Raw genomic sequence first — 144,179 nt, 5'->3', positions numbered from 1 at the left:
AATATCATGTACGCAGAGGAAAACATAAATATAATCTCCACAAATATAATACCAGATTTTACTATTCCTATCCATAATCCAAATTAACTATTCACAACATGTAATCACATATATACATATCTCCAAAACATAATCCCCAAATACCAGTATTCTCAACCATCCATATCTCAGAAAACTTAAAACATAGAACATAAAACATAAATTTATACATCTTAAAATTAATATAAAAATATATCATTTTCTCTTTTTATTTCCCAAAAATGCTATAGAACCTCGAGCTCTCTCTAAGCTCAATCTCGAGGAAATTCTGAAAAGATAAATTCATATTCGGGTGAGACACATCTCAGTAAGGGAAGAAATAATATATTAAAATAGCGTGTGGCTAACATGAATTTATATAACAACATAATATTTAATATTTGAAAATCGTTAACATAATTTCTGAAATCATTCTCTAAATCTAATCAATCACATGCAAAAGATTTAACCCACGAGATTGCCCAAGGATAGGGGTGATTACCCGCCCATACAAGTAGCACCCCTCGGCTCGAATACATTCGACAACCCAAAGGTCATGATCTCGTACTCACACAGTTCAAATAAAGGTTTACCAGCGAAGGCCCCAAGGATAGGGAAATCTACCCGCCCATACAAGTTGGTTCCCTCTGCCCTAGTGCATTTTGTAGCCTACTGCTACATCTAATACTACTAGCGCACTCACCTTTCTCAGCAAGCCCTCGGGCAAAGAGTATGCCCCGCCCCAGTTGTAATATATTCTATTAGCATAAATACATCTAATATCATAATACATTATTCTTTCTGTCATCATTCAACCATTCACATCTGTTCATGTTCATAGCTTAACATTTCATTGCATTTCACTTTAAGTGACTCTTTCCCATTTACGTCGTTCACATTTTACATTTCATTCCATTGTCATTTCATTGCCTTTTCATTCAATTTTCATTTCATTCATTCGTACCACAACTGCTCTTTAGCCATCATCAGTTAGTCCACATAGAAATGCGCTAAAATCTGCAAACATAGCTCCTTTTAGCTGTCATCAGTTAATCCACATAGAAATGTGCTAGAATCTGCTAACATGACTTTCAGCTGTCATACATTTACATGGTTACATTAACATACACAAGTAACATGGTTCATATCATATTTCATTCTTAATGCTTTGCTTACTTAGTCTGCATCTCATACATTTAACATATAGTTACACAGAGCTCACATTTACTCATGCCACACAATTTAGCAATAAAATTCATACATTACCTGTAAAATAAGTCAACCAACATTTAACGTTTATATACTAAAAATACCTTTCATTTCTTACATAATTATCCTAAAAATATTTTTCACTTTCATCAATTCATTTTTGCATATACATATCTAATAAACAGTCCTAAACTCGGAAAAACATAATTTAAATGGTTGGCATTTTAAACTCATACTCAAACATATACACGTATATATAACATAATTCATTTTTCATTAAATTCATAAAAATTCTGATTTAATATATATTTTTCCTCTTACCTGGTTTCTTGAACTACGCCAAAAGGGACTCCGAAAAGACACCAGCGGAGCTCACCCAAGCCCTGAATCAAAAATCCTAATTCCATTAAATTAACTATAAATAAAATATTATTTTAATATTTCCTAGGCCCATAAATTTCATATAAATAATTATACCCTCAAATATAACCAATTTACCTAATTCCCCAAATCTCACTCTCGCTTTGGAGTGGGACCTAGAAAACCCAAATTAGAAATTTACTCACGCCAAAATGACAGCAATCGCGACTAGGACCACGTGGTGGTGCCCGATCATCAATTTAGCGACAGATTTAAAGAGAAATTGAGAAAGTAGGGATAGATTACCTTACCCTAGGAATGGTGCTTACGCCGCCTCCACGACAAATCTACTCTAGTAGAAATGTTGGTAGCGGAATTAGGAACCAAACGGTACCTTCCAATATCCGATCGGCTGAATCAAGAAATTGAGGAGAGAGAGGAGGAGGACGAAGGAGATGACAAAAGGCACTAAGAGAGAGCACAACAGCTCTCTCAGTAATTCAGGAAGCTTCTTAGGTAAGTTTTTTTTTTTTAACTTCCTTTATCATTCTTTTTTTTTTAATCATTAACATAATATCATATTATATTATATACTTTTATATATATCTTATCCTTATATATCCATATATATATATATATATATATATATCTATATATATATATATAACCACCATTTTACTTTACTAAATTAATTCAATTTAATAATGTTTAATTAATTAATTACTAATTACTCTTAATTATTATTATTTTCATACTATTTCTTTTTATTTGTTTATTTAATATATTAATTTAATAATGTTTAACTAATTAATTGATTAATATTTTTAATTTTTTAATTTATTTTTATTTTTTTTCAGAGTTATTACAACCATTCATCTAGAATACAAATAACCAGAGTATTATACATCCATATATATATACACATATTCAGCACATTCCTAAAAACAAACACAAAATACTCTAGAGAAATCAAACATCCCTAGCTCAATCACTCACCTTATCTAGTAGGGTATCAACTCCCTCTATATCGGAGCTCTATCTCCGGGCCTATCACGATTCTTTGAAATATTTAAATGATTGGGTGAGACACATCTCAGTAAGACTGAATAAATTATTTACAGTATGTGGCAATATGAGTTTCATTATATCATAGCATATATTCATTTCAGTGATAATACCATCTGAGAAAAATATACCAATTATTCGCATAATCATATAGATATAAAACACAGGCTTTTATAAGCTTTATTTCCATTTCAACTTATTCGCATGAAACCCAAATTTATCAGCGAAAGTTCCTGAGGATAGGGAGGTTACACGCCCATACATGTAACTCTCCTCTGCTCTGATATCATTTGTAACCCTGCCTGATTAATTCAGGTACGGCTACAAGTGATACCTATCAGAGCACTCACCTTACTTAGTAAGCATTCAAGCGAATAGTTTTACTTCGCCTTGTTTATTTATGTTATTATACTCACGCTCTTTCTTTTCACGTTCAATTTCATTTCAACATCTAGCACATGAGTGTCCTCGGTAACCAATACATCTGCGTCTGTAACTCATGACTGCCTTGAGGATATTCTTTCCATGTCATGCTTCTCCCCATGGTCGAGGTTGTGCTACCCTGAAGATATTTTCCACGTCATGCTTCCCCCCATGGTCGAGGTTGTGCTACCCTACTTCCCCCCATGGTCGAGGTTGTGCAGCCCGAAGGCTGGATCTAACCGCGGTTGGCCTACCCGATTAGATAAAAATAGGAAATCCATCAATGCATCTGTAGTACGATTGGCTTGCCATAACCCTGATCTGGACCTAGGGGCAAAACTACCCTTCTCACTGGCTCAATCGACTACCCACACCATACTCATCACGACACCGTATGGTTGCACTAACACCTCACTAGATACGATACCGTGCTCAATATCCACAGTCATCCATCCGGGTTCTCATTTCCACATTTCATCATTCACATTTCACATTTCTATATTCACAATTCATTATTCATACTACATTATTCACAATCACCATTCATCATTCACGTTGCATTATTCACATTGCAATGTTCACATTTTAGTATTCTCATTTCAGTTTTCACGATTCGTATTCCCATCTCAATACTCACATTTCAAGATTTACATTGTAGAATTCACATTGCAATATTTTAATTTTCAGCATTCACAATTCATCTCATCATATCAATGATATTTTTATCATTTCAATACACATTTCATCTCATAATAACATACATACATACATATATATATATATATATATATATATATGTCTCATTTCCCGTTATTCAACATTTCTCAGTAGAGCATTTCCATATTTCATATTTCATCATTTCTTAGAAGATACTCTTCACTACATATCACTTTTCAATGTTTCTCAATAAAACCATTCACATATCTTTACAGTTCAGTATATAAGCATCACTGGGTTACTCTTATATTCATTACTATACAAAACATTGCCATATATGTTTTTATCATATTCTCATTATTCTCCATGCAAATTACACAACCCAATTTCAAATATGTTCTCAGTATAAGTCATACGCCACACAATTTCGTCTAATATTCATATCATAATATTCGCAGGTAAAATATCATATTTTCCTTTTCACATATTCATTCAACTAGTAATTTCATAAAATATTTTTATAATTTATTCCCCTTATCTGGCTTTTGAGAGGCTCGTAAATACCCAAATCCTTCACCCGCGGCGTCCGAAACTCAAAATCCTAAAAATCACATTTTTCCTACGTTAAACAACTCATTTCCTAGAACAATTTTCGTTTAACACTTCCTAGGTTTCGAATACTCCAAGTAGCCCATTAAACCCTAAAATATCTTACTTACCTTAATTTTGGGATGGTTCCCTGAAACTCCAAATTGAAAATCTGCTCCCGTTATTTTGTAGAGAATATCCCCACAAAACTTGTGGCGGTTCCCCATCATCAATCCGAGCTATAACGAAGCTGGAATCAGAGAGAGAGAGAGAGAGAGAGGAGAGAGAAAATGATGTTGAAAATGAGGGTTTCGACGAGTTCAAGTGATTCATCGATGAACCCATGAAGGCACTTTGTCAATAAAGAGGCTGGTTCGTCGACAAACCTGAAATTCCTTGAAATTCTCAAACTCTCGGTATTTCCTCGTTGACGAGACATGTGTACTTCGTCGATGAAATCTACGGGACATTCATCGACAAAGACCCTAGGTTCATCGATGAATCCCTGCTGATCCTCCTTTTCCCTTTTTCGCTTCTCTTTCATTTCTCTTCTTTTATTACTTCATTAATTTAATTTTCCGAGTCTCTACATTCTCCCCTCCTTATAAAATTTCTTCATCGATATTGTTATTCACCACCTTTTCATCCTTACAGAAAACATCCCAATTTTATTAATTATCCTCACTTATGGCGAAGGAATACCGTGGTTACATTTACGGTCCTGGGAGATAACAATAACCTAAATAAAACTCTCCCAAAATCATTCATAAACAAAATCAAACATTACCTATCCTATACTACACTATTCAAATCAAAATACATACCTTCAACCATGAGTCCGACAGAACAGGTGTGGGTATTTTTGGAGCATATGTTCCTCTAATTCCCAAGAAGCTTCCTCTATTCCATGACTGCACCATAACACCTTTACCAGTGGAAACCTCTTTGTGCATAGCTCCTGCTCTTTCCAATCCAAAATCTGCACTAGTACTTCTTCATAAGATAAAACATCATCAAGCTCTAGTGCCTCATAACTAATCACATGGGAGGGATCTGGGATGTATTTCCTCAACATGGAAACATGAAATACGTTGTGAATTTTAGATAAGACTGGTGGTAACGTCAACTTGTGGGCAATTGGACCCACTCTTTCTAGAATCTCAAATGGTCCAATATACCTAGGGCTCAGCTTACCCTTCCTCCCAAATCTTATAACACCTTTTAATGGTGCCACCTTCAAAAACACATGATTCCCTATGTCAAACTCTAACTCTTTTCAGCAAGTATCTACATAACTCTTCTGCCAATTTTGTGCTATTCTAATCCTGTTTCTGATGAGTTTGACTTTATCATAAGTCTGATGTATCAGCTCTGGCCCTAATATCTGTCTTTCCCTAATCTCATTCCAATACAACGGGGATCGGCACCTTCTGCCATATAACGCCTCATATGGTGTCATCCCAATGCTAGCCTGATAGCTGTTATTATATACAAATTCAACCAATGGCAAAAAATTTATCCAACTACCACCGAAGTCTAACACACATGCTCGTAGTATATCCTCCAGTATATGTATCATCCTCTCCATCTACCCATCTTTCTAAGGATGAAATGCTATGTTGAACGGCAACTGAGAACTCATGGCTTCTTGTAAACTCCTCTAGAAACGAGATGTAAACCATGGGTCTCGGTCCAATACTATGGACACTGACACGTCATGGAGTCTAACTATCTTCTAAATATACAAATCTGCTAGTCTTCTCAAGGAGTAGTTAACTCTGATAGGCCGAAAATGAGCAGTCTTCGTAAGTCGATCTATAATTACCCAAATGGCGTCATGTCCATGTAGTGTTAATGGTGGTCCAGTGACAAAATTCATTGCTATATGTTCCCATTTCCACTCAGGGATGTGCAGTCACTGCAATGATCCCGCCAGTCTCTGATGCTCAGCTTTCACCTGCTAGCATGTCAAACACTGCTCTACAAACTCGGTGATCTCTCTTTTCATACTGCTCCACCAAAAAGACTCCCCAAGATCCCTATACATTTTAGTGCTACCAGTGTGTACAGTATATAGGGATCGATGCGCTTCCTCCAAAATAACTTTCTTAAATCAGGGTTGGCACGTACACATAGCCTGGTACGGAACCTCAAGGCTCCATTATCTAAGATACTAAAATCTGCCTCCTGATTATCCTGTACTTTTACCATAAGCTCTACTAACTCTGCATCACCCCTCTGAGCCGCTTTAATTCTTTCTTATAGGGTCAGTTGTAATGCCAGAATGGCAATAAATTCCTGATGATCGCCCTCTACGAGTTCCACCCCGAGCCTTTCTAAATCCATCTGGATCAGATATTGCATCACTTTTGCAGATACTGATGCTCCCACTGATTTCTAGCTCAAAGCATCAGTTATCACATTAGCCTTTCCCGAGTGGTAACTGATGGTACAATCGTAACCTTTAATCAGCTCCAACCATCTCCTCTGCCTCATGTTTAATTCTTTCTGTGTGAAGAAGTATTTCAGGCTCTTATGATCAATGAAAATTTCACACCTACCCCCATAAAGATAATGTCTCCACATTTTCAGCGCGCAGACCACCATTGCTAACTCCAAATCATGGGTAGTGTAATTCTTCTCATATTCTCTTGACTGTCAGGATGCATATGCTACCACTCTCCCCTGCTGCATCAACACACATCTGAGCCCTTTATATGATACATCACTGTAAATTACGAAACCCTCTTCTCCTAAAGGAATCGTCAACATAGGTGCAGTGATGAGCCGCTACTTCAACTCCTGGAAACTCCGTTCACATTCGTCCCTCCACTCAAATTTTACACCTTTCCTAGTCAATCTAGTCAATAGACCCAACAATTTAGAAAAACCCTTAAAAAAATTTGCAGTAGTACCCAGCCAATCCCAAGAAACTTATAATCTCCCGCACATTCTTCGGTTGCACCCAATCTACTACTACCTCAATCTTGCTCAGATCTACTGAGATACTACCCCTAGATGCCACATGTCCAAGGAAGGTAACTTGCTCCAATCAGAATTCACACTTCTTAAGTTTCACATACAGTTTTCTTTCTCTCAGCATCTGAAGCACTATCCTCAAATGTTCCTCCTGCTCCTCTGGGCTCTTTGAATACACCAGTATGTCATCGATAAATACCCCTACAAACTTATCTAAATACTGGTGAAGGATCCTATTTATCAAATCTATAAATACTGCAGAAGTTTTTGTCAGTCCAAACGGCATAACCAAGAATTCATAGTGGTCATACCGAGTCTTAAAGTTGTCTTTAGAACATCCTCTACTCTAACTTTTACTTGATGATACCTAGACCGTAAATCTATTTTCGAGAAAACTTGTGTCCCCTGTAGCTAATCAAATAGATCATCGATGCAGGGAAGCGGGTATTTATTCTTCACGGTTACTTTATTTATTTCCCTGTAGTCGATTCACGTTCTCATTGACCCATCCTTCTTCTTCACAAACAAAATTGGCGCTCCCCAGGGTGACACGCTGAACCAAATAAACCCCTTATCTAAAAGTTCTTGCAACTATTCCTTCAACTCTTTTAACTCTATCGGTGCCATTCTTACGGCGCTTTTGAAATCAATGTTGTCCGTGGAACTAAACCAATAAAAAACTCTACCTCTCAATTAGGAGGTAGTCTCAAAAAATCTTTGAAAAAATATAAGGAAAATCCCTCACTATTAGGATATCCTCTACCCTTTCCTCTCCTTCTGATACTTCCTTCATATAAGCCAAATATCCCTGACAGCCTTCTAGCAATAATCTTCTCGCTTGAATGGCGGATAACAACTGTGGTGGGTTGCGCACACATGGCCCCATGAATCTATACTCCTGTCCTCTTGGAGGACTAAACACTACCTTTCTCTGATGGCAGTCAATACTAGCATAGTGGGCAACTAGCCAATCCATTCCCAGAATTACCTTGAACCATGCACATCCAACACCACTAGGTTAGCTGATAAAGATCTCCCCTGAATACCAACTAGACAGTTCCTAAGTACCTTCTTACATATCCCTACAACCACTATTGGCGTAGCCACGGACAAATTGACATCTAACTGCTGAATTTCTAACCCACACGACTTAACAAATTCCTGAGCGATAAAAGAATGAGTTGCCCCTGGATCAAACAAAGCAGTAGTTTTATATGATAATATTGAAACAGTACATGTCACGACATCTCCTGCTGCTTCAACATCCCCCGGCGTTAGGGCATAAACTCGTGTCGGGGCAGTATTCCTGTGTTTTCCACCTCGAGGTGCCTATCGACCTCCTCGGTATGGTCTAGGAACAGGCGCAATAGCTAGCGGTGCTCGACAATCTCTCACCATATGTCCACGTTGATGCCATCGGTAACAAATACTCTCCCTGACCTGACACTCCCCCAGGTGTCACCTGCAGCATATGGGACAAAGAGGGGCATATGTATGCCCTCTACTGCCTAATCTCCCACTCCCTATCTCCATCCTCCTTTGTTATCCTGCCTCCTCCAAGGCACTCAGCTGGACCCTACCTAAAAATCTAGAGGCACGGGCCTCTTTCCCTGACTCTATGCTATAGTGTCTCTCTATAAGCTGCTCTTAATCACTGCAGCTCTATCCACTACCTCTACAAAAGTCTAGGCCCAGAAACCTATAAGTTGCTCAAATAAACTCTGTCTCAGGCCCTCCTCGAACTTCCTCGCTTTCTTCTCCTTATCTGGCACCAAATATGGGGCAAACTGGGACAGTTCAATGAATCTAACTACATACTGCTGTATTGTCATTGGCCCCTGCGTCAAGTGCAAGAACTCTGCTGCCTTCGCATTTCTAACAGTAGCGGGGAATTATCTCTCGAAAAAGATCTCCCTGAAATGGCTTCCCTTCACCGCTACAGGGTCAGGTCTCTGCTCCTCTAGTAATATCGTTGATCTCTACCAGCGTTTAGCTTCCCCAGTCAATTTAAATGTCGCAAACAGTACTTTCTGCTCATCTGTACATGGAAGAACTGCCAACATGTCCTCTATATCATGGACTTAGTTCTCAGCCATTAATGGGTAAGCTCCTCTAGAGAACGACAGGGGTCTTATACATGTGAACTGCCCAATCGTGCAGTTCCGCTCCCCTAAACCTTTAGCCATCTCTGCCATCACCTGCTGGGTGACGCTACGTAGTACTACATCAGGGTCTCCACCACCCATACTGAAAGGCCGTGCATCGTCACCTCCAACCTGTGCACTGCTACTCCCTAGATCCATCCTGAAAATGATATAAAATAGTTTTAGAACTTTATCGTCTCACATCCCTTAATATACTCAACAAACTAAACTCATAAAATATTCCTCTATAATCATCCATATCCAATATCCTCAATCCCAATTTAAGATTTAGTCCTACCACTTAGAAATAAGAACCGACGATAGTATCCATGGCTTTTCTAAAATTGTCACCACAGGAAAATCACAGAAACAACAACGGAACTCCTGCCTCCGGGTCACAAGATAGAACCCTAAATTCCCAATCTTATCCTTTTAATAATAACTAACTTATATCTCAGTCTATCCATCCACTATTCTCATCAAAATCCATTCCTATACTCTGGTATTGTATTCCGCTATTTACTAAAGTCTGCAAAACCTAGAAATCTAGGCTCTGATACTAAACTGTGATGCCTCAATTTTCCTATCTTTTTTTTTAAATAAAAATCAATAATCCACATAATCAAACATCGGCCACGTCAGAATCTCTGATACCGTATCAACATAACCCGACTCGAAATGGGATACTGGGTAAACAGTCATACAAACAATTCTAATAGCAGAAGCCAATATTTATAACCATTCATCTAGAATAAAAATAACCATAGTACTATACATCCATAAATACACATATCTAGCATATTCCCAAAAACAAACACAAAATACTCTAGGGGAATCAAACATCCCTAGCTCAATCACTCACCCTATCTATCAGGGTATCTTCTCCCTCTATCTTGGAGATCTATCTCCTAGCCTATCACGGTTCCCTAAAATATTTAAATGATTAGGTGAGACACATCTCAATAAGATGGAATAAATTATTTACAGTGTGTGGCAATATGAGTTTCATTATATCATAGCATATATTCATTATAGTGATAATACCATCTAAGAAAAATATACCAGTTATTCTCACAATCATATAGATGTAAAACACAAGCTTTTATAAGCTTTATTTCCATTTCAACTCATTCACATGAAACCCAAATTTATCAACGAAAGTTCCTGAGGATAGGAGCAATTACACGCTCATACGTGTAACTCCCCTCTGCTCTGATATCGTTTGTAACCTTGCTCAATTAATTCGAGTACAGTTACAACTGATACTTATCAGGGCACTCACCTTACTCAGTAAGCGCTCAGGTGGAGAGATTTACTTCGCCTTTTTTATTTATGTTATTATACTCACCCTCTTTCTTTTCACTTTCAATTTTATTTCAACATCTAGCACATGAGTGTCCTCAATAACCAATACATTCGCATCTGTAACTCATGGCTACCCTGAGGATATTATTTCCATGGTATGCTTCACCCCATGGTGGAGGTTGTGCTACCCTAAAGATGTTTTCCACTCCATGTGTAACATCCTGCTAAATTAATTGAGATTTCCCTTACCTTATTTTTTTTTTTCTTTTCTTTTATAATAATTACTGTGAAATTCCACTGCTCTGATACCAGATTGTAACAATTTGCTAATAAAATAAAATATTTTTCCCTATTTTAATATCAAACATTAACCTAAACCGCAGAAAGCCACATACATAAACATAACCACATAAATTACAATACCAAAGCATCTAAATATCCCATAACTTATACATAAATCACTGTTCTCCTCAAAACTATTCCCTGCTGAAGTCGGGGCATACAAAAATACTACCCAAAAATACTGCTCACCCTTAACAGGGCAGACTAACAGCCCCTCTACCTGCGAGCTTGATCCGTTCGCCCAGCTGGTTCACTTGAAAAACAATTTAACACTAGGATGAGCCAACGCTCAATAAGACGAAACATGCTATTACTAGTGTGTGGCCACTGAGCTATATTTCTGTATAAATAATATGATTTAAAAATAATATGATGGATAACTGAAATTGTAAATGCCGGTATAAATAACATATATTAAAACTATATAAACTTACTTTTCATAATACTATTACTATTTCTGGAAATCTACTTATACTTATAATATCTAAGAAAATTTCCCTGCATGACTGTATGTCATGATTTAACCTCTCATGACAGGGTTGTGCGGCCTGAAGGTAGGACCTATCTTGGCTGGCCTACCAAGGTAAGTCAACTGAACTCCGACAGTCTAATCGGCCCCCTCAATCCATATCTGATGGAGAGCCTATCCCGATGTGGGCACGATTAACCTCATACCACTTACTATCTGAGTAAAGTAGTTGCACTCTGAACTGAATATCTGTAACTACGGTTTGACTCTACTGTCTGATCCATTAGGGTCTGATACTATATAGGTAACTGATATCTGTAATATACTATTTTTATTGTGGTTTCTAAAATAACCATAACCCCATAGAGTTTATCTGAACTTCTAAATAAACTAATTAAAAATCTGATTTCTGTATAACGGAACTGATATATGAATATCTGTATATTGGGGCATTATGGTACTGATAAACGTGTTATTCTGAAATTACTGGAAATATATATTTTTGAGTATACTATACACTGAAAAATTTGTCATTCTATAAACATGCAAATATCATGGTATTTATGTTAATAACTATAAACATGGTATTCACAAATTCTATAAATATAATATTGTTATGTTATCAACTCAAGCCACACAAATAAATATTAATATTTCCAGGTTCTAGAAACTATAAATATATGTAATCTGAATAATAATTTGATAAGAACATATAGTTCGTACTGAAATTGTAAAAAGGGTTTCCCAGCATAGCATATTTCCCTTACCTGACTACTGGAAAGCCCCTACTGAATATTTGTCCTACACTTGCGGGGTTTCCCACTCAACTCCCTGAAAACAATATTCACCAGAACAAAACATCATTATTTCTCTGTCTACTTCATTTCCTACAACTTTTGGAAAGCCTAATTTCGAATAAAAGGTTTTAACCTGATTTTGAGGAGAAATTCAACTCGATCCCACCAATGATCCGCCCTAGCAGACTTCAAGAGAACTCCGCCAAGAGCGTCGTGGTGGCCTCAAATCGTCGATCCAACAAACAACGGGACCGAAATCGAAGAGAGATGGAGGAGAGACCGTAGGAGGGAGAGAGAGAGAGAGAGAGAGAGAGAGAGAGAGAGAGAGAGAGAGAGAGTTTCTATTGAAAATCCTGCGTAAAAATCTGAGGTTTACACTATTTATACTGCGGCCTTCGTCGATGAGCCACGTCATCTCGTCAACAAGTCTAAGAAGCAATTCGTCGACAAACTCTCCCCTTCATTGACGAAATTCATAATTGCCCAAAACATCCTCTCGGTATCTTCTCGTCAACGAAACATGCCCTAGTCGACGAGACCCTCTTGTACCCTCGTCAACGAATCCCCTATGTTCGTTGACGAGGCCATAGGAAAATTCCTTAGATTATTGCATCCAAAAGTGCAAAGTCATCGATAAAGTCGACTGCCTCCTTCTGTTACTGTTTCCATTTCCCTCCCTCTTTATTATTTAAATATCATTATGCTTCGGGTCGTTACACCATGCTTCCCCCTATGGTCGAGGTTGTGCTACCTAGAAAATATTCTCCACGCCTTGCTTCCCTCCATGGTAGAGGTTGTGCGGCTCGAAGGCTAGATCTAACCACGATTGGCCTACCCAATTAGATCAAAATAGGAAATCCATACATGCATCTGTAGTACGATTGGCCTACCATAACCCTAGTCCGGACCTAGGGGCAAAACTACCCTTCTTACTGGCTCAATCAACTACCCACACCACACTCATCACGAGACAATGTAGTTGCACTAACACCTCACTAGATACGGTACCATGCTTAATATCAACAATCGTCCATCAGGGTTCTAATTTCCACATTTCATCATTCACATTTCACATTTCTACATTCACAATTCATTATTCATACTGCATTATTCACAATCACCATTCATCATTCACATTGCATTATTCACATTGCAATGTTCACATTTCAGTATTCTCATTTCAGTTCACGATTCGGTATTCCCATCTCAATACTCACATTTCAAGATTTACATTGTAGAATTCACATTGCAATATTTTAATTTTCAGCATTCACAATTCATCTCATCATATCAATGATATTTTTATCATTTCAATACACATTTCATCTCATAATAACTTTTATATATATATATATGTCTCATTTCACGTTATTCAACATTTCTCAGTAGAGCATTTCCATATTTCATATTTCATCATTTCTTAGAAGGTACTCTTCAGTACATATCACTTCTCAATGTTTCTCAATAAAACCATTCTCATATCTTTACAGTTTAGTATATAAGCATTATTGGGTTTCTCTTATATTCATTACTGCACCAAAATATTTCCATATATGTTTTTATCATATTCTCATTATTCTCCGTGCAAATTACACAACCCAGTTTCTAACATGTTCTCAATATAAGTCATACGCTACACAATTTCGTCTAATATTCATATCATAATATTCACAGGTAAAATATCATGTTTCCCTTTTCACATATTCATATTTTAAAAAATACTGTTATAATTTATGCCTCTTACCTGGCTTACTGAGAGACTCGTAAATACCCAAATCTTATGCCTGCGGCTTCCGAAACTCAAAATCCTAAAAATCACATTTTTCCCAAGTTAAACAACTCATTTCCCAGAATAATTTCCGTTTAACACTTCCTAAGTTTTAAATACTCCAAGTAGCCCATTAAACCCTAAAATATCTTACTTACCTTAATTTTGGGATGGTGCTCTGAAAGTCCTAATTGAAAATCTGCTCCGGCTATGTTGTAAAGAATCTCCCCACGAACCTCATGGCAGTTCCCAATCGTCAATCCAAGCTATAACCAAGCCGGAATTGAAGAGAGAGTGAGGGAAAACTGTAGGTTTAGAGAGAGAGCGAGAGGAGAGAGAAAATGTCGCTAAAAAATGAGGGTTTCCCTATTTATAAGTCGGTGTTCCTTGACGAGTTCAAGTGATTCGTTGATAAAGAGGCTGGTTCGTCGACGAACCTGAAATTCCATGAAATTCCCAAACTCTCAGTATCTTCTCGTCAATAAGACATGTGTACTTCGTTGACGAAATCTACGGGACATTCATCAACGAAGACCCTAGGTTCGTCAATGAATCCCTGCTGATCCACCTTTTCCCCTCTCTTTCATTTCTCTTCTTTTATTACTTCATTAATTTAATTTTTCGGATCTCTACAATTATAAATGGGCCAAGAAGTACTATAAGCATCCCCTTGCAAGGTTGCACCTAGCAAACACTCAATCTTTATCAACATTCTAAGGTCACTATGCACCTATGTAACAACCCAAAAGTAAATTAAATTATAATTAATTAATTAATTAATTATTATTATTAATTAAATAATATAATATAATATAATAACGTATTAATAATATATATATATGTGTGTGTGTGTGTGTGTGTGTGTGTGTGTGTGTGTGTGTAAAGGAAGTCTTGAACATTTAAGAAACATTTCAATCCCCCCCTTTTCTTTGTAAGCTCTCTCTCTCTCACCCTCTCTCCATTTCTCTCTCCACACCCTCTCTCTCTCACTCTCTCTCACACACACTCTCTCTCTCTCTCTCTCTCTCTCTCTCTCACATAATTTTTCTTGCATTTCTTTGCAAAATTTGAAGAACGGACATCATTCCCGGGTCTCAGCTCTGCTCTTCAATGATTTAACCGAGGAAATTTCATCATCCGCACGCCGTAGGCACCACTCTAAGGTTAGGGTAAGTGGACTAGGTTATCTCAGGTTCTTATTTTAAAAATCTAACCGATTAAATTTGAGTATATGATTATGGGGATATTATGTCAGTTTTTATTTTAAAATTTAATGGATTAAATTTGAGTATATGATTATAAGGATATTATGTCATCTTTGATTTAAATATATTTGAGTTAAATTATATTGCTGGGATTTGATCACATTTAGGTTTTTTTTCAAAATATATTGGGGATTAAATTTAAATATGGGGAGTTGATCATACCCTCATTTTTATTAAAATATACCCAAATATATTTTTTTTAAACATTCTCTTCGATATTTTATAAAATTATAATTGTTATACAAATCATTTGGCATGAGTTTATTCTATTTCATCTCATAATTGAGCAAATTTAGTATTTTTTGAGTGATATATTTATTATGTGTTTTATTGGAAATAATGATGAAAGTTTGTTACAAATGATATGTTGTGAAAATGATGAGATTTTTACAGATATATATTTATTACGTGTTTGATTGTGAATAATGAGTAAGTTTGGGATTTTTATGCGGGATTATGCATATGAGATTATGATAATGTTTTTATTGCATAAATAATATTTATATGTTTTAAGAATCCTGATGGTTCGAATGTGGTGAATGCTCGGTACCGTAGTTATAGAGGAATATTAGTGCAGCCATGCTGTTGTGGAAGTGTTGGCGGTGGATAGTCGATTTGGCCTGAGAAGGATTGTATACACACCTGCTTCCGGATCAAGTTGTGATAGGCAAATCGTACTTACAAACATGATACTTTGATTTACTCTGGTTGGCCAGTCAGGCTAAGTCCATTTTTCGGACCGCACAAACCGGTCATGAGGGTTAAACATGACATGCATAGGCCAAAAGGGAGTCTTTTATACATATTTATATATTTATGTGATCTGAGTCATTTATTAGGCCTAAGTTATGTTTTGAAGGAAAGTATGTTTAATTTTATATAATTGATTTACAATTATTTAAATGCAGTCTTTATTAAGGTAAAATTTATTAAATATATTTTTATACTGTAAAACTCATACTAGTCATACACTGATAATAATTTACTCCTTACTTATTGAGAGGTGTCTAACCCCAATTTTTATCAAACATTTCAGATACCTTGAGGAGCATAGTTGGAATCAGAGTAGCGCAGCGGAAGCATGGGTGAGATTAGAAAGAGCGATTCAAATTAAATATTAATTTTGTTATTTTTGGTAATGAATTTAGAATTTCTAAGGATGTGATTAAATTTGATATTAGAGATATTGTTGCGATTAAAGTTTTTAGTACTTTGGTATAAATGAATTTGAGGTCTTCCGCTATATAAAATTCGGGTCACTACAACCTAGTAACCCAAAAGATTGGGTTAGACCTTAATACATGGAATTTGAAATTTGTCGCATTGTGATAAATTTTAAATATGCACTACAACTGCAAACTTTGAATCAAATGTCATCCCTTAACACAACTTTGTAGACTCATCACTGTATATGTCCAATGGAATCTCTCATCTCCCTACTCCACCACACGCTCCTAAACATAATGGCTACTCTGAAAGAAGACATTGTCGCATGGTTGAAACAAGTTTATCCCTACTCTTTTATGTATGTCCCTTGGAAGAATCTTGACATTAGGGAAAGATTCACAACTATTAGGATATCATTGCTTTGTCATTGCAATTGAGAAAACATCGATGTTAGGACATTGTTTCATTGTCTCTCCTTTTGAACAGTAATGATATGATTAGCATCATCAACACCAACATCTTTGTCTATGACATTATCTCAAGTGGGTACACCACATTTATCTGGACAGTGCCTCCATCTGGGATACTACAGCAAAGAAAGAGGATTCAAATCTATTCAAAAACCTGCTACATATTAGAGATCAATTAGTGTCCAGTTGTGGAGGTATTGAAAGTGCAGAAGAAAATATGAAGCTGTAGGAAAAGAACTCTCATCAGTGTTATGAATATTGGAGGATGAAAAAACACAGAGTGCCGTGGGTTAAAGTTGTTTGGTCTGGAGACATCCTCCCCAAACATGCTTTTTGTCTATGGCTGGGTGTGAAAGGAAAATTACCCACTTGTGAAAATGAGGTGGCAGATGGCATGGATCCAATGTGTGTTTTCTGCAGTGTGGAACCTGAGAGCTTTGACCACCTATTCTTTAAATGCAATTATTCAACTGAGGTATGGAAGGGAATTAGAAGATGGTTGGGATTGAAAAGGGAAATGTCTACAATTAAAGTTGCAGTGAAATGGTTGTGCAAAGAAGGAAAAGGGAAGAGTTTCCAAGCTGCAGGAAGGAGAATTGGACTAGCTGCCTCGGTGTATTTTCTGTGGCACTTCAGAAATAGAGCTAGATTTGAGGGACACTACATATCCTCTCTTGGAATGATTAATGTAATACAAAAATTCACATACATGGGGGTCTTTGAAAAATTTAATTTGTATTCCATTGATTAAGTCTCGGAATATTGTATCACATGATATTTGGACCATTGGAGTATTTGATAGGTATCTGATTGGCTATATATAGCCCCTAGGTATGCTCAGGTTCTGATGTATTTCTTTTGAATGTAATTGGATGGGGAACAAGGTTCCAAACAACCTGGGGATGCCCAGAGTACTTGTAAATATGCATTTTGATCAATATACATTTACCTTTTGATCAAAAAAAAAAAAAGAAGAATAGAGATCACGTGATGCTTCCTCATGTCAAGTAATTGTCCTTCCCCAACTTTGTACCCATGCTTGTCCTATGAGTAGAGTTATGTTGAATATATTGTGCTATATGATATGGATGTACAAAAATACCAAGAAATAAAAAATTAGATTGAAACAAAACTATCTCAGATTTCAATTCCATTTTCTGATTAAAATTTTCGACTTCAATTTCTTAACTCTTTTCACATCGATCTTTGTTCTTTGACTTGATTGTACAATTAAATCAAATTGGAAAACTAAATTATATTTCTATTATTTAAATTTTAGTAGTATATATGTCTTCTACATTTCTTTTTTATTTAATTTTAAGGGCAAAAGATACTCACCTCCCATGAGGTATGTCAAAAAGACAAAGAGCTCCCCTCAGATTTTTAAAATATTACAGACCACCCATCAAGTTTGAATATATGGACATTCATATCCCCTCATGTCAACTTTCTGTTAGTATTAAAATATAAGTTAAAAAAAAAAAAAAATTCTAATGATGCTCTCAACTCTCGGGAGTTGCTAGCTTCCTACGTGATGTCACTGAATTTTTATTTTCCCTTTTGCCTTTATTTACATAATACCTTTAAAAATATTTTTTCTATTTTACCATTAATTATATGTTGCCAGCATGGTGCAATTCGCCTTTGAAAATATTTTTTCCTTTTTTTTTCCCTTAATTACATACTACAGTATGGTTCATTTGCCTTTGAAAATTTTTCCCATTTTAACTTTTACTAAGCCCATTTCACGTTGTCTACCTTCAAAACAAAAGTGACATCTCTATCAAATGGAAATCAACTTTCAATTTTACATCCATATCAAATTGAAATAAAAATAATAAATTTATGACTCTCATTGCTTCGATATTTACAACACCCATCAAATTCCCTACTATTTTACCTATGATTAGAACAAAATATGTAAAATATATTTCAAATAATAGATAAAAAATTCAACAGCCTATAGGTTGAGGGTAGAAGACATAATTAGAAATATATATATATATATATATATATATATATATTTTAAACTTTCATTTTAATTGTAATAGAAATTTAATATAATAGGGTATGAATGTCCATAGATTCAAACTTGAGGGGAGGTATATCAGACTTTAAAAACAGGTGGGAAAGTCCTTGTCTTTTTGGCAAATTACAGGGAAGGTGAGTGTCTTTTGCCTTAATTTTAATTTGAAAAGTATTCATATACAAATCAAGTACATATACAAATTAAGTACATGTCATAGTGAAAGAGAAAGTATAATTATAATCATCTTTTCTAAAATGGGGATGGAAGTGTTTTATATAAGAGGAAGAGGCCACATTCTTCTCCTATTTCTTCATATTTTAAATGTACAATAGTTCCTATCCATAAATTTATATTTTTATTTTTTAAATTGAAGTACAGTAGTGCAACACACTTGAGAATTTGTCTCACATCAATTTTGTGGGATGAAGGAACCCTCTCTAGTCTCTCCCTTTACAAAAACCCTCAAGATGAAGGAACCCTCTCTAGGATAAAGCTTTTTTTTTTTTTGTAATTATTTGCTAACACAAAAAGAAAATAAATATTATTTCATCTTAACACTGTATCTTTGTGATAAATTATTAAAGCAACAATATATCATTTTTTTAGTAACAACGCATCTTTATGATCGTGTATCACTACGAAAGATATAAAATATTTGTAATACCATATTAATTATATATCTATAAAATAATACAAAAGTAAAATCTATAGATTTCAAATAGACATGCGGATCAAAACAATGTTATTTCTATGCCAAATGGCAAGTTCATTATTCATTCATTGCTTATATATAATTATATTCCTCGACATTTAACATGTTATATTTATTCCACCCATGCCTTTTCCTCTTTTCCTCCAAACATTTCTACTCATCCTATCATAAAGCCCATATTGTAAATAATAGTGATCAATAGTACAATATAAAAGCAAAACCTATAATGCGTAGGATTATCATGTGGTCTTTTTTATATACGAGAAAGTTATCGAGTAGATGAGCTATTGCTTAGTTATGCTTGAAAGTGAGGCACACTTACCATGTGTGGTTTTTCTTTTTTTTTCTTTTTTTTTTAAATTAAATCATGTAGCTTTTTCTAAATGACTTTGAAGACTGCATTGTAACACCTTTCATTTCGAAATATATTAAGTCTCTTGATTCTTTCAAGGTTCCCAACTCTTTTATCTTTTCCTTCATTATATTCAAATAATTATTACTAAATTCCTTAATTAATGGTATATAATATAAAAGCAAATTCTATAGTACATGGAATTGCTATATAGTCTTTTTGATGCCTAAGGAAGTTGTCCCTCGAATGAGCTATTGCTTAGTTATATGCTCATGTGCTAAAGTCAAAACATGTTTATCTTACAAGACTTTTTCTTTAGTCTTCTTAATTTTAATCCATACATGTGTAGCTTTTTCTTTCATTATTTCTAACTCTTTCATCCCCATTTGATTGTATTCAAATTATCATTGCTTAATACGACAATGTTTTTTAATTCTTCAGTTTTTGACGTATTTATTATTTCTTTCTTTCGCACTCTCTAAAAAAATCCTTTTATTTATAAACACAAGAAGGAATTTGGGTTCATTAATATAGTTTTGTTAAGCACCATCGCTCAAGTCTTCCCTAACTAAGTCCTTTGTATGATATTGAAGTCTATATCCTTTTAAACACTCCCAATTAGTGTGAATTTTTTGTAATTTTTGTTTTGATTTGACTCACCATTATTAATTTGCACCAATTAGATGTGTGTTAGTTTTAGTTATTTGAGAATTTTCTTAATTGCATGACATTTGCCTAATTTCATAATATTCTACGCAAATTGATGTATGAAAATTTTACAATTGTATTAATTTCGTTGAATCATTTAATATTGTAAGTTCATACACATACAATAAAATATACAAATATATTGGTATATATTCTGTGAGATAAGAAAAATATTGCCTTTCTCTTTGTAAAAAGTATGAGTTCATATTAAAATTGGAGTTTTCACAATTGAATTATAATTTTGATAAAATTTATATATATTAATAAATGGTTTAACTTTATAGAATTCAATTTCTTGTGCATAGCACATGTTACGATCGTACGTGCTACTATCTAGAATTAGAACAACAACTACTATATGCTCACAATCACATATTGAAGATAGAGCAATAAATAAGATAACTACTATTACTTCGATTACAAATTATTAAGATAGTGTTTGAAAACATAGATTTCGAGACATGAATTTAATTTTTTACGGATTTGAAAGAAATTCAATAAAATTTTATATTATACTTTGTCCAAGTCTATACAAATTCAAATTTAAAGTATAAATTTCATACCCCAGACGAACAATAAAAAATTATGTTGTTGTTATTAATTTTAACACCCTCGTATAAATGCCCTTAAATCATCCATAACCTCACCCATGATTTTAATAATATGTCGATGAATACTAAATTAAAGAAGGACATGTCTTCACCACTATAAAAGGATACTCCGAGAGGAGGTAAACATCTCATTCTCATTCACTTTTTTTTACTATTACAACCTAAAGCCTCCCACAGTCCCTAACTTAGGCATCAGAGTGATCCCCCGAAGTACACCTTGAGTTCTCCAAGCCATCCTTGTTGGGTTCTTTTTCAGGTGATTGCTATTGGAATTTGTGTATTCCCAAGAGTGGGGTGAATTGGAAATGTAAACTTCTTCTTAGGTTTAACCAAATATTAGCAGTATTTCACAACCTAAGGTCTGTCTATGCAATCCCAAATGCGTAGATAAATATAATGTACGGAAATTAAATCATGCGCAGCATTCACAATCTATTGAAAAATAATATACATGGGCAGTAAATAAATTTCAAAAATATAAAGTGCACACACGGTATGTTATTGAGGTTCGCCCAATACTGCCAACGTCCCCGTCTCAGCTCGCAAGTCCGAGGATTCCACTAATGCTCACTTAACGGGTGGAGCGGCACCAGATATAATACCAGGTCAAATTACGAGGGCTAACCTCAACCTTTACAACATCTCCTTAAAGGGGCGGAGAAGACTCACCTCAGGTCACACCTGAATTACAACCGATCCTTACAGGCTAGATCAACACCCCCTCAAGTCACACCTGGAATAGAACAATGAATATAGAATTTGCGTACAATTCAAATGTTTCTCCAATAAGAAAGTATGTACCAATACACACAAACAATAACTAATGTACTCACAAATAATAGTATTTAATGCTCAAGTGAGATCTTGAAAATTTAATTCAAGATAATATATTCAACAAGTGAATATTCAAGGTTACCTAAAAACCCTAATCAAGTATCACACAAATATTTTATCAAATATACAGCAGATACTTAGGGTTTAAACTTGCAAAAGATTTATCAAATAAAGTATGCAATCTCTCAAGTCTTACAATTTGAATGCAAAGACTAGGAAGCTAAAACAAGTTATTCCCAATCAAATATTTATATACAAAATATTATGGGAATAAACAATCAAGCAAAACTCTCATAAAGATTTTTCAAATATGTATGAATGTGTGAGAGCAATGTCAAGGAAATGATTTGAAAGATACAATAACCACAATCAAATCCCTACAAACTTGCAATTGATTTGCAAGAGAGGAATAATATGAAACTCTCTTCTTCAAAAATATTTGCAAGTGCAAGAGAGAGTATTTAAAAATATGTTTGGAATGTAAAGTATATAGCAAAAGAAGTATAAAAATTTGAGAGGAATTTTTGCTAATTATTTTTGCTAATCCTCTTGCTAATCAAATTTTGACCGTTGAGGACTTATTGGGGATTTTGAAAAAATTTAAGTAAAAATTAACCCCAATTACCCTTAATTAACTACAGTAAAAAATAAGGCAACCCAAGAGTTTTGGTCACCTAGTTCTTAGGGCCAATCGCCCGAACAGACACGCATAGAAAAGTTATTTTTTCAAGTTCAGGTGCTCGAGGGAAAGTTCGGGTGGCTGGGCCAAGGAGATTTTCCAAACACTCGAGGTTCGGTCGCCCGATGAACAATTCAGTCAGCTGAACTCCATACTTCGGTCGCCTAGGGTGTTTTTGAACTTAGAGTTCGATCGCCCGATGACAGTGAGAAAAGTTACTCTAAGCGTTCGATCGACCATGGACAATCAGTTCAATTTAAGTTTGGCCGCCCGGGGCTTGGTCAACTGTTGACCCTTTGCACATTCTGTCTCCTGAACCATTTTTAACACTCTAGGTTCGGTCTCCTGAAGCTCTTTCAAAATTCAAGTTATGTTCTGATTGGCCTAGGCTTTTAAATTAAGCCCAAAAATTTGGCGTCAGTCAACCGATCACTAGGGTCAGTGTAAGGTATCTTAAGCATAAATACTTATTATGCATGATATGCAGATTATTATAGACCATATGATTATTACAAACCTAAATAAAATTGAATGCAATTACAACAAGAAAATGTGGTCTTCATTCCTTTTGCTTCTTCAAAAGCCATATGAGGCTTGATCTTTATAAACCGTATGACTTCCTTGTGTTACTACCATCAGTGCATGCTAAGAATGAACCTGTTCAAAAAGCCCAGTGCACATGTAAGATACTTTATATTTATCATAATCAAAACGAGATAGAACTCAAAAATTCAACAGTTGCGGTCAAAGAACGATTTACAAAAGTTATTTAATTTTTGGCAACAACAGTTGACATCATTTGTGGGAACCTGGGAGGGTTTCCATCTTCGACCGATATACCCAATCTAGTAGTAACATTAGCATAAAAGTTAGAGACATATTCTGAATTCCTAGCCTACTTTCTGCTGATCCTATGCTTTGGGGATACACGTGGGGAGCTAGTTACAACATAAGAAGCTATATGCTTCAACTAGTCATTTGAAAGAGAAAGACAATGCAAATTTGACTCTAATATAAGCAAAAGATGCTTCACTGATGTTATATCAGGTGACTTCAAAACAATCATTGTTCCCATTGATTTTTCCTGATGATTTATGCATTAATTCTTCTGCAACTGATGAAGTCGTTTGAGAAAAACTATAACATCTTATGTAACCAATTCGCAACTGCACTTGTGATGAAGTTTTCCCTTTGCGTGGGCTTATTATGGATGATGTATGACCAGGAACTGTAGTTTCTACAAATTTTTCTTGTTTAAGGCAAAACTAATAGATGTCAAAGCTAGGGTCGGAGACTGATTTTCACCAGATGCATTCAAGCGGTCAGGCCCATGCTTCTAAAAATTTTGAATGCTTGCACTTGCTTATGTAATTTTAGTTGACCCTTTAGAACTCATATATGGATTTTACATATCCATATAGTGGGTCTCACGACTCTCACCCACAAAATATAAGTTAACAGACCTTGAAAAATCGGAGCCAAGGTATCCTAAGTTGTTGTTATGAATTTGAGAGTTCATATTCATACTTGGTTTAAACAAACTAACCAAAACATTCTAATGCTTGGAGGTTGCACTTAAAATATCTTCATAATGAATATGTGATGACTTTAGCACCTCAATAACAACATTAAATTCATTACTCCAGTAATAAGTGGAAGATGAGTCATCATCACATAAATCAGACACTAGTAGGTAATCATAACAGTTAAAATAAAGTCGGCCTTAAGGATCAATTCCCAACAGCTCTGCTCCTCGAAATGACTTCTATAGTTTCACCTACTTATTTTTGTCAATGGCACACTCAAGACAGTACCAATCACCCTCTGGAAAAAGATCTAGCAGCTTCAACACAGTTTGCATTAGGCTCATCCATCTTACAAGGGCAGCATTCATCATTATTCTAGTTAGTAGTTTCTTCAAAAACCTACCACATCAAGTAAGTACCACTCAAAGCATCCATCCTCTCTTTCCTGCAAGTCTCACTATTCACGTTTCGATCAAAATCTAGATTTGGCTCAATTATCCATAACCTTCTATTGGTTTTTACTTTAATCACATCATCATATAAACTACGAAGTACCTCAACCTTGAGGTGTGTAGCTTGTTGTAATAATCTCGATCAAATAGCTTTAAGAAAGTAAGATCAAAACTACATTTCAATACAAAACTGTGAATCAGTAGGTAATTCGCCACAAAAGCAGGTCATGTGATCAAATCTAGCGACCTTCAACCAAGTGTCCTTAGGCAATAAAACAGTAGATTGATAATCATCAATAAAAAGAAACTCCATATGCTTTCTCAGAGTTTGCAAAAGAGAAACATAAGTGAAATCAAATAAAGAAGTAGAATACATACATCTTCAACTTGAAGGGACTAAAAAATAACAAAGTACTAAATGACCTTAAACAAATATAAACAAAAAAAGAAAGAAAAAAAAAAACATTTAGGATGAGAATCCCATCTAATCCAAATTTTGTGAAGAAGGGAGCAATTGCACTTCTGGAGGAAGTTCACAATATTCACAGCTCGAGATGATTGGCTTTCCCTTTGAGATCATAATAACTACAGGAGATGAGGATGTATCACTGAGTGCATGTGATTTTATTGTGCCCGCAGCATGGAAACAACCATGGAGCTCTTTCAGAATATTTCTCTTCAGCAAACGGAGAAAAAGAGTCTTATCCTACATAATTTTGTATGCTTTGACTATTTGTTAGATTTATTTTGGGAAAAAGGATTTCGAAGTCAAGTGTTTACTTATATTCTTGACCAAAAGAAGACTGCACCATTATCTAAACTATTGATTGATCTCTTGGTTGGTATGAAAGATATTATTCTAATTGATCAACTGTACTATCAGGTATTGTTTCATAATGGAGAATGTTTTTTTGTATGCTTTCTTTATTAAAATAAAATCTGGATGAGAAAAATGGACAGAATCTAGTTTTAAATGTTCTTCAAACCTTGATCTATCTGCTTGCAAATAATGATGCCTCAAATAATGAAGATGTTATCATACCTTATCTAAGCGTAGTGACTCTCTGCAGCATCATGGGCTCAATGTGTTCATACGTCTACTCAAAGCTCCATTTTCAATCAAACATTATGTGTTAGAGCACGAATGCTTTATTTTCTTCTTAATTTGTTTTCTCAAAAAGATAATGAGAATGTCATTTTGAAAATTGCCCAATTAATTCAAGTCATTGGTGCCCATAGCACATCTAGAAAGGACATTTGCAAAATCTTTGCCTCGCCATTTGGATGTCATGTCTGCCTCATTCAAATGCTCTCGCTTGTGTTCCCAATGGTCTTGGTGTTGTTTGCCTCAATGCCAAAAGGTTTAGAGGTGGTAAAAAAATTTTAGCATTGCGGTTTCTTGTTGACATCTTCACCACAAAGAAATAAATAGGAGCAATGAATGATGGACACGTCTAATGCACTGTGCACATGGGTGCATGCCTCTCTGGAAAATCTCTTGAGGCACCATAGTTTTCCGTGAGGTAGGTGATAACCATCCGAGTGTTTTATTTGGCACCGTGGGTCCTTGACCCAATGAGTGGCTTCTAGAAATATAAGCACCATTTATCAACATATAATCGGGCATTGACATTGTCTAAAGCATTGATGACAAAACTCAAATTCTCCCAAAATATATCATCAAATACATTTTTAGTCTCAAGACCTATGCGGTAATGGAAGGCTTCCATATTGAGATGAGGATTTATTGATGCAGCAACAAAAGTAGCAATAGTGGACTTGGAGGTGCTTCTAAAAATGAAGCATAATGGTGCTATAGATAAGACAAAGGTTGAATTTACAACTCTTTTCAACTAGTTACTTTGTTAAAATGATCTAAGACTTTATAGGTTGACAAAATCATGGATGGAGCAGCTTATGGAAAGAACTGTGGTTGAGGGACAAATGGTGGATGATCTCCTGAAGAAAAGTGTTGGCATTTCTGCAACATTTATTGTTTCTTTTTCTCTCAGACCCAGAAGGCACCCCAAAGAAGCTCCTTCCATGGGCTTTGCAATGGCTTTTCATTCCAATGGAGTAAAAGATGACTCACACAAGAGTTTATCAGCATAAGCAAACAAAGTAATCATTTCTAGATATTCACTAGACACAAGTGTGAATGAAAAAAAACCTTATGTTGACTTTTTATGTCCGATCCTTGGTTTTGATAATGACAAATCGCATGTTACTAATGTGTGTGTTGAAGTACTTGAACAGGTTAATCATTAATAACACACACATGAAAGTGATATGGTTGTCCGAAAGATCTCAACGAGCACATACTCCTGGTATAATCCATAGGAATCTGAAAAGCAAAAGAAAGAAGAAGTTTTCACTATATTGCTTTTAGTTTTTCAATTTGGTCTGTAATAAATTACATGGCTTGCATGATAGATTGCATAAGCTTAAAAAGATCATAGAATGACTATAGGAATCCGTCAAGTAAATAGGCTCATAACTCACTTTAATAGGGATTTAACTTAAGTCTTTATTTAGGCCAAATTTAGGTTGTGGACAAATTCAGTCAACTAAACTTTGGCAGTGTAAATTGCCTCACTCAACTAAACTGGGTGGAAGTCAACTTTTTGACTTTACTCAGTCGACCAAATCCTTTTTTTAACATATCTTTCTCGGTCAACCGAACTCACATGTTTCTGCCCCTCAACAACTCAGTCGACCGAACTTTCAATTCATTTTTTATTAAGTCTACCGAAGCATAAGAATAACATACCGAAATTCAGATATAGTCGACCAAACCTCGAAGGGTTCGAAAATCACCTTATTTTAGTCAACCGAACATTCAATTCAAAAATGCCTAGGTCAACCGAACTTGGCAATTGGGTCGACTAAACTTAAAATATAGTCGACTGAAACCTCTTGAGTTGAACATTTTTAACTGCAGTAAAACAAGGTTAATTTTATTTAACCTTCATTAATCTTTTCTAAAAAGACTCATATATCCCTCAACGGTTATATTTTTGTGTATGTCTATATATACCAGTTCATTTGGAAGGATTAATAAAGGATTAGAAAATATCATTAGCTAAAACTCTCTGAAATTCAAAACCCTTATTTTCTCATATACAAGCCAAAAATTCATCTCTTACTCATCCTACTTCTACAAATCTTTTGGTAAGAGTATTATTGAGTTTGTTCATATTAGCTCACTCTCTCATTGTATTTGTTTGATGTTGATTTTTTTAGAATAAGCTTGAGAGTCCCTTTGTGATTTAATTCATAAATCTCCCGTGGAAATATTCTATAGAGTTTGTGAATCTTGCATTATTGTTGCAAGTATTCAAAGGTGTAGACACCCCATTTTTACCGGGGCCTAATATAACAAAAGTTTTATCAGTATTATTATTATTATTATTATTATTATTATTATTATTATTATTATTATTATTACAACAAAAGAAATAAAAATAAAAGAGGCAAGGGGGCGGAAACCCTCAGGTTCCTCCTTCCCCCCTTTCTATAAAAAAAAAAAAACTCTCCCATCCATGAAAGACAGAGCTGGGGGGGAGACCAAAGAAAAACAAAAAAAAAAACCCAGCCGCACAACCGCCATGCTCCCTTTCCTACTCTCCATTCTCATCTTCCATCTCTTTTTCTCCCTCCTTGCTCCACCATCATGCACGATCGCCTTCCTCCCTCGTTACCAGCATCGTACGATAGCTCCACTCCACGGCACCAGTTCCCCTCACGACCACCCAGTCGCCTCACGGCCCCCAGCAGCTCTCTGGTAACCACCGCGCCTCTCACGATCACGACACCACTCAGGGCAGCCCCTCTCCCCGACGAAAAGCTCACGTGTCTTCCCCTCTCCATCACCATCGTAGCAACGACCTCCATACTCGACGAACCAGCAGATCCGGCTGCACACCAGACAGTCCAGGCATCGCCGTCGCCATCGCCCCATCTCCCCCGTCGTCATACCAGCCCCGCCGTCGCCGTCGAACACTCATGGCTCGGTATCTCCGACAGTATTCCACAGCAATGACCCTCCGGCAGCACGAGCATCGACCACAGCAACCACCAGCCGCCACGCCATCGTCGTCACTCGCTCCCGCCGTTGTTGCCCTCGCCACCTCTGTCTCCCGGCGAGACCTCACCTGCACGGCCGGATGACACCACCCAACTCCGGCGGTACCCCCGCAGTAAGCCCCTGCGTGTCGACTACACACACCACACCTACACACTCACGCACACAGCAACACACACACACACACACACATGCATGCATTTTTTCCTTTCCTTTTTCTTTTTTCTTTTTTCTTTTCAGTTTTTGTTTTGTGCTGATATTTCAATGTTTGGGTTTTCATTGTTTATGCAGGTATATTTAATATTTAATGTTTAGGTTTTCTTCTTATAATGCTTTATTTAGTGTAATATATATTTAATTTTCATATTTAAGCTTTTATTTTACACATTAAAGTGTTAATATTATGATTGTGAGATTATACTATTTTTACATTTAAATATATAAGTTTATTTTTTTGTTGTCATTGTACTTATTAAAATTTTTTAGGGTTCTCTTTGTTATATTATAGGTTTAATATTCAGGGTATTTGTCATTATGGTACGTATTTAGGGTTTTTGTATGTTTAATATGTATTTTTAGGGTGTGGTTGTTATTCGCGTCATATTCATATTGAAAGATTTTATCATGATGGTATTTATTAATATTCATATTGTAAAGTTTATATTGTTTTAATGTGTAATATGTATTCTTAGGATTTGGGTTGTTATCTTGTTGTGTTTCTATTGTGTAAGATTTTTACTATTGTGGTATTGATTCAAATGTGTATTATTCATATTAAGGTTTTTGTTATCATATCACGTGTAAGATGGTTGTCATGTTTTATTATTGTATTTAACATGCAAAAATTTAGAATGATATGTTGATTTTTGTTTTGATTTATTACTATAATTTTATATTTGGTCACCATATTGATTGTCTACATATTAGGAATAGTTTGTATTCGTTTCCATAATTTCACCACTTTCTTGTCCTTGTATAATTACCTGTTAATCTTAGGGTTACTTGGTTTCCATAATTTGATGAGTAGATTGTTTCCTTAGTTTTGGTAATTTTGTTTCTATATGTATTGATTGTGTGTTCATTTTAAGATAAGTGTCATATTATTAAAATACGCATATTATCTTTATTACTATTATAAATAATATTATTATTTTTACTACTAATATTGTTATTATTATTATTATTATTATTATTTGTCACGCCCCAAACCCGCAAATGGGTCCCAGGTATGAATTTAGTGACCTTACTTATTTCTGTATCAATTAATACATCCATGATACAATACAAAAAGAGGGTCCGACCCTGTGGGGTGAACAGATGCTTCATATACATACACATAAACATCCATACTCATCAAAATACGCAGCGAAATACAATCTTTTATACATATACAGTATCATACCAGAGTCTATACAAGTTATGATATACATTCCCATAATACAAAACATACCTCAGGTGTCTACAAAAACCATCCCGACAGCCTGGATACCAAAACTCGTACCTAATAGGTACTAGCAATAGCTACGACACCCTTACTTCCAGATGCTAGGATGCTACTTACGGCTACCTGAAGGACCTGAAAACATTGTACGTACATTTGGGGTGAGACACCTCTCAGTAAGAAAGAAAGCAGGTTATATCAGTGTGTGGCATACCAGTGTTATTTTACATATTTCATAACACTATAAAATAAGATACAATTCGAAACATTTCCATATAGTTACATACAGTTCCAGTATTTTCATAAAAACCATTTCAGTGCATACGATACCCAAAACATACGGTCAGTGTCGTCACTAGTTCACAACTACACAAGGTCACCTCGTCTCGCAGCAATTACATTGCTACATACGCAACTACGCTGCGACGACTGAGGCCCAATAGTGATTACATTGCTCAATATGCAACTACACAAGGTCACCTCGTCTCACAGCGATTATATTGCTACACATGCAACTACGTTGCGACGACCGAGGCCCAATAGTGATTACATTGCTCCATACGCAATTACACAAGGTCACCTCGTCTCACAACTATTACATTGCTACACACGCAACTACGACCCAGGCCCACAGTGATTACATTGCTCCATACGGTGTAGAACACACCCATCGGTGACTAGCTGGAACAAACTGGTGATATTTCACACCCTGGATATAGAGTCGGCCACTCTCGCCCACGGTAGTTAACCAGTACATGGGGCAACGTATGGTAATTAGCCGCCACATAACTATTTTACAAATCCCTAGAATCATTTTGGAACTTACATTCTTATACATTTCAGCGTACGGTAATTAGCCGCCACATAGTTGTTTTACAAATACCTGGAACAAATACATACAACCATACAAACCACACTTATTTAGTTTACGGCAAATCATATCATTTACAAATTAAAGTATACAGTTTATGCAAATATGGATTACGGTCGCCTCAATAATACAGTTTCAACGTAACTAACAATTTTCCAAACCAAGTAAAGATGATACCCGAATATCCCCAAAATTTTCATAAAACTGTAATTTGAAAATCCCGCATTTTTACTAGATAGATTTCCCCAATAAGTTACCAAAACATACATACGATCGTAGTCTACAAGCTTACCGATCCTGATTTCGAAAATAAACTTATATAAATAGAATCCCTTTACCTTAACCCAAATTCCAACTACGAATTCTACGGTTCCCAAAACTACAAACCGAGACTCCAAAACCTACAAACCACAGTACAATACATGTTTACAATTCGTCCTACTATACATATACTGAATCAGAAACGAAAATCGAGTCTTACCTCAATTTTAGCCCGAAACCTGAAAACGCGTGAAACGGAATTCCAATCCGCTAGAAACGTAGAGAATCCTTCCTTGATCCTTGTAGTAACGTCCGATTTACAAATCGGGCGACGAACGGCGAAGAAATCGAAGATAGAGAGAGTTGTTCGAGTTCTAAAGAGAGTTTTGGGAAACTTAGTCCCAAAGCAACTAAAAATATCATTTATAGAACCTTTGACCCGGGTGGATTCGTCAACGAATTGGCGTCTTCGTTGACGAATCCTCTATTAGCTTCGTCGACGAGTCGGTGGCCTCATCGACGAGCTAGATATTTCAATTCCTCCGGACCTCTCGGCATTCCCTCGTCGACAAGTCTCTAAATTTCGTCAACGAGGAGCCTTCAAAATTCGACGACGAACCCTACTCAATTTACCATTTTACTCTTCTTTTACACAATTAACCCATATATTACGGTTCGGGTTCTTACATTATTATTATTATCATTATGGTATTTATTATTATTACTATTAATATTATTGTTATTATCACTGTTATTATCATTATTATCATTATTGTATTATTTATTATTACTATTAATATTAGTATTATTATTATATTATTATTATTTATTAATATTATCATCATCATTATTAATATTATTATCATTTTTGTTTTCATTATTATTATTATTATTATTCTCATTACTATCATTATTATTATTGTATACTATTATTTGTTTTTATGATTATTTTCGATTTTTATCCTTATGATTGCAATTAAAGAGGGTATAAGCTCTTTCGGGCTTCACGTCCCCCGGTTATGAGGGAATATATATTGTATATATTTTTTTTGGTATTTCAAACATTCACTAAAAGAGAGTAATTTTAAAGACTTTTTAAATTTACTTTGGGATAATTTCATAATTAATTAGGTACCGTTCATAAGAACAGGCGCGTAGGGGGTGCTCGTACCTTCCCCTCGCATAACCAAACTCCCGACCCCAGCTTTGGTAACGTAAACCCATTTTACCCTTAACTGGATAGTAATTAAGTGTTCTAACCACACTAAAAGTTTAGTGGTGATTCCATTCCTATTTTTTTCCTGAAAAATATAAAATAATTTTTGTTTCGCCACCCCAGGGCACACGCGCTCCGGGATGCCGCGACAAAAGGCTTATTCTTGTGCTTTGTGAAATATTTTTGTCAAACAAACTTGATTTCAAATATCTCCTATACCTTACACTTAATATTTGCTCTAGAGATATTTGAGTGTATTATTGAATTCTTTGTGGTTATTCTTTGTGATTGATATACACATTTTTAACACAAAGATATACTCACACCACTCTCACATATTGCTTGATAACGTTGAAATTATCTTAAGAGTAGTCACATTTAGACTTCACTGAACTTATACTTTCATATCATATGGAAGTTCAATTTGTAATTGTATTGAGCATATAGTGGTACATATCTGCTTGTGGAGAAGTATTGAAATTGTACACAAAATTTATATTGAATATCTGTTGTATTTTAGGCGTGGCCTGAAGGGGTGTTGATCTAAACTGTAAGGATCAGGTTGTAAAGGCTGAGATCAGCTCTCGTAATTTGACTTGGTTGTAATCGGTGCCGCTCCACCCGTTAAATGAGCAATAGTGGTAATCCTCGGGCTTACAAGCTGAGCCAAGGACGTAGGCAATATTGGCCGAACCCCGATAATATATCGTGCAAATACTTTATATCATTATATGTTGTACGTGTATTGAATGGGTTTACGATTATATAGGCAGACCCTAGGTTGTATATTACTGCTGCTGATTTGGATAAACCTAGGAAGAAAAATTTTAATACCCAATTCACCCCCCTCTTGGGAATACACCCATTTCAACAATTGGTATCAAAGCAGTTAAAAGAAAATATTCATTCATCAAAGAATATAATCATTTAGTACAAATGGATATTTGCATTCAGTACCAACAAATCATCCAATAAATATAATAAGATAAGTATAATACAATTTATTGCTTATTGGATGAGTTTTAAATTTTCTGGTCCCCCTCAGTTATGCAGCCAAAAAATTATATGTTCAATTAATAGTGTTTGGCATAACAAATATTTTCAAATATGAGGATGAGCTTATGAATGCTTTGAATTTAATTTATCATTTGAAAATGATTTATTGTTTAAACTCAATTATGAGTTTAGGATTATACACTACATAGCATAGGATCAATTTCCTAAAACTCAATATTATGTGATGGACAAAGATATGCTATATTTGAGATATATAACATTATTAAAATAATAATGTCCATTTGAATGAGATTTATTTAAACATGCTTATGAGATTTAATTTAAGAACTGATAATGATATAAGCATGCACTAGTCAATATTATCATCTTTTAACCAATCATAATTATATGTATATATATTAAGCTTAGATTGGATAAGATCATTAAAACTCACATATTGACTAGATTTTCTTAGGGTTCTTAGTATAACAATAGTGTATATTAAGGTTTAGAATTTTAAGCATTATACACTGTTTAAGCATTTAAGGCATTCTAACCTTATTTTCAACAATTTCTAAAATCTTATGAGCATTTAAAAAAATATTCCTATTTAGCTTCTCATAAGATGACATGCAATCACAAAAATATTATATGATTCACAATAATAATCTAACACAAAATGCATCAAGTGAATCATAACATGAACTAACTAATAAATTAGAAGGAGGAAAGATATACCTTTGTGTTTTACTCCTTAAGCGTTTGAGCTCGAAGTAGTGTTTTTTCTCTCTCGAATGACTTACTCGAATTGAGCTAAATAAGAAGGCACTTGACTTGGGTTGAGCCGAATCATCCAATTACCAACTCGGGTTTAGCCAAAGAGTAAGATAATCGGCTCAGTTTAAGCCAAATAACATTATAACCAGCTCGAATTGAGCTAGAATCCTTAGTAATCGACTGAGATCGAGCTGGAATCATCAGTAATTAGGGGTGACAAAATAATTCAAAACCCAAAAGGTGACCCGTGACCTACCCATTTAAATCAAATTTGGGTTTAATACAAGTTGACCTGTTTATAAACAGTCAACCCAGACCCAACCTGTTCATTAAACGAATTAGGCGGGTTTGGATTGGGTGCCCATCGGGTGACCCGTTTATCTCTCTCTCTCTCTCTCTCTCTCTCTCTCTCTCTCTCTCTATATATATATATATATATATTAAAATAAACCCTAACCTAGTAACCCTACCCTCTCTAGCTCTCCCTTGTGGCTCACAACGAGAAGCCTCACTCCCGAGTCCCGTCTCCTTATTACCCAAAACCCTAGATCTAAGATCTTATTTCACGATTCTTACCAGTACGCAAGGCCGCATGCACACAACCATCAGCCCGTCACAGCGGCAGTACCCCCTATGGGGCATACTCTCTTCTTTGCCTCACTCCCGAGTCCCATCTCCCTGCTACCCAAAATCCAATATCTGAGATCTCATCTCATGATTCTCACCCCAATACGTAGAAAGTCGCATAGCTCCCCACCAACCACCTTCTTTAGAGTCCCTAGCTCTTCCAATGCCACAACCTTAGGCGTACACCTTGCTAAAGTAGGACAACCTTCCATGTCCAAAGTCTTTGTTGTTCTAGAAAATCACCCTAAGCTAGCTTCCGCAGGCACGCAGTTGTCAGCCGGTGCACCTGCAGTACCCCCCAATGGCATGCTGTGCACCTAAGTGTGAAAAAGACGATGCAAGCTTATGTTGAATGCTTTCAGTTGGAAAAAGGGTGTTCAGTGAATCAACAGGAATTCCCAATCGGACGTGTGGCCCTATGGGGTCGTGTTCCATGTAGGTGCAAGAGGCATTTTGGGGTAATTCCACATCCGTTAAGGGAACTAAGTGTCTGAGTATATGATGTTTGGTGTAAGTCCTTGCTGTGTTAGCTAGGCCACCTGCTTAGGGGGGGAGGGTACCGGGTATGAAATGTTTAAAAAATTATTTATATAAAAAATATGTCATTTAAAAAAAAACATGTCATTTTATATGAATTTTTTAAAAAAAAAATTAAGAAAAATAAATTATATTTTTAAATGGGTAACCCATTTATTAAACAGGTAGGTTTGGGTTTACATATTAGTTACCTGTTAATAAACGGATCAACCCGAACTTGAACCCGTTTAACCCGAACCCATTTATGACCCGCCCGAACCTAGCCCGTTAACCCGTTTTGCCACCCCTATTAGTAACCAACTCAGATCGAGCTGTGACACTCTGCAACTGGCTCAGATTGTGTCAAAAGCTCCCCAAATTGGCTCGAGAAGGGACCTCAAAATATTCTTGAATAAAAGAAGCTTACTTAAAAATTTTGAGAGTAAGAGGGGGGGGGGGGCAATTGATATACCCAAAATTAATAGGCACAATCATAAGGGCTACGGTTATGAAACTATCATATATACCCCTACATAACTACTATATCAAAAGTCAATAGACATATTCATGAAGGGTTACGGTTATCAAACCACTATTAACACCCTTGTATAAATGCCCTTAAATTATCCATAACTTTCCCCATAATTTTAATAATATGCCCATGAATACTAAATCAAAGAATAACATGCCTCCGTTGCTATAAAAAGGGTACTCCAAGAAGAGGTAAACATCTCATTCTCATTCACTTTTTTTTACTGTTGCAACCTAAAGCCTCCCATAGTCCCTAACTTATGCATCAGAGTGATTCCCCAGAATACACCTCAGGTTCTCCAAGACATCCTCGTTTGGTTCTTTTTAGGTGGTTGCGGTTGAAGGATGATTTATGAAAGTCGTTCGATTTTTTGCAGCAACAAAAATAATATTACATATCTTAACAACACAACTGCAACAACAATAACAACATACAATATTATTTGTAATAATATTTTGACAACAAAAATAACAAAAATAGTTTCATTAAGTAAAAATTAAAATAATATCCTTAAAAAAATTGAAAAAATGATAAATAGGGGACAAGGAAGACCACTTGTTATAACCAAGTTCTAGCAAAAAAACGAAGAATAGAGAAAAACTCACTTCTTTTTTATTTATCACTTATTTTGATAGTTTTAGTACAACATGGAAAGTAAAATGGAAAAAATAATAATATGGGGAATAAAAATGCAATATGGATTTAGAAGGGTTATAAACTTATATGTGAGTTTGGAATGGCAATGAATTATTTCTTTACCATTAAAAAAAATCCCACCAAAATCTCAAGCTAAACTAATTTACTTGATATTTAGTGACTAATCAATTTGTATTCAATGACTAATCAACCCTAAACTACTTTCATTCGTTGCATTTGAGAGATAAATTTGAAGATAAACCACATATTCGACCAATCTAACAATTGAATTCTTTTCATTTGAGACACCTGTGACTTTTCAATTGACATCTAACAATCACTTTCTATATATATGAATTTGATATAAAAAAATCAAATGCTCCCGAGAGAAATCTAAAAAATAAAAAATCCAAAGGCAATCCTTCAACTTGTAGTAATGGAGCCTTGTGCCAAACTAATGGATCGTTTGATTTTGACCATTATTGAAAATTATGAACATGAAAACTAGGAATGAAGATTGAAAATTATAAATAAAAACTAAAAATTGAAAAGTAGCAATACATTTTGTTAATATTCCTAAAGTTAAGATAAATTAAATTTTTAATCAATACAAACTCTATTAATCTTTTTGTACAAATACAACTGTACAAGGCCATCCCTTTTATAGGAGAAGGAGGCATACAAGGGTACAAGGGTATTTTAGGGAGATATACTAACATCCCCCCTCAAACTCAAGGTGGTATCGAAGATGACATCTAGAGTTTGCCGACTAAAGCACAATGACGACCAGGTGGATGAGCTTTCGTGAAGATATCAGCCAACTGATTAGCCGAAGGAACTGACAAGAGGTAAAGTGTCCCGTCCTGAAGATGATGACGCACAAAATGACAGTCGATCTCAATATGTTTGGTGCGTTCATGAAAGACATCATTGTGAGTGATTTGGACAGCACTATGATTGTCACAATAAAGCGGAGTGCTTGAGGGCTGAGGAACTCCCATATCTTGGAGAAGCCAACGAAGCCAAAGAAGGTCAGAAGTAGTATCAGCGAGAGCCCGATACTCAGCCTCAGTGCTAGAGCGAGCAACAACAGTCTACTTTTTGCTCCGCCAAGAGATAAGAGAGTCACCAAGTAAAAAAAGAAAACCAGTGGTAGACCGACGATCAGTAGGGTCCCCTACCCAATCAGCATCTGAATAAACTTATAACGTCAAGGATGAGTGAAAGGAAAAAAAAAGGCCATGAAATAAGGTGCCCTTCACATATCATAAGATGCGAAGAACAGCTGCATAGTGAACGGAACAAGGAGCCAACATAAACTGGCTAACAAGGTGCACCGCATAGCCAATGTCTGGTCTAGTGATAGTGAGATAAATCAAACCCCCAACAAGCTGTCGGTAACAAGTGGCATCGGGAAGGAGCTCCCTATTAGTAGTACGAAGTTTGATGTTGGGCTCCAGTGGACTATCAGTTATCTTACAATTGGTAAGGCATATTTGGCTTGGGCCATCATAGGTAGGGGACACTTCTAAGCCAAGGAAGTAGCAAAGAGAACCGAGGTCTTTCATCTCAAACTGCCGACACAGAAATTGCTTAAGCTCATGAATACCAGAAGTATCATTACCAGTAATGATCATATCATCAACATAAAGTAGTAGAAGAGTGATGCCAGTAGCAGTGTGACGGGTAAAAAGAGCTGAATCATAGGGGCTAAAGGCAAACCCAAGTTGGGCAATAGTAGAGCTGAACTTGGCAAACCAAGCACAGGGAGCTTGCTTAAGCCCATATAAAGCATGACAGAGACGACAAACCTGACCAGGAGAATGAGGATACTCAGGAAGGGGCTGCATATATACCTCCTCAGTTAAATCACCATGTAAGAAGGCATTCTTGAAATCCATCTGAAATAAAGGCCACCGCCGAGCAGAGGAAACAGCCAAAAGGGAGCGAACGGAGGTAATACAAGCAACAAGGGCAAATGTCTCCTCATAATCAATGCCATATTCCTGAGTAAAGCCCTTTGCCACTAAACGAGCTTTATGTCGTACTTCAGAACCATCGGAGTTTGTTTTTCGTTTCTACACCCATTTATTCCCAACTACAGTCTTACCAAGAGGCAGGTCAACCAGATCCCAAGTATGAGTTTTGTGAAGTGCGTCAAGTTCTTCAGACATAGCTTGCTGCCAAACAGGAACAGACCAAGCTTTGCCATAACTGTGAGGCTCGTGAAGGGAGTCAAGAGTAGAAAAATAGTGAAAGTCACTAAGATAGGTAGGAGGTGCCCTTACCCAACTAGAACGACAGATATCCAAATCAGTGGACTCAGGCAGAGTGGAAGCGACAGTAGGATCATCAGACATTCCAAGTTCGAGAGCAGTAGACGCAGAGGGATCACCTGATGAGCTGGCATGACCTACATTAGAAGAGAAAGCGGGAGAGGGATCGATGGCAGGATCAGTGAAAATAAGGGAGTATGAGAGACAATCGGAAGAAAATGGAGAGATACTAGTGAACATTTTGTGTTCCCAAAACTGAACATGCCGAGAGACTCGAAGACGCTTGGCTATAGGGTCATAGCACCAATAACCCTTGTATTCAATGTCATAACCAAGAAAGCAACAGAGACGAGAGCGAGGTTCAAGTTTTGTATGTTCATGAGGTGGAAGCAAAACAAAGCAAGCACAACCAAAGACTTTGAGAAGAGATTAATCAGGTATCTTGTCATAGAGAGCCTCATATGGAGATTATTGGAAAGAGTAGGGGTTGGAACCCGATTAATAGTGTAAACAGCGATAAGAGCAGCTTCACCCCAAAAGGATTCTATGAGGGATGCAAAGAAGAGTTAAGAGCGAACAGTGTCAAGAATGTGACGGTGCTTACGTTCGACACGACCATTCTGTTGGGAGGTAGATGGACAAGATCGATGGGATAAGGTGTCGGCCTCTCAAAGTTCTTCAATGAAAGGGGTAGAAGTATATTCCAGGGCATTATCGGACCGAAAGACTTTAATGGTGCAAGCAAACTGAGTTTTAATCATCTGCTTATAGTCACGAAAAGCATTAAATAACCCAGTGCGATCATGCAAAAGATAAATCCATGTATATCGAGAGTAATCATCGATAAAAATGACAAAGTAACGAGACCCGCCCTTGGTAAGGACAGGAGTAGGTCCCCAAATATCAGAATGAATCAAATCAAAAGGTGCAGAAGACAAAGAATTACTTTCATTAAAAGGTAAAGTTTTATGTTTCCCAAGGTGACAAGGCATACAATCAAAATGTTCAAATTTAACATTTCCTAAGCAACCACTAGAAGCTAAAGACTCAACATGAGACAATGAGGCATGATCGAGATGAGAATGCCAAACACTAGAAGACACAGCAGCAGAAAGAGACGGAGGAGAACACGAACGAGGCAAATGCAGAGATGTGAGCTCGAAAAGGCGACCAACTTTACACCCGGTCCCAACAAGTTGGCCCATCTTTGGATCCTGCACATCACAACCTTTGTGAGAAAAGGTTAAGATCAAACCACATTTAACAAGTTAACCAACAGAAAGGAGATTGAGAGACAAGTTAGGCACAACATATGTGTCAGGTATAGAAAAAGTAGGAGTAGAAATATGACCAAGATAACTAATAGACATATGTGAACCATCAATAGTATAAATTAAGGTAACAGGATTTAAAGAATGCTTATGTGTCACTAAAGAGGAATCATAGGTCATATGATTGTAACAGGCAGAATAAATAAACCAAGGTGTAGATGTGATACCCCATGGATGAAAGACTTAAAAGATTAGATGTTACTACCCATATCAACAAGGTGCACCTTTCTTTTCGAGAGCTTTCCCATAAGAACTCCATGGTTAAGCGTGCTTGGCTTGGAGCAATCTTGGGATGGTTGACCACCTAGGAAGTTTTCTCAGGAAGTGTGTGAGTGAGGACAAAACACACTGAAAAGGACACGTGTTGGTTTATGGGGCTAGTCATTAGTCCATTAAGGCCCGCTCCCTGTTGTCTAGTCCAAGTGGAGCAAAGGGGTAGTTACGCCCGATCCTCGGGAACTCTCGTTTATGAATGATTGTGGCGAAATAAGCCTCTCCGCCCGGGGGCTTGCTGAATTGAGGGACAGCGATACGTAATGCCTCAATCTTAGTGAGTGCTCTGATAGGTACCCGTTGTTGCCACAGGTGCAAGGCCCCTAAGGGAAAGTGACAACGCCCGAAAACGGGACATTACATGATGATATCAGAGCAAAGGGGTAGTTACCCCCGATCCTCGGGAACTCTTGCTTATGAATGATTGTGGCGAAGTAAGACTCTTCGCCCGGGGGCTTGCTGAATTGAGGGACGGCAATACGTAACGCCTCAATCTCAGTGAGTGCTCTGATAGGTACCCGTTGTTGCCACGGGCGCAAAGCCCCTAAGGGAAAGTGACAACACCCGAAAGGGGGTCGTTACAAATGGTATTAGAGCCAACACCCAACCAAAAGTGTGATGAGATTCACATCGCCTGGGTTTGAAAATGTGGGTTTGCAACGAGGACATTGCGTTCTATAAGTGGGGGAGAATGTGATACCCCATGGATGAAAGACTTAAAAGATTAGATGTTACTACCCATATCAACAAGGTGCACCTTTCTTTTTAGGAGCTTTCCCATAAGAATTTCATAGTTAAGCGTGCTTAGCTTGGAGCAATCTTGGGATAGGTGACCACTTGGGAAGTTTTCTCAGGAAGTGTGTGAGTGAGGACAAAACACACTGAAAAGGACACATGTTGGTTTTTGGAGCCAGTCATTAGTCTGATAAGGCCCGCCCCCTGTTGTCTGGTCCAGGTGGAAGAGGAGAGACGCAGTGCTCCCTGGCAGACCCAGGTTTATAATGTAATAACCAAAAATAATAATAATTAATTAATTAAAGTTAAAAGTAATTATTGATTAGTTAATCGGTTAAATACTATTAAATTAATGTATTAAATAAACAAATAAAGAAAATAGAAAAAAAAAAGAGAATTATATATAATTAAAATTATTATTAGTAATTAATTAGTTAAATATTATTAACTTGAATTAATTAATGTAATTAAAATGGAGATATATATATATAAGTATATTTAAGTTAAGTTAAAGTAAAAGTAAGTTAAAAAAAAAAGGAAAAGATAAAAATTAAGGAAGCCTCAAGCTTCCTGCGCAGAGGAATTTTTTCCAGAGGCGTCCTGCGTCTCTCTCTGTGCTCTCTCCCACTCTCCGTCTTCGTCTCTCTCTTTCTCCCCTTATTTCTCGACGAATACTCAACCGATCGGGAAACGGAAGGTGCCGTTGGGTTCCTAGCTCCACCACTGACATTTCTACTAGAACGGATTTGTCGTGGGAGCGGCGTAGGCACCACTCCTAGGGAAAGGTATATCTTCCCTAATTTCTCAATTTCTGGTTAAATCTACTATTGAATCGACGATCAGACACCACCACGGGGTCCTAGTCGTCGTTGCCGTCATTTTGACGTGGATAAATTTTTAATTGAGGTTTTCTAAGCTCTACTCCAAAGCCAGAGTGGGATTTGAAAATTTTGGCAATTTGACTAAATTTAAAGGTATATTTATTTATTCAGGAATTATGATCCTAGGAAATATTTAAATAATATTTTATTTAAGAAAAATTTATTGGAATTAGGAATTTTTTATTCAGGGCCCGGGTGAGCGCCGCAGGTATTTTTTTCGGAGTTCCTGTTGGCGTAGTTCAAGAAACCAAGTAAGGGAAAAAATATATATTAAATCAGAATTTTTATGAATTTAATGGAAAAATAAACTGTGTTATATGTACGTGTATATGTTTCAGTATGGGTAAAATGCCAACCATTTAAATTATGTTTTTCGAGTTTAGGACTGTTTATTATATATGTATATGTGAAAATGAACTGATGAAAGTGAAAAAATATTTTCAGAATATTTATGTAAGAAATGAAAGGTATTTTTAGTATATAAACATTAAATGTTAGTTGGCTTATTTTACAGGCAGTGTATGAATTTTATTACTAAATTGTGTGGCATGAGTAAATAGATTGCTGTGTGGAAATATATGTTAAATGTATAAGATGTAGGTTAAGTAAGTAATGTATTGTGAATAAAACATGACATGGACTATCTTACTTGTGTGTGTTAATGCAACCATGTAAACAGCTGAAATATGTTGGGTAAAACAGCTAAAAGTGGCTGGGTAAATGTGTAACAGCTGAAAGTGGTTGGGTAAATGTGTCACAGCTGAAAGTGGCTGGGTAAACGTGTCACAGCTGAAAGTGGCTGGGTAAACGTGTTACAGCTGAAAGTGGCTGGGTAAACGTGTCACAGCTGAAAGTGGCTGGGTAAATGTGTCACAGCTGAAAGTGGCTGGGTAAATGTGAAACAGCTGAAAGTGACTGGGTAAATGTATAACAAATGAAAAATGCTGAGTAAAACAGCTGAAAGATGCTGGGTATGAAATGAAATGAAATTAAAAGGGAAATGAATGAAATAGTAATGAAATGTGAAATGTGAACAATATAAAATGGGATAGAGTCACTTAAAGTGAAATGCAATACAATGTTAAGCCATTAATATGAACAAATGTGTATGATTGAATAATGATAGAAAGAACGATGTAATATGATATTAGAAGTATTTATGTACGTAGAACATGTTACGATTGGGCAAGGCATACTCTTCGCCTGAGGGCTTGCTGAGTAAGGCGAGTGAACTAATAGCTTTAGATATGGCAGTAGCTGCATAACGCACTAGGGCAGAGGGAACCTACTTGTATGGGCGGGTAGAATTCCCTATCCTTAGGGCCTTTGCCGGTAAACTATTGTTGAATGCGTGAGTACGAGATCAATTTAACACTTGAGGGCTTACTGAGTAAGGTGAGTGCTCTGGTATGTTTTAATTGTGATCTTAGGGTTACCTAAGTATCAGAGCAGAGGGGTGCTACTTGTATGGGCGGGTAATCACCCCTATCCTTAGGTAATCTCGTGGGTTAAACATTTGTATGTGTTTGATTAGGATCAAAAAATGGTTTCAAGAAATCATGTTAATGATTTTCAAATATTAGAAAATGATATGTATAATCTTATTATGGCCACACGCTGAGTTTAATATATTATTTCTTCCCTTACTGAGATGTGTCTCACTCGAATATGAATTCATTTTTTTTTTCAAGATTTCTCAGGATTGAGCTTTGAGAGCTCGAGATTTTATAACATTTTTTGGAAGATATAAGAAAAAGAGTATATTTTTATGTTAATTCTAATATATATATTTTATGTTTTATGTCTTTATGTTTTAAGTTAGTTATGAAAGGATAGTTGTGAAACAAACTGGTATTAGTGGATGATTAATTTATTATGGTTGGTAGTTAGAATTAGTAAACTCTGGTATTATCTTATATGGAGATTATGGTTATGTTTTCTACTGCGTATGTTATGGATTATGAATTATCAAAATATTATCAAGTATAATGCGCCGGACTTAGGTTTAAGAGTTCGGATCGTTACAGACACCTTTCTTTTCGGGAGCTTTTCCATAAGAACTCTACGGTTAAGCGTGCTTGGCTTGGAGCATTATTGGGATGGGTGACCTCTTAGGAAGTTTTCTCAAGAAGTGTGTGAGTGAGGACAAAATACACTAAAAAGGGCACGTGTTGGTTTGTGGGGCCAGTCATTAGTCCGATAAGGCCCACCCCCTGTTGTCCGGTCCAGGTGGAGGAAGAGAGACGCAATGCTCCCTAGCAGACCCAGGTTGGGGTGTTACAAATGGTGTCAGAGCCAACGCTCAGCCGGAAGTGTGATGAGATTCACATCGCCTGGGTTTAGAAATGTGGGTTTGCAACGAGGACAATGTGATACCCCATGGATGAAAGACTTAAAAGATTAGATGTTACTACCCATATCAATAAGGTGCACCTTTCTTTTCGGGAGCTTTCCCATAAGAACTTCATAGTTAAACGTGCTCAACTTGGAGCAATCTTGGGATGGGTGACCACTTTGGAAGTTCTCAGGAAGTGTGTGAATGCGGACAAAACACACTGAGGACACATGTTGGTTTGTGGGGCCAATCATTAGTCTAGTAAGGCCCGCCCCCCTGTTGTCTGGACCAGGTGGAGGATGAGAGACGCGGTGCTCCCTAGCAGACCCAGGTTGGGGAGTTACAAATGGTATCAGAGCCAACACCCAGCTAGAAGTGTGATGAGATTCACATCGCCTGGGTTTGGAAATGTGGGTTCGCAATGAGGACGTTGCGTTCTATAAGTGGGGAATAATGTGATACCCCATAGATGAAAGATTTAAAAGATTAGATGTTACTACCCATATCAACAAGGTGCACTTTTCTTTTGGGGAGCAATCTTGGGATGGATGACCACCTGAGAAGTTTTCTCAGGAAGTGTGTGAGTGAGGACAAAACACACTGAGAAGGACACGTGTTGGTTTGTGGGGCTAGTCATTAATCTGATAAGGCCCGCCCCTCTATTGTCTGGTCCAGGTGGAGGAGGAGAGACACAGTGTTCCTTGACAGACCCAGGTTGAGGCATTACAAATGGTATTAGAGCAAAGGGGTAGTTACCCCCGATCCTCGGGAACCCTCGCTTATGAATGATTGTTGCGAAGTAAGACTCTCCACCCGGAGGCTTGCTGAATTGAGTGACGGCGAAACGTAATGCCTCAATCTCAATGAGTGCTTTGATAGGTACCCGTTGTTGCCACAGGCGCAAGACCCCTAAGGGAAAGTGACAATGCCCGAAAGGGGGGTCGTTACAAATGGTATAAGAGCCAACACCCAGCCAGAAGTGTGATGAGATTCACATCGCCTGGGTTTGGAAATGTGGGTTCGCAAAGAGGACGTTGCGTTCTATAAGTGGGGGAGAATGTGATACCCCATGGATGAAAGACTTAAAAGATTAGATGTTACTACCCATATCAACAAGGTGCACCTTTATTTTTGGGAGCTTTCCTATAAGAACTTCATAATTAAGCATGCTTAGTTTGGAGCAATCTTGGGATAGGTGACCACCTGGGAAGTTTTCTCAGGAAGTATGTGAGTGAGGACAAAACACACTGAGAAGGACACGTGTTGGTTTGTGGGGCCAGTCATTAGTCTGATAAGGCTCGCCCCCTATTGTCTGATCTAGGTGGAGGAGGAGAGACGCAGTGTTCCCTAACAGACCTAGGTTGAGGCGTTACAAATGGTATCAGAGCAAAGGGGTAGTTACCCCCGATCCTCGGGAACTCTCGCTTATGAATGATTGTGGTGAAGTAAGACTCTCCGCCTGGGGGCTTGCTAAATTGAGGGACGACGATACGTAACGCCTCAATCTCAATGAGTGCTCTGATAGGTACCCGTTGTTGCCACGAGCACAAGATCCCTAAGGGAAAGTGACAACGCCCGAAAGGGGGGTTGTTACAAATGGTATCAGAGTCAACACCCAGTCAGAAGTGTGATGAGATTCACATCGCCTGGGTTTGGAAATGTGGGTTCGCAATGAGGACATTGCGTTCTATAAGTGGGGGAGAATGTGATACCCCATGGATGAAAGACTTAAAAGATTAGATGTTACTACCCATATCAACAAGGTGCACTTTTCTTTTTGGGAGCTTTCCCATAAAAACTTCATAGTTAAGCGTGCTTAGCTTGGAGCAATCTTGGGATAGGTGACCACTTGGGAAGTTTTCTCAGGAAGTGTGTGAGTGAGGACAAAACACACTGAGAATGACATGTGTTGGTTTGTGGGGCCAGTCATTAGTCTGATAAGGCTCGCCCCTATTGTATGATCCAGGTGGAGGAGGAGAGACGCAGTGCTCCTTGGTAGACCCAGGTTGGGGCGTTACAGTAAAGGTACCTATGGAGATTGATAAGGCAGTAGAAGTGCAGGATAGAACTTGAGTGATAATTGCCTCAAGGTCAGCTGCAGAAAGAGACGACAAAAGAGGTGCAAAAGATGGAGCAGAAACTGAGGAGCTTGTGGAGACAACAACAATATGCTTGGAAAAGGAAAAGGCCTTAGTCTTAAGAGCATCCTGAGCATCCTTGGCCTTCTTCTTAGGACAATCGAAAATACGGTGACCGTCTTCCTTACAATAGTGGCACTGGCCATTGAAATGATGCGGTTTAGAAGATGCAACAGCTGCAGCAGGAGTAGCTGGTGACGAGGAACAAGATGGAGCAATAGCTAAGACCATATCAGTAGAATGAACCCGACGAGTTTGTTGGCGTGTCTCCTCAGAAATGAGCTCTGCAAGAGCAATCTCAAGTGTAGGAAGAGGAAATCGATGTAACAAAGAAGCTCGAGTATTCTCAAATTCGTCCCGATTATGCATCATAAAGTATATAAACTGATGACGATCCTGATATGCAGCAAAATGTTTAATCAACTGCTCATTAGAAAAAGTAGGGTCAGCTTGAGAAAGTTGATCCCAAATGCCACTAACCTGAGCATGAAACTCGGCAATAGATTGTCCAGGTTCCTAATGCATCTGGGAAAGCCTAGTTTCCAATTGAAACTCGAGAGCAACATCACTACCACAGTTGTATAGTTTGGCCAAAAAATCCCAAGCAAGTTTGGCATTACGAAATTTAGGAAGTAGACTCTGAACAGTAGGAACGAATGTATTAATAAACTAGGAAAAAATCTTACAGTGAGTACTTTCCTATTCATCAAGAGCCTCATCAAACTCTTCTGTTGATTGCGTGTCAGTTTTAGTGGGTTTTTGTTTTGTTCTAGTGACAAAACGCCATAATCTCCGACCAATAAAAAAATCGACATTTGTTGGGCCCATGCATTGTAGTTGAAGCCATTCAGAACAATCTCTATAGGGCGAGCAACATCAGTTAATGATGCCATGTAGACAAAAAAAGGATGCAAGGATAATAGCAGCAATTGAAGCACAGTAATAAGCTTAAACAAGCCTCAGCGCCTCGGTTGTGCCCTTGTAGCTTGGCTTTAGGTAGCTTGTCAGTGCTTAGGGACCTGCAAGCTGGATAACCTTAGGCATGATGGTGACCCGCTTGGCGTGGAGTGCACAGAGAAAGCTTCAAATACACGGACCTTGTTTAGTAATCCACACCGCTTCTAGTACAAGAAATCGTGCTTTTGCCCCAGTTCAGGTAAAGCCGAAGCAAGGGAAGAAGCATGTGACCGTGAATAAATGAAAAGATCAAGGCGGATAAGGCAAGGTCGCCCTATTGACGGGAGATGGCTCCGATTTCTACCCAGTTCGGTAAACAAGGAGCTCTTGTGCACAATGATTGTGGCTTCGTGGCCCTACCCTTCTTCTGCTCTGGGCTCTATACTCTCTCTTGCTCTCGTAGAGGGGGAATAGAATGGCTTCCTCTTCTCCGTCGGCCAAAGAGTCCTCCCCGGTGGAGCCCGTGGTGGAGGCGACGGAATCTCAAACGCAGGCTGAGGAGCTCCATACGATTGAGCGACGACGAAGAGTCTGAAGTAGATATCGGTGAAGATGGTGGTCATGTACGCCAAATGGAGAACAGAGGGAGACAGGACCAGAGGGATTTAGACCGGCAGTGGTTTGACGAGATGACGACGATGTCGTCCGGAATGACTACCAACGATGACGACGTCGTCGTCTGGAACGATGACGACGTCGTCATCTGGAACGACGACCGAGCGGAGGAGATACGATGACGACGACATCGTCCGGAACGGCAGTGAGTAGGAGGTTTAGGGAAAAAAAAGAAAATAGGTTTAACTTGGCTCTGATACCATGTTAAGATTAATACAAACTTTATTAATCTTTTTGTACAAATACAACTGTACAAGGCCATCCCTTTTATAGGAGAAGGAGGCATACAAAGGTACAAGGGTATTTTAGGGAGATATACTAACACATATATTTATTTCTATCCTTAAATCAAATAGCAATTTAAAAAATATGATTAAAATAATAAACTACAAAAGAACACAAATTAAAGATATTATGAGAAAAAAATTTATTGTTATTTTTAACTTAATTATATTTCAGAATTCACTTTACGAGACCAGTCTTATATACATGATAGCTAAAAAATAGCAAAAATATTTTATAAATGAATTTTTCCAAAACAAATAAAAATAAAAATTTAAAGTTCTTCATTTTCTTGAAAATAGCTAAAAAGTGACAACAGAAATAAAAAATTGTCGATATAAACACATTTGTTTTTTCGCTATGCAAAAATAAAATTAGAAAATAGGAAAAAAATGATACTGAGCAAACCATAAAATAGAGAGTATCTATAAAATTGAGTTTTCACGTACTTAAGATTGAGTTTCAAAAACTTAATTAATTTTCAGAAATTTTCTCAAATTCATGAGATTGAATCTTTAAAATATACTAGATTATAACCTGGGTGATGTGCAAGATTTTAGAATAAGAATATAAACTAATGTAATTTAAACATCATACTATTTAATATTTCATAATATTATGGTTATTTTTTTATTAGAAGAATTCTTACTACATGACAACACAGTCATGAATCTACAATACATGTCAACAATCTATAATGAAAAATAAAATTAGAATGCCTTGTAACTAGTTGGCCACATATTCAAATCAAAAGTAAGAGCCTCTTTGCGTAAAAGTAAGGATAAGATTGTACAACTCCATAGGCATGGCGTGGTGGAAAGATATCAGCACGTAAGAAGGAGCATCGGGGGTTCAATTTCAGGTAGATACACTCACGGAGCCAGCGGTACTTGTGGATGGTGAGAGTTATTCTATGAGCCAGCGGGGACCGTGAATGGTGAGAGTTCGCTCTGTGAGCTAGCGGAGACCGTGGATGGTGAGAGTTCTTTGTGAGCTAGTGGGAACCGTGGATGGTAATGAAAATGTGTCCCGAGGGTTGGGTTGACCGAACGTCCAACTAATACACGGAAGTCGTGTCCGCATCCGCACTTTACCCTGATCAGCGAGACTTGGGGGTGCAGGACGCTGATCCGTAAGTTTGGTACCACACCAGAGGGTTTAAAGGACTCGTTGGTGGCTGGAGTTCTTATGTAATAATTAAAAAAAGAAGAAGATAAGACTGTATATATTGTGACGACCCTCTTACTATTCTTACAAAGTGATATCTGAATTGGACTTCACATATTTGAAACATAGAAAACTTAAGGAAAGGAAAATTGCAAAATTTAAATTCACTTTTTCTTATTTGGTTATTAAAAAAATTAAAATATATATAGTTAATTAATAATAAATTATAATATTATTTGTTTTTAAACTTTATTTAGAAATAATTTTATTATATTTGTTTGACTTTTCACTTCTAATCATATTTGACAAATAAAAAAATGAAATTTAAATGTCTTCATATATTTTTATATTGTGAATAACGAATTAGGAACTCATTTCCCATTAGTTCATGAATAGCTATGCTTATATAGAAGGCACGCCATCTTTTGAATATTATTTTTTAACTATATACATTATGTAAGCACAAATTTTACCATTATAAGGACAACCTTGTAAATTATTTAAATTGCACTATGGGTTAAAAATGTCTTTTGCATGCCCTTTTGACAAATGGAAAGAAATCAAATTTTGGCAAATAGATTAACAAAAATTAAAACAAAAATTGACATTTTGATAGTAAAATTTTCATCTTTAGTGACACATTTAAGAAAACATATAGAGGATAACACAATTAGGCAACTAGTCTCCTCATTTTCCTTCTTGTTCTTTCAAATTTCATTCATATCTTCGCTAAATAATGCATTTAGATGAATCCCAATTTAGATAGTGGCCACTAAGTGGAATATAATTGACAAGAAAACTACTATGATCATCAAAGTAAGCTTATCCCCAATTACCATCGCCACCATCCTCTACATGGATCCTAATCGACAATAAATTTGCTAATGAGGAAGAATGACTATAAAACTTGAAGGAGGGTGGGTGTAACATAACAAACAACACCCTACCCCCCCCCCCCCCCCCCGCGGGTGCAAATTAAAAGAAAAACTAATATATGCGCCAATGTTGCCCTAGCTACCACGTGCACCCTCTTTTGCATGGTCATTGTTGTAGTCAAGGCTTGCTACTATTAGAGGTGCCATATAATATATGCGCCAATGTTGCCCTAGCTACCACGTGCACCCTCTTTTGCATGGTCATTGTTGTAGTCAAGGCTTGCTGCTATTAGAGGCGCCATATATAAGGAGGTGTGAGCTTAACTGCCATCATTGGAGTCGCTTGCACTCTTCTCCCACAACTTGTCGTCACACTATAAGCTAGCCACCTTTGTATTGGTTGTCGTTTGCCTATGCACATTACTAATCTCTCTCTCTCTCTGTCTCTCTCTCTCTCTCTCCCCTTCACACACACACACACACACACAATTTTTATGGGGATGGTTTCAAGGTGATTAGAGATAGCAAGCTATGGAGGAAGAAGGAAGCCATGGTTGCAATGCCTGAGAATCCATCTACAACTATAAAACACTCCACGCTATGAGAAGATGAGATGTCTCTTGCAAATCCCTTTGCATCACACTTTACATCCAACAAACAACTTGAAGTATTTGGAAATGAAAATGATCAACCTTGGGAAGAGAGGTCTACTAAGTTAAAGTACCATGACTTGAAATATAGAGAGATGAATAAGTTGTATAAAGAAATGAATTAGGATAAAAAACGAACAACATTGTGGTGGATATATCGAAAAAATTTAAAATCTTCCATTTTTTTAATTATTAGGGCAAAAGACATTAACATCCACTAAGGTTTGATAAAAAAAAATATTGACATTTGTTGAGATTTCAAAAAATCTAAGGACTCTTTAGAGGTTTTAAGGATTCTCAAGACCTTCCCAAAGATTTGTCAAAAGATACAAAATCTCCCCTCATAATTTTGCAAAAATGACAAATCTTTTGAGAAATGTAAGTGTCTCAAAAATCAAATGTCAAGGAGTTTGTGACTTTTTTAAAATCTCAGGAGAAGTGAATAAAATTTTTTTAAAATTTTAGAGGATGTTCCTAATTTTTTTTATATTAAAATTTCAGAGATATTATTGTTTTTTGTCTTAATTATTATTTTATATTTTGTAAAAAATAATTTTTAAAGTTAAAAATACTTAATATTATTTTTTGGAAAAAAATAACCATTAAACCAAGCTCGTACTGAAATTTAAGGGCATTTTGGTATTGTTATTGTTTTTTATTATTGTTTTTTCACAGTAAAGAAATAGACTATAAAACCGCATTTGTTTATGTTGTCAATTTTCTGATTCTATTGTCAGTTTTCAATTGTTTGCCAAAAAACTGTAAACCAGATTTTATAATTTTCAGTTATTTTGACAATCTATTGCTAAAATTTTTAATATCCATAAATAGATTTTTTTTTTCGAATTAAATTATTCATTTTATACACTTTTAAGCTAAACTCAAAATTAAATGATTTTATGAATATAAATACAATTAAAAGAAAAACTATACATAAATTCTAAAAAATAATAATAAAACCAAGTACAAAATACTTTTACTAATTTCAATTATCATGCCCATTAAAATTTTTATTATAAAGTAAATTTTAGAAGTATAACAATTAAGTAAAATAATTATAATAGATTTTATTTTTATTATAATAATTTTTTAATGTGTATTCTTAGTAATTTTATTATTTTAATTATATTTTTATAATATTATTTGATTTAAAGAGAAAAATAAATTTTTTAAATTATATGAATTTTATAAATATTAATCAAATATGTTGTTAATTTCTAATTTTTAATTTTATTTATGATTATTGATTTTCATTTTTAAAATTTTTGACAATAATATCATAAGGTTCTATATATATATATATATTGGGTGTGCAGTGAAAAATGGGGCTACTACCGCAACGTGGACCAATAGTGTTTTCTCCATTCTGAAAATTCGATAAATTGCTGTACGGGAGGGTTTATTATACAAACCCAGCAGCCAATAAAGCCTCGCAGCCGTGTGGAAAATAGCCTTGGCCAAAACAAGGACTATAAAGTCATTTCGCACAATTGCCCAATCAAATTTCTCTACTGAGCCACTCCTCGCTCCTCCACGTGACGCAATCTCCGCCCCCCACCGTAGATCCCTGCAACAACTGTACGGACACGAAGCGTAATCGTATTTAATACCGAAAATAACCTCGTCAGATTTCCCAAACTCCAGCTTATTCTATTTCTATTATCCCCACTTCCACCTTCTCTTTCACCTTCTCTTTCTTCTTCCAACTCCACAGGTAGAAAGCAAGAGAGGGAGAGAGAAAGCGAGCGAGAGAGAGAGAGAGTCGACGCAGAAACCGTTTCACTCCACTTTTTCTGAGTTTTATTTGTGCGCCTGAATTATCATCGGAGCTTAGGGTTCTGAAGTTGCGAACAGATTGTTTTACTTTTGGGGAATTTGGAATCTTTGAATTTCATGAATTAGGGTTTCAGAGAATTAACATTTGTTCATGCAATGCAAAAAAGAACCCTAATTTTTGCGGGTCTTATTGATTATCGCGCGGGGTTTTGTGTGCTCTAATGCTGCTGAAGCTGTAGCTGTAGGGTTTGAGTGATTCTCATGGGGAGCACGGGCGAGCCAGATCGAAAACGACGTCACGTCAGCTCCATATCCCCTACTGCTGTCACTGCTAAGAAGCAGCCCTTCTTCCCCTTCACTGAAGACAAAAAGGTTAAATCTTTTATTTATTTATTTGTAATTTCTTTGAATTTGTGCTCTAGCGTTTTCTTGAGATACTCCCAGTTGCTTAAATTCTCCGTTTCTTTTGGGTTGGTACACGCGTTGATTGTTCTGCTGATCTAAATTTGTTAAAGTGCATGAAAATTTCTTGTTGCATAACTTGCATATTCGTTTTTTGAATGATTAATTCGCTTGGTATGATAGACGTGTAATTTTTATTATTTATAAGTACAATTTTCGATGGTTGCAATTGTGGATTTCATAGTGTTCTGTGCCTTGTGAAGCTGTAGATGTGGGACATAATTTTTGGTGTATTACCAACACTGATGCCCTTTCCAATTTGAGCTTTTGTGGTGTGGTTTTGCAGAGGAGTACATCAGTAGTGCTTTTTATAGATGATAGCATGGAAAATGTTAGCAACTGGTTATTAGTAAACAGTTTCCATTTTTCTCTTGATGGATTAACTGCTTGCTTGATGAGTAATTACATAGACACTGTAGATGTAACTGTTTATTTCTTTGATAACAAATTCATTTTATTGAGATTCCTTAATCTAGTTCGAATTTTTTGAAAGTGCATTTTGGGTACTTGTTTTTTAAATAGGTCATATTGCTGTTTGAATGTGCATTTTGAATCGGCTCGGGCAGATGGATAGTGTGCTTAGAATAGCAATTTGTATTACTGAATGCTCTCTCAAGTTCTTTCCCCCCACGTTATAAAAAAAAAAAAAAACCTAGAGAATATGATATGGGATCTTCTTGAAAGTTGTGCATGTATAAATGTTATGCTATTTGGTGCCTTCTCAAAAGCTGATGGTACGGATATTGCGCATATTTTGGTGGGACAGTTATTATGCTCTTAACTTTGTTATTTAAGATAGCATTTAGTGGATTTTTGAGAGAGCTATGTGTGACTCATGATTTTGTGGATAGTAATGCAGAATGCATCCAGGCTATTTTGATATGAACTGCAAAGGTATTTGGGCTACATAATGGGAGGTGGCCACTCTCTCAAAAGCCTAGTGGAAAACTATGACAAAAAAGTTAAAAACCTTAATAGAAGTGTAGTTTGATCCTGCATCTTTGGTACCAAACCCCACAGGACTTGCCAAAATTCTAGTTGCTGCCTTTTACCGATAAGCTGTTTTCCATATCTTCGATTTGGAAATTGTATTCAGTTTGGGAAGACACTTGGGTGGGTGATTCTGCATTTTGTACTTCCTTTCCAAAAGCATCAATTTAAATAGTTCTTTGTGGCTTTTATTGGTGACTAGATCAATGTGTTGTTGCTTCAAGAAAAGCTCCCATTGAAGTTCATTATGAATCTTTGGTTACCCATCCTGAGGTTATGAGCATTTTTGGTGTCCCTTCCAGTCAATAATTGAGGCCTTCATGGTTTTGATATTTTGTTATCCTAGGAAATGTACAAATTGGAGTGGGTTTAAGATCTGGGCTGAAGGTTTTATGAAAATGTATACCAGCTTCTTTCTCTCTTTTAAAACCTTGTGAAAGTAGGTGAGCAGCTTGAAAGTCTCGTCAAACTTATGCTTAACCTTAAAGGCCCATTTACAGCCAATCAGATTCTTAGATGGGTCATGTGGTACTGAAAAGTCCATTTTTGATTGGCAAGGCTTTTAATTTATCCGCAATTTCGCACTTTGTACTTTCCTTGTTTTTTCTAAGCTTTCTCATTGCATAATGGAAATATTTGTTCTTTTTTTTATTTCATATGGGGATGACATCCATTGAGATTTTCATTTTCATAGGTCTCTTAGTGGTAGAGTGGCATTAAAGTGTTATGCTTGTTGAAAGGGAGTTGTCCTTCCATCAGAAAGGATGATTGGTTGTGGGTTCTCGACTCTTTTTGCCACCTGGGGGGGGGGGGAGTTTTGATTTGAGAAAAATCTGTCTTTCCCATTTCATTGTGCTATTTGGAGGGCCAAACTCCACTCAAAGATTAAGGCATTTATTTGGTTGGTTTTTTCTTACTAGAGTTAATTCTTACTAGAGTTAACACTAACATTCTGTTGCAGAGTGGAAGCATTTTAAGGGTTCCTCTTCTGATGTATGTTCTCCAAGTTTTGTTAGTTCCAAATCTGATTCTCACCTGCTTTGACATTGTTGTTTTCCTTGGAGGATCTAGGACAAATTATTTGGATTATTTGGAGGGAGTTTATCTCCTTTAAAAGATTTGGAAGGAGTAGAGCTGGTTCGGCTTTGTGGAGTGCAGGTTCTTTGCTGTTTTGTTGGGTATTTGGTTGGAGAGGAATTGTATTTTCACGGGGAAGGTGGGGTGGTGTCTTGCTCTATGCTCTGGTGTCAGATTCGGTATTTGGCATTGTTGTGGGCTTTCACAGCTGGTTGTTTAAAGGACTGCCTTTTTCGGATTTTCAGCTGTGCTGTTTTGATGTTCTATTTGTTTTTTGTTATTTCAATTTTCGTTTTCATCTTTCTTAAGTAGGATTTCTTATGCTCCTTTTTTATTTTGTATATTTTTATCTTCTTCAATAAAAATTTCTTTTTTTAAAAAATAAAATAAAATATTGAGGTATACAAATATACACATGTGGACATTGATGATCTGTAGGATCAGGATTCAGGAAGCACATTTAGAAGATTTCGGGGTTAAGGATAATGTCCTTTAAGAATCAATTAAAGGATTTGTTGTTGATGCTACATAGTTGGAACATAAGGTTAGTTTAAAGTGGGGCTAAGGAGAGAGTGTAACAAAATTTTTTTCGTAGGAAATTTAAGGTTAGAGAGATGAAGAATTTGATTAGAGAGTTGGAAGCTAGTGGTTGATCTGTTGATACAGATACTGCTGCAATTGAGGAAACTATTACTGGTTCTTTTCAGAATCTTTATCTAGAGGATATTAATTGTAGGCCTGTGAGTGAGGGATGGATATCCCATTTGAGGTTATATGGGGTGTGATTGAATTTTTGGTATGGATGGAAATCAAGGGGATCTGATGGCTTTAGTGTGACTTCATTGCTCTGGTAATGAAAGGTGGTTAAGTTTGATTTGTGGAATGTGTTTTCAAGAATTTAGAACCATGAATCTTTTTTAACACTATCTCTCAAAAAGGATCGCTAAGGTTAATGATTTGCTAATTAATTTGGTTATGAGTGTTTATAACACTATTGATAAGGCTCTTGCTTATAAATTTATTTTGTTTGAAGTTCTCATTCAATAGACGGAAGGCAAATTTTGGATGGTTATCTTGCATCTAATGAGGTTGTTGAATATGTTAGGTGGAAGTAGATGAAAGGCCTAGTGTTTCAATTTTAGATTTTGAGAAAACTTGTGAAAGGTGAATTGGTCATTTTTGATAGAGTTTAAGATAAGAAGGGTCTTGGGCCAAGATAGAAAGGTTTGAGTGGGGGCCATTTTTCCTTGCTCCCTCTTCAATGATTATCAATGGACCACAAGACTTGTTTTTCAACTTCTAGAGGGGTGAGGCAAGAGGATTCATAGCTCCTTTTTTCCTATTCTTGTGGCTAATGTTTTGAGTAGGGTGATAGATAGGGATTTAGTTTAAGGCCTTTTTGTGGAGAACGATGGTTCAGTTGCATTTATAATTTTGCTAATGCTAATGTCTCTTTTGTGTTTGAAAATATATTTATGTAATATTTGTACCATCCCATGTGATGTTTTGATAGTTGTAGGGAGTGTGGTCTTTGGGATTTTCCTCTTGCCAAAGTTGTGTTTGTTTGGTTGGTTGAGGCCTGAGGGTGGCATGGTTGGTGGCTAGTTTGTTAGATTCTCATGTTGTGTTGGGTTGGAGGATGCCTTTCCTAGTATCTTTCAAGACATCGTTGGTAGGCTAGTTTTGGATCATTTTCCCCTTATTTTGAATCCCTCTAGAGTCAAGTGGGTTCTTGCTTGTCTCTAATTTGAAAATAATGTGGCTTTCTCATCCTTCTTTATTGTCCTTAGTTGAGGACTCTTGGGGCAATGACTCTAGAGGGTTGGGAGGGGTTTAGGTTTATGAAGAGGTTGAAGATCCGAAGGTTGCTTTGGGAAGTTGCAATGAGGAAGTCTTTGTTTATGTCATAGTAGTCAAAGGTGCACCAAGGCGCAGAGAGTGCTTGGAGCTGAGGTGAGAGGCGTGAGGCGAAGGTGCGTGCGCCTCATGAAGGTGTGGCGCACAATTATAATTGTGTAAAATGCCTATTTGGGGTAATTGATATATGAACACATCTAGTAATATTAAAATTTAAAATGCCAAAACATTCAAGATCAAAATTGGAAATTTAATGAAATTGCTAGGTCAAAGGCCAAAAGCATCAACATAGTTCAACATCAATAGAAAAGAGTACAGTAAAAGTTTCAAAGTCTAAAATCTAAAAATCCTTCTTAATCATTGGTCATCACTCATCATCAACTAAGTCTGCCAAGATATCATCATCTTCCTCTTCGTCATTATAATTTTTTTCTCCAACATCTTTTTCCTCTCCTTTCTCCTTTGCACTATCCACTTGGATCTCATCCTCATCTACAAGTTTCGACATTGTGGTCCGGCCCCTAGCACTGCTAGATGAAGCTCTTCCTATAGGAGATGATGACATATTTTGACTTATTCTTGATCTAGTGTGATGTGGGGGGTTATTTACTCCAGCAGCTCTAGCAACAGAACCCCAAGTCAAAAGATCATCTTCAAACACAAGTTCATCATCCTCATTGGAATCGCCATCCATCATACCAATCAACCACTCATTACCATCATCAATATCCTTTAGAAGAATGGGATCAATGGTGTCACGCTTGTTGTATTGACGCCTCAAAGTTCGATTATATTTCACAAATACCAAATCATTCAAACATTGCTGGGATAGCCTATTTCTCCTTTTTCTATGAAGCTGCAAAAAGTTTAAAGTAATATAGTAAATAATGATTCTAAAAAGTAGTAGACTGGTAGTTCATTTCTTTAATCCACGATATACTGATGACTTACATGTTGGAATATCCTTCGATTTCTTTCGCAATTGGTAGCACTACACGTGAGGCTAAGGATTTTCTTAGCAATCTTTTGCAAGTTTGGTGCCGATGATCCAAATGACATCCACCATTGTGCTGTTATAAAATAAATTTTAAATGAATACCTACTAGCTAAATAGCAAAAATAATTTTAGATAGAAAGAGGTAGTAAAAATGCCATTTCACTCGGTGCTTTTATCTTGCTTTGTCTCACTACCAAATCAATTCCAAAGAGGCCACTAGTGCTACTGTACTTTTCCAACCCATGTAAAACTTTATCTTGCATTTCAAGTGTTGGCACTAACCTTGCAATACATTTGTACAAACCCGCCATGATTTCTTTGTCTTGCGTAATGTGGGGGTTTGAATAGAAAAATACTGGGTTCAAGTAGTGTGCAGCTGCATGCAAAGGTTGATGGAGTTGGCATCCCCACCTCATATCAATAATTTCAAATGCCTCCTTGAATTAATCCTATCTCTTAGTGAAAGCCTTAGCTATGGCTTCCTTAGCCCAATCCATTGCTTTATAAATGCATCCCATTGCAGGTTTCTTTTCCCCATCAACCAAACGGAGTACATGGACAAGTGAGCCTGTCAACTTAAGAGCATAGACAATGGTATTCCAAAAGATAGGCATCAAAACAATACTAGCTGCTCTTTTGCCAACTGCCTCATTTTCCAATTAGTAGTATTCCAATCTTCAGAAGTAAACATCTTTCTCAAATTGTTCTTTTGAAGTGTATTGAATGAAGCGTGATGAAGGCAGTTGCAAATCTTGTAACTGCAGGCCTTAGTAACCCCTTTCCTCCAGTGAACTGTCTCATGAAGTTCACCCCACCAACACGGTTATAAATATAACCATTAAAAAATATTACCTTTTTCAAAGTTATATGAATTGAAGGCATCTTCCTAATATGGGTAGCACATGGTGTCCAGTAAAAATGTGGCCTCTTTGCTTCCAACAATTTCTCTGTTAAAAAATCAAGGAATGAAATCCTTAAAATATTAAAATAAACAATATATACACTATAGAATGTAGTTTTAGAAATAAGAGAAATAAGTTCTTACCTGCTGCAACATAGTTTGAAGCATTATCAGTTACTACTTGAATCACATTTGATTCTCCAATTTCCTCCACCATCTCATCAAGTAATTTGTACATTCTATGTGCATTCTTGACAATATTAGAAGCATTAATAGACTGGACGAACATTGATCCTCTTGGAGAGTTCACTAAGAAGTTTATTATGTCCTTATTAGTAATTGAATCTCTTCAATCATTAGACATAATCCAACATTCATATTTTGTCCATTCCTCCTTTTGGACCTTTATCAACTCTTTCATTCGACTAACTTCTTGCTTTAGGAAAGGAACTCTCACTTCATGATAGCTAAGTGGCTTTATTCCAGGACCATATTGCCCAATTGGTTCAAGTGCCATTGCAAAGTTGTCCAAATGTACAACATTAAATGGTATTCCAACATCATACATCCACCTAGAAAAATTGGCCATTGCCTTTTGTCTTAATTCTTTCTTGCACGCCTCATTTATTGATGTTTGCTTCATCTTGCTTTCTTTCCTAGCTTGAACTGCTTTCTTTGGATCAGGAGTAAAAAACAAGTCTATAGGCCCCTTCTGTTATGGTTTCTTCAAGGTGGATTGGTACGAACTTTGACTTCGACTTCCACTTCCATCACTAAGCACTCTTTTGCCACGAGTGTCAATTTCCTGAACTTCATCCTCGTCATCTTCACCATAATGATCTATGTCATCAAAGTTAGGCAATAACTCATTTTCCTCCTCCTATATATTTTTCAACATATACTCCCTAATCTCCTCACGTACATGAGCAGGGCACTTGGAGCATTCTTTTACATTTCAAAATCCTTCGACAATATGTTGTTTTGCCCGAAATATTCCTCCTCTTGTGATTTTGCCATAAAAATTGCGAGTCAAATTATTTCTATTTTTTTATCATCCAAATGTACATACTTCCATGCAGGATCTTTCTTTGCAGAGGCAGAGTTACCACTTCCATAATCCATTTAAGATTTAAGACCTGTTATCCTAACTGCAAGAGCAATGTATCATATATTTCAGAAAAATGTATAGTTTGTAAAATGCATTTCCAAACAAATTACAAAACAGTAGCTAAATTCAGTAAAAAAAAGTGTTATATGTTAGTTATAAACTTGCATTAAACTACATAATTAATTACATATAATATTATAAGAAGAAGCAGCTGGCAGCTGGCAGCAGGCAGCAGAAGAACTGAAAAAGAAGAAGAAGAAGAAAAATTGAAGAAGAAGACGAGCTCACGAAGGGCCCCTGCTGATATGAAGGCTTGAAGACGAGCTCGTGAAGGCCCTCTGCTGGTTCGAAGGCTCGAAGACGGGATCGTGAAGGGCTCTTGCTGATTCGAAGGCTTGAAGACGAGCTCTCGAAGGGCTCCTATTGGTTCGAAGCAATGTTTTAAAAGGCGAAGGCATATGGCGAGGTGTTTTAACCCTCAAAAGGCGAGGCATAAGCCTTAAGGCGTTGGGGCGTAAGCCTTTTGAGAATTTGTTTTTTAAGATAAAAAATTATTAAATAAATTATATATATTAAAATAAAGTAAAAATTAAGAAAATCGCAAATATAATGTGAAAAGGAAAAACTAGATGTACTTCGCAAAATACTTGGCCATTCAAAAATTGCTAACTTGAATACATGACATAAATCATGACAAGAGATAGCTATGCCATTACAAAATTCAAGCTATTTTCATGACGTAAGATACAAGTCTAGTTATTTTGGAAAGGTTGAGGTTCAAGAGTTTTAGAAGTAAGCTCATATTATGACATTCCTTTTGTACAAACATGTAGTTAAAATTTTCTGACCCATTCTAACTTGAGAATCACACACCCAAAATGCGTAAGCCTCAACTAAAAAGGTGCAAAATGCGTGTTTTTTTTTGTAAAAATGCATAAGCCTTAGCATGTAATGCATTGGCCTTTTTGGAATTTGGTAGTTTAGATTGAGCCTCAAGGCATTTTAAGCATGCCTTGCCTTAAGACGAGCCTCAATTGAGCCTTTTAAAACATTAGTTTGAAGGCTCGAAGATAAGCTCGCGAAGGGCTCGTGTTGGTTCGAAGGCTCGAAGACGAGCTTGTGAAGGGCTTTTGCTGATTCGAAGGCTTGAAGACGAGCTCGCGAAGGGCTCCCACTGGTTCAAAGGCTCAACGATGAACTCACGAAGCTCCTGCTGGTTTGAAGGCTTGAAGACGAACTCATGAAGGGCTTTTGGTGGTGTTGTGTTGATTTGAAGGGTCGAAGAAGAAGTGTTCCAGCTGATTTCGTGTTGGCTCGAAGAGTTGCAGATGAATCCTGTTGGTTTGAGTTGAACGAGGGCTAGGGCTCGTTTTGGCTATTTCTTTGTTAATAGGCTAATAGCTTCAAAACTTTCAAGGTGGGACTTATGATGCCTGGTGCATCAATGTGCCTTAGTGCGCCCCATGCACCTTTTAAAGGTCGCCTCGCCTCACTAGTGATGAAGCGCTGGCCTTGTGTCCTCTTTGCGCCTCGCACCTAAAGGTGCGCTTTTGACTACTATGGTTGATGTGAGGTTTTATAAGGTTAATATCTTGAATGAGATGGAGAATATTGGTCATGTAGAAGTGTTGGGTACTCTTTCGGAGGACTTAGCTCATAGAAGGCCTTAGGTGGAAATGAGTTGCAGGATGAAGGTTAGATTTAAGTGGGATGAGGGGGGGTTTTTTCATAGATATGCTGGAGGGTGAGGTAGGAGGACTGTAATTATGGGTGTAAGGTTCAAGAAGGATATTTGGATTTGGATGTTTGCTTTTCCTTCTTTTTGCAGCTCTCATTGCATCTTGATGCACTTATCTCATCCTTGTTTTCGGACAGCTTTGAGGTTGATTGGCACTGTCAGCTTCGTCCTAACCTTAATGATATGGAGGTCAGGGAGGTTTCCATTCTCTTGGGGTTTTTTCTTGCCATCATTAGGTGGATGTTAGGTGGTTAGATTCTTTTTGTCACTATCATCCTCTTTTTTTTTTTTTTTGGGGGGGGGGGGGTTGGGGTGGGGTTTAGAGGGCTGGTGTTTGGATAAATTAGGTGTTTTTCTGTTGTAAATCATTCTATGCTCACTTGAACCGATCTTTTCATCCTTCTCCTCTTGCCAATAAATTGTGGAGGGCTGTAGCTCCTTAAAGGTAAAACCAATAGTATTAAGTGGCTAACAAACCAATGATTTGTTGTAGGCTTGTAAACCATACAAGGCTTTATACCTAGAGGTTTGTATTGTGCTATGGTACTAATGATTATCATGCTCACCTATTCTTGCGTTGCTTTGTAGCTTGATGTGCAAGGGACAAACTTCTTGGCCTATAGGGAGAGTGCTGAGTGTGCTCCTATTCTTTAAAGGCCTTCTTGTTGATTTTAGAGGTTTTGGAAGGCGTAAAAATGATAGGACCTTGTGGCGGTGTTTTATTTTTGCTCTTATTTGGTTGGATAGATCTTGGGTCTTATGGGGTTTGATTTGGGACACTATAATTTATAACGTCCTCACGGGTGTTTATTATAAGGCGTTTGGGCATTGTAGTTGGATGGCTCCTTTTTAACATATTTTTGGTTCTTGTCTTATACTCTTTTGAGGATTTCTCATCCTTTGTACATTATTCTTTCTTAATGTATTCTTGTGTTGCTTTGTAGCTTGATGTGTAAGGGACAAACTTCTTGGCCTATGGGGAGAGTGCCGAGTGTGCTCCTATTCTTTAAAGGCTTTCTTGATGGTTGATTTTAGAGGTTTTGGAAGGCGTAAAAATGTTAGGACTTTGTGGCGGTGTTTTATTTTTGCTCTTATTTGGCTGGATAGATCTCGGGCCTTTTGGGGTTTGAGTTGGGACACTATTATTTATAACGCCCTCACATGTGTTTATTACAAGGTGTTTTGGCATTGTAGTTGGAAATAATAAATTATGGTTTTAAATCACGGCAGCGGGTAGCGTAACGTAACGGTAATGAGTGTAACAGGAAGCGGGAGTAGCGGATGTTACATAACGGGAAGCGGGTGTAATGGCTGTGAATTTTTTTGAAGCATGCACAACCTTGTGCATGTTAGCGTACTTGCATGTTTTAAGCTTTTAGCCATTCTTAGAAAGAGTTTTTAGTGTATTTTGGATCCTTTAGTTCGTGTAACTAAGTTATTTGGTAAGGGCAACAAGTTTACATTTGTTTTAAACCACCATTGATAGAAAAATTATGTGTGTGTGTGTGTGTATTTGTACTTCTCATTGTTCTTATCTATGATAAATTCTTATGTGTGCTAAATTAATTAATTAAACAAAATACATTATACACTCCATTAATCTATTAGACACATAAGACATACGAATAATATAAATATAAAATAGCTAGAAAAGAAAGAAGGTTGAAGTTGAAAAATAAAGAACATAAATATCACATTACTAATATTATCAAAATAAAATATTTTCCTAACAAGTTAGTATTTGCAAATTGTTAATTAATGCATCTATTGTTAGTATTTAAAGAAACAGTAAATTTTGTATCATTGTCATCCTCATTATAATCCTTTCCCCCTCCTGCCACTAGGTATATTGAGAATGATATATGAAAGAGAGGGAAAAAGTGAGGAGAAAGTAAAAAATAAAATATTTTTTTGGTGTAACAGTTCTGTAGTGGTTACGTAATGGCCGTAGCGGCCTTTATGTAACGGTCGTGGTCCGTATCGGCCGCTACGGCTGTTGTGATTTTTATTCCCACTGATTTCGCAGTGTGTAACGGTCGTGGCCTTTATTTAAAACCATACTTGGATGGCTCCTTTTTAACAGCCTTGGTTCTCTTCTTATGCTCTTTTGAGGATTTCTCATCCTTTGTACATTATTCTTTCTTAATGTATTTCTTTTTTAAAGCCACACGTGTGAAAATCATATGATCTTGCATGTTTTTGAGTTGGCATTGGAATTGTTTAATTTGTAAGTGTGGTTTTGCTACCATTAACTTGGTTTATGATGTGGTTTCTAGTTTTTTTATGTGGTATTATGCAGTGGCCTTTTGACTTATGTAGATTTTATTTTGGGTGGGAATCTTCTCCTTGTGCGTTGTTGGAATCAAGCAATATTTCCTTTATGCCTCTAAATTTTTTTCCTGGGTTTATGGTTCCTATAGGAGTAGCATCTACACTGGAAAGGATTAGTAGGTACTTTCTTCTATTGGCGTTGGGGGGAGACGAGGGAACATATAATGAGTTCGGGGGTTTGTAAGTTCGGCCGTTCAGGTTGAGGGGGGCTTTTTCTCATTAAGTTGGTGTCTAAATTGACTCTTAAAGCATTGCATGGGAAAGCAGTTATTTTTGGCAAATTTATCAAGAGTAAATTTGGTTTACCTGCAAATGGATGGGATGCTGACGTTGAAAATAGTCTCATGAAAGTCCATGCAAATTTATCTCTCAGGCTTTACCCTTTTTCGTCCCCCATATTAAGTACAATGTGGTCATGGTTCTTGGTTTAATCTTTGGGTAGGACAGCATGATGCTTCTCCTTCTCTGTTTCTTCTTTCTCTGTGTCTGAATGTTCTCATCTCGTATTTTCTGGTTTTTAATGAAGATTGTGTTTCCTAGGATTTTCATTTTCATAGGAATCTTAATGATATGGAGGTCGATGAGCTTTTTGTGCTTCTTTGTTTGTTGGATTCTTTTCAACCTTCCCATGGAGAGGATATGGACATTGGATGCTCATCATTTTACTCTTTTCTTATTCGTTCCATCAATTACTTGAGCTAATTTTTTGTGGAAAGCTAAGGTCCCCTTTAAGCTTAAGGTTTTTTGTGGGGAATGGTAGTTTGAGTCATAATACCAACAATCAGTTGCAGATTAGAAGTCATCATAAGGCTTTGTCTTTTGATGTTTGTGTGATGTGCTACTTTTCTTCAATGTTTTCTTGCTTGGGGTTTATGGAACAAGCTCTTTGGTTTACTTGCTTGTTGGGTATGTTCCAACTCTTTGGAGGCTGTTTTGTTGACTGCTTTCGAGGCTTTGAGAGGAAAAAGGGTATGGGCAGATTATGGTGGGTTTCCATTTTTTTTGTTGCTATTTATGGGTGGTTGGCTTGACAGAAATGCTTGCATGTTCTATGACACCAATGTATGTCCACTGATTTGAGTTGGGACAGTATCATATATACGTATTTTCATCACTTTGATGTTTTGGTTTCTCTGATTTTCTTCATGATCTGTTGGCGGTGTTAGTTTGATCTCTTGTATAGTTTGTTCTCGTTTTTTGTTGTTGTTTTTTTTTGTTTGTTTTTGAAATTTATTTTTAGGAGGATTTCTTAGCCTCCTTGTATATCCTTTCGTATCTCAATAAGATTTTCTATTTTATAGAATGGTGTGGTATTTCGCAGGTTGTTTCATTTACAGTAAGATCTTTTGAAGTGGTGGTGGTGGGGGGCAATTGGGAAACATGGAAAAATTCTTCTCTATTTTGTCAAAAAACAGCTGGAAATGAAAAATGTCTTGAAATTTTGAAATATTCTATAGTTTCATTGTTGCATTGTTAATTGAAGGCTGGATTTTTGATGGTTTGTCTAGAAAATTATTTCTTCGACCAAGCATTATGAGATTTGAAATGAACTTTTAAAAGTTGCTTGCTATCCCTGATTGATTGTTACTACTTACTATAATCTACCAATGCTTTTTCCAGTAAATCATTTTGGCAGCATCTGTCATTTTCCGTCATTCTGATTATCCATAACCATGGTTTTCACAAGATGTGGGTTCTTCTGGGCATCTAGAGTGGAAGCAGATAGTTGACCTATAACTGAAATTTAATTGCTAGATATAAGAAGCTGACATTCTTTTGCATGGCACTGGAGATTTGAGTCTTTATTTTCGGCTTTAAATACTAGTGTACTTTTTGCTTTTTTTTGCGCCTGATGGTGATTCTGGGAGTTGTTTTTTCTTCCACTGTTCATTAATTATTGTTCCCATTCACCTTGATTAGAGCAATTGAAGGCCACGGTTGACAAGGTGATGACAGATTGCCTATAATTTTTTTTGGTAACAAAAGTAGAGATTTCATTAATAAGAGAAGAATTTACAGAGGAGAATAAGACATCTTGTTGTTCTGGATTAAACTAGAAGAAATAAACTAAAAAACAGATGAAGACTAGGAAAAATTTAACTTCCAATAAGCCAACTCCCTTAAAAGCATCCAAAGCCAACACACCATAAAGAGGGCCAAGTATTGAATCTTCTCCCAAACCAGCTGCAATTTTTCCCCGAAAAAATCTGTGCATTATGCTCCAACCAGAATCCCTACAATGAAAAAATGGCACATTTCCAAGGTGCAGCCCTGTCCTCCTTCCAAAACCCTCAATAGAATGCCTGCAATTCAAATGGGGGCTGACAGCTGAGCCCACTCTAGGCTCACAGGGTGGGCCCCTGTTGAGTGCTGGAGCTGCAATAGCTTGTGGCTAGAGCAATGAGAGGGAGGCCCAGCAGAGAGAGCAGTAAGGATAACGAATGTGAACCCCACTTGGTGGGCTGCAGGAGCAATGGGCAAGTGCTTGGCAGTGTACTTGACGAAAGGGGGCACAATGAGAATACCCTTCATCGCTTGCCAGGTGTTTATGGTAAGCTCTGGAGGGTAAGCTGTCAACTCACATGTCTTGATTTCGATTCTTTGTGGGATCAAACTGTATTAAAGTGGATCTCGTTCCCTTTGTGTCGTGGAGGTAGCTGATCAAATTATCATTGGTCATCTATTAAAAATCAGCAAATATTGAAAGGACAAAAGAGTTTTTTTGGAGCATTTCTAGGTATATTGCACATATTTTAGTATTCTAGACACAGTCTGACTTGCTCATGCTTCTAAATCACTGAAGACTGTTACTGGTGGCCCTACTAGGTATTGTCTGATCCATGGAATCTTGAACTTCTTGTCAATATTTCTGTTACTGAGGAAGACAATAGGAGAACATCTAAATGCCTCTTTAATTTGCCAGTTGAAATTGCTGTATTATTTGATATTTACTTCTAATTTATGTCAATGAAAACACCTGGTTATCCTGAGTAATTTTAGTTGACAGTGGATATTAAAAATTATACTTTTTTGCCATAAGTTAGCTTCTTGTTTTGAAATTCAGTTTGCTTAAGGTATTTTTATCTGATGATGTAGCTTGATGCTGCTGTACTTGAATATCAAAATCAAAAGCTCATACAGAAGTTAGAAACTCAGAAGGCTGAGCGTTTTGCTCTTGAGAATAAACTATGTCAACTTAAGGAGAAGCAGCAACCATATGATACCACATTAACTGTTCTTAATAAGTGCTGGGAAGGGGTAATTACCTTCTTTTTTTCTTTTCGAAAAAGTATTTTCCTTTATAATTAATTTTATATTGTCTTCTAGACCTACCCAGAGCACACACCGACGCACACATTCTGCATTTTGTAACACCTGGTGGCAAAATAATTTCGTACTTTTTTACTAGCTTGTTGATGACTTGGGCTCGTGTTCCATTCGCACAAGAGATTCGGTGATCAGTGGACAAGATGGACATGGTATGCATATACTGAATGCAAATGTTGAGGATTGCCAGCATTACATATTTATTTATTTATTTTAGTTTTCAATCTGTGCCTTTTTCCTGTATTCTGAGTTTGTCATCTACCCCATGTTTCCTTTGAATTTTCACTCATCATAATTAGCATTAAATTAAGCTCTTTTGACTTGCTCTATTAATTAAATTTCTGGTTGGCTATAAAATTTGGGTGAGGAATACCCCTCAACGCCCAAAGCCCATTTTATGTTAACTGGTAATAAATGGAAATGGAAAACCAGTAGAATTATTTCACTTATTTTTCTACTTGAAAGAGAATCCCAATCCTCCTCCTGATTTCTCTGTTTATTGATTTCTAATTTGTGTTTGGTTCATGAAAAATTTGTGAGAGAAATAAATAGCAATTGTTTAAAATACAAACCAGTCTAGCCCTACTTTATCCTTTTGAAAGTTAGATAAAGGATTATTGATAATGGTTTTGTAATTTGCTCCTTGTTGATCAACATCTTAATTTTATCAAACAGGGTTAAATAATTTGCTAAAAGGGCAAATAATTTTTTTGGATGATGATGGTTTTTGATCTGGTTCATAATTCAGAGCTTTATTCAATCTTCAAGATCTCAAATTTAAATTTACCAAATGTAATATGCCTCTTTTGGAACAAAAGGAACAGTGGAATGACCTGCCATAACTTCAATTCAAGATAAAGCAGTTCATCATTTTTGTGTTGCGAGTGTTTTTGGAAACTTTAATAAAGTTAATCTGATTTTCAACCTGGCCTTAATGGATTTTGGTCCTATCATGTGTGAAGGCCTGCTTTAAATAAAGATCATAGGATTTTGAGCTTAATGAACTTTAAACATGATTGCTGAATTAAAGCTGTTGTTATGAGTATGAGCCTTCAAACTTAGGAGGGGTGAGCAGTCAAGCCCAATTTGTAGCATTTGACTTCTCTGGTTAGGTTCTATTCTAGTCTGTTAAGATACTGGTCCGTTAAGTGTGAATCAGCTCAATTCAGCCTGCTGTTATGACTCTGAGCCATCAAAATTGAAATGAGAGTGAGCTGATCCTGGAATTTATTGTAGTGTGCCAATTTCACATCTATACCTTTTTATTTAAATCAGTAAATAAGTTTATGAAGGCAAACTGGGCATCAAGAAGATGCCATTTGAGCACAGTGAAAACGACAAAAAACTAAAGCAAACACCAGTCACTGAAGTATATCCAGGAAATCAAGAAATAACAGGGAGGTCCCTTTTGGGCAACCCACAATGCCAACTAGAGGTCATGGAAAATCAGTTATCTTTAACAGCCTGCAGCGAAGTAGCATCCTGTCAAAAGCCCTTCTGCTTCTTTCTTTCTAAATTGCCCAACAAATAGCAAAAGGAATAAGAGTAAGGGCTCTCCTTTTGAACTTGTTGGCGCCAAGCCCAAATCTTGCTCTTGACTGATGCAGTAATGACTCATTTCTGATTGATCAAGGAAATGGACTAGCTCCAGAGATTCCGGGTCCAGGGGCTGTGGAAGGATGTGATTCAAAGCTTTGCTTCTTCGAGGCACAGAAAGCACCTATTCATGGTAGAGATGCCCTTTTTTTGAAGGTGGCCAATGGGTGAGGACCTTCTCCAGTGTGGCCTCCATGAAAAAAGCAACCTTGGAAAGGCTGCTGTTTTCCAAATGGGCTTCCGAGGAAAAGGGCTGGCGCACTTTGTTGCACAGCTAAGGTTTTTAAAATAGGACTTGACTCTGAAAGTTCCCTCCTTGCTCAGGAACCACTGACATCAGTATATAGTTTTTTGGTGATTTAAGTTCTAGTTATAAATTCTATGTATAGTTATTCAAATCAATACCACAACAAATACTTGTGGTTCTCTTTTGAGTGTCTCTCTCATTGTTTTATGCATTATAGTGGCTCTTTTCTGTGATTTCATTGTCATTTTTACTGGGGGAAATATGGAACCAACACAGGTTTCTTGTTTGCAGTTTTTGATTGCATTGAATGAGTTTCTATTTTTCATCTCATCTGTGTTGGTAGTTCATGCCCATTGAATGATGCTGTCTTAAATAACTTGAATATTGTGCAAATATGTTCTCCAATAAAGATGGTTTAAATTGTTTCAGATCGAGCTTCTTCTCCGTCAGAGGATGCATTTCTTAGCCGACTCATTGAAACAGGTGCAACAGATAGTTGCTCCACAAATTGCTGCCCTGATCAGATGGAAGATGATAGAAAAACTCCTAATGGAAGGACTAAGAATATTTTGTGTAATTTAGTAGGTGCTATTAACAGCCTGTGGTATTTGAAGAACAGGCTACATGCTGCAGTTATGGAAGTACTTCCTGAAGATGGTGAGAATTGAGGGGTTTAGGTTTACCTTATACTCTGTTTTGAGTTCTGTAAGTACTTACCTATATTGTCATCTCATTTTTTTTTTTGGGTGCATACTGCTCTCTTGTATAGGTTCATGTAATCAAAAAGCATCCTGCAATCTAGAGACAGAGGTTAAGAACTTGAGATTAGCGCTAGGGGAGCTTCATTTGAGGCACAAATCTTTGGCATGGGAAATGCAGTGTCATTGGGACACTGATGCAAAGAATAAAGCTGAGCTCAAGCGTTTGAGAGGTAGTTTCTATTTTTATCTGGATTCATAGTTAATTTGCTAATTTGTGAATCATATAACCATATCCAAAAACATTTGAGTGTTAATAGTCAAACTTATTGCTCCCCTTGTGTTTGATTGAGCTAAACTTTTACAGTTTTCTACATTCAAGTAATCAATCAAGAGATTTGAGTTTCTAACTGCTTTGGTTTGGGATGGCTGAGGGTTTTTAAGGGAAATCATTTTCCATTTCTTAATTAATGCTTGTCTTAGCCCACTTCCTATGTTTGGAGCATAACCTTCTTACTTTCAGGGGCTTAGAAAGCTGCGAATATATGTTACAACTGTTTGGATACTCTTTCTTAGCTTTTCTGAAGAATTTAAACTTGTAATTTGCAACTGTTTGGATTCTGTGTTAAATTTTTGGACAGATGTATTAATATTTTTTGCCTTCAAGTCATTTGATCACAAGCTTATATGAGTGAAAATGGGAATTCCAATTTGTTAGTTGCACTTGATCATTCCAAGTTGTAGAATTTCTATAAAATTTTTGAATTGATGCATTAAATGTGTTTTTCCTAACCTGTGTTACCAGAACAAATGGATGAAATTACATTATTTTTCTTGGATGGCTAATGGCTTTAGGAATATGCACACAAACCCGCATGCAGACGCACAAATGCAGACATGGTTTCACTAGGCTTTTTGGGGATTGTATCCTGGGAATCTCTTGGGTAGATGCAAGGGGGTGGACCCCACCTGTAGGGTTCCAGGAAGTTAGTTATATTGTGTTTGCGTTCGTGTGTGCATGTGTGTGCTTGTGTGTATCACTTAGAATAGAAATTTAGTTTATTATGAGAAATCAAAATATCAAATAATAATATCGTTGCCTAACTGTACGTAGGCATGTATAAGGGCATTTCTATGTAGTGAAATTTGGAAAGAAAACTTATATTTTTTTGTTCAAAAATATTATTATAATTATTGTAGACACATTTGAGGGCATTTTGTTCAAATTATAAACAAATTTTGAAAATAAAGATTTTTTTCATCATATACAATATTTACTTAAAGTAGACCCAAATAAGGTAGTTCAGCATAAATTACTTCTAAAGTATGGGTATTTTGATTAAACGCAATGATTTATAGACATAACATATTCTTCTTTTAAATATATAATAGATTGACTTTGATATGGATGTGTACCGTGTTTTTCTCTCTTGTAACTTAGCATGGGTTATTTCATCCTTGTTCTGCCTTGCCAGTCACATTTCACGTCCTTCAATTGGCATGGCAAGTATTTTTTTGATAGATAAAGGAGGAGGATGATACAAGAGGGTAAAGACATCTTCCTTGAAGAAATGAAAGCCAAGAAAAGTGCAATGAACCAGAAAAAAAAAAGGAAAAAAAAAAATGGTGCGAAGATTGACAGTCTGTTTTGCATATCAATAAAAGGATTTCTCTGAGTAACTTGCTGGTAGAGTGCCAAAGTGAAGCTTAAAAAGCTCACCATGATTGGCATGTTATTATGTGAAGGACACCATTATACCACATGCACAACCTCTCCAAGCAGAGTCAAACCCTGGTTGCCTTGTGGGAGGCTGCGAGATGAGTCACTGGGACACACAACATGAAATAGTTTACTCCTTTATGCGGCCAGATTCCACATTTGTGATCTAGTAATGGATGCATTATCCTTTTTTGAAGTCTTCTATTAATTAGTGTGGGAGGATGTGCAGTTGTTTGCTGGTCCTGTTGATTGACCTTTTTGTGGGGTTAATGTAGTGGCACGAACACAATGCTTTGAGTAGGATGATATTCTGGTAGGGCTGTGGATAGGCACCTTGTGGGAGGTATGTGGTTGGGGAGTGAGGGGGTGATAGGCTTCCGTTGTGTCCCTTTTGCAGTTTGCGGATGATATTGTTATCTTCTTAGATGATCAAAGAGTGTCTTTCTTGAATTTCCTTAGTATTATTCAAATTTTTTTTAGTAGATTTCTGAGTTAAGAACTAGTCTGGGGAAAACGGGATTGGGGCTTCTAATCTTAATTTTGATAGGGATGTAGGGTGTTGGAGTTGATTTTTCATTTGGCCTATTCTATAGATCCTTTGGGTGGTTATCCTAGGTCGTTAGGCTAAGGGATCTTCTGGTGACTGAGGGAGCTAGGTGTTTGGATGAGTGGAAGGGTGCTTTGTTCTGTTCAGGTGGTCATATTACCCTTGTTCAGGCATTCGTCTCTTCTATTCCTTTGTTTGACTTGTCTATTTTTTTAGAATTCTTGTTGTGGTAACTAACATGATTGAGAAAATTATAAGAGATTCTCTTTGGTCAGGGGTAGGGGAGACGAGGGATGTTTAATGTTGGGAGATGGATTCTAGGTCTATGTTGGAGGGAGCTTAAGTATTGGAAGGTTTCTGTCGAAAAGCACAGCTCTATTGGTAAATGATTATGGTGGTTTCCCTTGGAGACGAACTCTCTGTGAAACAAAGTTATTAGAAGTAAATTTGGCTTGCAGGTGAATGTTTAGGATGCAATTTTGGGTGTTAGATGTTCTCCGGGGGTCCTAGGAGTTTTATTTCATAAGCTGACCCTTATTCTTTCCCTGCATTAATGAATTGGGTGAGGCTCTCATATTCAGTTTTGGGATGATGTATGCTTGCTGATATTCCCTTACCTAGCATTTTTCCTCATCACTATTGCCTTTCCACATCCTACAATGCTGTCATTTTTTATTTTATTTTATTTTATTTTATTTTTTAAATATCTAGTGGTAATATTTGTACTTATGATTTTCATATTAGAAGATATTTAAATGATAGGGAGGTGGAGATATTTAAATGATAGGAAGGTGGAGGGCTCTCTTTGCTTTCTCTATTGGAGGAGTGTCGCCCTTAAAACAAGAGGGATGTTTAAGTTTGGGATTTTCAGGAGTCTTTTTCTTGTAAATTGTTCTGATTGCATCTAATTCGTCTTTTCTGATTCACCGTTGTTTTCGAAGGGCAAAGTTCCTCTGAAGATTTAATCATTCATTTGTTTGTTGGTTCTTAATAGATTACACCCCAGGAATCCTTTGCAGAGTAGGAGGCCTTCAAAGGCACTGTTACCAGATTTTTGTTTTTATACCTTTAACAGTTCAGAGACTCCTACACATTTCTTTTTATGCTGCGTGTAGGGGACTTGGGTGTATAGAGCAGGTTGTTTGGACTCTTGAGAAAATTGAGTCTTGTTGAAGATGGTGGGAGATCTTTTGACTATTTGTTTAAGATGATTTGGGAGTAGTGAGGTTGCTGGTTGTTTGTGGGGATGTGTGGTGTTTGCTCTTTTGTGGAAAATTTGGTTGGAACGTATTTTTAATGGAAAAGGGTTGAATGTATCCTCACTTTGGGACAGGATACATTATTTGGTGTCATTTTGGGCGTTTACAGTGGGACGTTTCAAGGGAACATGTTTTTTAGCCGAAAGTTTAGCAGGATTGGAATGCCTTACTATCTTAATAGTGGCTTATATTCTTTTTCTGTTGTTTCATTTTAGGAGGATATCTTATCCTATATTCCTTTTCTTCTTATGATATCTTTTCTTTTTTCCCAGTATTGAGTTAGGCATAGCACTTGTTGAATATAACATAAGGGAGAGGCGGTTATGGTTTGGGCATTTGAAATGTAGACCAAATAATGCACCATTGGAGGAGTGATCTAGTTACTATTACTAGTAGAAGGGGTAGGTGCAGATCTAAAACATGGAATGAGATGGTAATGAAGGATTTAATATCGCTTAAGCTGGCCAAGGAAAATGCCCTCGTTTGTTGGCGGAAAATGATTCATGTAGATGGGCCCACCTAGTGAGACTTAAGGGCTTGGTATGTTGTTGATGTATCCAAAAAAAAGTAGTAGTCTGACTTCTGAGGTACTGAAATACATGAGGCATTTGGCGTCAGGCAGCCTAAATTATTACTGACAATATGTTTGCATTTAGTAATTGATATATTGTTGGACCAATTGGCTAAGAGTATTCAAAAGGAGGTTCCATGGTGTATGTTGTTTGCAGATGATATTGTATTAATTGATCAAAATAGGGACGGAGTAGAAGCTGAGTTAGAATTATGGAGAGAAGCTTTGAAATCTAGAGGCTTTAGGATAAGTAGAAATAAGACAAAATATATGAAATGTAATTTTAGTAATGATTGGAGGAATATTGGAGACAAAATTGAACTTGATGATGAAGAAATAAATAGCACTTGTAGATTTCAATACCTTGGATCTATAATGCAAGTTGAAGGAGAAATTGAAGATGATGTAATGCATAGAGTTAAATTAGGTTGGGTAAAATGGAGAAGTACTTCAAGTGTGCTCTGTGATCGTAGAATACCCTTACAATTAAAAGGGAAGTTTTATAGGACAGCTATAAGACCAGCTATGCTTTATGGAACGGAATGTTGGGTGATGAAGAAACATAATATCGAAAAAGTAAAAGTTGCCGAGATGAGAATGCTTAGATGGATGAGTTGTATTACATTGAAAGATAATTAAGCAATGAGCATATTCGCGGTAAGTTAGGTGTAGCTCCTATAGAAGATAAGATAAGGGAGGGACGACTCAGATGGTATGGACACTTGCAACGTAGGCCACATAGTGCACCAGTGATCAAGAGTAAGTTAGTTACTGTGGGGGGTAGTAGAAGGGGTAGGGGTAGACCTAAAATAACTTGGGAAGAGATAGTGTGTAACGATTTAATATCCCTGAATTTGTCAAAAGAAATTGTCCATGGTCGCATAAATTGGCAGAAAAAGATTCATATAGCCGACCCCATCTTGTGGGAATTAAGGCTTGGTTTTGTTGTTACTTTTTCAGACATTTCTTTGTTTTGATTTTTCTTCTTTTAGTAATTATTGAAGATATATTCCTTCTCTTGATTTTTTATTTATTATTTAATGATATTTAATTAATTATTTTTTAGAAACTGAACACATCCCTAAATTTTGAGAAAGAATAATTTGATTTAAGGAATAGCTGAGATGTTTTGGGTTGTATGGAAGTTTTTGTCTTCTCCTTCCTCTTCCTCCTTTTTGGTGTTTTAACTCCGGTTATGTTATGGTACAATGCCTCGGTAAATGCTCAGCCAGGGAGATTTATTATTTTTGTTGCTTTTTTGAAGGAGAATTGGACAATACTATTGCAGAGTTGGAAGACAGTAATCGTAAACTGGCAACTCTTAAAGCAGGGAGGAACGAAGCAAAAGGGGCATTTTTCCGTGTTCTAAACCTGAGTGGTAAGCATACTGCTGGTGATAGGACCAGGGACAAACAAAAAGATTTGCAAGATGTGGAGTCTGCACTTAAGGAACTATTGGTAAGTTGTCCGCATTCTATTTGGGTTCAGTACTTTTCTGGAAACTGCTTAACCTGAAGCTGGTAGGTTATCTTTGATGTGGACTCATGTACAGGAGGAAGCTTCTTGTCGACTAATAGAACTCAAGGCTCTTCATGAAGAAAGGATAGAAATATTAAGGAAATTATCTAATTTGCAGGTTTGTTTTGCAGATCCTTAATTTTTCTGTTTTCCTTTGTGATTGTATTTCTAGTACGGCGCTTTGTTCTGTCACAATTTTTAGAGCAAACATAGTTATATTTTGAATGGGAGTCGTTGACTACAGAACATTTTGAAGAATGTAAAGTATATATCTTCCTCGCAAGCTTACCTTTTGGTAGGAGATCAATTAGCGAAGTCAAAAGCAGAAGTTGTCCAGTATCAGGCTTTATTTGAGAAACTACAGGTTGTAACTGGTCGGTAGTTTCATTAATGCCTTTCCTCTCATTTTCTTGATAGTATCTTGATATAATGCTTACTGTTCTACTCTTTTTAATTGGGGAATTGTAGGTTGAGAAAGATAATATTGCCTGGCGGGAAAGGGATGTGAATATGAAAAATGATTTGGTCGAAGTTTTTAGAAGATCCTCTACAGTGGCTGATTCTGGAATTTTTGATCTTGAGAAAGAGATACAGAAGCATACCGATGAAAGAATTCTTATTGAAACTAAGCTGGAAGAGGCATCAAGAGAACCAGGTATGAAGCAGATAAGTGCTTTCTTGTATCTGCATGAAGTCTCTGTAGTCTGCAGTCTTAATCTTTGTTTTTTTAGTATATGGTCTTATACTTGCTATCCTGATGGACATCTTCTGCACTTCAGGAAGGAAAGATATTATTGCTGAATTTAAAGCCTTGGTTTCCTCATTTCCTGATGATATGGGCGCCATGCAAGGTCAACTAAGTAAATATAAAGAGGCTGCAGCTGATGTGCACACCTTGCGGGCTGATGTGCAATCTCTTTCTAATGTTCTTGATAGGAAGGTTTGTTTTCGAGTTATATATGTGGTCATGTCATGTTCTTTGATGTGGTTGAAGGTCTAAAGACTTCACACTTTGAAACAGGCAAAAGAGTTGGAAACTTTATCTGCTAGATGTGCTGACCAGGCTGCTGAAATACAGAAATTGCAAGCTGTGGTATGATTATCATCTCAATACAATTATTGTAGTGCTACCTATAGCTTGATATTTCACTATTTAATACATGTTTATTTATTCTGGTACTTTCTGCAGTTTTGAAAAATATCTGCTGCACTGGATATATTCTGCATATATTATATGCATATATGATTGGAAGATATTCTATACATCATGCCTGTGATGTTATGCTTATTGTATATATGAGTAGTATGGAATCATATAGTGAAAAATAAGTGAAACAGAGATTGCAAAAGTGCGTGTAGAATAGGGATAGTGAGATAATGATGGAGTTTCATCTGACATTATTATTAAGCCTGAAATATATTGTTGGTTCAATCCCAAATAGCTTAGGCTCTCGGTGTTGAGTGGTCATTTAACATGGTACCGATGCTCCAATTTTTTGAATCAAATAAATTCTTTGACTTCAACTTCATTGCTCTATATTTAAACTGTTTCTGCTATTGACTGTTGGTCTGGCCATCCATGAGCCGAAAAGGATGCATGAAAGGAGACCAGCGGAAGGTGGTTGTTAGCTTTAGTTACATTATTGACCTATTCCCTAGCAAGTTAGCAACTTAAGAATTTGATGCTAATAAGTAAACAACTTTAAGCATTTGAGGCTAACAAGTGGTTTAACAATGTTGTGTGTTCAAATTTCATTATTTGTCACTAGGTGTGTAGCCTATTGACATGCAGTGCACCTTGAAGGCTTTGTTGTTGTTTTATTTTCTGTTTGTTATGTTGTTATTTTTGTTCTTGAGGAGGACTGCTTGTCCCCTGTAATGTTTGTGTTTACTCTTATACTCTAATGTTTTCATCTTTATTATTAAAAAAAAAAGTTGACTGCTGCCATGGGCAGCAAATGCAGTAACATGAAAAAAAATACTCCAATTCCCTTCAAGGCCTAATCAATCCACATCGTAATTGATCAGAGCTCAAGGTCGATGCCCATTGAAGCCACTGTCAGAGCCAGAACCAGTTTACAACAGAAGCCACCATTGCTTCCAGTCCCCAAGGTTACTCTAGGATCAAAACTGACAGTTGACATCCATGTGCCATTGTCGTTCTCAACCAAATTCAATCACCAGTGATGGAACTACAGCAAAATGTCGCCATCACTGTTAAGCCAGGCCATCGTCAGTGGTCCATTCTCTCATTGCCATTAAATCTGTCAAATGTCACAAATAAAGTGCAAAAAAGTCCCTACCTTGTTCAATTTGATTGAAGAAGTTGATTTAAAAGAACCTTCTTGCTTGATTTTGACCAGATCAACCATACTGTCTAAACTTCCTGGACCGAGAATTAAAAAGAGGCACAAGAAAGAGGGGAAATTTGTGATTAATTTAGCCTTACTGTTTGTTATGGAAAAGTTCGAATCTAGGATGAGCAAGCTTGACTATATGCTTTTCACTCTTATCAATCATTGATCCTAATTAGAAGAGATGCCTTCGCTTGAGCCCATTAAAGAGGAGGTAGTCTAGAAAAAAAAGAGGTCAAATTCTTTCTAACTCAGCGAGAATGATGTAGTATGCAAGGTAGAGCCTTTCTATTTTAAAATGGTTTCCATGTACTAGCTTTATTAGAGTTGACTTGCAATTATTTTGTCTTGGATCAGTCCTGCGTCAAGAGTTGTTAGTGTGATATATATTGTTGGCTCATTCCTTAATAGTTTAAGCTTTGGGCCCAAGTGGTAGTTTAACAATTACAAATACTAAGACATTTTTTTCCTGCTGAGCAATTTGGGGTGGTGAGAAATCGGGCACTAATTTTGGCTCAAATTTTTTTTTTTTTTTTTTAAATTTAAATTATCAAGATTGGAAGCAATATATTGTCCATTTTATCTTCCATGTAATTTCCAGTTCCATTATGTTAATTGAGTGTTTTTGGCTTTTGATATGATGATATCTTATGGATGAGGAGTCTATTTCCTCTAAATCTCATTATCCCAGTAGGCTATCATTTCCTTATATGTGTCCTGTGTTGAGGCCTGAAGGCTGGAAGGCCTTTTTTAGCATTGAATATCACTGTTTTTGAAGTGACTTATTAGGAATTTATTTCATCTTGAACATTTCAAGAGAAATGAGTGCTTGTTTGGCTTGCAGCATAAAAAAATATTCTCATGGAATGACATTCCTGGGAATCTCATTATCGGGAATGGGATGCTGGCCTCATGGGAATATTTTTGTTTGGTTTGTGTTTTAAGATCCCAAAGAATGTACATAGGATTCCTATGTCAATGTTTGGTCCAACATGGGAATGCTGTCCGATATTTTAAGAAGATAATCATTATATCCTTGCCATATGTGTAACAACTATGTGAAGAACAATTATATTTTAAAACCCAAAAACTCACTAAAAATATGTACTTAATTAAATTTATAACCCAAAATTTTCAACAGTTACAAAATTAAAATATTTAGCACTTTTTTAATTGATTAACTGAAATGATTGAGGGCAATGTAGTGTCTAAATATTAACTATTACATTGAATTTTTATAAGACAATTTTTTATATTATTTTTAATCATTAAATTACCAATGCTAAATGTTAATTAACATAAATATTTACATTTCTAATATAAATTTTGAAAATAATGTATATATTTAATTAACATATATTTTTATAATTTAAAAACTAATATTTATATTAATATAAAATATTTACATTTTATTTTATTAATAATCTATCATTTTTAATATAATAATAGTGTAATTATAGTATATTGTCGGGGTATTATTGTCCAAAATCCTAAATAATGAGGGCAATTGGGTCCAAAAAATAGGATTCCCATGGGAATAGGAACCCCATGAAAATTACCCATGAGGGGAGGTGGGAATAGGAAGCCCAAGTTTCATGGGAATCCTTTCATTCCCAAGAATGTGAGCATGCTTGCCACGTTAGATTCTTGTGCTCAAACAAACATGGTATTGTGAGGCCATGGGCATCACATATATGGTAATCTTGAAAGATTCCCGTGAAACAAATGCCCCCTAAGGGTGTTGTTACTAGATATTTATTTTTAATATTTAATTTTTTTGGGTACAATCTGCGGTAGTTTTGTCATTATGCAACAGCTTGAACAACTTTGCCTTTCAATTTTTTTGGTTGTGAATAGAAATGGAATTGTGTTGGTTTCTAATCAGTCGTCACGTTAGATTCTCATGCTCAAACAAACGCCCAGGAACCTTGAAAGATGACATGAAACAAATGCCCCCTAAGGTTGTTTTTACCAAATGCTTCTTTATTTTTACTGTTATAATTTTTTTGGCTAAAATCTGCGGCATTGTCATTATGCAACAGCTTGAATATCTTTGCATTTCAATTTTTTTAAGTGCAAGTAGAAATGGAATTGTGTTGGTTTCTAATCCCAATCTTGTTAACAATGAGAGATGGTTTTATTTTATTTTATTCTTAGTTTCCATCTTCTTTTTTCTTTGTGTGGTGGTATTGAAGCAGATTTTACTTCTTCAGTAGTGTAAACTTCACTTTTTGCTGATACATGGGTGAAGCATATTACCGAATTTTTTTTTTTTTTTTCGGGGGGGGGGAATTGCCTTCCTTAATTTGTGTCAAAAGTATAGTAGTAGCATAAAAACACTTTAATATCAGCATAATCCACATGTGTCATTGTGTTTGATCCTCATGTCTCCAGCAAACTACTCTGTCAGACCACAACTCAATTTGTCTTTAATCCATGAATATGTTGTTTTTCCATTCATGAAAGCATGGCTGGCCAATAATGCGTCACCTTTGTTCCCTTAATCCAGCATATATTATAAATTTATTATATTAGTACTATTGCTGATGTAAAAAAGAGCACTGGAACTATTATTGTTTTCTTCCCTTATGACAAAGCTCGCTTTGCCTCTTGTTGAATCCATATATTTATGGTTTCTGGTTGGTGACTTTTGAGGAGTTTTTCTTCAGTCTTCACGACCATACTGAATTGAATGCCAGTTTAGAACCTAAAGGTCAGGCTTATGATTGTGTGGATTGGGTTTCTTGGATAGAGTTATGGGCATGGGCTGGAAAGGGTTTGAACTGGGATTGGGGAATTGGATTAAGGGGTGCCTTTTGTGTGCGTGTTTTTATGGGGAGGGTAGACCTTTATTAGAGCGGAATGATTGATAGAGAAAGGGAGGTCTACTATCCCTTTCCTTTTTCACTATTGTGACAGATGCTTTGAGTAGAGCAGTTGATAGTGAAGTTGATAAGAGGATTGGTGGAAGACATAAAGATGGGCCATGAGAACTTATCTATATTACATTTGCAATTTCGATTCATTTTGCTAGGCTAGCTGGTTGTAATGTTCTGAGTTGGCCTATTACATATATATAGGTGCCACCTTAGGTGGTAATCGCACTTCTGATTCTTTTCAAGACCTGTATTTTGAGAGTGTCTAGAAGGCTATATGGGTGGAAAGGACTTTTTCCACTCTTGGGGGTCATATTACTCTTATTGATGCTTGTCTGTCGTCAATTCCCCTGTTTTACCTGTCCCTTTCCAAAATTCCTGTGAGAGTGGCTCAATGATAAAGAAAAACTGTTATATTGTTTTCACTGCTTCCCAACTTGTCTATTTCTAGCTTTAATCTTCTCTTGCTCTGGAGGATATTTTTCTCCTGTTGCCATATTTCTTGTATGTTCTCCTATTAAAAATTTAGTTTAGGAAAAAAAAGGCTAGAAAAAGCAACACCTATTGCTCAAAGTTCAACCCCATATTGACACCTAGGGAGGAAATTATGTGCGCAGCATTACATTTACAATTGGTGAGGTAATACTGACGACCTACTTCTTTGGGTTGAACACTCCTCGACCATTGGGTCAAGGATTGCCTTCAAATAATTTTTTTACTTCTCTCATGAATATGTATTTTTTTTTTCTGTGTCAAATATGATCTTGATGGTTATGCTTCAATAACTTGGACTTCTCTTGGCACAGGTTCAAGATTTGAGGGAGAGTGATCTAGAGTTGAAACTTATTTTGGAAATGTTTAGACGTGAATCTACTGATTCAAGGTTAGATTTTGTTTATTCTTCTTATTATCCATTTATAAATTCGTTATGTTGAAGTACTTTTCTCTGTGTACATACGATATGTATAAGTGCTTAATACTGTGATATGCTCTTTTTTTTTTCCTAAATAATGTTTGTGAAAGCAGATCCACTTTTGTTTTTTACTCTTGTTGTTGGAGGTTGTTCTGAAAGTACCATTTCATGGATTCAGTGGTGGAAGGGGGAAATCTTGTAGCTTAACCTAGTATTTTTGCTCCTTTCATTTATCTGTTTCTTTATATGCTGTTCTCCTTTCTTACATTTTTGTTTAGTTGTTTCAATACCTTCTTTACTAAATAGGAGTATCCTATTCATTGATATGCTGATTGTAGCTTAGCCTAGTATTTTTGGTCCTTTCATTTATCTGTTTCTTTATATGCTGTTCACTTTTCTTGCATTTTTGTTTAGTTGTTTCAATACCTTCTTTACTGATTAGGAGTATCCTATTCATTGATATGCTGATCATTGAAGCAATAAAAGTTTGTAGTTAAATTCTTTCTTTGCCTATGAAAAGCATTTTTTGAGGTGATCCATTTGTTTTCCTCTATTGTTCACCTGTATTTTTCTTGTTTTCTTCCCTTCCCATTAAGTTTTTTTTTTTTTTTTGTTTTTTGTGTTTTTAAATCAAGCAAAATGTTTGTTCTAGGGGCACCTAGGGCTTACCAGCCCAAGTACACAAATAAAAAGAGAGTAGATGATATATATGATAAAAAAATCCAAAAATAAAGGATCTAATTATGTATATGATAAAAAAAATGCAAAATTCAAAGGTCATGTGTATTTCCTGAAAGTTGCCCTAAGCACATGAGACCTAAGCCAGCTATCTTTAAGTATTAAGAGTCATTTGAACTCCTTCAAATACTCCTCTATTCTTCCCCCTTACAACCTAGAAAATGGCGAATGGGATCTGGAATAAGGTTTTTTCCCCTTTCTATACATTCGCTTATACCTCCCCAAGCCCAAAGTACTTCACTAACAGACCCTGCTAGGATGCTTTTGCTCAATAGGATCCAAAAAGAGACAAATTTAACTCCTACTAATCTCTACTCCAAGAGCAGTGCATTAAAATGTGATTCACCGCTTCTGCTGCATTTTTACAGAGGAAATCTGTTCACCTGATCCCCTGCTTCTTTTTGAAGAATTTAATCTTGCAGCAGATATATTTCCATCTCCTGCACATATTAGCAAGGGGGAATATATATATACATACACACACGCGCGCACGCACACACACACACACACACACACATATATATATATAGAATAATGCATTAACAGAGAAAAGAGTATGTACAAAGAGCATACAGGAAGTATGCTAAAAGAAGTAGAGGGGAGAGAAAAGAGAAGATAAGCTACTTATTGAACATCAGCAGGACAGCTCGATCCAAACATGAATTCTTCAAAAGCAGTCCTGCTGAATCCTCTTGTAGTTCTAATTCATCTTAAGATATTCCCCAAAATCCTTATGAGTATAATTTCTCTTTGATTTTCTTCATTGGAGAAAACTTCCGATTTCTTTCTTCCCATATTTCCCATATAATTGCAAGGGGGATTTCATTCCTAATGATGCCTCGACCTTTATTGAGGTCCTTGAATCTCCAGCATGTAAATGCTAGTATATCCATTAGTAGAATGAGGCATAACCCATTTGCATTGCACTGGCCATTGGAAGCAATTCCAAACATTGTATGAGTAAGATAGGTGCAGTGGCAGATGGTCTGTGTTTTGTTCATCTTCTCAACACTATAAAACTCCAATGAACGAAGGCTCATCCTCTTCTCTTCAAGTTGTTTCATATTAGGGTTTCCCCCATGATGCTGTCCATGCAAAGAAGCAGATCTTAGATGGAATGGCGGACTGTCAAACATGGTTTTAAATAAAGGCCGCGACCGTTATGTAACGCCGTTACGTAAAGGTTTTTTGGGTTACCGATACCGTTACACACTGCAAAATCGGTGGAAAGAAAAATCGCGGCTGTTACGGACCGCGACCGTTACGTAAAGGCCGCTACGGCCGTTACGTAAACGCTACAGGACTGTTACACCAAAAAAATATTTTATTTTTTACTTTTTCTTCTCACTTTTTCTCTCTCTTTCATATATCATTCTCCATATACCAAGTGGCAAGAGGGGGAAAAGATTATAATGAGGATGACAATGATACAAAATTTACTTTTTCTTTAAATACTCACAATAGATGCATTAATTAACAATTTCAAAATACTAACTTGTTAGGAATTTTTTTTTAATAATATTAGTAATGTGATATTTATGTTCTTTATTTTTCAACTTCAACCTTCTTTCTTTTCTAGCTATTTTATATTTATATTATTCGTATGTCTTATGTGTCTAATAGACTAATGGAGTGTATAATGTATTTTATTTTATTAATTCATTTAGCACACATACGAATTTATCACAGATAAGAACAATGAGAAGTATAAATACACGCACACATGTAATTTCTATCAATGATGGTTTAAAACAAATGTAAACTTGTTGCCCTTACCAAATAACTTAGTTACTCGAAATAAAGGGTCCAAAATACACTAAAACCCTTTCTAAGAATGGCCAAAAGCTTAAAACATGCAAGTACGCTAATATGCACAAGGTTGTGCGTGCTTCAAAAAAATTCACGGTCGTTACACCCGCTTCCCGTTATGTAACATCCGCTACTCCTGCTTCCCGTTACACCTGTTACCGTTAAGTTACGCTACCCGCTACTGCGATTTAAAACCATGCTGTCAAATCTGCTTGTGGGGAGCCTTTCAATCAGACCTACATTGGTTGAGGGGATATTGAGTAATCAAATGGTTGTAGAAGGATTGCACCAAAATACTCCCTTTGTACTGAGGTTCCAGCAAAACCTGATGTAGAGATTGTTGTATCATATGGCTAGTTTATAAACATTTCTGATTGTTGTGTCAGAGCTCCAGCTGGGTTACTCTAAAAGCAACTGTTCCGTGAGTGGCAAATCCGTTCAAACTGTACTATATTGCAAACAAGAGCATCCTTATTTGTAGACAGCAAGAAGAGGTCCCTGTGCATCGTCGCTTAAAGGGTGAGGTAACCCAACAATCTTCCTTTATTCTAGTTTGAGTTCCTGTCCTAACTTTAATTCTAGCTTCCAGCCTAAGGGTTTCAACTGTGATTAAAACTCTCCAAGGGCTGTGGAATGGTGACCCTTTGGAGGAGTCAAGACACTGGGAAATAGTATTGTAGCCATATTTGCAACAAATAATCTTCTTCACATGCTATCCTTCTCAACCTCCATAACCACTCTCAACCTCCATAACCACTTTCTAATAAAGTTTCTTCATTCATCAAGTGTACTGCATTATGCCCAAGGCCCTTTGATTTCAATAAAGTGTGTTATTCCAATTATCTGTGCCCCCCACAGAAATTGTTTCTGAGTTTTTTCAATTCTCTCCTTTACAGATACAGGTACATGAAAAAGACGCAAAAAAAGCCCGCCAACATATATTGTTTCTGAATTTGTTCAATTCTCTCATTTAAAGATACAGGTATAGGGAAAAGAGGCAAAAAATCATGAGGGATGATAGAGAGGGTACTCTTTATGAGAGTTAAATTGCCCCCTTTTTATTAGTAAATGGATTTCCAAGAGGCTATCTACTTTCTCTACCACAGGATTCCTGGTAGTTTTAGATCCCTGCTCCCTAATGGTTGATTTTTGGGCAAAAATGCTTAAAAATAAAAATAAAAATTGGCAGTTGAAGGGTGGTTGTTGAGATTGATATGTGGCACAAGCACAGCAGATAAAAAAAATAGATTAATAAATCAATTGGTATGATTTAAGTTGATACTAGGTGAAGACAATATTAGGGAAGAATTCTTTGAGAGAGTCTGATCCTACACAATGAAGGCTGCTGAGTGTACCTTTGCGAGGAGTCATTTGATTCAATTTGATGGTGCCTCTCATGCCAAATAAAATGCCTCTCATGCATTGTGGTGTTATATCATAGGAAATATTTGGGTGCATTTTTTCTCCCTGCTGGGCTCTTCATTGTCAGGCATCTTGGCGGCTTGTCCCAACAAGTTGTGTACGATTTGCCTTGCTCTATACTCTTCTGTTCTGCCAGTTTATTTTTATGTCCATAAGAGATTGAGGCATTGTCGATGAGGGTAACATGAAATGATGTGACAAATGACATGATGTTTGTACTTCCATATTTCTAATTTATTGCGTTGAGAGACTGAATAATCTCAGATTTCTATCCATGACCAAAAAATAATTGAGTTCTCAACTGCATTTTGTTCGAGTTAGTTCTTTTGGCTCCTTCCAGGAGCCTTTATTTAAGATACATTGTTATGCGTTGAAATCAGTGTTTTAAAAGGCAAAGGCGTAAGGCAAGGCGTTTTATCCTCTGCGAGGCGAGGCTTAAGCATTTTAGGATTGTATTTTTTAAAATAATTAATAAATAAAAAAATTATATATAGTAGAAAAATGAGAAAAATATTAGAATAATGGAGAAAAAAATAAAAATATAATTCTTAAGTATTAAAAATAAGCCATAAGTTTTCAAACAAAAGAGAAAAAGCCAAATTTCAAATTTCTCCAGCCTGTTAAGGGACTGTTTGGGAGACGCCTGAAACTTCTCCAGCCTTGAACCCAACCTTCATGAGAAAATGGGAATAATTTTTAATATTCATTAGGTCAACTCTTGGTTGATTGTAAAAATAATATGGTCAGACCCGTTGGATAGAGACTTCGAGAGAGAGAGAGCAGAGGCTTCTTCGAGGCGTAAGAGAGAGCAGACGCTTCGAGCTTCGAGCAGAGGGTTCATTGGGAGAGAGCAGAGGCTTCGTCGAGGCGTAAAAGAGAGCAGAGGATTCAAGAGAGAGCAAAGGCTTTGTCGAGCTTCGTCCAGGCTTCGAAAGAGAGAGCAGAGGCTTTGTCGAGCTTCGTCGAGTCTTCAAAAGAGAGAGCAGAGGCTTCGAAAGAGAGCAGAGGTTTTGTCGAGGCTTCGAGAGAGAGCAGAAGCTTCGTTGAGCTTCGTCCAGGCTTCGAAGAGAGAGCGAAGGCTTCATCGGGCTTTGGCGACAGAGTAGAGGAGAAGAAGCTTCGCGGGAGAGAGAGGGATGATAGGGTTTCAGTGTGTTTTGGGTTCTGGACTTACGAATACCGAAAGGCGTACGCCTTGCATATGAGGCATAAAAAAGCGTGGTTTTTTGGCTGAGGCATACACTTTATTGAATTTACGCCTTTACACATACGCCTTGAGGCATTTTTGTCCCAAAACGCACCGAGAGGCGTGCCTCAAAAACGCCTTTCAAAACACTAGTTGAAATAAACATATTTCCCCTTGTCTGGCTTTGATTTTATGTTCCACCAAATAATTTGTAGCTTTGGAATTTACATTGTTTTGTGCTAGATGTAATAATGTCGGGAATGATTTTTTTTTTTTAATAAATTGGGCAAAATTTCTTCTAATTGATTATGATGAATTTGGTATTGTATTCGTTGAATCACCTGATGACCTAAAAGCCTAATTGGGTGGCAGGCCAACAGTGTGTTATCAAGCCTTAACATCATATTTTAACAGTGCCAGAACATACAGCCCGCTCTGCTTTTTTAATGTCATCTTGGCAACTATAAGATTATGAGCCTTTGTTCACTAATGTCAATTCAGTCCAATTGTTGGCTTTATGTTGCACAATTAGTGTGAAGTCATACGGTTGACGTGTAATTCAGAGCATTGCCACTAAAAGTTTATTTTATAATTTTAGGGATGTCTTGCAAATGTTGGCCTTATGTTGCACAGTTTGTGTGAAGTCATGCGGTTGACATGTAATTCAGAGCATTGCCACTAAAAGTTTATTTTATAATTTTAGGGATGTCTTGCAAATGTTCGCCCTATGTTACACAGATAGTGTGAAGTCATGCGGTTGACATGTAATTCAGAGCATTGCCCCTGAAAGTTTATTTAATAATTGTAGGGATGTCTTGGAAGCTAGGGACTCAGAATACAAGGCATGGGCTCATGTCCAAAGCCTGAAATCCTCTCTTGATGAGCACAGCATAGAATTGCGAGTTAAAACAGCTAATGAAGCTGAGGCTATATCCCAACAGCGGCTAGCTGCTGCAGAAGCTGAGATTGCTGACCTGAGACAGAAATTGGAAGCTTCTAAAAGGTTATTATTCCTTCGTTTGATTGTTTTTGTGGCTTTATGCAGAAGTGGGGTTGCTGGTAATTGTGGCAGCTTCTCGTTTAATTAATGTTTCTGTTTAACTATGGTAGCTGATAGAATACTTCTTCACAAATATGCCATTTCTATGTACATAAGGAGGACCTTCTATATATGGCTATACCTCTTCTAATGTTTTCTATCCCAACTCGTGACAAGCTTGCTTCGTCATTTTTTTATCAAAGATTGTTGATCTTCTTGATCTGGTTTATGCTGTGTCATCTGTTTGCTTGCAGTATATCTTGGAAGGAGCTGTTATTATTATTGTTGTTGTTATTATTATTATTATTTTGAAATTGTACTTGATTTGAATGCAATAATATTTTGTTGTTTTATTTTATTTCATTCCCTTTTTTTATTTTTTTATTTTTTATTTTTTGGGGTGTGAATAGGGAAAAAAAATTGGAAGTTGGATAGTTTGCTAAGTCATTGCTGCTGGTCACGTTTAATCAAAATATTTAGTGGCTTATGTTTCTTCATTTAGAATTGTAATGCATGTTTATTTTAGACTAATAATATAATAGAAAAATTAAATTTATAGTTAATAGTTATTAAATTATTTGGTATCTACAATGGAAACTAGTGGTTTCCTCAAAACCATTATTATGCTTCAAGATTTTATAGTATCCTCCTATTTGGATATCTGCCTGAAATTTTGGAACTGTCCCTGATATTTCATAACCTGAACTTAAAAAATCATAGAAAAATACGCCGTCTGATCTTTGATGGGATTGAAGGGAGCTTGTCTGTAATATTTTTGGTTGTTCATTTTTCATTGTTGTATGTGGGCACCTTGTCCTGAGAGTGCTTGTACTTTGACCTGGTTATTAATAGGTTTTTTTTTTTCTCTTACCTAAAAAAATTTAGAAAAGCTTTCTTAATTTCTAAATGAATCATTTGCTTCCTTAATAGTACACTTGATGGATCATCTCAGTTGGACGCATACTTGATCTACTACTGGCAATTTTATTTTATATTTTGGATTTGTGCTTTTGATATCTATGCAGCTGTTTTGAGTGACATGATGCATTTCTTGTATGCTGCAGCTCTATTTGATTGTAGTTCTTTTTTTATCCCCTTGAGCTTCTTTTAAGAAAATTGATTATTTTTTCTTGGATTGGTGGTCCTAATTCATGAATAGCTCTTTTGGTACTGCAGGTATTTACAAAGTTTTTAATGGGCGGATTGACATTCTTACAATGATTTTTATTTTTATGTTTTATTTCTTGAAAAGGATATTTTATTTCATAAAAATCCTCAATGTCTGTTAATTCTTTTGTTGTTTCAGAGATATATCTAGACTTTCCAACGTCCTTAAGTCAAAGCATGAGGAAAATGAAGCCTACTTATCTGAGATAGAGGTTAGATTCCTTACATGTTCTATGGATGTGATCTTTGTTGTGTACAATAATCTGTTAGATCTAAGTTGGCGATCTGTTTTTCTTCAGACAATTAGCCAGGCATATGATGACATGCAAAATCAAAACCAACATCTGTTGCAGCAAATCACGGAGAGAGATGACTATAACATCAAGGTGATTGTTCTACTCTATTTTCTACCATTTGAACTAAAAGCATTTTTTATTTTGGTTTTATTCAACTCATGATTTTTGGGTGGCGGGCAAGCCTTGACCCATTGGAAATGGTCAACCAGCAGACGCACATGCACAACCCCATGCTAACCAAATATATATAGAGGCACACACATGTACATGCGTACATAAAGATATAGGTTCAAGCCATGGAACTAACCTCTCCAAATGTGGAGGTAAGGTGGCATACATCATGCCCTTTTCATACCCTTTGATGTGGTGCAGGAACCTTGTGCAGGGGGTGTTGCAATTCTCTTGGCCCTATTGCCCCAAAACAAATATTGCATCAAGGATGATGATGTACAAAATGCACGGAGCTCTCATAAAATATTCGGGGTGAGAGGGATGATGTATGATGTCTTTCCTCCACATTGAGGATGCCATTTTTTTGACTTGAATCAATAACCTTCACGTTTTTGGGTATGACCCTATTGATTTTGAAGTATCTTTTTTAATTGAGAAAGCTATGATGTGTGCTATGGGTAATCATTTACTAGAAACTGTTGCCCTGTAAATTGAAATTATTAAGGGTTTCTTCGATGATAATCTATTGGTTAGATGGGTATAAGGGGAAGCTATTATACAAACCTTATTGCCAGATAATATTAAGCTTCCTTACGAGAGATGGCAGGGATCTAGTGTTCAAAAGATTGCCTGCAATTGTTAAGTGGTGCTGAGGATGTTCTGAAGCATGGGTTTAGATTAGACCTTTTATTTTTTAATGGTTAAATGTGTTAAATGTTAAGAATCATTGTCCGATGTGATGGTCAGTCTCAAGCTGGAACAGGTTTGACTCTACCGAGCAACTACATCATGCAAAAGTGTCAAAGATTAGGACTCTATCCAAGTCATCACTTCCATGATTCTTAATTGTAGGTCATGACTGGTAACCTAGAGTGACAATCGACTTCAATATGCTTTGTGCGCTCATGATAGACAGGATTGGCCATGATCTGGATAGCACTCGTATTATTGGCATGTAGAGTTGTAGGATCAATCTCAAAAAAATCTAGCTCAACAAGCAAGCCTCGAAGCCAATTTATTTCAAAACAAGCAAGAGACATTGCTTAGTATTCAAATTCTGTCGATGACTTTGAAACTCTGTCTTGCTTCTTACTCTTCCAAGAGATCAATGCATCACCTAAGAACACACCAACCAGTGATGGAGCGACGTGTATCCGCACAACCAGCCCAATCAGCATCGCTATAAGTAGCAAGGTGAGTAGAATTGCTTGCAGCGAAGAATAAACCACAAGCATAAGTGCCTTGAACATAGCGTATGATCCTACGGACAACAACCAAATGAAGATGACGAGGAGTTTGAAGAAACTGGTTGACTTGCTTTACAACAAAATAAATGTCTGGTCTAGTAATGGTGAGATAGTCAAGGCTACCCACCAACTTCCGGTATAAACTAGGATCAACAAGTAAATCACCCTTCTCTTTGCGAAGCTTAACATTTAATTCCATGGGAGTATCAACAGAAGTACACTTCTAAAGGCCAGTTGTGGCAACCAAGTCACTAGCATACTTATGTTAATTGAGTGAAATACCTGAGGGACTATGATTTACCTCAAGACCAAGAAAATATGTGAGAGACCTAAGATCTTTCATATGAAAGGACTATGAGAGATGAGTCTTGAGCTGAGCAAGTAAAGCAGAATCGGAACCAGTAATCACAATATCATCAACATAAACCAAAAGAACAACAATACCCATTTCTGACTTCCGGAGAAACAATGAAGTGTCATACTTGTTTTGTTTGAATGAAAATTGTAATAAACTGGTGCGGAATTTATCAAACCAAGTCCTCGAAGCTTGTTTGAGACCATAAAGAGAATGGCGAAGCTTACACACATGAAGTCGGAGAGGGAAACAAGCCCGGCGGTGGCTTCATATAAATACACTCTTTAAGATCCCCGTGAAGAAAAGCATTCTTGACGTCCATTTGATGTAGTGGCCACTCACTAGAAGCAGCAATAGCCAAAATCATATGAACAGTAGTCATCTTAGCCACAAGAGCAAAGGTCTCTTCATAATTGACACCATATTCCTGATTGTTCCCAAGTGCAACAAGGCGAGCTTTGTGTCAATCCATACTTCCATCAGATCGGACCTTGACTGAGTAGACCCATTTACAACCTAGAGGAAAAACGGTGGGAGGACAAGGCTTAATGTCCTAGGTGTGATTGGCCTCTAAAGCGGCAATTTCTTCTTGCATAGCTTGTTGCCAACAATCTTTGCTTGACAGCGTGCGAGTAGGATGTGGGAATATCAAAATTGGATAGTGCAGTAGTAAGAGCTGAAATAGAATTGCCAAAACTGGAAGAGGTAAACCCATGCCTATCTTGGGGTACAGACACTTGAGGAGAGGGATGTGCCAAAGGCTCTGGAGGTGCTGCAACTGCCTGAATCTGGAGCGTGGTAGGATCAGATATCAAGTGAGCCACCATAAGAGATTGTGGGCGGGAGTGTCTTGTATACACAATACCTGGTTTAAAGCGAGAATTGACTTGATGAAGATCCAAGAACTGCTGCCCAAAGGAGGGGAGAACTACAGTAGAAGAGGAGGGCACGGAGGATGGAATAGAGGAGTCCAGCAAGAGAGTACGGACCATATCTAGGAGATGACGATTTTTCTGTTCGGCTACTTCATTCTGTTGGGGAGTGGCAGGACATGAACGTTGATGAATAATGCCTTTAGAAGCCAAAAATGCGTGAAACTCAATAGACACATATTCACCACCAGAATTTGTGTGAATGTCTTAATAGAAGTTGAAAAATTGATTGGCAACATACGCTAAAAACTCAGTGAAAGTACAAAAAGCCTTAGATTTAGAGCGAAGAAAGTAGACCCAATTAAATCTGTTATGATCATCAATGAAAGTCACATAGTATTTAAATTTTTCATGTGAACTAATTGGGGAAGGTCCCAAACATCACTATGGATAAGCTCAAAACACTGAGAAGCTCTACTAGCATGCAAAGGGAAGGGAAGAGTTTTGCTTTTACCAAGCTTGCAAGAGGCACAGTCAAGAGATAAAGAAGAACGTTCTTTATTACCAAGTAAACCGGAGTTCAATACATGAGATAGTATTGGGATGGCCTAAACGACGATGTGACACCATACTAAGATTTGAAACATTATTACAAGCAAAAAACTTAATAGAAGAAACTGGAGAACATGCTGAACAGGCAAAAGTAGTGGAAACAAGCGCCCCACTTTAGGTCCCTTTGCGATTGGCTTCCTCGTTACCTGGTCCTGCACAACACAACCATTACTAGAAAAATTAACAGCACAATTGTTATCAACTAATTGACCAACAAAAATAAGATTCGTGGAAAGCTGAGGAGCAAGAAACACATTAGTGAACTTAGAAGAGGCATCTTTGATAGCAGCTATTGGCAAAGAATTGCCATTGGCAATCTGAATAGTAGATTGACCAGTGTAGGGCCGAACATGACACAAGGTAGTGAGATTATTCGTCTTGTGATTAGAAGCACCTGAGTCCACATACTAGAGATTAGTATAATTGTTACCTTGGAGCCCCATAGCTGATAATGCTGAAATTAGCATTTGTTGCACCATTTCAGGTGTGCAATAATTTGCTGGAAGAGGTGCAGGCTGGAAGAGGTGCAGGAACAGAGAAGTCACCTGAAGAAGAGCCAGGGGCTGCAAAAGTCATTGTGGGGGGTATACTAATAGAAATCTGGAATGCCTGGGCTTGATGATTCTGCGGGCGGATACAACATTCTTTGATAATGTGACCCCCTTTCTTGTAATAAGAGCAGAATTTCTTGGAACAATGAGCGGCGATTTGTCCAAATTCTTTCTAGCAAAAAACATTGCAAAGTGCTAGAATGCGTAGGCGGTCCTCGTTGTTGAGCAGCATAAGCCATAGGGATAGTGCTGGAACTACCATGAGATTGTGCCAGAGTAACTTGAGTACTAAACCATTGTTCTTTACGAAGTAACTGACCAAAACAAACATCCAAAGAAGGAATAGGAGAGCAATTTAGCAGAGATGAGCGAATAGATTCATACTCGGGGTGGAGTTTTATAAGAAACTGATCACGACAACTAGTCTCGTGAAGACGTTGAATAATGGGAAGAGAAGCCACAGGAACATTCGCAATAATCAGATTAAAATATTCATTCCAAAGAGTCAGAAACCCCGAATAATAATCTTGGATGGAACGATTGTCATGTTGAAACATGGCAATCACATGCTCTAACTGAAAACGATGGACACCGTTATCTTGATGATATACCTTTTTTTAAATAAGTCCACATGGATTGAGTGGTGCGATAAGATCGCAAGTTGGGGACAATGTGTGGCTCAACTGAGCCAAGAATTCAAGACATAATACGACTATCAAGCACAGCCCATGAAGGACAAGCTGCGGTCTACTTGGATTTATCAGGATTGGGTGCACAATCCATGCCATCAATATGACCCCAAAGATATTTTCTTTTCAGGAAAAATTCAAACTGAAGAGCCCATGTAGAATAATTATTGCCCATAAACTTGGCGCACACAGGTGCGGAGTCCATGATAAATAATGGAGAAAATCGAGAAGCCCAAAGAAAACAGACTGCCTAAAGAAGCAGACCACCAGAAAATCTAGAAGCCCAAAATAAACAATGCAGGTACAAAGAAAAACCAAGAACAACCTCCCTGCACTAAAAATTAAATCTTGAACCGAAAAACTGCACTAAAAATTAAATCTTGAACCAAAAACATGCTGTTCCGAGAAGATAAGTGGCAGAAACAGCAACAAAAAAACTGTTGCTTGCTTGCTGAGAGTCGCAAACAGCAACAGAAACTGGAGAAATAAGTGGCAGACCAGAAACCTGCTGTGCCTTCTTGCCGAAAGTCACAAACAGCAACAGAAAACTGTTGCCTGCTTGCTGAGAATCATAAGGACATAAACTGGAGGAATAAATGGCAACCCAGAAACCTGCTGTGCCAACAGCCACACAGCCACAGAAGTACCTAAAGAACAGAGAAAAATTCCAGAAGAGAAAACAAAACCACAACAGCCACGAAACCGAGAAGACAAAAAATCTAAGGGGGGAAAAAAAACCTAGTAGTCGGCTGGCTCTGATACCATGTCAAATATTTTGTGAATGGCCGAATGAATTGGCCTTGAGTTCTGTATATTATATATAGACTTTACTAGAATGCTATACATGGAAAGTAAATAAGGTCTAGCATGATTTTAGCCCTATACAAGTAAACTATAATCTGTCAAGCCCTATACATGTAAACTAAATATATGCTAACTGTACAAAATAATGAATTGGAATATAAGGAAATAAATGTGGGCTGAAGTAAGGAAAGAAATATTTTGCTTTGCTGTGTGCTGTTCTATTGGCACACTCCTCCCTTTGCTCTCCTTTCTCTCATCTCTCTTAAGTATGACCACTGATCATAATGACAGGGATCATCTCTGGAGAATAGTCCACTTCTAAAGTTAGCCCTTTTGTTTTGAGATTGGAGAGGGCAACTCAAGGTGGTTTTGTTTGTTTTTTGGAGGATAAACCATGACAAAGCTGCCGGGTTAGAGCTTCTCTTGGGCAGCAAATTAGATCTGCGAATGCTTCAATGGTGTAGGGCTTTGGCTGCAGAATTTTGTGCGGTGTAGGAAATTTTGGAGGATTAGGTATTTGGTGGTAAATAGGTTGATGAAAGTGGGAGGTTTTTGGAAATGGGTATGGGGCTAAGTTTGAGAGGGAAAGATTTCACTATTTTCATCCTTGGGGGCTTTAAAAGAGATAAATGGAAGGATTTTTTTGATACTGCAGGATTTGATAACAGAATTGAATAGGGTTATGTGTCAGGTTGGAAGCCCGATAAGTTTCATGGAAGGAATGTGAGGTGAAAAGGAAGCGTCAGATTGAAGAATCTAGGGCTGGTGTGAATTAACATATTCCTGGATTTGGTTCATCTAGTTAGTGTTTTAGGCTCTTCTAAGCAGTGGTGGATCGACCCAAAATGTATCTAATTGAACTGCTGGGTATCAATGTTCATCACATGGAAAATGTGCAAAAAATTATGAAAAAGATTGAAAGTAGCCTGATTCTTGCCTAGCAGTTGTTGGGGTTCTTTTAAAATCAAAACTCTGCTGCAGCTCTTAATATTGTAATTCAGGGTTCTGCTGAGGTTACAAATCTGTTTCTGCTCTTAGTACACGGCTAAATCATCATACAGGTGGGGTTTGGCTTTAATCAGATTGCAAATGGAAAAGTTTCCTGGGTAGTGGGATTTGTATGATTCTTCCCCAGAAAAAGGGGAACTGAAAGCAGTGGATGGCTTGAATGAGTGGGCAGAGTTTAGGACCAGCTATTCTAGGTGGATCTAAAGGAGGTCTACAAAGGGATTTATGTCATTCTAGGATTTCGTATGTTTGATCTAAGAAGGATGTTGCTTGTGAAAGGGCAATATAGTCTGGAATTGAGATGTCCAAGATGTTATAGGAGCAAACAAACCTTTCTCCAGGGTTACAAATGAAGAAGATGCTGGGAAGGTGTAGTGATGGGAGTTGTTTCTTGGCTGAAATTCAGTCAGATACAATGAATGGCTTCCTTGTCACGGCTAGAATGGTGAAGATTTTCGGGGAAAAACTCTGAAGATATTTCAGAATTGTAGTATATTTGAATGTGATGGTGCTTTTAATGGAAGAACCTCAAGCTTAGAATGGCTGCTATTTTTTTGGGGAGATGGATATACATGCCACGGAAATCCCTACGACGGATCTAGAAAGGGCTTCCAAATTCTAATAATGGTAATTATAGTAGTCTTAAAAATTGGTGCATTATGGCCGTTAGGGATGTTATGCAGTGGTATCATCATCCAAGACCATTATATGGCGATACATTTGATATCTTTTGATTCACAATCTATCAACCAATATGGTTGATATCGTGGTAGTGTATCGGATTCCAAGACCATTATGGGGCAATATCTTGGAGGTCTTTTGATTCACAATCTATTGGCCGATATGGTCGATACCGTGATAGTGTATCAGCTTCCAAGACCGTTACAGGACGATATCTTGGTGGTCCTTGATTCACAATTTATTGGCTGATACATTTGGTTATGGTACTATAGCAGCCATTATATTATAAGCTGGGGATGAATAAAAATAGTTTTTTGAGTCCTTTTTTTTTTTTTTTTTGCATTTTTTTCCCACTCTTTCCCCTCGTTGAAGATTAAAAACTCAGTTTCAAGTTGGCTTATTTAGTTATATTTTTAAAAAAAAATCATTTCTGTTCATTTTCTTTGACATTTAATATATATTTCCTAAATAACTAGCATTCAAATAAACCTTACTTTTTCTCTCATTAAAACTATATATTTGCATATTGTAAGTTTTTTTTTGGTATTCTTCTACACCTAATTTGGAGACAAAAAAAAATGTTTTATTGCTATACATTTTGTTCTTGTTTGATACTTGGAGATTATATTTGTTTATATTTATGATCTCTTAGTTTAAACTTCACATAAAATAAAGAAAGTAGTGAAAAGTGTTAAAACTTCTCACCAATAGCAGCTATAATGATGAACAGGACTTCCAATATTTGTAATGCATACATGGTTATTAAAATCACGATCTGTATCTTGTGATCCTATGATCTGTACTTGCCTAATTGATCCAGATCCTTGGGAGAAACTTAATCAAGTAGGATAGTAGGATCCTTAGGATCGTGATCCTACTTAGGATCCTACCTATCCTACTTGTTCAAGGAGTATGGATTTTTCTTATTTAGTATTTTTATGAATACGACCCAATTTATATTTTTATTGGCCCAAACACTAGTACACACAAAATTTGGTCTAGTTGGCCCAAATGCATCAAAATTAGGGTAAAGTGAGGAGCATGTCTTGGGATTTGTTTGATCCAAGTCAAGAGAGCAGCTGAGCTTATTGAAAGCTCTCTCCCTTTGAAATTGAAAGCTCTCTAAGAGCTCAAAGTTCTTGTTAGGAAAATCCCCAGTTGTCTATTAGGATGAGACCAACTGAGAGCTTTGACATCAGCAAAGAGTTTCAACAAATAGGGAGTTGTGCCATCTGGCTGACAGCTTAAAGTTGCAGGTTTGTAGCAGTCATTAATTACTTTTGTTGTTTTTTGCTTTCTTTCTTTTGCCTATTTTTTTTCTTTCTTTTTTTTCCCCAGAGCAGAGAGCATATAGCTTTATTTTTCATCTTTTCTTTTCGACTAACAAAAAGTTCTACTTCCTTCAACAAAAGTTTTTTCAGATTCTTTAGAGTCTAGAGCTGTTGAAGGAAAAACCTACGAGATGCTAGCTAGCTAGCTACATTCCTGAAACTTGTTTTAAATTTTCGAACTTACTACCATGCTTTTAGGCTTATTTTAGTGAAGAGTTGTCATAAAATGCCAAACGCCTAAAATTTTAATTTATTTTACATTGTAAGTAGAATCTTACAAGCCACGACCCAATACTAAGATCAGATCCTGCGTACCCCCTCCAATTATCCTATGTAGGATCCTGATTCTAACAACCTTGAGTGCTTATAGTCAAATTGATTAAATTTTACTAAAGTCATTTAAATAATTAAAATTCTAGAATGAAAACATGTGAACTATGTTTTTAACAAGTTCGTTAATGCAAAACATGGATTCATGGGCATAAGGGACTGGTTTTTACCAAATCCTATTTCTTGACTGGTGATCAGTGATAAAAACAAAGAAATTCAAAAATTTACCAATGGAATGGAGGTGAGATTGATATGTCCAGGTGGCCAAGGAGTTCATTCGTTGGACCATAACAACAGTAGAAGGGCCAATGGGAGGTGGAAAACTTGAAATGTTCCATTAATTATGATGGAAGGTGTTGAATAGGCTGCGTTATTTTATTTTTAATTCTTATTTAAATTTTTTTTCTTTCCCCATCTGCCTTTGTGTATTTGAGCACTACTCATCCTCTTCTACTTTGTATCTCTCCTTTTCTCTCTTAATAAATTTCTTTTGTTATCTTAAAAAAAAACTGAAGTTATCTATTTGGTGAAAAATGAAGCTATTTTGAGGAGAAACCCTTGCATGTGAGAAAATAAGAAATGTTTTGGATTATATGAAAATTGACTGATGTGTGACTTTTTTGGTATGGTTTGGGAGAATAAGAGAGATCACTTAGTTGGGAGACTATTAGGAGATTTTAATCGGAAGGGGGCCTTGGCGATGTGGTTCCTAAAAAATTCTAGGAAAATTGTTGTGGAGTTCTCCGTTAAGTTAATCCCCCATGGCACAAGGTGATAGAAAGTATGAGGCCTATCAGAATGGTGCGAACTAGAGGAAGTCTTATTGTTTCTCATGCAGGCCTCTGGAAGTTTGTCCCTAGGTTTCTTGTTAGTTTTTCCGTCTCACCTATGAGTGGGTAATGCGGTAGAATTTGGTTTTAGGAAGATGCTTGAGCAGGTGGGACTTCTTTTTAAGATTTCCACCCTTCACAATGTACCTATAAGTTCTTTTCTCCTCGTTGGAGGAGTGTGCTCTTTCTTAAGATTTTGACTTCTTTTGGGATCTCAATGAAGGAGAGGTTAATGAACTCTCATCATGCTTTACATTCTGGTGTCTTTGTTAGTTTGTTCCTTCGAACAGGGGTGATGAGAGAGTTGGAGGGAACTGAAGTTTTTTTCTCCCTACTAGATCCTTTTCCTTGCATCCTTTAAACCCCTTCCCCCAATCATTTTCCTTGGTCCCGCATCATTTTGAAGGCTAAGGGGCCATTTGGTATCACTGTCAAAAATTATGAAAACCAAAACCAAAAGCGAAAATGAAAAGCCAGACATGGAAACTAAAAACCAAAAACCAACAATCTTTTTGGTTAATATTTCTAAAACTAAAGTGAATTTAAAACTTGATTGAATAAATGCCAATTTTTGTATTTGAATCAAATAAAAATTTAAAATATGATTAAAATTATGGAAGTACAAAAAATATAAATTACAAATATTATGACAAAAATAAAAATTATTGTAATTATTTTGTTTAATTATTATATTTCAGAATTTTCTTCACAAGAGCAATTTAATTGTACATGGCAATTGAAAAATTGTAAAGAGAAATTTATGAATGGTTTCTATTATATTTTTAAAAACTTTGAAAATTAATAGATATTTTATTTTAATTATATTTTAAATTCATTTGGCCATTTAATTTAATTTAATTTAATATAATGTATAAAAAATGAATGATTTCAATCCACAAAAGTTAATTCTGGATATTAATGTATTCTGGTGACAATTTGCCAAAAAAAACTGAAAACCATAAAATCTGCTTTTCAGTTTTTACGAAAACAGCTAAAAACCAACAATAGAAACAGAAAATAGCTGCATAAATGCTTGGGATACTTATGATATCCCCCTTGCCTCAAGTTCAATTTGATGCTGTATCTGAACCCGCACAGCAATGCTCCTTCTTCCTTTAGTACCTTATGACAAGAACTCCCCGGTTGCCCTTCAATGAATATTTTTCATGTCATTTTTCTTTTTTCCGTTGTCTTCTATGTTTTTTTTGTAAACAACAATTTTTTTGGCCTTGGGATTGTCTGCACACGAGTTTGGGCTGGTGCCTATGTTGATACTAAAGAATAGCATTCATAGAGATTATAAAATTCCTTTCCATGTGATATATGCATTTATATTACCAACATTCAGTTATCAAAAAATATTTGCATGTTCAGATCTCCATCTGCAGCTTAATGCTTCATATAATAGTAAAAAAATTTCTTTCAATTGTTCTTGTTATATTGATATCAATATTGATATCTCTGTTCAATATTATGATATGTATTGTGGTCTATGTTGACGTTTAGGTCTGAAATCCCTGAGTCTTTGCGAATTTGGAGGCTCTCATGAGGCACTCAACTTGCCTGCATTTTTTTTTTTTTGTGTTCGTAGTTTAGTAATGTGACATTCTTGATGCATGATGAATATGAAAATTATTTATTTCGTTCTTATAGTTAAGTTCTTCCTGCTTGAAAATTCATAGTGAATTCCTAGTAGTAGATATGAAATCATGATGTACTTCGTCTTACAGAAGAAATAAAATGTAGCTGAATGACTTAATCTGAGTTGTTCTGCTTGTCTGATAAAAAATCAATGGACTTGTCAAAATTAGGTTTGTCCTTAATGGCCAAAAATAAAATTTACTTAACAGGTTATCAGACAACATTTATTTCACGCGTCCTGAAATAGATGCAGATTTTGTTCTCATTCTTGAATTTGATCCTGTTACTCTGGTCATTTCTGCTTCAGCTTTTCTTAGAAGGGGTGAGGGCAAGACAGCTGAAGGACGCTCTATTCATGGACAAACTAACCAGGGAGAAGGAGATCCAGCAAGCTAACACCTCTCTTGATCTCTTTGATTTGAAAGCTGCAAAAATTGAAGATCAGGTATGTTTAAGTTTCTTTGGGAAATTAAACCAGTGCACACTGGAATTGAAACTTTGTCATGAATATTGCTTTGGCAGTTGAAAGTGTGCACAGACCATGTTCAGAAACTTGCAGAAGAGAGGCTTCAAAACTCAACTACCTTGGAAAATACTCAGAAGAAAACAATGGAGGCAAGAAGATTATCTCTGCAAGCTAGGGAATCCCTGGAGGAATCAGTGCTAAAAGTTGAAAAAAGTCGAGTGGATTATGCTGAGCTGCGGATAGAACTTGAGAAAGAGAGGTTTGACAAGAAAAGAATTGAGGAGGAATTGGAAATTGCAAGGAGAAAGGCTTCACATCTCAGAGCACAAGTAGAAGGGTCATCAGTTGTGGAAAAACTTCAACAGGAACTCAGAGAATACAGGGAAATACTAAAGTGCAGCATCTGCCTTGACAGGCCAAAAGAGGTATATACTCCTTGTTTTGAAATTTTTTTTGTGCTTGTTTACAATATTTCACTCATAGCAAGTGGTGGCTTTCAAATCATACTTACTAGTTTGAGAAGTGGGGATGAGATGGCCTGAGGAACGAAAGGTTGAAATGTGAGTGAATATAATTATCTGACACATAAAGGAAGATTATTAGAAACTTAAAAAGAGAAATCTATTGATGGAGTTCGTCATAGATAGCAATGCAGCTAATGCTTTAGAAAATGTTCAGTGTAAAGTTGCATGGATTTTTCTTGAAGGGAAATTTTGAGCATTTTTTGGTAATAAAAAGTGGGCATCAGTTCCCCATGGAATTCCCAGAGAGATCTCAGAGTTTTCTCAATAGGTGTTTTCCCATTTAGTATTCAGTAACTATGATTTACACTGATTAGGAGAGCAAGCTGTTAAAGCACGATTGTTCCTATACTTTGAGTACTAATTTTCAATAATTGGGGATTTGGCTTCATGGCATAAAATATCATCTCATTGTGAATGTTGAAGTGGAAGGGATTTCATGGATTGTGGAAAAGCAATTCAAATTAGGATGATAAGCTCTATGAATCTGGATCTTTGATTATGTCTTTGACTTCAAAGCTTTTCTTTTGGGTATACATACTGGAAGTTAATGGTGTTGTGGATACCCCTGCTGATGCAGGTTATAGATTTATTGTTCTCAGTTTTGCTTCTTGACTTTGTTTGTAGATAGCTTTTAAGGATGTATGGAGGAATATATTTTCTCAGATGTTTAATGTCGTGGACCATAAACCCTTGATCTCGCAAAACCTAAAGGAAACCCATTCTATAACTAAAACTAATGGAATGAAAAGCTTTGCTGTTGGGCAAGTGGCAATTAATGTTATAGTTTTCTGAAAATTCTTATCGTTTTTATGTGTCATCATCAATACGTGTAAATTCACTTCTGTACAGTGATTCAATTTGCCAGCCTGGGTTTCAAAAAGTGCTCCCTTACTCGCATGTGGTGACTTTTTATGCGCTTGTAAGAAAAGCCATTAAAAAGTATTGGCATGGCAATTTTAACAAGCACATAAAAATTTACCATACTCCATGGGTAAATTGTCAGTGTTTCAAAACATGGTTGGCAAATTTAATGTCTTATACGGCTATGATATAAGTTGTATTTTTTTTTTCTAGCTTTTTTGTGAATTACACCACATTTTATCAATTAATAAGAAAAAAAAAAGTACTAAAGGGAGGACAAAGCATCCTCGAAAAACAGAGGAAAACCCCCAAAAAAGCTAAGCAAATTTTTCTCATGTAGAGTCGGAGGAGCAAACTGATCCTGAAAGATCCTATTATTTATTTCCACCTGCAGCATCTAAAATAGTAAAACAAGCACATTGCCAAACCGAAAAATTTCGGTTAAAAAATCTCATTGACCGAACCGATCGAAATTTCATATTTAACCGAACTCAAAACGACCGAACTGAATTTCGGTTAACCGATTTAATATTTTAGTATACATAAAATACGGATTTTTAATATATATAAAATATATATAATATATAAATAAAATTTTAATATGTATAATAGATTAAAAATAAATAAAATTTTAGTATATATATAATATATATAATATTTCAATATATAATATATATAATTATTTATTATTAATTTATACTATTTGAAACTGAACTGAAAACCGAAAACCGAAATTCAACGAAAATGAAAACTGAACCAAACTGAGTACAGTGTATGCATAGCGTTGGATAAAACATATTTGCTTTGATTTGATGTATGCAATCAGCACGAAGGGAAGAGATGGAGGAGAGCTGGGAAAGGTGGTTGAGATGGATGAAATATCATGCACGCAAAAGTCTGAAGTGCTTTGGCTAAAAGCAGGAGATTGGAGCACTGATTTTTTCTTAAACTGGTCAGCAGTTGTAGAAGCTCGTAAATTTCTTTGGGCTGGTTAACAGGTTGACACAAATGGTATCCCTTGCAGAGATCAACAAGGGGGTACAAGCATTTTATGAAGATCTCTTTGAGAAATACTCAAGCCATGTGTGTGGGTTTAATAGTTTGCGTTTCAATTCCATTGTTGAAGAGGAAGTCTTGAAAGCCCTTAAAAAGAGATAATGTGCCAGGCTTTGGGGACATTACATCAGACAGATTTTTAAAAAAGACATTGTGATGTAGAGAAGGATATTGTGGCTTTGTTTAGGGAGTTCTATTTTAATAGGCAGCTTATATCAAGTCTGAATGCCAGTTCAATTGATTTGATACCCAAGAAGAGTGGACCAAATGAATGGTCGAGGCCATATGCTTGTGGCAAGTGTGTATGGTAGTGAAGATTAAGGCAGGATTCAGGACGACTGAAAAGATTGGTTGTAAGAGCCAACATGCCTTCATGCAGGGTAGGCAGGTTGTGAATGTGGTTTTATGGCTTATACAGCTGTTGATTCCAGACTAAAGAGGCACTTTGGATAAGCATATGGCAGCATGTTCTAGGAATTTCTCATCTCTGGGCGGCCTTTCATACCAGTTGGAGGACTTGGGTTGAGTTGATCTGTTTTGCTATCTTTTTACTTCTGGCAAATCTAGTGCCAGTTAAGTGCTAAAAAATTATTTATTTATTTTTAATTCTTGTTATAAATGTCTTGTGTAGGATGATGTAGAAAGGGTTATGAGGAAGGTTTTTCATGGGATTTCAAAGTTGGAAACTCTTGTGGAAGTCAAGTTTTTGTGTCACATCTTTTTCTGATGAGACTCAAATATTCTGTGGCATGATTGACACTTTGCACTCATCTTGTATTTGAAATAAGAACAAGTTTAAAGTTACATGAGAAAAGAAATGAAAAGGAGTTTTCTTATTGAAATCCAGAGGTTGGGCTTTCACTCTTTTGCAATTTCACTTTTTAGGTTTATTGTTTTTTGGGGGGGGGGGGGGGAGCAGCAATATATAGAATTTTAGGTTCCAGTAATTGAGAAGTTTGAAAGGGGGTTAGCAGGATGGAAAGTGCATTAATTCTCTGAAGATGGGAGATTAACTATCATATAGAGTACCCTTTTGAACCTTCCTCTTCAATTATGTCCAATTTTCCCAGTTGTGTTTTGATGTCTAAGAGGCTTCACTCAAACAAGGTTCTTGTGTGGCATTGATGGGAAAGCTTGCAGATATCAAGTCAAATGAGGGATCATCATGAAATCTGTACAGCAAGAAGTTTCAGAGTAAACAATTAGGTGTTTTTGTAGGGCATCGCTTGGAAAATGGAGTCGGAGATTTGCTTGTTAGAAGGAGGATAATGTATAGTGGATGGCTGGAGGCTAAGTTTGTGGAGTAACATGATAGTTGGTGTTTGAGGGGGAATAGAATGCTTTTGGCATTGGGTTGTGAAAACTTGAAGAGGTTGGGTGGAGTTTCTCTCCTGTTTTTCCTCTGGGGCAGGTGGGAATTCCCTCTGCCTCCTCCCCCCCTCTCCCCATATATGTGTGTGTGTGTGTATTTGTGTGTATGCATGTATATGTGCATGTTTGTACATATCTATGTGTATGTCCGCGCGCGCACATGTGGGTGTATATATATATGTAAATTCCAAATTAGAACCTACCTAATCTTCTAACACCAGAAATCCTACATATAACATCTTCTATGATACAAACAACAATAGAATCACAATTACGAACAATGTTTTAAAAAATATATTTGTTTCTGCTCCTCCAATGTTTTAAAAAATATATTTGTTAAGTCTTACGATTCACGATTCTCTCAATTCCACACCAAATTGATTCGGATCTTACTAGCGAATCGAAAGACAGCTGAAATTGTTGCCAAATCTACTGATTCACCTTGTTAATCTAATAGATTGATATGAATCTATTGACACACCAGTGTTTTAAAAGGCGAATTCAACTGTTGTGTGGGTATTTACCCTTGAACTAAAGGGCCACTGCCACGTGCCCATCCAAAGCTTAAATATTTTATTCCAAGCAATGTATTTCTTGGTTAAAGAAGTGGACTTAGTCAGCTCTCCTCACGTCTCTCTCTCTCTCTCTCTCTCTCACACACACACACACACACACACACAACTCCGAATGAAATAATCATGAGAGAAGCCGAGATCACCTGAGCAAAGAAAGTGCATATCTTGAGAAGACTTGAGGTTGGTCGATGATCAAAATAGGTCGCGCGCGTGCGAGAGAGAGAGAGAGAGAGAGAAGTCTAATCATCATGTTGGAGGAATCTCATTGGAGAGATGACAACCCATGGTCGGTTGAAGAGAGTCGTCAACCCAGTCTTTGTGTTGAAGGAGTCTCGTTGGAGAAGATCGATCAAGGGAAGGAGAGTATTCTTCGAGGGAAGCTGCTTTTCTGTAACTAGCACGAATGGGTTCTGAAATGCGTACGCCTTTTCTCTTGAGGCGTGAAGTGCGAAATTTTTTTGCCGATGTGTACGCCCAGCTCCAAAATGTGTACGCCTTTTGGGACTTTTGCTTTTACACTACACCTTAGGGCTTTCAACCCTCAAAAGGCATCAAGGCCCGCCTCAGAAATGCCTTTTAAATAACTGATTCACACAAGAAACTAGGCCACTTTAAAAGCCCAAAAACTTTTTTTACTGCTTTTATTTTTACACAATTCCCGTCCACTCCTCGTCTATGTCAGTGTTGTGCTAAAAAAGAATGAAAAAAGTTTAACTTTACATCTTATTTTGCCTTCATAAAACCATGTTTCACTCTTAGAGGAGTATAGCCTTCTGCCCTTGAGAAGGGGTAGCATGGTTTTAAATGACGGCTGCGACGGTTATGTAATGCCGTTACGTAACGGTTTTTGAGTTAACGGTATCGTTGTATACCACTAAATCACTAGGAAGAAAAATCACGTCTATAGCAGCCAATTACTGAGTGCGACAGGACTGTTATGCCAAAAAAAATATTTTATTTTTCACTTCTCACTTTTTGCCTCTCCTTCATAAATCATTCTCAATATACCATGTGGCGTGGGGGAAAAGATTATAATAAGAATGACAATGATACAAAATTTAACAATGATACAAAATTTACTATTTTTTTAAACACTCACAAGAGATGCATTAATTAACCATTTTAAAATACTAACTTGTTAGGAAAATATTTTATTATGATAATATTAGTGATATGATATTTATGTTTTATATTTTTCAACTTCAACCTTCTTTCTTTTCTATTTATTTTATATTTGTGTTATTCGTATGTCTTATGTGTTTAATAGATTAATGGAGTGTTTAATATATTTTGTTTTATTAATTAATTTAGCACATATAAGAATTTATCACAAATAAGAACAATGAAAAGTATAAATACGCGCACACGTAATTTTTCTATCAATGGTGGTTTAAAATAAATGTAAACTTGTTGCCCTTGCTAAATAACTTAGTTGAACTAAAGGATCCAAAATACACACTCTTTCTAAGAAGGGTTAAAAGCTTAAAACACGCAAGTACGCTAAATATGCAGAAGGTTCTGCTACTCTTGATTCCCGTTACACCTATTACGTTACGCTACCCACTACCGCTATTTAAAACCATGATGGGTAGAACACTCATTGGCTAAGGACCCAAGTTTTGTTGTGTTTTTAAGATTCAATTGGTTTTCTTAGTAGTTTGTTTAATTATTATAATTTTTAAAAAATAAATAATTTGCATGAAATATTATTTTTAAAAATTGTTGATAAACACCAAAATTTCAGTTTTTGATTACATCTTCTTGATTCCTTTCCTTAAACAACATAAATGTCATTTTTTTAATATTAGTACTTGACTTATTTCCTAAATTTTCATTTGTTTAGGGAAAGCATACACATGAAATATTATTATTTTTACAACAACAACAACAACAAGAAGCAGCCTTAAGTACCACTAGGCAGGGTCAGCTGCACGAATCCTTTTCCACTAATTCACCCAATCCAGAGTGTTTTCCTTTATTAAATTGAGGGCTGTTAAATCCTTCCTCACTACCTCATTTCAAGTTATTTTAGGCCTACCCTTATCCCAATAACTAACTTCTCGCAGTTGCTCTACTAAGTCTGTGTTTCAAATGCCCAAACCATCTAAGCCGCCCCTCCCTTACCTTGTTTTCAACCGGTGCTATGTCTTATTATTGCGTGTATTCTCATTTCTTACTTTATCTTTTAATGTTAAACCACTCATCTATCATAACATACGCATTTCAGCAACTTTCATATTTTGTACATGTTTCTTAGTTGCCCAATATTCTAGACCATAAGCATAGATGACCTTATAGCCCTTATAGCCATCTTATAAAATTTTTCTTTTAACTTTAAGGATATTCTATGATCACACAAGACACCTGACGAACTCCATTTTACTCAATCTGGTTAATTCTATGTATTACATCTTCTTCAATTTCCCGTTCACCTTGCATAATAGATCCAAGATATCTAAATCTATCAATGCTATTAATCTCTTGATTATCCATTTTAATCTTCTCTCTATTGCTACTCTTTACATTACTGAAATTGCATTTCATATATTCTGTCTTATTCTTACTTATCCTAAACCCTTTAGACTTTAATGTTTTTTATTTTTTTTTAATTAGTCAAAATTTAATTGTATCTTACTATTTTGTTTGTTGTCCGTATATCAATATATGCATGTCATTTAGAATTGATTTTGCAAATTTTTACCAGATCTTACAATTCAATTCAATTCTCAATTCTCAATTCCCAAAATAGGAATTTTGCTTCATGTCTTGAATTTGATTTGAAAACTTGGCATGATGGGGAAGAACACGAGCAGATTCCTTCCTTGGAAATAATAGGTTATACATGCCTTTAGCAAACATGAATTTTAAGCAGAATGCTTGGAGATATTAACAAGTTGCTTTTTTAAAGAAAAAATAGGGCGGCAGTTTCCTTCTTTTCCACTTGATTAGTGTTCGTAACTATTTTTTTGTGTATTGACTCCCTTTGTGTAAAATTGGTTGGATGCTTGTTTCTCACTTGGACTGATTTCTCTTAACAAAGTGGGTATTGTTACTTGAATATGATTTAAGGTTCTGCCAATTTAGTAAATAAAATAAGAAGTTTCTCACCATTGTTTTACATGTAATGCACAGTGCTTTACTCTTGGTTGGATTCTTTGTCTTTTAGTATGTTGCTTAGACATATTTTGGTTCTTCAGGTTGTCATCACAAAATGCTACCACCTCTTTTGCAATCCCTGCATTCAAAGAATCATCGAAACTCGTCATCGAAAGTGTCCAATGTGCGCTGCAAGTTTCAGTCCTAATGATGTCAAACCAGTCTACATCTGATACAAAACTGGGTTTACATTGTTCTCTACTGCTTGTCAATGAGACTTGCATTGGTGTTCTCTGCTGCGTGTCAATGAGAAATGCACTGCCTTCCTTAGGTGCATGTGACCGAAGGGTTGATGTTTGGGTGCGTGCAGGTTCATGTGTACCGATATGTTAGAGAACTGTTGGTAACGATTTGACAGAAAGTAGTGGAATTCCTATCCGCCTGTCATTTGAGCACTGCAGATCATCATATTAGACTTGTAGGTTTTTAGGTTGTTTTATTTGTCCTCAAGTTTCCTGTATTTATGATATCTTTCCAATTAATTGCTTGGAGGCACTGGAAATTTTCTATTTGTTATTTGCAGATTTATTAGAATCTATCCCATGCTATTTCCAAAGGCTGAGGGTGACTGACCATATCTTGAATTCAAATTTTGTTGTTGACAGCCCAAAATGTTCTTTAATTTGTTGCACTGAAGGTTGCTTCGAGTTTATGACTGCAATTTTTTCCAATGGGTAGCAGAATATCTAATGGAGCAAAAATTTATTGGTTAATGAATCGGTCTAGTCTGGAATATAATTTGGTTTGTATTGTTGTATGAACCAATGGTGTATATAATTACTACTGCCTTATTTTTTTCTTTCCCCTGGCAATGTTTTGCAGAGGAGCTGAGAACAGAAATTTTAAAACAAATACTGTCATAATTAATTGTATACTTAACATCCCCAACCCCCTCCTGCCCCAAATTTCTTAGTATGTGACTTGGTTTTTCTTTTCCCCTTAATTCTGTCAAGGTGCAAAATGATGATTAAGGAGTGGTCTAATTATGTGGTTAATGTACAGGGAAGTGTGTATTTTGGAGGCAAGATAATGTGCTCTAACCAGGCTAGAAGCTGGGAAAGAATAATTAGCTCAAAAGGACCAAATTCTACTTTGCAGGGAGAAAGTTCAACTGCACGGTTTGATCTATCTGCCCTTATCATCCCATCTTGCTGTTTTCTCCTACACCCTGTTGTCATGGTGGAATTTTTGAACTTGTTCAGATTTTTGAATAGATTGGAGCTTGAACATGTAATGGGAATTTTCACTTTGATTTTTATTTTGTTTTTTGTTTTTTCTGTTTTGTTCTTGTTTTTGTTTTTGTTTTGTGGAATTTGGTTTAATCTATTGAAGAATGTGGAAGGAAGCAATTCATTTGGTAAATGAAGTACATTTGGCTATCTTACTGGTTTGGTTATTCCTAGTCCCAGAATCAGTGAATTATGCTGGATATGCTTTTGATTGAAAATATATGTTGTAATTGGAGATGGGAATCCAATAAATTGGAAATGAACTTATCCAATCTTTGGGAGTATTTGGAGCTCGAACCTTATATTTGAACTTTCTTAAGATCTAGTGAAAATTTAATATAAAATTGTAATAAATTTTGTTCAAAAGCCATAGAAATTTAAATCCCTGGCGTGAGATAAATGCTTATGAACGAATTTATGCTGTGCTTGAATACCGTAAAAAGTTTGGATATGGAAACGCGCCAGAAGTATGGTATGATGGTGTAGGTTTTTTTTTTTTTTTCTCTTTTAATCTACGATGGTCCAAATTCAAGCCTTTAATTTCATGTTATCAATGACAATGCTCGGTGGGTTTAGTGTTTATTTTTATATTTTTTTGGAGGCATAGCTTTCAAGCATTGAATATGGATTTTGTTCATTTGTGTGCTCTTGTATAAATCTACAATCTATGCACAGATGCACATGTATACATTTTCAGAGTTTGAATTTTACTCTCGAACACATGATTAATACTAACTGCAATTACCTTTATTATTCCCAAACAAAGGGTTAATGCTAACAGCAGCTACCCCTCCATTTATTTTGAGAATTCATAGAACCTAGTATTCAAGCTTCGCTACTATTCATCTGCGCGCACGCTCAGGCAGTTTCGTTTTATTTTATTTTTTTTGCAATCAATAGGTATGTCTTCCTTGTCCGGGATTTAACATTGTTCTCCAGGCTGTATGACCATTGAGGATTTGACCAAAAACACATGTAATGTAATAGTATTTTAGAATTAGAGGGAGATATCTACTCCCCATGATGCTGTCCTCGACCATGTCCTATTCCCTGTCCTATGGTACTCTATATGACACTGCCCATTTTATTTTTTGCATGGTGCAATGGATGGAGATGGGTCTAAGAAAACAGGAATCCAAAGGGAACGGGACAAACGTCTTGTGCCCCAGTACTCCCCATTACCTATTGTCTCCTCCAATGGCTAATTATGCTTTAAGAGCTCCCCACTTGGAAGCGTCCTTGGGCGGAAAAGGAGAAGCTGGAATCTGGGCTTAAAAGCGAATTGGGGGTGGGGGTTGTTCAGGGTGTAGGCCATGAAAATGAAGTTACAATTAGGATGACATTATTGCCACGTTATTTTGTTTGGAAAGCTATAAAATCACAGCCACAAAGTGGAACTCTGCCTTCAAACATGGCAACAAACGCATTAAAATAATTTTTTGAGCACTGAAGCTAAAACGGTGGGCTTTATGTAGCGCTATAGCCAAAGCTAGTCGGCGAAGGGTAGCTCCCGGGCATACTCTGGAAAGGAATGTTTGACCTATAACCAAAATTTTATGAAGATTCTATATTTGAAAAGCCTCTTACTACTTTTTAAAAGAAATCCCACCTGATGCTTTCATTTTCCTTTCTTTTGTTTCAGGATATAGTAGGGAGAACTTCTTCAACTTCTTCTTCTTCGTCCTTCATCAAAATAAAAAAAAAAAGGGAAGAAAATCTCCTTAACTAAAGATGCAAGGATTTATTTGGGAAAATGAAATGAAAGAAAAATGAGAAAAAATGATTTTTCACTATATTTTCTATCTATACTAAATATTATAAAAAATAAATATTTGTTCTCATAGGATTAAAAATTAAGAAAAGCACACATGTTATTAATATGCAAAATTGAATTTTTATTCATTGATTTGGTAATTTTTTCGTTTTCTCTCTCCTTGATACTTAACATGAAAAAGCAAATTTGATTAAATTGTTTTCTTAATATTGTTAAAGTTTCAAAGAGAGGGGGTGAGGACTCTTTTAGATCATCCTAGGCAGCCATTAGGCCTGAAGGGTGCATCAATCTATTTCAACGAGTGTCTAATTTAGCACTACCACAAAGTTTTGGGCCAATGACCTTGGCCCAACTTTAATCCAAACGACTAATAAGGATGACAACCATGAGGGCCCCTTCAACCCATATGGCGACAAGCTCGCTTCTTAACATGTGAGATGATGAGTTGATGGAGGTATGCATGTGTTGCGCTATATTTTACATGGTTCTTTTTACCATTTGTTGGTTTTAGTGTTAGAGATACTTTTGGAGGCAACTCTTTCCTTCCAAGGCTTTCTTTTGTTAAATGAAAATCTTTTTTGGGTGAATTAGTTGGGGATAATAAGTTGATGTTTCAAGAAGGGGGCATTTTCTAGCCTTCGCAAGTAAAATTCTTAATAATCTACCATGATCATATGCCATGGGGCGACAATTCTTTTAGAGGGAGATGAAATATCATGTACAAAATACTCGTTGACATCAAAACAATCTCATTGCCGTAATTATTACCATAGAGTAGTTTACGTCTCCCTAACTAAAGATGAAGGCCATGCTAAGATAAATTCTCCAAGAAAAATGACCCTCCCCCTTGTTCCACGGAATTGAGCTACAAGCCACCAACAAGCATTGAAAGCGAATATCTAGTAGTAGCTTAGATTGCAAATGACGGAGGTCTAGGGAAGCAGGCAATATGTAATTGAAAACTTGGTGCAAATGATGGTGTTAAGCATGCATCACCCCTAACACAAAGGTAGCATTCAAAAGGATGCCTTTGGTTTTTGGCCAAAATTGAGGTAGCCTAAAGCAAGGGCAAGACCAGTCAAGTTCACATTGAATAGCCAAACAAAAGCTGCCTTGCACCCTAAGAAAACAAGGATGCAAGAAATTAGTTAACAAGGTTATGACATGTTACGGAATCAACAAGCGCAAGTTGATTGCCCCTATGATGAAAGCATATTGAATTCAATATAGAGTAATATTCTAGTGGAGTTAAACATAGTAGCTGGTCAGGAGGTTTCAATCAAGTATAGCATGTTGGATAATTAATTAACATTGTAAGTAGATTGTTTCAAGGTGAGCATTGGTAGCGAGAGTTTGAACTGAAATTACTGGCTAGCTTAGTTGAAGTAGTATCATAAATATACATGGCAGCATGAATGAAAATAAAAAGGGGAATGTGCAAGTTTAGAAACAATAATTATTTTAAATAAGGGTACATACAAGTTGTGTGTGTAAGAGAGAGAGAGAGAGAGCAATAACGTAGATATCATATGGCCTTCATATAGGCCCAATTCATGCATGGCCCGGCCCAGGCTGCTACTTTATTTTCAACAAAGTGCTGATATTAATACATACATACATACATACATACAGACATACATATGCCCTTTAACTTTATCATCTATCATCTCTCATCATCATCATCATTATGTTGGTAGATGCATGAGATCACAAACATGACTTACTATTCATGGATTATTAACTGGTTGCTTATTCTTTATATAATGCAAATTAGTTATGCATTAGTTATTCCTAACGAAATAATAGCAAAATTAAACACAAAAATTAGACGGCTAATACTCAGATTATATTGAGAATGGTTTATAAACACTATCCTAAAATTTAGGATCCATTAATAATAAGATATCACTTTAGTATTTAAATTCACACAACTGTGTAAGATCACACATAATACTTTTTATTTGATGAGTTACAAATTTATAATCTTATGTGAAGGAATTACGTAACATTTCTTTTAAATTTTTCTCAGCCGATAAGCATGCATTCAATAAGTTCTTTTTGGTCCTCTTTCGTAAATTAACAATGATATTCTCTAATCTTACATAAAAGCTTCTCTATTCTCTTTCTCTCCAAATAAGTAGGGAAAAAATAAATAAATAAAAGGGAGACAAAAATAGAAAAAGAACAAAGAGTATCTCATTATTTTTAGGAAAAAGCAAATGATGCACTTCTATCTTTCCAGCTTAAAAGGAAAACAAGGTTCGGTTCTTTGCTCTTTTCTTAATTTACATTTTTGTATATATATATATATATATATATATATATATATATATATAAATGTAGCTCATTGTCTGTAATGCATAGGGTATGTATATATATATAGATATAGGACATCTATCCTTCGTCATAAAAATTAATCCCCAGCACTCACCCATGTGCTCTATGGTTGTACATTGCAAGTGGACCTTCTCTCTCTCTCTCTCTCCAAGTTATACAATAGACCTATCATTTCACGAGGTCATGAGTAGCTTAAAATGAAAGTGTATAAACTCAACTAAGGGCAGATTGACTCTAAACCAAAATGATATTTCGTTTGTTGTGCAGGTTTAAGTATGACAATTCAAGGTTTAGATCCAAATGTATGTGTTTGTATATATGTGTTTGTGCATATATATATATATATAGAGAGAGAGAGAGAGAGAAAGAGAGAAATTAAAAGAAAAACAGAAACACAATAATTTACTTGGTTCGACTGTGGAGTATCTGTATAATTTTCATTGTCTCACCAATGAAACTATATTAAGATTTCGATCCTCAGTGACAAATTTGTATATATATAACTCCGTGTAAAAATCTTAAAATACCCTTATATGATAATATAATATAACATACCCAAACTCAAACATAGTGCGTCATATCATTAGAGGGAATCCCCAAGCTAAACTTAATTCAAAACAAAAAGGTTTGGCACGTGAAAGGCAAAGAGACCCTCTGCCTAGTTATATTCACATGAAAAGGAGTGTGGCAAAGATCTCCAATAATTAATGTATGCATTAATGGTTCAATATCATGAGGCAAGCATTTAAAATGTTTCAATCATTGATCACCCACACCTCATGCAATAATGCTAGGGGCTGGGAGTGGCAACAAAATTTTGACATCATAATTTGTATTTATATACATACCATAAAACAAATTTTAAGTTTTCCTACAAAAATCTTTTTAAGAAAGAATCTATATTTTATAGAGTCGTAATCGGACTAATTAGCTTATAATTTTTTGTTCGTCTATATGACGATTTTTTTCAAAATTTTAATTTATTGTAGTCTCACATTGAATATGAACTATACAATGAAAGATAGTTCATTCTAATTTCATCATCCTAATTAGCAAAAATATGAAATAGTCACCTTAAAGTGACGAGACTTAATTTGATATAATAATAATAATAATAATAATAAAATATTTAAAATTTAGAGTAGCCTAGCAAAAATAATTGAAACCAACTTTACATTAATTTAGAGAAAGCAAGAGGGGGGGGGGGGGGGGGTGTGGAGAAGAGATGATCCTTTTTCTTTATGGATTCTTGCTTGGGCGTTGGCTAACTAAAGTGGTCAACATGATGAATGGATGGACTATGGAAGTGATGGCCGGCGATGGTGAGATCACTCACCACTCTTCAATAGTGCCCTTCAATAACTCACCTACTCATACACACATATATACACTCTACATAATGTTACCAAGTAAGAAGTATGTCATCTTTCATTTTATATTTCATCTTTTTCACTTCTTACTCTTTGAATTCGAACTGTAATTATATATATACACATACATACAAATATACAACTCATCTTTCATTTCATATTGTTGTGTGTAATTCAGCTGATTACTAATTCTAATTTTTAGATTTTAATTAATTATAAACAAACCACAATCTAATTTTACCTAAGCATCAACCACAATCACACCTAAACGAAGAGCTGTTTATTTCAAGGAGTGCGTGTGTGCCAAGCCTGATTAAGAAAAATATATGTTCACCAATCCAATATTCAGCAAAACATAAACGTGCCACAATCACAATCCACAAGAACATATTTACGTGGTTCGGCCCAAAAATTGGCCTACATCCACGGCAAAAACTCACCTTCGGAGATACTATATTAAATCTGACGGAAATAAATATACATATACACAGATTTACCTTTGGGGCTTACCGATCTCCTATGATAATCAGCCCAAGAATGACCCAAGAAACCCCCTCTTCGCACCTGCGAAGAACCCTAGATTTCTCCCTATATTTCTCCCTGATTTCCCTAAAAGAAACCCTCCCAAGAAACTAAATCTGTGCTTACCTTGCCTTACCCTTGCATGAACCTCCGCTAGAGGTTGGAGATACCCAACACTGCACCCACCTCCTGTCGTCTCCCTCTCTCGTGCGTTGCGGCTGAAGGATCTCTCTCGGCGGTGATGGCTTCCTCGGGTTGCAGGTCTCCTCTCTCGGCTGGGAAGGCTTTCGCGACTGGTGAAGCAGAAGTCTCATGACTGTTTCTCTGAAGCTGCAAACAGAAAGTCCCAAAGGAAAAAACCCCCGCCCCCTGCTATTTCTATTTTCATTTACAGCACAAGAAAATAAAAGCAAATTACATTACTGCCCCTATAACAAATAAAAAACCAACTGCTGGATCTCTACAGAAATAGACGACCTGGATTTCTTCAAGCTAGACACTCCACCTTGGCAAGCTTATAACCCTTGCACCTCCTTAGTATCTCCTATGGTGGTTCCTGCAAAACAAACACTAGAAACTTCTGAGGTTAACCAAGTTCGAACAATGTTCAAACTTGAATTTAGGTATTGCTTTAGTCATCATATCCGAAGGATTATCCTCCGTTGGAATTTTCCTTACTTCTATTTCTCCACTAGAAATAATATCTCTCACAAAATGCAGCCTAATATCTATATGTTTGGACCTATCATGAAAAACATGATTCCTAGCCAAATGAATAGTGCTTTGATTGTCACAATAAATTGTAACGGTTTCACTATACATTCCTAACTCTAGGCATAGTCCTTTTATTCATATAGCCTCCTTAATGGCTTCAGTCATGGCAATATATTCAGTCTCCATGGTAGACAAGACTACCACCGACTGCATGTGTGATTTTCAACTAATAGCACTACCTAAAAAAGAAAAATACCCTTCTAGACAAAATGTAACGACCCAAAAAATAATGGTATTTAAATAATAAAGAGAGAGGGAAATGGAAACAGAAACAGAAGGAGGCAGTAGACGAACACAGGGAGTTCGTCGACGAGTGCATAAGGGGACCTCGTCGACGAGAAGATACCGAGAGGGGTTTTTGGGACAGACTAAAATTCTTCGACGAGGGAGGAAGTTCGTCGACGAAATTATTGAAGGACTCGTCAACGAGGGGACGTGGCTCGTTGACGAATCCCGCAATATAAATAGTGCTTAAACTCAGTTTTACACAGAATTTCAACGCCGCTCTCTTCTCTCTCTCTCTCCTACAGCCTCATACTATCTGAGATATGTGGTTGCACTCTATCTGTATATAGCAACGGTACCGTGCTCTGTATTCTTTATCTGTATCTGTCTGTATTCTTTCCTCAAGGATCTGATATATATATATCTGTTTTATGAAACTATTTGCATAAAAGTTGTCTATGCATGCATATCTTTCTTCATAATCTCTGTGAATATATAACTATATCTATATATTCTGTATAACTCCATATACTGGAAAAACTATATAAACTGTATATACTATCTATATCTATGTATTCAGTATAGTATGGTACACTATATAAGTTCTTCATCACATAAATATCCACTCAAGCCACACAAGTAAATAAAACTCATATTCTGTAAACTAGGTAATAAGCTGGTATATACATATGTGAAAAATCTCTATTAATATTATAACAATTCCTAGCATAGCATATTTCTCTTACCTTAGTTCTGAAAAGCCCCTACTAACTTCTGGCCCTATACCCACAGAGTTCTCCACTCAACACCTTGAAAATCAATTCCCTTAGAACAAAATATTAGTATTTTCTTACCTATAACATTTCTTATAACTACGAGAAAGGCATAATCTAAATAAATTGCCTTAGCCTGAATTTGGGATGATTTTCAAACCGACTTCCCCCACGATCAACTCTGGCAGACTTGTAGAGAACTTCGCTAGGAGCGTCGTGGTGGCCTCAGATCTTCAATCCGGCGAGAAACAGAGCCGAAATCGAAGAGAGAAGAGGTGGAAGACGTTTTTAAAGAGAGAGAGAGAGAGAGAGGAGTTTCTTGCGCCAATTCCTATTAAAAATTCGGGTTTTGGCAATTTATAGACCTGGGTTTGTCGACGAACTTCCTCCCTCGTCGACGAATTTCAGGCTGCCCCAAAACCTCTGTCGGTATTTTCTCGTCGACGAAGCTTGCCCTCGTCGACAAGGTCCTGTTGTACCCTCGTCGACGAATCCCCTGTATTCGTCAATGAGGCCCTAATAAATTATTGGGGTATTTTCTCAAAGTACGATGTTGTCAACGGACGCAAAGCGTTCGTTGACGAAGTCGACTGCCTCCTTCTGTTACTGTTTCCATTTCTCTCCCTTTTATTATTTATTTAAATATCATTATTTTTCGGGTCATTACATTCTCCCCTCCTTATAAAAATTTTGTCCTCGAAATTTACTATTTGTATGTCCATCTATACACTCCATCATTCCGTAAAGGAAAAAGGGTCTACTTATTTTATTTACTGCCCTCACTTGTGGTGGAGGAATACCATGGTTTCATTTATGTTCTGGGATATTACACATATAAAACTAAAAACTATCCACTAACTAAAATCAATACATATACCTGTAAAAGAAACTTATCTAACTATTATACTTTACCTGAGTACTTTTACACCTTTTGGAACACTATGGGTATCTCTGTCTGATCTGCTCCTCGAGTTCCCAAGAAGCTTCCTCTATAGCGTGATTCTTCCACAAAACGTTTACTAATTGAATTTCTTTGGTGCACAGTACTTGTGTCTTTCTGTCTAAAATCTGCACTAGTGTTTCTTCATAAACTAATGAATCCTTAAGCTCTATCTCTGCATAACTGATTATGTGGGACGGGTTTGGGACGTATTTCCTTAACATAGCAACATGAAACACGTCATGAATTCTAGCCAAAGATGGTGGCAATGCTAGCCTATAGGCAACTGACCCTATTCTCTCAAGTATCTCAAAAGGGCCAATATACCTAGGGCTCAACTTGCCCTTCTTTCCAAACCTCATAACTCCTTTCAGAGGAGCCTTCTTCAAAAATACTCGATCTCCCATGTCAAATTCTAAGTCTCGATGGCGAGTATCTACGTAGCTTTTCTGCCAACTCTGTGCTGTACTAATTCTTTCTTTAATTAGTCGGACCTTGTCACAAGCCTGTTGTACTATCTCTGGACCCAAAACTCGCCTTTCGCCTACCTCATCCCAGAAGAGAGGAGAATGGCATCTCCTACCATACAATGCCTCGTATGGAGCCATGCCGACACAAGCCTGGTAGCTGTTATTATAAGCAAATTCAACTAACGGAATAAACTGAATCCAACTGCTTCCAAAATCAAGCACACAAGCACGAAGCATATCCTCTAGTGTCTGAATTGTCATCTCAGTTTGACCATCTATTTGGGGATGAAAAGCAGTGCTAAAAGCTAACTACGTGCCCATAGCCTCCTGAAAACTTTTCTAGAATCGTGAAGTAAACCGAGGATCTCGGTCCGAGACTATGGATATTGGTACTCCATGAACATGAACTATCTCCTGAACATATATCTCTGCCAGTCTGTCAATGGAATAACCGATTTTAATAGGGATGAAATGAGAGGTTTTCATTAGACGATTTACGACCACCCATATTGCATTCAGTCCCTGTCGTACTAGTGGTAACCCCGTAACGAAGTCCATCGAAACATGGTCCCATTTCCATTCTGGAATGAACAGTGGCTGCAACTATCCTGCCGGTCTCTGGTGCTCAGTTTTAACCTGCTAACACGTCAAACATTGCTAAACAAATTCGGCTATCTCCCTCTTCATTCCACTCCACCAAAAATACTCTCGCAGATCCCTGTACATTTTAGTACTATCAGGATGGACCGTGTATAGGGATCTGTGAGCCTCCTCCAGTATAGTTCTCCTGATCTTAGTATCTGCAAGAACACATAGCCTACTACAGAATCACAGAGCTCCGTCATCTAATATGCTGAACTCCTCTCCCCGATCAGCTCGTACTCTAACCATCACCTCTGCCAACTCTGCATCATCGCCCTGAGCTACTTTAATCCTTTCGTATAATGTAGGTTGAACCACTAGACTGGCAATAATTGCCAGAGGACTCTTCTCTACCAATTCTATACTGATCCTCTCCAAATCCATCAGAATTGAGTGCTGAATCTCTATAGCTGCCAGTACGAGTCCCCTTGATTTCCTGCTCAGAGCATCTACCACTACATTTGTTTTTCCTGGGTGGTAACTAATCGTGCAATCATAGTCTTTAATAAGCTCTAGCCACCTTCTTTGCCTCATATTCAACTCTTTCTGGGTAAAGAAATATTTCAAACTCTTATGATCCGTGAAAATCTCCCATCCTCCCCTAAAGGAATAGCCATTTCTGGAGCTGAAACTAACCGCTGTTTTAACTCTTAAAAACTCTGCTCATAGTCATTAGTCCATTCAAATTTTATATTTTTCCTCGTAAGTCGTGTTAATGGACCTGATAGCTTGGAGAGACCATCCACAAAACACCAGTAATAACCTGCTAATCCCAGAAAACTCCTGACTTCCTGAACATTTCCCGACCTTTCCCAACTCACCATTGCCTCTATTTTACTCAGATCAACTGATGCTCCTGGTTCTGAGATCACATGGCCGAGAAAAGTAACCTACCTTAACCATAACTCACATTTCTTGAATTTCGCATATAATTTCCTTTCTCTTAATACCTGCAACACCAGCCTCAAATGATGCTCATGGTCCTCAAAACTTTTTGAATAGACCAGTATATCATCGATGAACACAACCACAAACTGATCTAAGTATTAATGGAATGGCCAATTCATCAAATCTATGAACACCGTTGGTGCATTATTCAACCCAAATGGCATCACTAAAAACTCGTAATGCCCATACGTGGTACGAAATGCGGTCTTTGAAATATCTTCTGCTTTAACTTTCACCTGATGGCAGCCTAACCGCAGATCAATTTTTGAGTAAATCTGGGTCCCCTAGAGTTGATCAAATAAATCATCGATCCTAGGGAGAGTGTTGACTTGATTGGTCACACCCTGTTTTGATAATGACAAATACTCTTGGTACTAATGGTTGTACTGAGAACTGCATGCAGGTTCACCTTGTGCGCGCTTCAGGACTAAAAGACTTATCATGATGGCATGCGGTGTTCGTGTCAATGAATTAAGAATCTTGTGATGCATTTGTATTTATTATTTAGTTTCTTCATTCTGGGATGTAATTTTATTATGGACTGTACACTCATATGGCTTGTAATAATTTGCATCATGCATGATAGGTAGGTATGCTCAAATCGACCTTAGTTGGACATTAGGTACCTACACGGACCTTAGGGTTTTCGGTGTCTTCAAATTGGACCCTAAGTGACCCTAGGACACACACATTTACACATTTGTTTGTTAGGCACTTGAATAGGGCTTGTATGTTTCAAAACGGGACCGAAATGCACACATGGTGCACTTTTGATCGACCAGCTAAGTTAGTTCAAAAGGCGCTAGTCGACCGAAACCTCCCTGGGTCAAAGTTTGACCATCTGGTCGACCGAACCAGGTAGTTCAAAAGGCACTGGTTGACCGAAACCTCCCTGGGTCAAAGTTTGACCATCTGGTCGACCGAACCAGGTAGTTCAAAAAGCCTTGGTCGACCAAAACCTCCCTAAGTCAAAAGTTTGACCACCTGATCGACCGAAAGAGGTTGTTCAAAGAGACCTGGTCGACCGAAACCCTCCTTGGTCAACATTTGACCATCTAGTCGACGATCGAGCACTTTTGTACTCCAACTACCTGGTCGACCGGAGGGTCCTCGGGAGAATCCCCAGCAATCTGGTCGACCGAACCATCCAGTTCAAAATGGCCCAGTCGATCGAACCTCAAAAAATTGAAAAATCTTCTTCTCCTGGTCGACCGAGCCCTTAGTTCAATATTTCCCTGGTCGACCGAACCATGTATGACTTGGTTGACCAAAACCTTTCTGGTCGACCAGACCTCTTGGGTTGCCCTGATTTTTACCGCGGTTAAACATATTTTAAACAGGGTTAATTATTTTAAAATGATTTAAAACTTTCTTAATAATGCCCAATAGGTCCCCAACGGTCAAAAATACCTCTTTGCCTATATATACCCATTCATTTATCATTATTAGCAAGGGATTAGAAAAACTTGATTAGGGCAAAACTCTCTCAACTCTCAAAATCCTATATTAGCCAAATACTTCTTGTAAACACTCACATACTCTTCAATCTTGATTTCTCTAAGCATTGTGAGTATTTCTATAAGGCTATAGTGCGTAATCTCTCTAGCTCATACGCTCTTTTGCTATAAAATTTGATTGATTTTATTTGAGAGTATAGCCTAAAGTTCTTCCACGGATTTCATTTGATAAATCTTGTGTGGGAAGACTTTGAGGGTTGTGGTTCTTGCATTGTTGTTGCAAGATACCTAAACCTAGATTTTGTATGCAAAAATCCTTTTGCGAAAAGTTAGTCTTTCAAACAACTCCATTGTGCTTTAGACATTGAAATATTGTATTGAGTTTGTTTGATCTATCTTGCTTAGCATATTTGAAACCCTGATCTGACTTTGTGATATTCGAATATTGTGTTCCAAATCTTACTTAGATACACACTCTAGATCTTGATCGATTATCATACTTGATTGAGTGTTTAGCACACATTAGAGCACTGAGCATATCTACATATCATTCGTGCTTGCTTTATTGATTGAGCTGTATTGGTGCACACATTTTCTTTTCTAGAAGCATATTTCCGTGTACAAATTTTATATACATTTGTTGTATTTCCAAGCACGGGCCTGAAGAGGGAGACTAGCCCTGGAATAGTCCCGGATTGGCTTAGACCCAGTTAGGAAAGCTAGGTGTGTCGTCCTGTTAAGGCGTGTAGGTTGAAGTCAGCCCTGCTAATTGACCTGGTTAAGGTTGAGGTCAGCCCTATGTTAATTTGACCTGGTTGTAAACGGTACCGCTCCACCCTTAAGTGAGCTATTAGTGGAATCCTCTGACTTGCGAGCTAGAGGCGAGGACGTAGGCACAGTTGGTCGAACCCCGATAACATATCGTGTGTTTGTTTACATTTCTGCAGTTTATTTTTACCGCACGTGTATGTTGTTATGTGAATGATGCGCTTAATTTGGATTTCTGCATATCATATTAATTAGCGCATTTGGAAATTGTGTAGACGGACCCTAGGTTGTGTATATACTGTTGTTGGATAAATTAACCTGGGCAAAAAAGTTTTAAATTCCAATTCACCCCCCCCTCTTGGGAATACACCAATTCTAACAGAGAGGATATTTATTCTTGACTGTCAGTTTGTTTATCTCCCTATAATCTATGCATAATCTCATAGTTCTATCTTTCTTTTTCACGAACAAAACTGGCACACCCCAAGGCGACACACTGGACCTAATGAAACCTTTATCTAGCAATTCCTGTAGCTGATCTTTCAGTTCTTTCAACTTGACTAGAGCCATATAGTACGACACTTTAGAAACTGGTGTAGATCCCGGAAACAAGTCTATAGTGAACTCAATCTCATGATCTGGTGGCGAACCAGACAATTCTTTTGGAAATACATCTGGAAATTCCCTCACTACTGGTATGTCAGCTTGTCATAATTCTTCTTTTGAAAATTCTTTTATGTATGTGACATACCCCTGGCAACCATCCTGTAACAATCTCCTCACCTGAATAACCGACACTAGCTATGGCGAGGCACGCACGCGTGAACCCGTAAATCTAAATTCTGGCTCACCCGAGGGTCTGAAAATTACTTCTTTCTAATGGCAATCAATACTAGCATGATAAATAGCTAACCAATCCATACCCAGTATCACATCAAATCCCTGCATATCCAGGACCACAAGATCAGCTAAAAGCACTCTCTCCTGAATACTTACTAGAAAATTCCAAAGTACCTTCCTGTATCTAACCACAGATCCCATCAACGTACCCACAGACAATTCTATATCTAATGGTTGTGTCTCTATTCTAGCTATCTTCACATATCCCGCCGATATAAAAGAGTGGGTGGCACCTGTATCAAACAAAACAATCATTTTATATGGTAAAGTAGTAAGAGTACCTGTGACCACGTCTCTAACTGTCTCAGCGTCTCCCGGTGTCAACGCGTAGACCCTCGCTGGTGCAGTGTTCCTCTGCTGACCGCCGCGGGGCGCTTGATATCCCCCTCGAAATGGTTTGGGAGCCTGTGCATAATTCGAAGGCATCTGACACGATCGTTCCATATGACCGGATCTCCCATATCGATAACAAAAATTTTCCCCCAGTTGGTACTCACTAGGATGTCTCTGTCCACATCTAGGACAAATGGCATGAAACTGTCCGCCCTGAAATCCCCTATGCTCTACCATCTGCCTCTGGCCTTCGCCAAATCTACCTCCTCTCTAAAGGCCTCGGCTGGGACCTGCCTGAAAACTCAAGGGCGTAGTCCTCTTCCTCTGACTCTGTGTCTCCGTCTCTCTAGATAAACTCTCCTCTGCTATAGTGGCCCTATCAATCAATTTTGCAAAATCCTAGATCCTCAGTACCGCCACCTGTCTCTAAATGTCTCGCCTCAAATTCCTCTCGAACATTCTGGCCTTCTTCACTTCATCGGGGACAATATATGGGCAGAAACACAAGAGCTCAATAAATCTCGCCGTATACTATTGGACAGTCAATGATCCCTGGGACAGGCTCGAAAACTCCTGTACTCGAGCCTCTCTGACTAAGGCAAGGTAATAATCTATCAAAGAACACATCCCTGAAACGAGTCCAAGTCATCGGCATTGGTATAGCCCTCTGCTCCTCCAATAACCTTGTGGTTGCCCACCATCTCTCGGCCTCCCCTGGCAGCCTATACGTAGCATATAAAACTCTCAGCTCGTCGGTGCAAAGAAGTACAGTCATAATCTTCTCTACCTCCAGCACCCAGTTTTCAGCGACTGCAGGATCAGTCGCTACAGAAAAAGTTGGCGGATTCATCTTCATAAATTTCTCTATGGTACATCCCTAAGCTAAAGATGGACCTCCCTGCTCTCTAGAACTCCATGCTATCTCAGTCATAACTTGCTGAGCCACACTACGTAGCACAGCACCTGAATCCCACCTGCTGCGCCAGAAGGACCAGCACTATCATTCCCACTAGCGTGAGCGCTATTGCCTCCTGGGTCCATCCTACAAACATATAGAAAACCATTTCAAAATTCTATTTCCCTACAGACCCAACTTATTCAACTAAAACTCCAAATTCTCTATTAACCATCCCTCATGATCCTAACCCCAAAATCCACTCTTGTAACCCAAACACATGACTCATCAACAGTTTACTATGGTTTTCCTGAAATCTTCACCCCAGGAAAAACACAGAAACTACCACAAAATCCTGTATCTAGATCACAGAATAAAACCTCAAATCTTTTCTTATATTTTGGTATTATTTTCCGCTGCACTCTAGAGTCTACAGAACCAAGCAACCTAGGCTTTGATACCAAATTGTAAAGACCTCTTTATCTGTTTATTATATAAATATATATATATATATATATATATATAATATTATATTAACTGTTCTGATACCCCTTGTTATGGAATTCGATCCTCGAAAGGCACTGGGGTGAATCTGAATATAAAATCATACCTATGCAGCTAAAATGTAATCCATACATCCACACACATCATACAATACCAGAAATCTGTATTTCTATACCATAACTATATAATACATCTCTCTCCAAAATACCTGTCCCAAAATACAAAACCTTACACAAACTTACCCTCTGAACCAGGGTAATCAATATACTCTCTATCCGCGAGCCTGATCTGCTCACCTAGCTGGCTCACCTGAAAAATGTCAAAGTCATAGGGTGAGTCGACACTCAGTAAGTGGAAATATGCTATTACTAGTATGTGGCAACTAAGTTCAGAATACTTTTTAAATAACAACTGAACTGTAACACAATAATAAATCTGCAAGCATATCGTTCTTTTCACAATTTAAAATATAACTGTATCATCTGTGTTTTTTTATTATTCATACTGCTAATATCATACTATACTTATCATATACTGTAAAGGTGTATACATATACATAACTGTGTTTTATCCCTGGAACTCTGTATGTCATGATTTGACCCTTCATGACAGGGTTGTGCGGCCCGTAGGCGGGATTTAATCTGGTCGGCCCTCCAAATAAGTTAGTATACTTTACACTATCTCAACCCAGCCAAGCTGCATCCACTCCTAGGCTCGGGACTGGCTGCTACCTCGTCAAACCGGCCCCTTCCACTTAGTGAACTGGGGAGCTGCATACTCTCCAAGCACGGTTGACGGTACCCACATACTATCTGAGATATGTGGATGCACTCTATCTGTATATAGCAATGGTACCGTGCTCTGTATTCTTTATCTGTATCTGTCTGTATTCTTTCCTTAGGGATCTGATACTATATATATATCTGTTTTATGAAACTATTTGTATAAAAGTTGTCTATGCATGCATATCTTTCTGTATAATCTCTGTGAATATATAACTATATTTATATATTATGTATAACTCCATATACTGGAAAAACTATATAAACTGTATATACTGTCTATAACTATGTATTCAGTATAGTATGATACATTGTAAAAACTATATAAGTTCTTCATCACATAAATATCCACTCAAGCCACATAAGTAAATAAAACTCATATTCTGTAAACTAGGCAATAAGCTAGTATATACATATGTGAAAAATCTCTATTAACATTATAACAATTCCTAGCATAGTATATTTCCCTTACCTTAGCTCTGAAAAGCCCCTACTAACTTCTGGCCCTATACCCGCAGAGTTCTCCACTCAACACCCTGAAAATAAATTCCCTCAGAACAAAACATCAACATTTTCTTACCTATAACATTTCTTATAACTACGAGAAGGGTATAATCTAAATAAAATGTCTTACCCTGAATTTGGGATGATTTTCAAACCGACTTCCCCCACGATCAGCTCTGGCAGACTTGCAGAGAACTTCGCCAGGAGTGTCGTGGTGGCCTCAGATCTTCAATCCGGCGAGAAATAGAGCCTGAATGGAAGAGAGAAGGGGTGGAAGACGTTTTTAGAAAGAGAGAAGTTTCTTGCACCAATTCCCATCAAAAATTCGGGTTTTGGCAATTTATAGCTCTGGGTTCGTCGACGAGTCTTTAAGGAATTTCATCAACGAACTTCCTCCTTCGTCAACGAATTTCAGGTTGCCCCAAAACCTCTCTCGGTATTTTCTCGTCGACGAAATTCGCCCTCGTCGATGAATCCCCTGTATTCATCAACGAGGCCCTGATAAATTATTGGGGTATTTTCTCAAAATATGATGTCATCGACGAAGTCGACTGCGTCCTTCTGTTACTTTTTTCATTCCTCTCCCTCTTATTATTTATTTAAATATCATTATTTTTCGGGTCGTTACACCTCCCTCTTCTTCCTTCGATTTCGGCCCCGTCAGTCGCCAGATCAACAATCTGAGGCCACCACAACACTCCTGGAGGAGTTCTCTGCAAGTTTGCCGGAGAAGATCATCGGTCGAACGAAGTTGGAATTCATCCCAAATCTAGGTTAAGGTCTTTTATTCGGAATTTGGGTTTCTAACAGTTGTAAGAAATGTAATAAATGTAGAAATAGTAATGTTTTGTTCTGAGATTTATGATTTTCAAGGTGTTGAGTGGAGAACTCTGCGGGTGTTGGACCCATTATAGTAGGGGATTTTTAGTAGGAAACAGATAAGGGAAATATGCTATGCTAGGTAGTTCTAAAATGATTTCCAGTATAAAATGTATATTTTTACTAGTTTATTATTTACAGCAAGACATTATACAGATTATTAATTATGAATATTATGTATTAAATCACTGTGTGGCTTGAGAATATAAATACAATACACGAGCATGTTTTATAGTATTTTCAGGGTATGTTATACAGAATATACAACTAGTGGATATATTTTAAAGTAATTACAGAATACCATGATTATGTAGTTTTCATTACCATGATTATATAGTTTCTAGTACCATGACTTACAAATTACAGTTCAGTTCAGAAATATAGTTGACATAGTTACAGTTTATTTCATTGTCATGGTTAATACAGTTATTTCAGAATCATGGTAAATCAGATAGTTATATATAGAGATGTATTATATAATATTAGACCATGTTGGACCATACAGTTACAGAGCACGGTGTCGTAGCTACATACAGTTTACGAAGTGCAACCACCTATTCAGATAATACGTGATAATAGGTCAATTGTATAGTGCCCTGATGTGGACAGGCTCCCCATCAGATATAGGTTGAGGAGGGCAGATCAGACCAAGGGAGTATAGTGGTTTACCCTGGTCGGCCAGCCAGGGTAGATTCCATCTACGGGCCGTATAACCCTGTCATGAGGGGTTAAATCATGACACACAGTTATCCATAGGGAAGTTTTCAGTTATTATTATGTATATACAGATTTACGAAGATAGAGAATATACTTATGTACATTAGAAGTATTTTAAATAGTAACCTAAAATACTGATATGTTAAGCAACATGGAAATGGTGGTGGTTTCTATTACTTGTATAGTATTTACAGATCCAGTTATACATGATTTTATAGAAATAGATTTTCATAATATTGTAACTCATTTGCCACACACTAGCAATAGCATATTTCGTCTTACTGAGCGTTGACTCATCCCAATTACTTTAACATTTTTTAGGTGATCCAGGTAGGCGAGCATATCAGGCTCGCAAATAAAGGGGCCTCAATATTGCCCTGATATTAGAGTGAGTATTTTTGGGAGTATTTTTGTATAACCCTAGCTAGTTGAGGATATTTCTGGGGAACAATTATATATGTATATTTTGGGAAACAATTTAGCACTCTGATATTGTATGTAATTATATATGGTTATGTTTATTTGATTCCCGCTTCTCACTGCTTAGGTGAATGGTTGGGTTTAATCCAGTATGGTATCAGAGCATTTTAAATGTTATAGTATAAATAAATAAAAACCCAGTTAAATAGCAGGTTGTTACACAAAGATTTCCTGGTATCTAGATTTCCAGCATAGTCATAATCTACTTATTCTTTTAATCCTATTTCACAATGCATATCCTTTTTACCAAATATTAATCCTTGTTGTTTTGTTCCAAACAAGTATTGAAACATTTGTTTCAAAGCATGCCAATGTGGTTTTCCAAGTTTGCTCATAAATTTACTCACTTGACTTACAGCATGAGATAGATCGGGTCTAGAACATACCATAGCATACATTACACTATCAACCATACTAGCATAAGGTATTCTATTCATAAACAGTGACTCATTTTTAGTTTCAGGATACTGTTTTCTAGACAATTTAACATGTTGTGCAACAGGAATAGAAGTAGATTTAACATGCATGACTCATTCCAATTTTTTTAATACCTTTGAAATATAAGACTTTTGAGACAAGTAGAGAAGATTTTTATTCCTTTCTCTAGTTATTTCCATACCAAGTATTCTTTTAACATGTCCTAAGTCTTTCATTTCAAATTCAGATTTAAGCATGCACTTAACTTGATGTAACATATCCATGTCTCCACAAGCAACCAACATGTCATCAACATATAATAGCAAATATATATAACATTTATTACATGATTTAAAATAAACACAGTCATCATAATTGCTTCTACAGAAATCATTTTGAATCATGTAAGAATCAAATCATTTATACCATTGTCTAGGTGATTGTTTCAACCTATATAAAAATTTCTTTAATAAACATACATGATTTTTATTCATTTCCGTATCAAAGCCCTCAGGAGGTTGCATATAAACTGTTTCTTCTAAAGTACCATGCAAGAAAGCAGTTTTAACCTCAAGTTGTTCCAAATGCAAGTCATGTATAGCAACAAAGGATAATATAATTTGTTGATCTTAAAAGTCACGCCCAATTTTGATTATGACAAATACTCATAATATCTAATGGGTACTTGAGATTATGTGCAGGAACCTCAATTGTAAAGATCAAGATGCACGTAAAGCAAATAAAGCTTAAAAACCAATTCTTATTTTCAATTGTAATATATATTCAGTTGTGTAATTGGTCTGTAATAGTAAATTAGGAATTGATTTGTAATAAGCTCACACACATCATATGCATGGTTTATTATGTAAGCTCAAACAAACGGTAAACTAAAAGTAACCTTAGAAAGACCTTAGGGTTTACCCTTTAGTCGACCGAAGGTCGACCGACACCGAACTTTTTCAATGTCTTTAATTCGACATAAATGACTCTCAGACACACACCATTGCACCTATGAATGTTAGGGCTTGAATAGGGTTTGTGTGATTCAAAACAGGACCGAAATGTACACATTGTGCGCTTTTGGTCTACCGGTCAAGGCAGTTCATTCTGCCCCAGTCGACCGAAATCGGCCTGGGTCAATAGTTGACCAAGCTCTTGATCGACCAAGCTAGTATAGTTCAAGATCCCTGGTCGACCAAAACCTCCTGAGGTCAACAAATTGACCATCTAGTCGACCAAGACAAAAATGAATACCAACTACCTGTTCGACCAAAGGTCCTCGGGAGAAGTCCCAATTGTCTGGTCGACCAAACCATTTAGTTCAAAATGGCCTGGTCGATCAAACCTTGGATAAATGGAAAATCACCCTTTGGACAAGCACTTTCGGTCGACCGAGTCTCCAATTCAAAAGTGTCCTGGTCGACCGAACCATATGAACTTCGGTTGACTGAAAAGGTTTTGGTCAACCGAAACTCTCGGGTTGCCCTGATTTTTACCACGGTTAAACATTTTTAAATAAGGTTAATTAGGGTTAAAATGATCTTAAACAATATTAATAATATCCTACATGTCCTAATGGCTATAATTCTTCCAATATCTATATATAGCCCATCATTTGCTAAGATTAGCAAGAGATTAGCATATTTGATTAGGGAGAATTCTTTGAAAATCCAAAAACATATAATACTCATTTTTTAGCCTCCTACACTCATACTTACCTTCTCATATTGAGTAAATCCTCTGTAAGTTGATTGAGTGTTAATCTAAATAGGTTTGCTCTCCCACTCTTGATTGTTTGATTCAATTTTTTACGAGAGCTAAATCTAAGTGTTCTTAGGGGGCTTTTGCTAATAAGTCTATCCTAAGAAGACTTACTTAAGCTTCTAAGTATTGCATTTGTGTTGCAATATCTTAGGAAGCTTGTATTTGACTTTGGGTTGCAAAATCATTTTCAAAACATACTTAAATATCTTATGTGATTTATATTGATATATTTGTGAAAAGATATTTGTGTTTGTGATATTGATCTTGGTTGCAATATTCATTCACTCATATATTATTTGCTGAATACAAAGATTACACATCTTTTACAAACCAAGCATATACATTATTTGATATTTACATGCTTGAGACATCCTGCTGATGGAAATATTTGAGACTTGATATCTTTGTGTGAGCTATTAGATTGAACACAAATTGTGATACAAAGATCATACTGGTTGACACTCTCACGTACTCATTACACTGATGGCAAATATTTTGAGAGGTTAAATCTTGGACCACACTGAGCTTACATAGTAAATCATATTGTGGTATATGTAATTGTTCGTATTTGGATACACATCTGCTTTGTTTGAAAGCATATTCACTATACCGTTTCATTTATTGCGAATACTGTTGTTTTTCCAAGCATGGGCCTGAAGAGGGAGACTTGCCTTGGAATAGTCTCGGATTGGCTTAAACCCGGTTAGGAAAGTTAGGTGCGTCATCCTGTTAAGACGTGTAGGTTGAGGTCAGCCCCGCTAATTGACTTGGTTAAGGTTGAGGTCAGCCTTATGCTAATTGACCTGGTTGTAATCGGTGCTGCTCTACCCTTAAGTGAGCTATTAGTGGAATCCTCGGACTTGTGAGCTAGAGGCGGGGACGTAGGTACAGTTGGCCGAATCCCGATAACATATCGTGTGTTTGCTTATATTTTCGCACTTTATATTTACCGCACGTGTATGTTATTATATGAATGATACGCTTGATTTAAATTCTCATATATTATATTTATCGGCGTATTTGGAACTGCATAGAAAGACCCTAGGTTGTATTAGTCAACTAACATCTAGTTCAACCTAGGAGAAAAGTTTAAAATTCTAATTCACCCCCCCCCCTCTCTCTCTCTCTCGGGAATACACCAATTCTAACAGAATTCTAATTAAACTATGCCTCATAACAAGGGAAAATATTTCATTATAGTCTACCCCTTCCCTTTGTGTAAATTCCTTGGCCACTAACCTAGCTTTATACCTAGGTGGTTCAACTCCAGGGATTTCCTCTTTCCTCTTAAAGATCCACTTGGATCCTATGAATTTTTATTTTTTCGGTCTAGGTACCATCACCCATGTCTTATTCTTGTTTAGAGACTTCATTTTTTCTTGCATTGCAAGAATCCATTTTTCAACCTCTTTATTATCCATGGTCTCTTTAAAAGTCTTAGGCTCCACCTCAATTTCTGTTTCAGTAACAGAAAGAGCAAAAGCTGTCATATCAGCTTCCCCATACCTTTGAGGAGGTCTTATGACCCTCCTCTCCCTATCTCGTGCTAGAAGGTAGGTTTTACTCAATTCAGAGGTTTCTATTTCTGAGTTTTTCTCCTCAAAATTTGTAACATCTGTTTCTAAATGGCTATGAGAAGTGGAGGGTTACTCCACCTCAAGTTGCAGGTCACTAGTATTAGAGTGCCTAACACTTTTATATGAATTTTCTGGTTTTCCCCCCATTTTAGTTTCATTAAAAACTATATCCCTGCTAATAATACATTTTTGTTTTCTAGGTTCTATAACCCAGAGCTTATAGCCTTTAACCCCTTCTGGGTATCCCACAAAAATGCATTTAATAGCCCTAGACTCTAATTTATCAATTCTAATGTGGGCATAGGCTATGCACCCAAAAACTTTTAAACTCTAATAATCAGCAGGCTTACCCGACCAAATTTCTTGAGGGGTTTTAAAATTTAGAACTGTGGAAAGACACCTATTAATAAGGTATACAACAGTGGTCATCGCCTCTGCCCAAAAGGTCTTAGGCATACCTAACATGCATCTTACCCTTTCTAGAATAGTCCTATTCATCCTTTCAGTTAGTCCATTCTGTTGGGGAGTATCCCTAACAGTCCTATGTCGAGCAATGCCCTCAGCTTTACAAAATTTAGAAAATTCATTTGACAAGTATTCTAATCCATTGTCTGTTCTCAGTGTTTTAACTTTTCTACCAACTTGAGTTTAAGGTTTTCCATTCTTTAAACTTTTCAAAATTATCACTTTTATGTTTTAGAATATAAACCCATACTTTCTTAGAAAAGTCATCTATAATTGACAAAAAATACCTAGAACCACCATGAGAACTAACCGTAGCTGCCCCCCACAAGTCTGAATGTATGTAATTAAGATTCTGTTTCGTGGTGTGAGTGGACTTCTTAAAACTAACCCTAGTAGATTTTCCCAAGACACACTCCTTACATAATGACAATTCCTCAAGTTTCCTATCTCCAAGGAACCCCTGTTTCTCCAGCTCCTTTAGGCCCTGTTGACTAACATATCTTAGCCTTTTAAGCCACAAGGAAACCTAATTTTCTACCCTGTGATTGATAGGTGAAGCCTCACCAATCACTGTCTTTCCTACTAAGGTGTACAACCCATTCTTTAGCACCCCTTTCATCACTACCAATGAACCTCTACATACTCTTAGGCTACCTTCTTCAGACTTAATTGTGTACCTTGTCTCATCTAAGCTATCAAAAGAAATCAAGTTTCTCTTCACCCCAGGTATGTACCTCACATCCTTTAGCACTCTTTCAATCCCATCATGCATTAGAAGTCTCACAGTCCCAATACCCTGTATTTTACATGACTTATTGTTTCGTAAGATAACATGACCTCCTTCTAAGCATGTAAAGGACTCGAACCAGTTTTTCAATGAACACATATGGAAGAAACATCCTGAATCTAATATCCATTCTTTTCCTAAATCTTTATCAGAGACGTTCAACACTTCCGCACTATTATACCCATCTAAAACTGCAGCTGCCTTACCCTTTGATTCAGAGGTGGTGGCATTTGCACCATTTTTCCTCTCAAGGCAGTCCCTCTTAAAATGTCCTTCTTTGTGACATGCAAAACACTTTAATGTTTTGCTCTTAGACTTTGATCTAGACCTCTTGCCTTTTCCTTTCTTGTCCCTCTTTTCAGACCTACCTCTCACATTTAACCCTTCCCCTTGACCCTAATTTAGACTCAAACTTAGTGTGCAATTCCCTAGAGTGCAAAACGGCTTGCACATCTTATAAAGTCAGCCTCTCTCTCCCATACATCATAGTTTCTCTAATATTTTCATATGTGAAATCAAGAGAACTCAATAAAAAAATTGTATGGTCTTCTTCATCTATACTAATATCAATATTAGCAAGATCCAAAAGAATTTTATTAAATTCATCTAAATGTTCATCAATTGATGTTCCAGGGGTCATTCTAAAGGTGTAGAATCTAGTCTTCTTATGGAGTCTATTTCCTAGGGATTTTGTCATGTACAAACTTTCTAGTTTTGACCAAACTCCAGCTATTGTATCCTCATTGGCAACTTCCCTAGGCACTTTGTCTCCTAAGGACAAGATAATAGCACTGTGTGCCTTTTGGAGGATTTCGGGCTTCACTTTATCGGTGGAGGGAAAACTTGGTTTCCCCTCTTGTGAAGTGGAAGCCCCTTTCTTTTCTCTAAGAAGAGCCTCCTCAAGCTCCCGCTGTACCAAGATGGCACGCATCTTGATCTTCCATAAACCAAAGTCATTTTTTCTGGTGAATTTTTCTATTTCAAACCTATCGGTCCCCATCACATAGCCAGGCTCTGATACCACTTGTTGTGCGTAATTCAACTAATTGCTAATTCTAATTTTCAGATTTTAATTAATTATAAACAAACCACAATCTGATTTTACCTAAGCATCAATCACAATCACACCTAAACGAAAACCTGTTTATTTCAATGTGTGCATGTGTGCCAAACCTAATCAAGAAAAATATATGTTCACCAATCCAATATTCAGCAAAACATAAACATGCCACAATCACAATCCACAAGAACACATTTACGTGGTTCGGCCCAAAAATTGGCCTACATCCACGGCAAAAACTCACCTTCGAAGATACTATATTAAATTCGGCGGAAATAAATATACATATACACATATATGCCTTTGGGGCTTACTGATCTCCTTTGGAAATCAACCCAAGAATGACCCAAGAAACCCCCTCTTCGCACTTGGGAAGAACCCCAGATTTCTCCCTATATTCCTCCTTGATTTCCCTAAAAGAAACCCTCCCAAGAAACTAAATCTGTGCTTACCTTGCCTTACCCTTGCGTGAACCTCCGCTAGAGGTTGGAGATACCCAACACCGCACCCACCTCCTACCATCTCCCTCTCCCGTGCGCTGCAGCTGAAGGATCTCTCTCAACGGTGATGGCTTCCTCGGGTTGTAGGTCTCCTCTCTCGGCTGGGAAGGCTCTCGCGGCTGGTGAAGCAGAAGTCTCGCGGCTGTTTCTCTGAAGCTGCAAACAAAAAGTCCCAAAGGAAAAAAACCCCCCGCCCCCTGCTATTTTTGTTTTCATTTACAGCACAAGAAAATAAAAGCAAATTACATCACTGCCCCTATAACAAATAAAAAACCAGCCGCTGGATCTCTACAGAAATAGACGGCCTGGATTTCTTCAAACCTTGACACTTCAACACATATCAAATCCTTTCTATCTCTTTCAAATTTTGAATTTGAAATATAAGTGTGACACATGTATTATGTTGGAGTCATTTGGTTAATTACTTTAAAAAAATGATAACTTTGGTTGGGGAAGATGTTGTTGGGTAGCTACATGTGTGTCACGTTGGTGGGGAATAGATATGTACTTCTATATATAACCCAAAGATATTGGATCTTAATTTGGCATAGTGGCTAAATTTGACAAGCTAGTTGAACAAAATTTATAAGGAGAGAAAGTAAGATTATCTTAATTGTTTTTGTAATTTACTAGAGAATTGAGTATAAATTCATGCAATAAATGTAATAATTATAAGTTTCTAGATATAGTATTAAATTAATTTTAGGATTGTACATCAATCATGAAAATATCTCCTTTTTTTTATGAAACTTATAAAATGATGTTTTCCACACATCCCAGTAAAAAAAACCAAAAACTCCTTATTACATTGTTGGCATACAACCTATCAGTTTAACTTTTTGGATAAATTGATAATGTAAATGGTATCATAACTCTAGTTGTCAAGAAATCCCATCTAGTTGATTAGTTGAGAACTCAAAAAATAATAATGTAATATTTTAACCACTTGAATGAGCTACACTAAGAAATGGATTTTTTCATGGTGGTCTTTTTCTTTAGTTATGCCTTGAATAAGTTAATTTTTAACATTAATTATAAATGCATTGGGCTTGCATTAAAATTCTCATTTTTACTTGTAGCAATTACATTATTTGCATACAAATGCTTTTATAATGACCTATAACTTGTTTGGTAAATTAAAAGCTAGCTAGTTAAGTATCTTATATAAGGTTGTTTAAAACTTTGCATGCAGTTACAATAGTCAATATTACAAACAAGAAGACAAAAAGGTTTGCTAACTAATGAAGGACGGATAAGATCATCAAGAGGCGCAAAGAATAAGGAACTCCCTTTGGTTTTGAAGTGAAGTAGTTAGATCCTACCCACCAAATTAATTAAGAATCTCTCCCTTACTATACCCACACTCTTTTAATAGTTCTTTCAATTATGGAAAAACTTTTGAAATGCTATGATTGTGTAGAATTTTACTTTTAATTTTTCCCACATTGAAAAATTGTGTGGAAGATAGATAAGTGACTTATATACATAGTTAGATTTAAAGCCTAATAGTTTAGCTTTTTGAGTCAAGTTGATAATTGCACATGTATACCAAGGTTACATGAAAACTCCCTCAACACTAATCTCTAATTAAACCTAATACACCCAAAATTGATAGACATGCTCTTAGGGTCAAAACAATTATAAGACCACCATTTGATGCTTCATGTAACCAAACTTAGGTTATCTATAACCCCGGTACAATTATAATTATAAGAGCCATTATTGATATCCTGCATAACCTTCCTTAAGTTACCCATAACCCCCTTAAGTATAATGACACACTCATAAATGTCAAGTTGAAGGAGGGCCTGCCTCCACCGCTATGAAAAGGGGATCCTAGTAGTAGGTAAGCATCTCATTCTCACTCACTCTTCATTTACTATTGCAATCTAAACCCCCCATTTTCCAACTTAGGCATCGGAGTGATCCCCCGGAGTACACTTGGGTCCTCCAAGTCATTCTTAATTATTTGTTTCCTTTCAGGTGGCCGCAGTCAAAAGACGATTTAACAAAAGTTGGCAACAACAGTACTTGGCGTCGTCTGTGAGAACTCTTGGGAGGTTTATTTTCCTTGACCATGACCACATTAGATATATAACTTCAAATTAGAATCCACTGGGGGAAACCAATCACCCCAATCAATTCATTCCACTTAGGTAGATGATCTAGGTGTACTACTAAGTGACTTTCTAGCCTTACAGAAGAGGGTAGAAGGCATGTTCCCTATGATCTTGCATTATAAAAATGATCATGGGGAGCATAGTCCGGAGGCTAATCGGACAGAAGTAGTGTTTGAGGGGAAGGAGGTACGCAAACTACCCCTCTATAGGAGAATCCTCAACCAAATCCTCGACCCTCCTTTTACCGAATAAGTAATTGGGGTTCCTTTGCCAAGTGGTTTCAAAATGCCAAGGGTGGAAGCATATAATGGATTGGCTGATCCTTTGGACCACCTGGATACCTTTAGGGTGTTGATGCAACTACAAGGTGTGTGTGATGCATTCATGTGCCGAGCATTTGTAGTCACCCTAGAAAGGAATGTCAAGGCATGGTGTCAGACCCTAAAGCTTGGCCCTATCATGTCCTTTCCTAAAATGGAGCAGCAGTGTGTTGGGCACTTTGTCAGTAGCCGAAGAATGGCAAAAACTTAAGCTCATCTTATGAGTGTTGTCCAATGGGGAAAGTGAGACACTTAAGAAGTTCATGCATCACTTTGTCAATGCCATTTTAGAGATTCAAAACCTGGATCATGGGGTAGCGGTAGCAACTTTGATAACATCTCTTCAACCTGGGAACTTATTAAAATCTCTGGGGAAAAAACCCCCCAACCAATGTGGGGGAACTGGTCACACGAGCCTAGAAATACATCAATCTAGAAGAAGTCATAAGCACAAGAAGAAGTCGGATCGGCCTGAAAAGGAAGAGTCTAAAGGACCTAGATGAAGCGGCTAAGGAGGAAAAGGAAGCAACTTATAGACTCACAGCACGCGAACCCCAGTGGCGTGAACCCCAATGGCATGAATCCCAATGACACGAATCCCAGCGGCACACATCAACATTCCTAAACCAACAACGGCCCATCTGATGAGCACGGCTCATACGGCCCTGAAGACATGCCCATTTGATGAGCATAACTCATGAGGCAACAAAGGAGCGAGCACGACTGACCAGAAATGACCTATCTGATGAGCATTGCTCATAAGACCCTAAAAAGTTACGAAATTGATGAGCACAACTCATGAGGCAAGGTAGAAGTAAGTATATATGACTCACAAGCAGTGACCCATCTAATGAGCTTCGCTCATAAAGCCCCCAAAATATGTCCAATTGATGAGCACAACTCATAAGATAAGGAAGGAGTGGGCACGACTCACTAGCAATGGCCCATATGATAAGCACCGCTCATCAGGCCTCAAAAATGTGCCCATATTGATGGGCCTTGCCCATCAACAACCAAGCACATGCCACAACTCAAATTTAGTCGAATAATATATAGATACACTAGCTCATATAGATCCAAATAGCAAAGTAATCGTGTTGGAATTGGTGTGGTCCCAAGAGCAGGGGTGAATTGAGTTTTAAAACATTTTGGGTAATTTAAACTTTTACGTCGATTCACCACGTATCATATCCCATTTAATGTACACGTGAGTATGTAAAATAGTTTTAACAATGAAAGTAAACATACATGTAGGAACCCAAACCCAAAAAATAAAAGAAAATAAATAAGGAAGAGAGAAATAAAGGAAAAGAAAGGAAAAAAAAGAATTTTGGTTTGGCAGGACCTAAACCGTTGATGGTTTTATAGAACTTGGGAAAAACCATCGTTGGTTTCAGTCATAAGGGGAGGGTCAACTGCGAAACCATCGACGATTTTGCTAGTGCAAGGAAAACCGTCGACAGTTTTCTTGTGGGTCTGCTTACTTAAGGGCTAAGCAACACATATTATTTTATAACTCAAACATTTTCTTTCTCTCTCTCTCAACTCTCACTCTCTCGTGGCTCTCTCTCTCCCGTAGGCTCACCTGGATCCCGTGATCACTCTCTGATCACTTTCCTTCTCTTTCTCGGCTTGCCGGTTTGTTTTCAGCGGTGGATCGGAAAGCTAGGGTTTTGCATTTTCAGAACGTTAGCGGTCTATTTTTTAGGAAGAGGTGAGGGAATTAAATTGAGTCAGGTTTTTGTTAAATTTGAACCGATTAAAAAGCATTATATATATATATGTGTGTGTGTGTGTGTGTGTGTGTGTATACTTATGATTTCAAAGGTTATTTCGAAAAAAACGACCGTTCAAAATGGACTTTACAAATATAGGATATATGATACGGTATTTTAGATAATTGAACAGTGAAAAGCTTAGTTTTACTTTACAAACTAGTATACTAAGAGGTGCTCCTCGGTTGTTTATTGGATTATATTCAAATACTGAAATTGTGTGGCAGGTGAATAATCTATATGGTTTATTATATAACCGAATTTGGGTATGGTTGTGAAAATACTGAATTGTTTGTGAAAATACTAGAACTGACTTTGCAAAATATTGGGATTTGATATAACGGTTGAGGGCTGCGTTTTACTTGACGGTCAGGGGTTAGGTTTCATTTGACGGTTAGAGGCCGGGTTTTATTAAATGGCAAGTTTTATACGAAATGAGTTTATAATACAATTTTTATTATCGAAATTGCATGATATGGTTTAAGAACCCTGATGATAATATAATCCATCTTACTGAGAGGTGTCTCACCCTAGCATACAAATGTTTTTTCAGGTCCTCCAAGGGATCGAGCCTAGCGTTCTACCGAACTGAGTTTAGACAGTAGATAGTTATAGCCAGAGCTGGTGAGATGTTAGACAGTGTCTGCCTCTTTTGGGAATTGTAATAGCAGATTATGTTTTTAGTTATGTATGGATGTATATGGGGAAACAGTTAGAAACTCTGGTAAGTATTAGATGATGTATGTATTTTCGCTGTGTATGTTTATACAGATCAATATGGAACACCTGTTTTTCCCTTGTTTGGGTGGGTTGTATATGTATGACATCAGAGAGATGTATGTTATGTATGTTTACTAGCGTTCCGAACCCACATAGAGGGTTGGGGCACTACAGGTGGTATTAGAGAGATGTATGTTATGTATGTTTAGTAGCACTCCGAGCCCACCTAGAGGGTCAGGGCGCTACAGGTCGTGCTATTTTAATTTATTTTATTTTTTCTTATATCTTTTAAGGCTGGGATTTCTTATGCTCCTTGTTAATAAAATATTCTCTTTCAATAAAAAATAATTATTTCAAAATGTGAATACATATGACTGTTTTGCTATTTCTTTTAAATCACTACTATCTTGCAGAATGTTCTCTCTAAAATGTTGGTAATTAATTAACATCCCATGGTAATTTTTGTTGGTATTAATACTTGACAATTTCAAATTAAAAATAATGTACATCTATCATTAGGTAGACATTAGTTTTTACGTGTAAATTATGTATATGATGTTTAATATATCAGTTACATCAATTTTTATAATGTTAAATGTTTTCATACTTATTATGACTAGAAGTTAATTAAATTATAGTTAAAAAAAAATGTGATTTAGTTCCAAAACAACAATGCGAATTCTCTTCTTCCAAATAGTACTCTCTTCTACTCCTCTTATATTCACACTATATTGAGTATTCAAACACACATCTCCTATACATTTGGTATTTGTAAGTGCACATAAAATCAAGCATGATAAATAATCTTAGAGTTAGTATGCATAGTGACTATACACCGAGGTATGTTTTCTGTAAGCGCAAAATCAACTTTAAGGCAGCGATGCTTTCATGCCTCGACTTTTTATAAGTATATATGTGTTAATTAATATTTTTTTTCTATAATTTTCTCCAACAATTTTATATTCTGTAAAAGAATAGGATAACCTATAAACCTTTTTACCTAAAATTTGTCTTTTAAGAAGAAATAGGTTGGAATCATGACATCAACCCACGTGATGAATCTAATCAAATGAGTATCTTTCCACTTAAATAACACATCTCAATTTAGGAAGACAGGTAACTTTAGGTTAAACTGCATTGAACCCCAATTTAAATGGGTACCTAAAAATGGCAAGTTGCAGCTGGCTAGCTTACCCTTCTTTTAGGTAGCAAGATGGGACAGCAATGCATGCCTATTAAATATCATCACTCCCAAAAAAAGAAAAATGATACCGTATATATTAATTCCATGCTACACTGATACGTATACTAACTTTAAATTATTCTAAAAGGACACCTCACAGAACAAAATGTCTATGATCAGCTGGCCGCATGTTAGCAAACAAGAACTAGCTATATGCTACCAGTACTAGTATCCATGCATCCAGCCCCCGGCATTAAATCAAATGGAAACAAACTAAAAACCCATTTCCATGAATTGATCTTACATGATTTAATCCGATCCATTTCCCCATTTGGGTGCTTTTGTAAATATATATATATATATGATCATCATCAATTAATCATGCATGCATGCATATACATGTACCTGCAGATTCAATGCACTCCCTAACTGCAACTGTTGTACCCAATATATTGATTAATCGCATAAATGTGAAGTTAATCACTATGTACGGTTGGCAATATTATTACTTTTTTTCTCTTTTTTTTCTCTAGCTCTAGCTAGCTATTATCTAGTAGCACTCCCATAAAAATGGCTCTTCTAGTCGGAATCCGACGGGGTCGGTGCTGGCGGCCAGCTGCCACGGCGAAGAGTAGTATACATTCAAGCTTCTCTGGTCGACTGAGAGGTCGGGCAGGTCGAATAGAGTACTGTCATCATCGTTGTTTGATTCTGATTCGCGAGTACCGTCCGACGACGAATCGGGAACATTATTAGTAAGTTCGGCTCCATTCCGCTCGGCTTGGCTTGGCTCGGCTTCTGAGTTGGTGGGTGGACGGGCAAATGTGGCAGCTGCGGCCTCGGCCGCCGCCGCCTGGATATCCTTAGGAGAATTGGTGAGGGGCCGGGGGAGGTCGCGGGCGAGTTGGGGGAAGTTGAGGTAGGCGGAGCGGCCTTTGATGGCTAGGGCGGCGACGTCGTGGGCTCGAGCTGCCATTTCGGCTGTAGGGTATGTACCGAGCCATATCCTGGACTTCTTTCGGGGCTCGCGGATTTCGGACACCCATTTGCCCCAGCTGCGCCTCCTCACTCCCCGATACGACGTCGTCGGCTCCTTGTCGTCGTCGACGCCGCCTCCATTAGTCCTATGCCGATTCTGTCGCTCATTGCCAGTAGTAGGACTCTCTGATCCCTTTCCCTTTTTCGGACCCTTTGGAGGTTCGAAACTCGAAAATGAACCGGATGAGGAGGAGGAAGAGGAGGAGGAGGAGGAGGAGGAGAAGGAAGTGGAGGCGGCGGCGGCGGAGGAAGAAGAAGTGATAGTAGGAGTGTGGGGGTTGGGGTGGTGTTCCATGGATGAGTGGTGGGTTTGGGGTATTGTGGGAAGAGGAAATGGGCATGCACAGGGGAGATATAGGGAGGTGGTGGACCTCTATGATTCTTCTTTAAATTAATTGGAATATATAATTTATAAAATACATTTTTTATTTTTAAACCAAAAAAAGGGGAGAGAGAGAGAGAGAGGGAGGAGGAGGAGGAGGAGGAGGAGGAAAAGAAGGAAAAGGACGGAGATGGGGCCTTATAGGTGTAAAACAAAGGAGAGGGCAGCCACAGTTGATCGCCTATTTAATTTTGTTATATATATATATATATATATATATATCATGTTGTATTTGAATTATAATAATAATAATAATGCAGCTTTGAGGTCATTCTCTCCCTGTAGCTTTTGCAGGCTGTGGTAAGCACGAAATTCACATGAAAGGGCGTTCGTGGTGCCGTGGAGGGGTCCTCCGCAACGCCAGCCTCTCATTTTGGAGATGGGCGGGTTACTTTGACCCGCCTCCTTCGGCCCATTTGGATTTTGTGTTTTCCCGGGTTTGAGCTACGCCTTGTTTGGCTTGCCTCCTCATTCTCTATTTACTTGTTTTTTAGTTCAGAAGTGAAAAGTCTTGGGTACAGACAAGGTTTTCTTATGATGAATTAGAAGAAGTTGACTTCTCTCCACGCGCTTTTAATAGTTCAATGCTATTCTCTAATTCCCATTCTACCTTAATCTCTTTCACCAACACATGCTGAAGTACCGTAAATCATGGAATAGACGCTACACCCCTAACCCCTTCTTCTGAATTCTCCCCCTCTTGACTATTATAAGGTACTCCAAATATATAATTATATATATATATGTACACACAAGTTTTCAACACTACATCATATCTTGCTGCTGTTTTTATAGC

The 144,179-nt window shown here is 36.9% G+C and overlaps 2 protein-coding genes across 3 annotated transcripts; one reads left to right on the top strand and one right to left on the bottom strand.

Moving 5' to 3' along the window:
• The first annotated feature begins 53,042 nt into the window (after positions 1-53,042).
• Positions 53,043-110,428, top strand: LOC131166244 (E3 ubiquitin-protein ligase BRE1-like 1). Of its 2 annotated transcripts, XR_009139775.1 has the most exons (19): positions 53,043-53,549; positions 67,735-67,896; positions 68,048-68,117; positions 70,238-70,465; positions 70,578-70,739; positions 75,868-76,061; positions 76,156-76,239; positions 76,366-76,485; positions 76,590-76,776; positions 76,901-77,061; positions 77,143-77,214; positions 82,158-82,234; positions 88,228-88,422; positions 89,765-89,837; positions 89,925-90,011; positions 101,351-101,488; positions 101,566-101,934; positions 109,094-109,470; positions 110,055-110,428. XR_009139775.1 is itself a non-coding variant. In XM_058124595.1 (18 exons), the coding sequence occupies exons 1-18, from the start codon at positions 53,439-53,441 to the stop codon at positions 109,223-109,225; spliced, it is 2,622 nt and encodes an 873-aa protein (XP_057980578.1). In that variant the 5' UTR covers positions 53,043-53,438; the 3' UTR covers positions 109,226-109,765. The 2 variants fall into 2 exon arrangements, 1 of the variants encoding a protein (XP_057980578.1); XM_058124595.1 differs by lacking the exon at positions 110,055-110,428 and having other exon boundaries at positions 109,094-109,765.
• Positions 110,429-142,293: 31,865 nt separating this feature from the next.
• On the bottom strand, positions 142,294-143,331 carry LOC131166085 (ethylene-responsive transcription factor ERF034). Its single transcript, XM_058124339.1, has one exon. The coding sequence runs from the start codon at positions 143,294-143,296 to the stop codon at positions 142,514-142,516; it is 783 nt and encodes a 260-aa protein (XP_057980322.1). The 5' UTR covers positions 143,297-143,331; the 3' UTR covers positions 142,294-142,513.
• Between the last annotated feature and the right edge of the window lie 848 nt (positions 143,332-144,179).

Source organism: Malania oleifera, chromosome 10 (genome assembly GCF_029873635.1).
Source record: "Malania oleifera isolate guangnan ecotype guangnan chromosome 10, ASM2987363v1, whole genome shotgun sequence".
Taxonomy (NCBI): Eukaryota; Viridiplantae; Streptophyta; class Magnoliopsida; order Santalales; family Ximeniaceae; genus Malania; species Malania oleifera.
Note: the sequence above shows the minus strand (reverse complement) of the source record. Positions and strands in the feature narration are given on the sequence as shown.

Coding starts and splice junctions, on each gene's coding strand:
- LOC131166244 (XM_058124595.1), top strand. CDS start 53,439: ATGGGGAGCACGGGCGAGCCAGATCGAAAACGACGTCACGTCAGCTCC. Junction 68,118..70,237: donor CAGTGGACAAGATGGACATG/GTATGCATATAC, acceptor AAATTGTTTCAG/ATCGAGCTTCTTCTCCGTCA. Junction 76,240..76,365: donor GGAAATTATCTAATTTGCAG/GTTTGTTTTGCA, acceptor CGTTGACTACAG/AACATTTTGAAGAATGTAAA.
- LOC131166085 (XM_058124339.1), bottom strand. CDS start 143,296: ATGGAACACCACCCCAACCCCCACACTCCTACTATCACTTCTTCTTCC.